The 144,179-nt window shown below is 44.5% G+C and overlaps 1 protein-coding gene across 2 annotated transcripts; it reads right to left on the bottom strand.

The window, feature by feature from the left end:
• Nucleotides 1–27,985: 27,985 nt before the first annotated feature.
• On the bottom strand, nucleotides 27,986–99,662 carry SLC27A6 (solute carrier family 27 member 6). 2 transcript variants are annotated; one of them, XM_073625082.1, is made up of 11 exons: nucleotides 99,422–99,662; nucleotides 98,678–99,285; nucleotides 84,198–84,407; nucleotides 79,830–79,988; nucleotides 65,787–65,911; nucleotides 51,146–51,340; nucleotides 47,595–47,685; nucleotides 44,054–44,252; nucleotides 39,461–39,558; nucleotides 38,095–38,225; nucleotides 27,986–30,598 (listed from the first exon to the last, which is right to left on the bottom strand). In XM_073625082.1, the coding sequence occupies exons 2-11, from the start codon at nucleotides 99,156–99,158 to the stop codon at nucleotides 30,422–30,424; spliced, it is 1,866 nt and encodes a 621-aa protein (XP_073481183.1). In that variant the 5' UTR covers nucleotides 99,159–99,285; nucleotides 99,422–99,662; the 3' UTR covers nucleotides 27,986–30,421. The 2 variants fall into 2 exon arrangements, with proteins under 2 accessions (XP_073481183.1, XP_073481174.1); XM_073625073.1 differs by having other exon boundaries at nucleotides 99,426–99,662.
• Between the last annotated feature and the right edge of the window lie 44,517 nt (nucleotides 99,663–144,179).

Raw genomic sequence — 144,179 nt, 5'->3', positions numbered from 1 at the left:
GCTTCCACTCTGCGACTTTCAGTGCACTGGAACCTAAAACAAAGTCAATTTGGGATTTTATGCTTGCCTTATCTGAAAAAAAGGTTGCTGTGGCTTTACCATTTCCATAGTAGCAAACCGCTTCATCTTGCAAACAAAAATCCTGCAAAATTGCATTAAAAGCTGTGCTGGTGACATCGGTCCGGCTTTCACCTTGACCTACTCTATCTTCAGCAGTCCTAATAAGATTAAAGTCTCCAGCAACAATGGTCTTTCCTCTCCACACAAGGTGGAGCCTCAAAATTTCCAACAAATACATCCTGGCAGTTTTTTGCGTTGGTGCATAAACATATACCAACTTAAAGGATTCTTCCAGGTAGGTAAACATTACATTCAGAACTCTTCCTATCACCACTTCTTCCCATGATTCAACTTTAATTTCTGGGTTTTTTAAAAAGCAACCCCTCCCCTTCACTTTTATTTTCCGCAGCACAAGACCAAACCACTGGTTCTGCAGACCAGTTGCCACGGCCTGGAGCATACCACAAACTACACTCTTGCAAATACAAGACATCACGCTCAATGTTAGCCAACTGAGACAAAACAGCTGCATGACGATAGACAGATCCAATCGAATGCACATTCACACTACATATAGACAAAGCCGTGAGAAGGATCAAAAAAACCTGCAGAAAACACTAAAACCCTCCATCAGGAAGCTCTTTTCCACTTCCGTTCCCTGTACCTTTTACAAGAGGATCTACTGATTCACTCTCCAAATATTGCATGGCAGGAGAACCTACCAAGCCCAATGGTGATGTTGCTCCACTTAAATCATCTGACACTTGTGAATCCATACTTAAACTCGGCAGTACACACCCTCTACCACCTGGGCTCAAACCCAGAGACAAGTCCCATTTAGGCTTCTTTCTCTGTGCCTCACTCCCCTGCTGCACCTCCAGCCCTGGTCTTTGAGTGGCGGTTAAAAGGTCTTTTAATCCCGACCCCTCCTTCCTCCTCACCTCCATATCTTCAGCCCACTCACCAACTTCCTCATCTACATATTGACTCGCCTGCTTTGCCTCCACCTGTTTTATCAAAGCGATCAACTCTTCACACACTCCGCCCACCTCCCTCCCTCCATGCCTTCATCCACCACAGCTTCTTCCGCCTCACCAACCTGCATCTCATTATCCCCCTCCTCTGTTAGATTAATATTCACTCCACTTTTACCCATACTCCCTTGCAGTTCCTGTCCGACACCTTCCTTGGAGCTACTAGCGGGGTTTCTAGCGTCTGGGGGGGGTCGGCGCCTTTCCACCTTCCGTGCCGGCCACCTGCTCACCCCCTTTATCCGCCTGCTCAGTCTCCTGCTCCTCTGGTTCTCTGCTCACATTCTGCCCTGTAAACCGTCATCTCTGCACAGCCTCCGCATACGAGAACATCTTCATCCCCACTATTTTCGGACAGTTTCTGACCATATGCTCCCCTGAACCACACAGATCACATTTTTTTTCCTTGCACTCCGCTGCATTTTGTCCCGGCTTCAAGCACACTCTACAGCAAAACTTAGAAGGGCAGTCCTCACAAATATGTCCATACTGAAAGCACCCCCTGCAGTAACAGGGTTGCCCAGAATAGAAAACAGTACACTGCTCCCCAGCAATGATAAATGCCGGGGGAGGGTGACACATGCCACAAAAACCTTATGCGTCCCTCTTCATGCGTACTTTAAAACGCAGTTTACCTCTATACATGCCATACTGGTTATAAAGCTTCTCTCCTCTGTCAGCCCCCACACAATACCGCAACAAAAATTGTCTCACCAATTTCAGCTCCAAAAAAGGATTATAACAATGTACAATCATGGTCTTCAATCCAGGATCAAACAATAAACTGATGTCCATCTTCTTAGCAAATTTCCTCCCAGATCCGCCTTCACCCAATTCTCATATGCAGCTTGGCAGGTATCCTCAGTATGAAAAGAAACATCGCATTGACCACTGACCACAAAATCTTGGAGAGCAAAAATATCACTGACCTGTAAATTCAGCAACTTCTGTAAAGCATCCACAGCGATCGTCTTCAGACCCACTTCACCACGATATTCAGGCTTTACCTGGATTCTCATAGAATTTCTCAAACGCATCGACGTGGCGACGTCCTTTTTTGGTTCCGCCTTTCTTTGGCCTCTCGTTTATCCGAGGGTCCCCCCAAAAGAGAGGCCCCCAGAACATCCCCAACTCAAAACCTAGGCTTATAGGACACCCAATCGTAAGTCAGGAGGCCGAGCAGCACTCCGTAAGCAAGATTCTAGCCTGTTCTCAGGCCAAACAAACCCCCCCTACTGCAGCCCTTTATATAAAGTTGGTTGTATTGTTAGCCCTGGGCTATGTGCATCAAATCTCCAACTACAGGCCAAAGATCGAAGGCCATTTGCATGCACATAAACAAAGCAACAGTTTTCTAAACATATGTACCTGTGCGGTGTAAACGCTACAATTTTAAATGTCCAAGTCCCTGGGCATAATTAGTGCTAACAAACATTAACATCAGTCCCTGGCTGCAATGAGCTTCCAATATAAAGTCCAAAACTAACTTTCTTACATTAGAGACTATTTCCACAGGAGACAAATAAAATGCCAGCATGTTTTTGGAATGTAGTGAGAAACCCACACAGGGAGAGCATATCAACTTTGACACAATCATTAGGATGTTGGGGAATTGAACCAGCAACCCCAGTGCTGCTAGACAGACTTGCTACCCACTTAGCCAGCAGGCAGCCTCACACATGTTCTCTGTATCTCTCTGGTGTGAACCAGCCCTAAGTCCATAGCCATGCTCAGCATCACAAGGTTTATACAATATATTGGCCTAAGTATTGGGACGCCTGCCTTTAAATGCACATGAGCTGTAATGGCATCCCAGTCTTAGGCCGTAGGGTTCAAAATTCATTTGGCCCACTCTTTGCAGCTATAACAGCTTCAACTCCTCTGGGAAGGCTGTCCACAAGGTTTAGGTGTGTGTCTATGGGAACGTTTGACCATTCTTTCAAGTGCATTTGTGAGGTCAGTCACTGATGTTGGACGAGAAGGCCTGGCTTACAGTCTCTGCTCTAATTCATCCCTAAGGTGTTCTGTTGTGTTGAGGTCAGGACTCTGTCCAGGCCAGTCAAGTTACTCCACCCCAAACTCACTCATCCATGTCTTTATGGACCTTGCTTTGTGCACTGGTCTGAATCATTTGGTGGAGGGGGGTTTATGATGTGGGGTTGTTTTTCAGGGGTTGGGCTTGGCCTCTTAGTTCCAGTGAAGGGAACACTTAAGGCATCAGCATACCAAGACTTTTTGGACAATTTCATGTTCCCTACTTTGTGGGAACAGTTTGGGGATAGCCCTTTCCTGTTCCAACATGACTGCACAAAGCAAGGTCCATAAAGATGTGGATGAGCTAGTTTGGGGTGGAGGAACTTGACTGGCTGCACAGAGTCCTGACCTCAATCTGATAGGACACCTTTTGGCTGAATTAGTGCAGAGACTGCGAGCCAGGTCTTCTCATTCAACATCAGTGCATGGTCTCACAAATGCACTTCTGGAAGAATGGTCAAACATTTCCATAGACACACTAAACCTTATGGACATCTTTCCTGGCCTTCCCAGAATCTGTTCCAACTGCAAAGGGTGGGCCAAATCAATTTTTAACCCTACGGACTAAGACTGGGCTGGCCATTAAAGTTCATGTGTGTGTAAAGGCAGGTGTCCCAATACTTTTGATTGGATAGTGTATCTGGCAAGAATAACAATGGTGGTGGAACCCTCCTACACATAAATACTACATTTAGTTTTAGGACCTGGGAGATGAGACAGCTTCTCTACATGAAGCAGCATGTTTGGGAATCGACCCCAGATGCTCAGCAGAAGCTCTAACCTCTAAGCCACAGAGCTGACACATGTGAAAACCTTCTACACATAAATACTCATAAATACTGTATTTCTTTGGACATATAGGTAATGGAATTACATTACACAAGAGTTATTCTTCTTGATTTATTTTGTAATATTTGGTGTTTTTTGTGGGTCAGTGCAAAATAGTGATATTACCCTCAATTTTTAGTCCATGTCCATTGTTGCCAGACATCTCAGGCATTTTGGGAGGGCAACCCAGCATGGCCAGTTTCAAGAGTCGGCATCATGCCCACTGACTGATGAGATGCAGCCTCTTCAGCTGGGCCTGACACTGCAAGGTCAACATCACTTTGCACTGAGGCAAGGTAGCTGCTTGCATTCCTCCATAAATAATTGTGGAGGATGCAGCAGCACAATACAACATGGTTCATTTTATATTCGGCCAGGTTAATCGAGGTTAAAAATAGTTTGAACCTACTAGAAAGGATACCAAAGGCATTCTCAACAACCCTTCTGGCACGAGAGAGCTGATAATAAAATATTCTCTGCTCTGGGGTGAGGTTCCTCACAGGAAAGGGCTTCATAAGATGTTCCCCCAGAGCAAAGGCCTCATCTGCCACAAACACAAAATTGAGGCCCTCAACATTGTCTTCAGCAGGTGGCAAATGTGAGGTGCCATTCTGGTGCCAATGGTCTGCATAATCACTCCTCCATCAGAGTTGCGGCCGTTCTTCCCAACATCCAGGTACAGGAACTCGTAGTTGGCAGACACTGCCACTAGCATGACTATGCAGCAAAAGCCCTTATGATTAAAATAATAGGAGCGCGAGTTGGGTGGTGGGACAATCCTGACATGTTTGTCATCAACAGCACCACCACAGTTAGGAAAATCCCGCTGATGCTTGAACTGGGCTGCAACATCCTGCCATTGCTGTGGGTTGGAAGGAAACTGTGGAGTCAAAAAAGAAAAAAAAAATACTACTTTTGCACATAACATTGCAAGCAGATTTGACACAAACATTCTTGGCCAACATAAGTATTACATTTAAATGAGTATTTAAAGACAAAACTATGAGGTCAACTTATCGATTCCTCACCCCCTCTGGTGACCCATTCTAAAAATGTTATGGTGGGGGGGTAATGGGTAGATGTTTTGGACAGATAACCCTCTCCACTACCATGAGAGGTGAATGCATACATAATATGTGATACTTTGGGCAGCCCCTCCTTACTTACACTATTGGCAGCCCACTGGACAGGTAAGAAGTGTCATAATCCAAAAATATGGATACACACTGTCCAAATTGAAGCACATTTTGACATTCATAAATTACCTATCAAGATAATAGGAGACAAAAACTTTCAACAGTACAATTTGAAGGTATTCGGGCAGGCCCTTGCACAACATGCTTTGGTGAATTCATCCAGAAATATGACCACAAAAGAGGTATAGTGTGTATGGGTTTTGCAAAGTCAGCAGATAGAGTATTGGTATTGGTTGACTTAGCATTTGGGGGGGTTCCAAATGAGTTTGCGCCCCCAAAAAATGGCCTCTTGCACTCTGCCTGAATTTGAGGATAACAATAACATTTGTACACATTTTAGGGGGTGTTTAGGGTAAGCACAAAAATGTATGTAGCACTGACCCCCGAAGGAGCTGCTGATATTTTATTGGGCCTGTACTATGCTTTATCTACCCCCAATAAATTGTCTCAACCCGCTTGACACAGCTGTGAAACAGTATTGGTGTGAAGTTAACAACTAAGGACAATCCCGCAATACACAATATACCAATAATGTACCTTTACCATTACTTGGGTATCCGTAGTTTCACCTGTAGGAGAATGAACAACACTTCACACCAATTGTAATTAACCAGAATGTAATTTTATGGAGACTGGCATAAACAGTAGTTACAATAACTGTCACACAAATGTAATATAACAGTACGATAAGTATTCACGAATTATTAACAGGTAAAGATTTTATCGAATGACCCTTGCAGGCGCGTCTCAAAGTGAGACTAGTGCTCAGAGTGACAATGCTCTGACACTGGGTACCTTCCCACTTCCAGCATGCTGCACTAATCACAATAATGCAAGGCTATCAAACACAGCACAGTACAATTACTCAAGAGCTCCCCCTGCTTTATGACGCAGTCCCTTGTTACTGTGACTGAACACAAGTAAATAAATAAAATGGGTGCAGCGCTAAACAAAATCAAAATCAAAAGAAAAATCCAGGAATAAAAAGATATAAATAAGATAAAAGTCCTTCTAAATATATAGAGCACAAATAATGTCCAGATTTCATGTATGAATCCACCAAGCAAACGTGATTTTCACAGCAATGTTATGTGACTGATAGAAGTGCCCTTCACCATATACCGAATGGCCTCTCACCTGATGATCAGGACCCTTGAATAAAGGGTCATAAAAGCATTCCCATAGGGATCATAAAAATGAAGGTTCAGTCCAGTGACAGGAGACTCTTCCAGATAACCACGTAGCGGGGGATCAGCATAATTCATACAAATAGAAAGGGACAAACATAGTGCTCTCCGTATGCCATACTTTATTATAAAGGTAAAGAAAGACACTTACATAACAGGCACTTCACAAGTGCCAGGACGATAACAATGCATAAAACAAGCAGAGTGTGTACAAGCGATGGAGCATGCGCGGTAGCCGCGGATGACGTCACGACGTCACGTTCTGGACGCGTTGCGTCCCAGTGGGCGGGGACTTCCTCAGCAGAGTTACGTGACGTCATCCGCGGCTACCGCGCATGCTCCATCGCTTGTACATACTCTGCTTGTTTTATGCATTGTTATCGTCCTGGCACTTGTGAAGTGCCTGTTATGTAAGTGTCTTTCTTTACCTTTATAATAAAGTATGGCATACGGAGAGCACTATGTTTGTCCCTTTCTATTTGTATGAATTATGCTGATCCCCCGCTACGTGGTTATCTGGAAGAGTCTCCTGTCACTGGACTGAACCTTCATTTTTATGATCCCTATGGGAATGCTTTTATGACCCTTTATTCAAGGGTCCTGATCATCAGGTGAGAGGCCATTCAGTATATGGTGAAGGGCACTTCTATCAGTCACATAACATTGCTGTGAAAATCACGTTTGCTTGGTGGATTCATACATGAAATCTGGACATTATTTGTGCTCTATATATTTTGAAGGACTTTTATCTTATTTATATCTTTTTATTCCTGGATTTTTCTTTTGCTTTTGATTTTGTTTAGCGCTGCACCCATTTTATTTATCTGTCTTGAGGGATTTGATCATTTGACCCTGGTGTTCAGCTGCTTTCTGGCTTTTGCATACATGCGCTGATATACATCTTTTAATATACAGTTTTCATTGTGACTGAACACAAGGCCTTTAGTGAAAGATGTAGTCTCTGGTCTTCTGTCTTCTGCTAGCTATTATACTACAGTGTTTGTAATCCAAGGGTTTAACAAGCAAAGAAGTAATATAAACTGATGATTGAAACTGTTCTTGATGTGTAACGCACTTATAACTGCCTCCAGTATAGTTGTCCCTGAAAGGCACAGTGTCAGTTCTCAGTGAAGTATAGGCTTGAGGCCTGCTTGAACTCAGTCTACTTGATTGAGACCCCTCTGCGGAACTGCAGGTCTCAGCAACACTGTGGTATGAGTCTACATGTGTGTAAAGTGCGTTAAAGAACGTTGGGTGACAGCCCTCTCACCATACCAGGCCCGGAAAGCTGGATGCCTCTGCTCCGCAAGATCTCAGTGTGTTTGATGCGGCCACGCTGTCACACTGTTCGATTCCACAAGATGACCGGGAGTCCTCAGCTACCTCCATCAGGTGTCTCTGGATCCATCCCGATCTGACCACAATGCTGCTCCAGCACGCTGTGATGTAAGGCAGAGTCAGTAGTCGATCCGCCCCACACGATGTAGGTCACGCTTTCTGGAACACCTCCTCACAGATCCTTGCAGGCAGGCCACGCATCCAGAAAAGAAAGAAAATGGCCATGCTGGGCCTTTTATTATCTACCCAGCATGCAGTTCTGCCACTTAGTGTTCATGGGTAGGTGAGTGGGCATTGTGGGTAGGTAAGTCCTTACATAAAGTAAATAATTAAGTCACTTCCTGCTTAGCTTTAATGTGAATAAATAACAAGTCTATTCACAAGTATACCACTGGAGGGAGCCAAATACCAGTTTATAGCATTGTCTACCATTTAACATTACATGGCAAAAATGCCAGCGTTAGATGTAGCTGATAAAATACATTGTTAAGTTACTAGGCTAGGTGTGTATGGGACCAGGATAGCATGCTGGGGAGGTTATTGAAGGAAAATATGCATGAAGGACAAAAAAGGAGCATTAAAAGCTTACAGCATGCATGAGGACAAAAGGGACATTCACAGCATATTACAATAATGGTAATTATGGAATGAAGAAACTAATACAATACATTAGCAAACATTAAATACACAGAATGTGATGTTAAAGGCTAAAACTTACCCGAATATGGTCCTTCTGCAGGACTTGGATAATGGCAGAACAGGTCTCTGGAATAAAGAGTGGGAGGAGATCCCAGTTGTAAACTTCAGGCCCTGGAGACTTCTCCCCGTCGCCAAGTATCGCAAGGTGGCTATGAGCCTTTGCTCGGGAGTAATGGCAAGCCGCATGCATGTGTCCTGCTTCTTAATAGGAATGAGCTATCTGTTCGAGTCGAACATGAGTATGACTCCAACATTGGCTGTTTGCCCGTTCACCGAACAGCGAACAATTTGGGGTGTTCACAGCAAATTCGAAAAGTCGTGGAAGACCCTTTAAAATTCTATGGGAGAAATCTAAAGTTCTAATTTTAAAGGTTAATATGCAAGTTATTGTCATAAAAAGTGTTTGGGGACCTGGGTCCTGCCCCAGGGGACATGTATCAAAGCAAAAAAAAGTTTTAAAAACGTCCGTTTTTTCGGGAGCAGTGATTTTAATAATGCTTAAAGTGAAACAATAAAAGTGAAATATTCCTTTAAATTTCATACCTGGGGGGTGTCTATAGTATGCCTGTAAAGTAGCGCATGTTTCCCATGTTTATAACAGTCCGAGAGCAAAATGACATTTCTAAAGGAAAACAAAAGTCATTTAAAAGTGCTAGCGCTAGTGTCGGCTATTAATGAATTGTCAGTCCCGACAACACACATAAAAGTCATTCAAAGTCATTGAAAAAAAAAAAATGCGTGGGGGTCCCCCAAAATTCCATTACCAGGCCCTTCAGGTCTGGTATGGATATTAAGGGGAATATTCCCCCCAAAAATCCATACCAGATCCGATTTTAAGGGGAACTCCGCGCCAAAATAAAAAAAAATGGCGTGGGGTTCCCCCAAAAATCCACACCAGACCCTTATCTGAGCACACAACCTGGCAGGCTACAGGAAAAGAGGGGGGGACGAGAGAGAGCGCCCCCCCGTCCTGAACCGTACCAGGCCACATGCCCTCAACATGGGGAGGATGTCCCCATATTGATGGGGACAAGGGCCTCATCCCCACAACCCTTGCCTGGTGGTTGTGGGGGTCTGCGGGCGGGGGGGCTTACCGGAATCTGGAAGCCCCCTTTAACAAAGGGGAAACCCAGGTCCCGACCCCCCCATGTGAATTGGTAAGGGGTACATTGTACCCCTACCATTTCACAAAAAGAAAGTGTCAAACTGTTAAAAAAACCATAGGAGACGGCTTGGGACAAGTCCTTTATTAAAAATAAAAAAAGAGATTCCAGCGATGTAATCCAATAAATCCATGCTCCTACTCCAGCGATGTAATCCAATTCTCAATCTCCAGCGATGGATGACCTCCAGCGACTCCAGTGAGAAATACACACAGGATCCTGCCTCCACCAGAGGCACCCAGCCAATGACGTGGTGCTAGCTTGACAGCTCTTATGTAGCTGAGGGCGGGGCTACCCGTCACGTGACCCCGTCCCCCTCTGACAAGAGGAAACACCGGGGTTTCCCAGTGACGTGTACGGGTGACCCTGCCCCCCCCGATGCAATGGGAATCCTGCGTTTCCCCTTGTCAGAGGGGGGCGGGATCACGTGAGGGGTGGCCCCGCCCTCAGCTACATAAGAGCCGTCAAGCGCAGCAATGCCAAGAGACTGTAAAAGCAAGGGTCCGTCATCCGGAGATAATTCCTAAAATCATCAGGATTATTCTCCTGGAGCTCCTGCAGCAAAGGCATAAGAGAGAATTGGTCACGATTAAGCAACCAACTCTTGGTCCAAGAACTCCTCCTCCTCCTGTTCCTGGACTGGATTTCGGTCAAAGCAATAACTCCAAGCCCAATGATAGCACAATCTCTCCAACGAGAACGCCACATGGCTAGTAGACGAACGGTCGTTCAGAAATGAACTGACAAGCACGACCTGAAAACCAGAAACGAACTGACAAGCATGACCTGAAAATCAGAAAAGAAATGAGAAGCACAAACTGAAAATCAGAAACGGACTGACAAGCACGAACTGAAAATCAGAAACAAACTGACAAGCACGAACTGAAGATCAGAAACGAACTGACAAGCATGAACTGAAAAGCGTGAATCGACACTCACCAAACTTCTACTAACACAAGATTAGCAGAAGGAGTCCAAAGGGTGGCACATGACAATTGAACTTCCTTTTTATTGGCTCGTAGTACCTCTAGTACGTCACTATGTTCAGGATTGTTGGCCGACAATTGTGTGCCGTTTGTGTGCAAGACAACTTTGGGCCAACACCTTTCGGTCAAAAGTCGAAAAGTTTTTTTTGCGGAAAATCTGATCGTGTGTACGAGGCTTAAGTATTTTACAATTGCGTATATGCTATAAGGCTATTATTTTCTAGAGATAGCTGTGCAAATGTTCAAATATAAAAATGTTTTTATTAAGGACTAAGGACAAATTAAGTTTTGTATAGCTTTTGGATTAAATAAAAGGTTCTTTACCCAGGTGAAGGTTTGTAATGACTTGTATTATGTTCAGGATTGGATTTATGATAAGTTATGGTAACGCCATATCTATAAGTACCACTCCTAGTTTTATGGCTCTAATGCCCCGTACACACGTTCGGATTTTCAAACGGAAAATGTGTGATAGGACCTTGTTGTCGGAAATTCCGACCGTGTGTTGGCTCCATCACACATTTTCCATCGGATTTTCCGACACACAAAGTTTGAGAGCAGGATATAAAATTTTCCGACAACAAAATCCGTTGTCGGAAATTCCGATCGTGTGCACAAAAATGCGATGGACAAAGTGCCACGCATGCTCAGAATAAATAAAGAGATGAAAGCTATTGGCCACTGCCCCGTTTATAGTCCCGACGTACGTGTTTTACGTCACCGTGTTTAGAACGATCGGATTTTCCGACAACTTTGTGTGATCGTATGCATGCAAGACAAGTTTGAGCCAACATCTGTTGGAAAAAATCCTAGGATTTTGTTGTCGGAATGTCCAAACAAAGTCCGACCGTGTGTACGGGGCATAAAAACACCTTCCCTTGAAATTGCACTTAAAGTACTTGACTGTTTATGTGTATATCCGCACATTTCTTCAGTCATTTTTTTCTTCAACAGTAACACATCTCAATACTTTGCTCAGCAGGGATGTACCCTTGGTTTGACTTTTTCTAATACTGGCTGCCAATCAGAGGTTCAGGATGAAATCACAAAACATATCTGAGCAATGTGGCACATAAGGTGGTTGCCTAGTGCATCTCATTTAGCAGAGTATTAACCAGGCTACTAATGGGCCTGGTATTGTGAAAGAGATAAGGGAATTTCCTACAGTGTTACTGATTTTGCATTATGGCAGTGTGGTGACATGGAACCACCAAGTAAATGGCAATCCAGAAGTGTCTCTAAATATCTAGCGATTTACATTATATTCATTAAAAGAATATCTGGTAATCCTGCCATGAAGGTCACTATTCAGGTATTTCCAAGAATACTATTTATATTTACAGACTGTAAAATTATCATATTTATATTATTAAACATAAGTGCTGACCAAAAATCAAGTGGTAAGAAAGCACAATCCGCACATCTCCTTAATGTTTGACCATTTATCAGCTTCCAAACTGGCATGCAGAATGGAAATAATGCCCCCCAAAAAGAGGTCTGCACAGCTTCCCCTCCTGAGTGGGATCCAATAGGAATCCTACTATAACTGAAAATGAAAGGGCTTGATGGTGCTGGATGTCCTTCATCAAGATAATGAGATGGGCTCTATCTGACTATCTGATTCTAATTCACACAGTGTGCCGTGGAAGCAACTTACAGGAGAGGAGCCTGTATAACTGCAATTGATGGTAAGGTTGGAGTTCAGCTTTAATTCCTCATGTCCCTGTAAAAACATTGCCTAATAAAATATGGTCTCGGTATCAGATGCTGATCACAAGATGTTGGCAACAGCATGAGGTATACAGTACATGTCATTAGGGTAACTTTTAATTTCATGGCTAATGAAACTATGAACTTTATATCACTGTGATTTCACAAAAATGTTTTTATGAAGCAATCATGCCTTTGTTGATTTCAGCTTTTATATTTCTGTAGAAGCCCTTAAAATTAAGTAACCAAGACTGCACAGTAAGTGTATGTGTGCAGGAGATATGCAACATCATTCCATTTTTCCTGTAATATGTTTGCCCTAGTAATGAAATATACAGTGGGGGTCATTTACTATAGCTCTGAGCCCTAATTAGCAGCAAAATTACAGCAATTGTGGTAATTATCGATGAGATGCAGCAATCGCTGTAATTAGCTCTAAAATGGAAATTATTATTATTATTATACAGGATTTATATAGCGCCAACAGTTTACGCAGCACTTTACAATATAAAAGTGAGACAATACAGTTATAATACAATAAGATACAAGAGAATTAAGAGGGCCCTGCTCAGAAGAGATTACAATCTTATAGGGTGGGGCAGGTGGTACAAAAGGTTGTAACTGTGGGGAATGAGCTGATGGAAGTGGTAAAAGATTAGTTAGAGACGTTATAGGCTTTCCTGAAGAGATGAGTTTTCAGGGATCGCCTGAAGGTAGCAAGAGTAGGGGATAGCCGGACAGGTGGAGGTAGTGAGTTCCAGAGTATGAGAGACGCTCTGGAGAAATCCTGGAGACGAGCATGAGAGGAGGAGACAAGAGAGCTTGAGAGTAGGAGGTCTTGAGAAGAACGGAGAGGACGATTTGGGTGATATTTGGAGACAAGATTGGTGATGTAGCTCGGAGCAGAGTTGTGGCTTTGTATGTTGTGGTTAGTATTTTGAATTTAATTCGCTGGGTGATTGTGAGCCAGTGTAGGGATTGGAGGAGAGGGTTGGCAGACACTGAGCGGTTGGTAAGGTGGATAAGTCTGGCAGCAACATTCATGATAGACTGAAGAGGGGATAGCCTATGGAGAGGCAGGCCAATGAGAAGGGAGTTGCAATAGTCAAGGCGAGAGATAACAAGGGAGTGAATGAGGAGCTTGGTGGTTTCATTTGTTAAAAAGGGGCGAATTTTAGAGATGTTACTGAGGTGAATTCTACAAACTCTTGACAACGATTGGATTTGAGGCTGAAATGACAAGTCAGAGTCTAGGATTACACCTAGTACCCTGGCGTGAGGGGAGGGACTGATGGTTGCATTGTTGATTTTGATGGAAAAGTTGTGGAGGGGGGCACGGGGGGGAATATTAATAGCTCAGTTTTAGAGAGATTTCGTTTAAGGAAGTGGTGCGACATCCATGCTGATATGTCAGTTAGTAAGTTAGTAATGCGAGAGGAGACTGAAGGAGTGAGGTGAGGAGTAGACAGATAGATTTGGTGACACTGAAGGAGCGCTGTGATAAATAGGCAGAGAACCAGGATAGAGCAGAATCTCAGAGGCCAAGGGAATGTAGTTTATTGAGAAGGAGTGGGTGGTCAACAGTATCAAAGGCTGCAGAGAGGTCAAGTAGTAGGAGTATGGAGTACTGGCTGTTGGTTTTAGCAGTTAGTAAATCGTTGTGATTTTTAGTAAGGCAGTTTCTGTGGAGTGCTGTGAGCGAAAGCCCGACTGTAAAGGGTCAAGGAGGTTATTTTCACTGAGGTAGGAGCTAAGACGGTTGTAGACAAAGCGTTCTAGAAGTTTAGAGGTGAATGGGAGCAATGAGATTGGTCTTAAGTTGTTCAGGTTGGTAGGGTCCAGTGAGGGCTTTTTAAGTATGGGAGTGATCTGCGCATGTTTTAGAGGGGAGGAAATCACTATAGCGCTGGTGCAAACATACTCCCAAAATCTAATTTACTATAGCTCCCAGAAAATCATTAGGACCCTGAGAATTGTACATGGAAATAATGTTTAGCGCATAATATGATCGCCTAAATGGTACTAAAATATGTGTTATATTTTTTAAAGATAATCTGCTTTCAAAGTTTGTGAAAACATGATTTCTACACCGAAATATCTTTAAAAGTCTGAGACAAGATAAATTCCCCATCTCTTTACAACTAGGTGCCAGCACAACTGAGCATGCTCAGACATGCAAACTACTCCCATTTTAACTCCCATGCCTTTTTTAACAAGAGTTATAGTAAATACCAAAATGAGCTCTGGGTTAAAGAGCGTTTTTTGGGTTTGAAAATGAGAGTTATGTAGTCATTGATTCTAATGGTACAATTATAACTTCCCCAAATAAATCCTTTTCATGTTGAGATGAAATGTATCTTTCTCTCAAATTGTCCTTGCAACAGTGTTGCTTCTTCATCATCTATTTTGTTTTTAAGAATGCTAGAATGTGTAATGTTTTCATGTTTTGGTAAAATATTTTTTTGTCTGTCACTTTCACTTGTTGCTGTCTATCTCACAAAAATCTTTACATAAACTCACACAGGTGTCTTTACAAACCACAAACAATACTATGGCTGATGCAAATTTAAAATGGGTCACAATTTTGTGTGTTTTTTATTATTTCCAAATGATCTTAATTTGAGCACAGAAAATGTGATATGTGTACCAACATCAGAAATAAAAATGTAATTCCTAAAAATCAGAGGGTAACATCACTATTCTACACTCACACACCAAGAACCAAATATCACAGAATAAATCAAGAAGAATAACTCCAGACTAATTTTCCACCACCTATATGTCCAGAGAAATGGAGTATTTCTGTGTATTTATGTATAGGAGGGTACCGCACGTGGCAGCTCAGTGGCTAACGGGTTAGCTCTTCTGCTTAGTAGCCCTGAGGATCTGGGTTTTAATCCCAAACATGCCACTTCATGAAGTGAAGTTGTTTTTCATTGGCAAGAACTCCAATCAGCCTTAACATTTCCCCACCAGCACTAACTGCAGCCTCTTACCAAGCCAAAACCCACAAAATAGAGTAGAAACAAAAATCCAAAGGGATACGGGATTCCAAAGGAATTCCCTCTTCCTTTGGAATTTACTACATACCCCTTGAGTCCTTACGACAAACCAGGCCCTGGTGACCACTCTTGGAACCAAGACCAGCCGTATCACTTTGGATTTTTATCACAAGCCATTCATGATCTGAGAGGTATAATCCCCTTCAGATCTGTGAGTTCCGGTAAGCCTCTCTCCTAAGGGTGGTGGTGCTGCTAGCTATCTTTTGAGCACTCCACTTTTCAATATTTGGACACACTATTTGGACACATCATTATTTTCACGAGGACACATTAAACAGAACTTTGTTATTCGCATGGACTGTAACATTATTCCACATTGACATTATTTATGTCAGATTTACTCATTTTTTATTTTCTATTTTTTGTCACATATTTATTTATGTTATTTGAATACTTTATTGTTTTCTTTTTATGTGAGTTCTTGATATAGTTCTCACTCTTATATTATAAGTTTAGCGCAGCATCCTTTTTTCTACTCTATTGCTGATTGTCTTCTAGCGGTGTTTGCAGCTTTACCTATATATAATTTATTCACAGCGCAGTATATATATTCAATATTTTTCATTTTTCAAAACTCTCAAAATGACAGCTGCTTAGCTCTCAGAATGCTGACAGTAATCAGCCATAACCAGCCTTGAAAAAAGATGGCATATGCCAGAAACAGGTTGTTCACTGGCTCTCTGACCTTCCACAGTACATCTGCATTGATTAACTTCTTGCACCCCTGGGACTTAGGACTGTTTTACACCACAGAGATGCAGCTAAAAATCATGTGGCCACACAGTGGCTAATGGGTTAGCACTTTTGCCTAGCAGCCCTGAGTTTTTGAGTTTGAATCCCAATCCTGCTACCTGGCTAGAGGTTTGTATGTTGTGGTGTTGAAGTTTCTTTTTCATCAGTGCTAACATTTTTGATGGGCTTCACATACTGGAACCCCAAGAAATTACATTATAAATCAAGTAAGTGTGGGCTTGTACCAAATTTAGAACTGGGGTGTTTTGGCCCAGATATGGATGTCTAAGTCTGGTGTGATGCTGCACACATATTTTAATTTTGTATGCTTATGGTTTCCTGTTTTGGACCTGCCACATGCCCAACAATGTGCAAGTTTGATTTGGAGATTTTTGGGATCACTGATCATGGGCAGAGCCTTGGACATGTGTTATTTTGAGCTTTACCCTGCACAGATATCAATTCTGAGGCATTTTTTCATTTGCAAAGAGTGTGCATTCCTGATGAACATGTGTTAGCACTTGAGGCTTACCTCAAGAAAAATTGCACTGGTGGGTGTGTCCTTTAATGGGTGGGTGAGCAAGCTTAGCTACTTTATTTAACCACTTCAGCCTCAGAAGATTTTACCCCCTTAACCACTTGCCTACCGGGCACTTACACCCCATTCCTGCCAAAGCCATTTTTCAGCTTTCAGTGCTGTCACACTTTGAATGACAATTGAGCGGTCGTACTACACTGTACCCAAACAAATTTTTTATCATTTTCTTCACACAAATAGAGCTTTCTTTTGGTGGTATTTAATCACTGCTGAGTTTTTTATTTTTTACAAAAAAAAGAGAAAAGACAGAAAACATTGACTTTTTTCTGTCAGTAAATTTTGTAACTAAGTAATTTTTCTCCTTCACTGATGTGCGCCGATGAGGCAGCACTGATGGGCACTGATAGGCTGAACTGGTGGGCACTGATGAGGTGGCACTGATGAGGAGGCACTAATATGCCGCACTTATGGGCACTGATAGGTGGCACTGATGAGCACTGATAGGCGGTACTGATGGGCACTGATGGGAATTGATGTGTGGCACTGATGGGCGACACTCACGGGCATTGACAGCAGTAATGGGCATTGATGGGCAGCACTGATAGACGGCACTGATTGCCAGCACTGACTGGCATCGCTAATGGGCACTGATTGGTGGCACTTGTGGGCACTGATTGCTTCCACTGGTGGGCACTGATTGCTGACATTGGTGGGCAATGGTGACACTGTATTGCTATATTGTAATCAGGGCACTGATGATCAGTTCCCTGATTACATTCCTAGATATCCCCCTGCGTGGAGATGCTGCTGATTAGCTCTCCTCGCCACACACTGTCAGTGTCAGGCGAGGAGAGCCAGTTACTGGCATCTCCGTGTTAACATGTGACCAACTGTGATTGGACACAGTCGAACACATGGTTAATCACTTCTCACCCGTCCACTGCACATAAATGGCCGGGTGGGAGCTTCCTCCTTCTGAGAGGATGTTCCCGAACGCCCTTCAGAAGGAGCAGGATCGCGGGGGCGCACTCCAGCACGATCCTTATGCGTGAGTGTCCCCCGGACAACAACACCAACCCATTGAAGATCCAAAATGACCCTCCTCTGACGCTGCGGCCCGCTGATCTGTCTTTGGCGAGCCAGCAGCAGGAGCAGAGGAAGAAGGAAAAGACCAAAGGACAAAGAAGCCAGAAGAAGAAGGAAAAAATGGGGGAAGAAGAAGACATTTTTAATAACAGACTTGTCAAAAACTGTCTATTGTCTTTCATCCCATGTTGAGGGCATGTGGAGCCCCCGCCCCCAACTTGACCTCCAGGCTACATGTATAGATAAAAGGTCTGGTATGGATTTTGGGGGGGATTCCCAAAATTTTTTTTAAATGTTGGCATGGAGTTACCCTTAGGTAGGGGACCCTACGCTTTTTTTTCCTTGATTTTTCACCTATATTAGTTCAGGCAATACATTACAGCTGTGAGCAAGTTTGAATTACATTTTTTCTTTTAGAAATGTCATTTTGCTGTGGCACATTGCACAGATGCGCCACTTTGCAGGCAGACTAAGGGGACCCCTGTCACGAACGTTCGTTCCGTTCCAGAAGACGTGCGCCTATGCGCATGTGCGAGTCATGGACTGCACACACGAATGTGCGCATGCGTGCACGTTAGACGCGCTTTGGTGCCCAATAGCCTTTAAAAGATGCTTAATGGCGCTGCCCCTTGCGGTTTGATCTGCTTCTGTTCCCTGTGTTCCTGATTGTACCAGTACTCTGTTCCTGTGGTTTGACCCGGCTTCCTGACCCTGCTTATGTCTCCAATCCTGACTTTGGCTAGTTTGACCCGGCTCTGTTACCTGCCTGATTGCCTGTTGCCAAGACCCGGCCTAACTCTGACTATTCTCCGCCTGCCGTTTCTGCTGTATTCCCTGATGTGTGTGACCCGGCTCGTCTGACTCCGCTTCTGTCTGCTGACCTGCATCCACTGCTCTGCAAACCTGCATCTGCTAACCTGCATCCGCTGCTCTGCAAACCTGCATCTGCTAACCTGCATCCGCTGCTCTGCAAACCTGCATCTGCTGACCTGCATCCGCTACTCTGCAAACCTGCATCTGCTAACCTGCATCCGCTGTTCTGCAAATCTGCATCTGCTGACCTGCATCCGCTACCCTGCAAACCTGCATCTGCTAACCTGCATCCGCTGCTCTGCAATCTGCACCTGCTGACCTGCATCCACTCTACTGCTAACCTGCATCTGCTGATCTGCAACCACCACTCCAGCTTCCACGCAAGGAGACCACTTCAAGCACCTTTACCTCATTGTGCTCTTACCGCCACTGTTCCCACTCCAGTGGTCTCCGAGCCAGGGTGGTATGGGAGGTCCCCCTCCACACGTCAGGCTCACATCCCAGGTACGTTACAGTATCAAACCACCATGTTTGAGCCTGCAGGAGGAACCTCGCCTATGGACTTTGTCTGTCAAACTCTCACAGCCCTCACTCAGGTCATGGAGACCCTGGAAAACAGCCTCGTCCGAATGGAAAAGCGGACACAAGATTTGACCATCTCAGCATACCCATCTCCCGAGCCTAGGGTGTCTGTCCCTGAGAAGTTCTCTGGGAATCGTAATCAATTCCGGGCGTTTCGCAACGCATGCAAACTTTATTTCTCATTGCTGCCACGGACTTTCTCATCCGAAGTTACCAAAGTAGGCTTTGTTATCACCTTGCTGCAGGGGGAACCCCAGGCCTGGGCCCATCACCTACTTGAAGTCCGCCATATGGATCTGAACTCTTTGTCATCCTTCCTTGATGCCATGGCCCGACTTTATGACGACCCCCAGCGGACTTCCACCGCCGAGGCTGCCCTCCACGTGCTCCAGCAAGGCCGCCGAGCGGTAGAGGACTATGTAACCGATTTCAGACGCTGGAGCGCGGACACTCAGTGGAATGAGGCTGCTCTCCGACACCAATTTCGTCTCGGTCTGTCTGAGAGTTTAAAGGACGAATTGGCCCGGGTTGATGTTCCTGATGCTCTAGAGACTTTAATTACGCTATCCATCCAGATAGACCGACGACTTCGGGAATGCAGAGCAGAGAGGTCTACTCAGCAGCTCCCCCCAGCTTGGATGCTAGCCCGGATGCCAACTTCCATGCACTCCATCAAGCCAAAGCAGCCTGAACTGATGAAACATTCCCTGTCCGCCCAAGAAGGAGAATTATCTATGCCTATACTGTGGAGAAGCTGGTCACTACATCTCCTCTTGTCCTGCTAAGATGCGCAAGTTCCTGGCCACCTCATCTTCTAATCATGCACCTTCCACTGCCAGCGCCACTCACCTGGCCATACCAATCTCATTCCTAATGCCGGAAAGGGGCATGCAGTTGTTTTATCGATTTAGACTTTGCAACCCAACAACGCATCCCCCTTCAGCCCAAGGCCCAGGGACTCTCCATCTTCCTGGCAGACGGGTCCTGCATCAAATCTGGAGTAGTGACCCAGGAAACCCCTCCTTTGCCTGTAATCACCCCTGTGGATCATAAGGAACTTTTGAGCCTGAATGCCATTTCCTCTCCTTTGTTTCCAGTCATTCTTGGCTTACCTTGGCTTCAGGCACACAATCCCCAGATCGATTGGGGAACCGGAAGTGTTAAGTTCCAGTCACCTTACTGCCTGCACCATTGCGTGCCATCATGCCCCAGCACCTCTGGTCCTTTGTTATGCCTGGAACCAGATCCTGAAACATGCTCTGCTGTGCCCAAACAATACCATGAGTTCTTGGACGTTTTCAGTAAACGTAAGGGCCGAAGTTCTTCCACCTCATCGTCCATACGACTGTCCAATCGAGCTTCTTCCCGGTGCTGAGATTCCTTTCGGACGTATCTTTCCCTTATCTGAAGGGGAACTAGGGGTACTGAAGGAATACGTTGATGAGAATCTTAAGAGGGGATTCATCCACCCTTCCACCTCTCCAGCAGAAGCAGGAATCTTTTTCGTGGAAAAGAAAGACCACTCTCTCCGACCCTGTGTGGACTATCGGGAGCTGAATAAGATCACGGTTAAGAACCGATACCCTTTGCCCCTGGTACCTGAACTCTTTCAAAGACTTAGAACCTCCTCTGTGTTTACCAAATTAGACCTGCGGGGGGGCTTACAACTTGGTCAGCATTCGTGCAGGGGATGAGTGGAAGACTGCTTTTCGTACTAGGTTCGGCCATTACGAATATTTAGTAATGCCTTTTAGGTTATGTAACGCCCCAGCCACATTTCAGCACCTGATTAATGATGTTTTTAGAGACTGTCTGGACATTTATGTAGTTGTCTATCTAGATGATATTTTGATTTTTTCTTCTTCCCTTGAGCAGCATCGAGAACATGTCAAGAATGTACTCTGTCGCCTTTGTCAACATGGACTATACGCAAAACCAGAAAAATGCGAGTTTGAGCGACAGAGTATCCAGTTCCTTGGCCTCGTGATATCAACAGAGGGATTCAAGATGGATCCTCAGAAAGTTTCAGCCATTCTGGATTGGCCTGCACCTTCAGACAAGAAAGGGGTGCAGCGCTTTGTTGGCTTTGCAAACTTCTATTGGAGATTCATCAAGGGCTTCTCTGCTATTATCTCCCCAATCACGCAGCTGACCAAGCAGAATGCTCAGTTCCATTGGACTCCCGAGGCACAGGCCGCCTTCACAGACTTAAAAGGACTTTTCACATCGGCTCCTATTCTGAGTCATCCTGATCCTGCGCTTCCTTACCTACTTGAAGTAGATGCCTCAGAGACTGCGGTTGGAGCTGTCATCTCCCAACGCCAGGGTGTCAAGGACTTGATGCACCCCATAGCTTTCTTCTCCCGGAAGCTCACCCCATCTGAAAAGAACTATGATGTTGGGGACAGGGAACTACTGGCCATTAAATCGGCCCTTGAGGAGTGGAGGTATTTGTTGGAAGGAGCAGCGCACCCCATACTCATTTATACAGATCACTAGAACTTAGAGTATCTGAGAGCTGCCAAACGTCTGAGACGCCGCCAGGCACGATGGGCATTATTTTTCTCTAGGTTCTCATTTCACATAACTTACCGGCCTGGCTCCAAGAACACAAAACCGGACGCTCTTTCCCGCATGTTTGATGATCCGAAGAAAGTACCAGCTCCAGACACCATTCTATCGGAAGGTAACTTTTTACTTTTGCAAACTGACCTCATGTCCAGCTTGAAGCAAGTCTCTTCAGGTGTGTCTGGCCCTCCTGGAGTTACTCTGCCACTCAAGGATGGTCTACTGTGGAGAGACAACAAGATCTTTGTGCCTGAAGAGGTCCGAGTCACAGTGCTGAATTTGTGTCATGATCATCCTCTGGCAGGCCATTTCGGAATGCATAAGACTCTGGAACTAGTCCAACGTACGTTTTGGTGGCCGGATCTTGAGAAGAACTGCAGGGAATATATAAGCTCTTGTGCTACCTGTATCCGTAGCAAGACCACTAGAAGCAACGCCTGGGGTCTGCTCAGACCTTTACCAGTCCCGACCGTCCTTGGAAAATGATTGCCATGGATTTCGTAGTGGAACTTCCTCCATCAGAAGGTTATTCAGTCATTTTTGTCGTAGTTGACCGTTTATCCAAGATGACCAACTTTGTTCCACTAAAAAGCACACCCTCTGCCATGGAAACTGCCCAAGTCTTCATTAGAGAGATAGTAAGGCTACACGAGGTTCCTGCGGACAGAGGGGTGCAGTTCACCTCTCGTTTCTGGAGGGCTTTATGCAGGGCTCTGAAGATTGAACTGTCCATGTCCTCGTCCTATCACCCTCAGACCAATGGGCAAACTGAGAGGACGAATCAAACGCTCAAGCAATATCTCCGATGCTTCACCTCCTTTGTTCAGGATGATTGGGTATCATTACTACCCCTGGCAGAATTTGCCTTTAATAATGCCAGTCATTCGGCTACAGGTCAGTCTCCATTCTTTGCCAATTACGGGTACCATCCAACCTTTCTACCTGATCTCATCCCGGATTCAACAGTCCCGGCGGTCCAGAGTACTGTCGATTTCCTGACTCGTTATAGCAAGATATTACAGGAAGCCATGACCAGGGCACAGGCAACCAATAAGAAGATGTTTGACAGGAAGAGGAGGGGGGAGTTATGCCTGCAACAAGGCGATCAAGTATGGTTATCCACCACCAATCTTAAGATGGCCTGCCCCGCAAGGAAATTGGCACCCAAATTCATTGGTCCTTTCCCAGTAAAACGGAAATTAAATGACGTTTCCTATGAACTTGCCTTACCGGAGTCTTTGAAAATCCACCAGGTATTTCATGTCTCGTTATTAAAACCTACAGTGCCTGATCCTTTTCCAGACAGAGGATCAAGACCACCTGAACCTGTGATCATTGACAGAGATGAGGAGTTTGAAGTAGAGGCCGTCTTAGATTGCCGAATAAGGAATCAGATACAATTCCTGATCAAATGGAAGGGTTACGATCTGGAAGAAAATTCCTGGGAACCCCAACGGAACATTCACGCTCAAGAATTAATCCAGGCCTTTTTCCGTAATCACCCTCAGAAAAGAGTTCTCTTGGGCACCCGGAGGTTGCCCTTAAGGGAGGGGCACTGTCACGAACGTTCGTTCCGTTCCAGAAGACTTGCGCCTATGCACATGCGCGAGTCACGGACCACACACACGAATGTGCGCATGCGCGCACGTTAGACGCGCTTTGGCGCCCAATAGCCTTTAAAAGATGCTCAATGGCGCTGCCCCTTGCGGTTTGATCTGCTTCTGTTCCTTGTGTTCCTGATTGTACCAGTACTCTGTTCCTGTGTTTTGACCCGGCTTCCTGACCCTGCTTATGTCTCCAATCCTGACTTTGGCTAGTTTGACCCGGCTCTGTTACCTGCCTGATTGCCTGTTGCCAAGACCCAGCCTGGACTCTGACTATTCTCTGCCTGCCATTTCTGCTGTATTCCCTGATGTGTATGACCCGGCTCGTCTGACTCCGCTTCTGTCTGCTGACCTGCATCCACTGCTCTGCAAACCTGCATCTGCTAACCTGCATCCGCTGCTCTGCAAACCTGCATCTGCTAACCTGCATCCGCTGCTCTGCAAACCTGCATCTGCTGACCTGCATCCGCTACTCTGCAAACCTGCATCTGCTAACCTGCATCCGCTGCTCTGCAAACCTGCATCTGCTGACCTGCATCCCCTACTCTGCAAACCTGCATCTGCTAACCTGCATCCGCTGCTCTGCAATCTGCACCTGCTGACCTGCATCCACTCTGCTGCTAACCTGCATCTGCTGATCTGCAACCACCACTCCAGCTTCCACGCAAGGAGACCACTTCAAGCAGTAAGGATTCAGGCACCTTTACCTCACTGTGCTCTTACCGCCACTTTTCCCACTCCAGTGGTCTCCGAGCCAGGGTGGTACGGGAGGTCCCCCTCCACACGTCAGGCTCACATCCCAGGTACGTTACAACCCCCCAGGCACGATATTTAAAGGAATATTTTATTAAAGGGAAGATTGGTGAAGGGGTAAGTTCGGGGGGGGGGGGGCGATGCGAGGCCCAATGAGGCATAAGTTGCAGGCTAAGGTGAATGTCATAGACGGGGTGGTCATGGTAACCTTAGTATTTGAAGCGGGGGATGGGGAAGTGACTGATGTTGGATCAGGAACTGAGATGAAGGGGGGTTATCTCTATATATTTCCCTATTCTTTCATTGCCCAGGTCCCCATACACTTTTTATGGAAAATAACTTGCATACAAGTCTCCAATGAGGACTTTGGATTCTGCAGGTTCAAGCCCCATTGATTTCAACTATTCTCACATATGCAGATTTGACAGGCATGTTCACCGGCAATAGTGCGATTTTCCATTTGCATGTCCACCCAGTTGAAGTCTTAATTGGCTTAATTGGGGTCTATTTTCATGTGCCGTGGGATCGCATATTGGCGCTATAGTAAATGACCCCCAGTATGTCAAATGTGTAATTCAGAAAATTACACATCAAATTATTACGCATCAGACAGTCAAGCACAGTTGGCTGCTTGGTAATCTGACCAGCAAAAAATGTCCACTCATGGACAGGTTTCACTTTGTGACACACGCTCGCATCCTCTGACAATACACAGACAAGAACTACCTTCTCAAGATGGTAGTAACAATTATGATTGCAAAATTCCAGCCAGCTTGAAGAGTTTCCTCCAGACCAAGCAGAGACGCATTAAGTTAAGATAAGGTCCCAGGCAAGGTATCAACTTGGCTACCCATTCATTTGATTAACATTGAGAAGGAATGCAATTGGTCCAGAGAAGCCACCCTATTTGCACGGTTTCTAATGACAGTCTCCCCCATTACGTCCTCCCTTGTGAAGCAAGTGCGCAACTTTGACCAGCTATCCTTCTCATTCTTTTGCTGGAGCACGACATTATAGCTGTGATTGGAAATTCTCTGGGAACTAGGCTTTCACCTAGATTACTGTCTGCTTTAGAAAATGCTAGGTCTTTTCTTTAGGTCTCTGTCCTGGAACAAGTATGTGACCAGTGAAGTCAGAATTCCTGATCTGCATATTTGTCCTAGGTCTATGACTCCTGTAAAAAAAGTATTATAGCGCATTAATCAGCATAGCAGCTGGGCAACTAACATTTTTAGATAGAATGGTCTGCATATTTTTATTCCCACTAGTTCAAGGTAAATTCTTATCATATGACTGTCATCTAACATCTGTTATTTTGATAAGTTTATAATATAATCAGAGTACCTTGTTACAACTACAGACAGCCACAGTAAACCAAATACCTAATGCAGTCTCCTTGTCATAATACAGATAAATCTCCGGGCCGTACTTTTAAGACAAACTATTGTAAATGACAGGAGAAAAAGATATTCCTCTAATGCCTATGGGTAGGTTAAATAAAAACTGTTATTACAAAAACAGCTGCCGATGCTGACCTCTGATGCAATAAAGGGGGGAAGAGAGTGAGGACGTTGCACAGTTGCCATTGCAACGCGTTTCTGAGGCATTTTCTCCTTCCTCAGGTCATAACCCTATCTGAGGAAGGAGGCCATACCCCCGAAACGTGTTGTCATGGCAACTGTGTGACGTCCTCACTCTCTTCCTCCCTGTATCCTGCTCGTGTGGGTTTGTGTGTCCTCGAAGAGCCGCGCCGGCTGGACCGGACGCAAGCACATAAGGATCTGCACGTCTAGCGTGGTGGTGGATAGCTTCGGATGTGCTGCCAGAACTTGGGCAGCTAGGTTGAACGTCCATGGCTCCCTCTTCCCGTTGGGATCTTGAGGTGGTTATAGGAGTGAGGCCACAGTGGAATCCTTATGCTGTATCTATCTTCACACAATGTGAGTTTGACCATTGTAGTGTTTTTAACTTTACCATATTAAAGCCACGTTACACTAGGGCAGCTATGCACTCTCTTCTTTAGTGTTTTGTGAAGATGTTAGCTGCCTGGCTGTCATCCTGATCTTCTTGCTTTTATATTTTGACCCAGAATAGGTATTCAGATAAAGACTACCAACCTTACTATAACTTTTCATATCTGCATTTATTCTGGGTCAATGATTCAAAGAATTAGAGGTCAGCATAACGGCCAGTCAACATGGTATTTCAAAAGGGGATCATAAATGGCCACCTACAAATGAGTATGAGCACATGCAGCAATTCAATAATCCACAAAAATAGATTATACTTAATCTGTCAGTGTGTTAACAGCTATGGGGTTTATTTATTAAAGACAAACAAGCTGTTCACTTTGCAAGGGAATTTTCCCTTAGCCTATTAAATGTGGTGACAATTCACTTTGTAAGAATACCCAATCAAGTGCATAGAGAATTTAAAAAAAAACAATTTTTGCTTGCATGGGATTGGATGAGGAAGGTAGTACAGCTTCATCTCATTCACTAGGCTAAGGAAAAATCCCCATTGAATATTTAAATAACATATTTACCTTTAGTAAATTAAACCCTATGCCTCTTAGTTAAACATTGACTTAAATATACATATTACCCCCTTAACTTGCTTCTCGTCCAGGTCCCACTGTAGGCAATAGAGGGCAAAGTTTAGAACTCTTCAAAGCATTGTCTTCCATTGGTTGCATATATCTTTAGTTAATCTGCCATCTTGAGGGTGTGCAGGGTCACTTCTGCCCTGTGCTGTATCTTAATGTCTGGGTCACTGCAGAGAAGCCCTCTTTCTACCAGCTTTCAGACAGAAAAATAAATTTAAGATGCAATATGGACTAGAAGTGACATTTTGGACTTCTGAGTCCCCTAAATCCTTAACTGACAATTGCGCGGTTGTGCGACATGGCTCCCAAACAAAATTGACATCCTGTTTTCCCCACAAATAGAGCTTTCTTTTGGTGGTATTTGATCACCTCTGCGGTTTTTATTTTTTGCGCTATAAACAAAAAAAAAAAAAAGAGACAATCCTGAAAAAAAAACAATTTTTTTTTAGTTTTTGCTATAATAAATATCCCCCGAAAAATATATACATTTTTTTTTCCCTCAGTTTAGGCAGATACGTATTCTTCTACGTATTTTTGATAAAAAAAAAAAATAAATAAATAATAATATAATATCGCAATAAGCAGTTATTGATTGGTTTCCGCAAATGTTATAGCGTCTACAAAATAGGGGATAGTTTTATGGCATTTTTATTAATAATTTTTTTTTTTTACTTGTAATAGTGGCAATCAGCATTTTTTATTGTGACTGCAACATTATGGTGGACAGATCGGACACTTTTGGCGCTATTTTGGGACCATTCACATTTATACAGCGATCAGTGCGATTAAAAATGCATTGATTACTGTGTAAATGTGACTGGCAGTAAAGGCGTTAACCAGGAGGGGGCGCTGTAGGGTTCAAGTGTGTCCTAGGGATGTGTTCTAACTGTGGGGGGGGGGGGGGGATGGGCTATGTGTGACACGACACTGATCACCGCTCCCGAAATGCTTGTTTACATCAGCATTTCCCTGTTCTTCCTCTCCGTGAGACGATCGTGGGTCCAGGGTAACACTCACGGAGCTCGCGGTTGTGCGCGCGCACCCACAAGCTGCATCTTAAAGGGTAACGTATAGGTACGTTAACATGCCTGTACATGCCCTTCTGCCAACGTATATCGTCGTGAGCTGGTCGGCAAGTGGTTAAACATGAATGTAAAAAAATATAGTAAATTGCAGTGTTCTAGCTAGCTCAACAGTGTTTTAGCTAGCTCTTGGCCTCACATGACAGATTTACATTTTCAATATATTAGCCATGATATTAGAAGTCACATTGGAGCGGCATGTGGAAACATGCATTCCTAAGATCTGATATAGTTTACAACATAAAACACTATTCCAGTGTAATTAATACATTTAACGCAGTTAACCTCATTAAAAAAAAAAAAAATAATAAAAACACTTCAAAAAATATTGTTTCATTAAAATAAATCTTTTTATTTTTCTGTACACATTACAAACAACACTGACAGTTTTATCTGTATCCTTGTCAGCTTTCACTTGGCTACTAGTCCAATTAAGCAACACAATTTTCCAGTGACATTAAACCAGTGATTCTCAAAGTGTGTGGCACTTTCCCCCTCGGGGGGCACAAAGGTGCTGCAGAAGAGAAGGTGCATATTAGGTGGTTGCTGCATGTACCTGCCTAGCAGTGCCATCAGTGTTAAAATGACCAAGGAGGCAAGGATTTCTATAAGAACCAATTCAGTGTTCCATAGTGATCTATTGAACATGGTGCTTGCGCAAGGATTTGGCAATAATGATGGGCATCTGGACCCTATAAAGTATAAGTGCGTCACTGAAAGAATCTGGAGATGGGGTAGGTATAGGGACAGGAGCCAATGTTGGTTAGGAACATACTAGGATTTTGAGTTTTCTGAAAGCACAAGGCTGCACCCGGATTCCTTTTGCTGTGGTCTATAAATTCAGTTGCTGGTCATGTTATTTCAGTTTAAAAATGAACTCCAGGCACATTACAAGACTATCATTTCAGTGAGGCTCCCCCCCAAACCACAAGGGTTGCTTGTTTTTGTCAAGGGGAATGTTAAAAAGCATTCTTTATATACCTCATTCCCTGCTTTCTTCTTCTTCCCACCAACACTCCAGGGCCTTTGTGTTCATATTTACAATGCAGGACTGCTGGTCCTGCATTGTACTAAGAGATCTAAAGAGAAATGGCTTCAGGGGACCAGTCATATGAAAGAAGAAGCCTGTGGAATCCAGGGCTGAGGTAAGTAAAACAGTTTTTTAATCATATCCTAGGCGAGGTTTAGCCTTAATAAGAATTGGTCTCATTTTATTTATAAACCCATGCCAACCAGCCGCCGCAGTTGTACTGCAGCAACATGGCTCAGCTGCGCGAATCGCCATCATCTTACGTCGGTAATATAGATGGCCACTAGGGGGCAAGTGCACGCCCCCTGCTTGACCACGGAGCCATTGTGAGTGCCCAGCGGTCGCTTTCACCGCCGGGCTCCTGCGATCGCTCGGGGCACACGGAGAACTGGGATCTGTGTGTGTAAACACACAGTTTCCGGTTCTCTGAGGGGAGAACAGACTGTACAGAGTATGAACAGCGATATGTCATCTCCCCTGTACAGTCCCATCCCCCCCTTCAGTTGGAACACGTACGAGGACACACTTAGCCCCTTCACTGCCCCCTAGTGGTTAACCACTTCACTGCCAGTGACATTTTTACAGTAATCAATGCAATTTTATAGTACCGATCGCTGTAAAAATGCCAATGGTCCCAAAAATGTGTCAAAATTGTCTGACGTGTCTGCCATAATGTCGCAGTCCCGATAAAAAAAAAAAGAAAAAAAGAAAAAAAAAAAATGCAGATCGCCGCCATTACTAGTAAAATAAAAATAAAATAATAAAAATGCTATAAATCTATCCCCTATTTTGTAGACGTAATAACTTTTGCGCAAACCAATGAATATACGCTTTTTGCGATTTTTTTTTACCAAAAATATGTAGAAGAATACATATCGGCCTAAACTGAGGAAAAAAAAAAGTTTTTTTATATATATTTGGGGGATATTTATTATAGCAAAAAGTAAAAAATATTGTGTTTTTTTTTTCAAAATTGGCACTCTTTTTTTGTTTATAGCGCAAAAAATAAAAAAAACGCAGAGGTGATCAAATACCACCAAAAGAAAGCTCTATTTGTGGGGAAAAAAATGACATCAATTTTGTTTGGAAGCCACATCGCACGGCCGCGCAATTGTCAGTTAAAGTGACACAGTGCCGAATCGCAAAAAGTGCTCTGGTCTTTGGCCAGTCAAATGGTCTGGGGCTGAAGTGGTTAAACTTGGTCATATATGACTGATCCAAAAATGTAGGAGAGGTAGGGGAGAGCACAAGTTCAACTGCTTGAGAGAGGGGTATGATGGAAAAAGTTTATGAAGGAAAGCATTAAACCAACCTCGCTAAGGCATCCGCCGTTCCCCCCCCCCCCCCCCCCCCCCCCAAGCACCGTACTGATATGTTTCATGAATAAGACTGATAGGGTGTCCTCCAGGAGACAAATTATGGAGTGTAAGAAATAAAAAAAAATCATTCAACAAATTTACTGAAAAAAACAGGAAGAGAAAAATAAAGTTAGTGTGTCTTTAACAACAGTTTAAAAAAAAAAAAAAATGCTATACTGGCATTATGTAGTCAAAATGTTTTTGTTATAGAGAAAAAATGTAAATCATGCCTCACATTTTAGCAGCTAAACTTAGTTTTAAGCATAACAGGTATCATTTTTGTGTAATAAACCTGTAAAGGCAGTGGTTAAAGCATCACAGTTTCAGTATTTTCGTCCAGAGGAAATAATATGTATACCCGGAAAAAAAACAATGATTAGAGTTTTAGCAGACCATTGGTAATTTTGTCATAAATGTCTTTGGTCATTGGCAAATATGACTGTTTAGAATCGTCCAAGAAATAGAGTGGATCTGATATTGCTGATGGGTCAAATCCTTGTTCCACAAGACGAAATTTCTGTTGTTTAAATGTACCAGTTACTTCCATGTTTTCCTTCAAACAAAAAAAAAATAAATTATTAGGTCACTCTTATTGCTGCTTAGTCATAATGGACTCACCAAACTGCATTCCTTAAAGCAGAAGTTCAGTTAAAAAAACATTTTTTTTCTCTAATGTAATGAAGTACGTCCAATGATGTGCAGGCTGCTGGATTCTGCTGTAGAGATCTTCACTGCAGGGCTGCCTTGTTCTCTTTCTGCTGAGCTTCTGATGCCGTGGAGGGTTAACACCTTTAGGGCTCTGGGCTCAGTTGTACTAAGAGGTTCTGATGGAGGCATGTCGCCCCACTCCACCTCTGCAACTGAGAAAAGTTTGCATTACACTTTCTGTAACAGGATCTGTGAATGGGGGAGAGACTCTAGTGACTTATCAGACCCTGATTCATTCATAGATCCTGTTACAGACAGTGTAAATTGGTGAAAGAACATTTCTCAGTGGAAGAGGTGAGATCATCAGATCATCTGTCAGATCATCTTTAGTACAGCTAAGCCTGGAGACCCAAATCTGTTTATCCCCACAGCACCAGAAGTTCAGCTGCAGATATAAAGAGGATAGGGCAGTCCTGCAGTGAACATTTCTATAGAATCCAGCAGCCTCTACATCCTGGGACAACATACTTCAATTCAGGTAAGTAATGTAGATGTAATGTACCTAATCCCAGCACCCTCCTAGATAAGTGCTGGGATTAGGTAGATTTAGTTCTGGCTTACTGTGTCCAGTGGAGCTATATTTTTGTAAGGTAAATTGAATTGTGCTCATTGTAATCAATGCAGCTGCATATGATTAGTGTCAGCGCCGGTTCACATTAGAAGCGGCACGACTTGCAGGTCGCCTCACCGAGGCGACCTGCACACGACTGCCGCAGCGACTTGCAAGACGACTTCTGTATAGAAGTCTATGCAAGTCGCCCCCAAAGTAGTACAGGAACCTTTCTTCTAAGTCGGAGCGACTTGCGTCGCTCCGATTAGAACGGTTCCATTGTACAGAACGGGAGACGACTTGTCAGGCGGCTAGGTCGCCTGACAAGTCGCCGCCGTGTGAACCGGCTCTTAGGGCTGGGCTCTCAGCCCTTCCTTCTGTGCTCAGCTGTCGGTAATTGCCAGTACTCATCGTTCCACAGTGGCTCACCTGTTGATCATCTCCTGCTCATCAGTCAAGCCCACAGCCAGCCCCTTCTGGCTATTTAACCACTTCAATACCAGGCACTTTCGGCCATTTTACCTAGGACAATTTTCAGCTTTCAGCGCTGTCACATTTTGAATGACAATTGCGCAGTCATGCAACACTGTACCCAAACTAAATTTTTTATCATTTTCTTCCCACAAATAGGGCTTTCTTTTGGTGGGCAGCACTGATAGATTACTGACAGGTGTTACTGCTGGGCACTGATTGCTACTGTGGTGGGCACTGGCACACTTTATTGTTGGGACACTGCTGGGCACTGATTTACAGGTGATTTGCACAACTGAGGGGGCTGTGCTGATAATCAATGTGCTGGTTATCAGCACAGACCCCCCCCCTCTGACAGGGAGAGCCGCCGACCGGCTCTCCCTGTCTGCGCAAACCGAGAAATACCGTTTACCGGCACTTCTTGGTTCACGCGATGATCAGCTGTGATTGGTCACAGCTGATCACGTGGTAAGAAGCCCCTGAGAGAGGCTCCTTATCATGATTGGAGATGTGGTGTGTCAGACTTGCGATCAGCATGTTATCCTGCTGGACGTCATATGACGCCCAGTCAGGATAACAGAACCACCTTCCCAGCTGTCATTCTGCATACGGCGGGTGGGAAGTGGTTAAACTGCCTGGTTCATTTCATCAATTGCCTTTGCCTTGGTCAACATATCTAGAGACTCTCTGATGTGTTCCTGTTGAAGACTTGCCTGGCTGGCATCCCTTGTGGTTCCTGATCCTGTCTGCTTCCTCCAACTACTCTGATCTTCGCCTTCCTGATTTCCTGGCTTGTTCTGACTACCTGATTTGGCTACTGAACCCTGGTTATGTTTTGACTACATTTACCAGTTGTACCATTTTTACTATTTTATTAAAAGATGTGATTTTTATTGCATTTTCTGTCTCTGTCTGTTTCATGGTTCCTGGCTGTAGACGAAGGCCATGAATTCAGAAGATGTAGGCATTCCACTTAGTGGTAATATTTTTTCCAGGTTGAAAGAGCAGGATCACTGCATAGATCAATTTGCCATAGCGTAACAGACACTCCTGATTCGCACTGCTCACCTGAATCCTCCCACTGTGGCTGTTCAGCTACAACCTGTGTTTCAGGCCTTTCCTGCTGCTGCTCCAGTCTCTGTGCAGGCACCTGCCTCAAATATTACCTCTGTAAGAGGTATGTCTGGTTCCATTCCGCTTCCCCAGCGATTTGAGGGTGATCCAGTTCAATGCAGAGGGTTTCTGAACCAGTTTGGGATATACTTTGAGATGCTGCCCCAGGAGTTCCCCATGGACAGAAGCAAAGTAGGCTTCATCATTTCTTTGATTTCTGATAGAGCCTTGGCCTGGCCAAACCCTCTATGGGAGATGCAACTGTCCTGAGTTACCCAGAGTTTGTTTAAAAGGGTATATGGTGTTCCCGCACGCGCCACTTCTGCTGCCAAGAGCAACAGAACAATGAGGCCCTCGTGGCTGCTTTTTTTCATGGTCTCTCAGATAACATTAAAGATGAGATAGCAGACCAAGACATATTTACAGATCTGGAGAAGTTGATCACGTTTGCCATTCTCCTTGACTCCAGATCCAGAGAGATCTTCCTTTAAGGAGCACTTGTGGAAGCCTCCTGTATGTTTGGCTCCGAGCTTTGCAGTCCCACCCTTGCCTCCCTCACCTCCCATGCCTCCTGGTAGCCAGTCTGCCAGTGAAGTAGAACCCATGCAGTTAGGCTTCAAACATCTCTCTGAGGATGATAGGGCCTTTAGGAGGAGGGAGAGATTGTGCCTTTATTGTGGCAAGGCAGGTCACTTCTTGAAGTCTTGTCCTACCCATCCGGGAAACGCTTGCAGCCGAGGTCCTGTAGGGCAGTGGTCATCAACCCTGTCCTCAGGGCCCACTAACAGGCCAGGTTTGCAAAATAACTGAAATACATCACAGGTGATATTATTTGCTGCTCAGTGATTACAGTATTCTAGTCAGACCTTAAATGGCGTTGTTACGTCCCCAGTTGCCTTGAAGGATAAGCCTCTAGTTTCAGTTACACTTTCGTGGTCTGAGTCGTCCATCGATACACAGGCTGTAATCAACTCAGGGGCTGTAGGCCTGTTCATAGACAGTGCCTTTGTGTCTAAGCACTCAATTCCGCTGCAGCTTCGTGCCACTCCACTTGCCATTGACGGGAGACCTCTACAGCCTGCCCATGTCACTCATGAGACTGCTACGTTGGGGCTCTTCATCATGAGATAATCCAATTTTAAGTCATTTCCTCTCCTCATTATCCAGTGGTTATTGGTTATCCTTGGTTACAGAGGCACAACCTCTCTTTTGATTGGCTTTGTGCTGAGGTTCTTTCCTGATCGCCACAATGCAGTAAGACATGTTTTCGGAAAGTGGCTAAAGGTCTTGTGCACCTCTTCCCTCTCCTCCTTGCCAGAGGAGTACCGCAAATTTAGCGATGTCTTTGACAAGGGTCAAGCCGGTAGTTTGCCTCCACACAGGTCGTATGTTTGCACAATTGATCTTCAACCTAGTGCTATGCCTCCCCGTGGCCGGGTTTACCCTTTGTCTGTCTCGGAGGATAAAGCTATGGAGGACCATGCTGCTGACGCACTTTCTCGAGGGTTCATCCGCAAATCTTGCTGATGCTGGCTTCTTCTTTGAAAAAAAGAAGAGTGGTGAACTGCGACCTTGTATGGATTATAGGGGTCTCAATCACATCACGAACACCTACCTGATTCCATTGATTATGGAATTATTTGACCGCCTCAAGGGAGCAACGGTTTTCACGAAGCTCAATCTGAGAGGGGCAAACAATCTTGTGAAAATCAAGGAGGTAGACGAATGGAAAACTGCATTTAACACCAGGACAGGACATTACGAATACCTCGTAATGCAGCTTTGTCTTTGCAATGCTCCTGCAGTTTTTCAGGAGTTCATCAATGATGTCCTCCGAGATACTTTGCAGCAATGTGTGGTGGTTTATCTCAAAGATATTCTCATATTTTCTTATTCCCTAGAAAGCCACCACACAGTTGTCTCCTGTGTGCTACAGAGGCTGAGAGATAATAACTTGTATTATAAGTTGGAGAAGTGTGAGTTCCATCGTGAACAGGTTCAATTTCCGGGTTTTGATATTTCTACTGCCGGTTTTTTGATGGACCCAGAGAAATTATCTGCAGTTCTACAGTGGCCTCAGACCCGATCGCATTCTGGCTACTGTACGCACCAGTCTCACCTCACCTTTGGGTGACAGATTTTGTGCTGCTCAGATCCAGTCTCCTCCCGAGAAACCTGGTGACCACTGCTTTGTCCCTGAGAATCTCCGCACTGCTTTGCTGCAGACTTACCATTCTCCCAAGGCGGCTGGCGACCCAGGGAGGATTCAACTCAGTTGGGCTATTTCTCAACAATTCTGGTGGCCTAGGCTCTGCATTGATGTAACCGCCTTTGTAGCTGCTTGTTCCGTGTGTGCACAGAGTAAGACACCACGCCACCTCCCAGTGGGTCTCCTACAACCCATACCCAATACAGAGAGGCCTTGGACCCACCTGTCTATGGATTTTATTGTGGAGTTACCCAACTCCCAGGGCAGCACAGTTATTCTAATGGTGGTTGACCGATTCTTGAAAATGTCACACTGTATTCCACTAAAGAAGTTGCCCACATCCAAAGAACTGGCATTAATTTTTGCTCAGGAGATCTTTTGGTTACATGGGCTACCCAAGGCTATCATCTCTGACAGAGGTAGCCAGTTTGTCTCCAGGTTTTGGCTAGCCTTTTGTGCACGGTTAGAAATTCAGCTTTCCTTCTCCTCTGCGCATCACCTACAGTCCAATGGGGCCACAGAACGAGCCAACCAAACCTTTGAGCTGTTTCTACGCTGCTATATTTCTGACCACCATAACAACTGGTTAGACCTCCTACCTTGGGCGGAGTTTGCTCACAATAGTGCCATCAATACAGCTTCCTGATTGTATCCATTTATGGCGAATTGTGGTTTCCAACCATGCACGTTGCCTGACTCATTTGTTCCTCAAAGAATTCCTGCATTAGAGGAGCATCTCCGTGATCTTCGTTCCACTTGGGTGCAGGTCCAGGAGTCCTTGCGACAGCGAGAGGTACAGACTCCATGCTGACCACCGACGCCTACCTGCGCCTTCCTACCAGGTTGGGGGGAGGGTCTGGCTGTCATCTCGTAACCTCCGACTCAGTGTTCCCTCACTGACCTGGAAATATGATTTATTGGGCCTTTCTATATTCTACGTAGGATCAACCCAGTGGCTTACGCATTAGACCTTCCTTCTAACATGCGTATTCCAAATGTTTTTCATGTCTCCTTATTAAAACCATTGGTGTGCAACCACTTCACCACCTTGGTACCATGTCCTCAACTGGTGCAGGTCAAGAACCATGAGGAGTATGAGATGCCATCAATCATTGACTCCCGTAGGTTCCATGGGAGCATACAGTACCTGGTTCATTGGAAAGGGTATGGTCCGGAGGAACGTTCTTGGTTCTCATCCTCGGACATACATGCTCCTGTCATCCTCCGTGCTTTCCATAGACGTTTTCCCCTCAAACCTGGTGATCCTCCAAGGGGGAGGGGTCGTTGAGGAGGGGGTACTGTCAGGGCTGGGCTCCCAGCCCTTCCTTCTCTGTGCTCAGGTTGCTCAGCTGTCAGTTAATTGCCAATACTTATCGTTCCACAGTGGGTCACCTGTTGATCATCTCCTGCTCATCAGTCAAGCCAACGGCCAGCCCCTCCTGGCTATTTAAACTGCCTGGTTCATTTCATCAATTGTCTTCTCCTTGGTCAACATATCTAGAGACTCTCTGCTGGGTTCCTGTTGAAGACTTGTCTGGCTGACGGCCTTCTGGTTCCTGATCCTGTCTGCTGCCTCTGACTACGCTGAACTTTTTCTTCAGGAAGTGAGTGAAATTCTCTAGAATTGTCACCAGAGCAATTGGCCTCTTGAAAAGATTTCCCTTCTATTTTCTCTTAAGTAAAAAAGTTTTTCTATTTTCTATTGCAGTTACAATTTTTTGATTTCCCCTTACATAGTCCTGTGACAATGGTCAACAAATATCCTATCTGGGGACACAGACAACAAAAAAACCACAGCAAGGGTTCTTACTCTTCCCTACTCTATGCTAAAGCAAAATAAAATGTTTTGGCTTTAGATACACTTTAATGCATAATTAAATCCTCTTATGAAACATTTTCTAGTAAAATTGTATGTTAAAATAGCATCTATATTTTTTGTTATTCATTTTTAGAATGTACATTTAGTGAAATATAAATAATTGCTCTGTGCATGGGGCTCTTGGACTGGCTTCAAGTTTTGGCACTCCAGCAGAACCTACTGGCACGCTGTGCATCAACACATAAGCTTTCATTAAATAAGCAGCATACATTCTAGGGTATTTGTACTTAGGCAGACCATACATTAACTAATTTTCTTTCCTTCAACCATGAGTTGAAGGGAAGAAAATTGCTAGATTCCCCCATCAACACAGTCAGTGTTGATGGGGGAATCCTTCCCACTGCACTATTGTATTCTAACAACAGGAGGTTTGACAGCCCTCTAAATACAATGATCACTGATTGCAGCTATAACTTCCAGCAGTGATCGCATGAAAAAAATTAGACAGGCTGGTTGTACTGAAATCAATCTATGGATTGCTAAACCGGCAGAATTTCATCCTTCTATGGCCAACTTTAGTGCTCTTGCCAGTATAAGCCCTCTCTGTAACTTTCTATCTTAGGAGGAAAATGCTAACACATTAAAGCGGTAGTAAACTGCTGCTGGTTAGAAAAACACCTCACCTGTGAGGCAATTGTATAATGTGCTAGTATGCAGTGCATACTAGCACATTATGAAATACTTACCTTGAAACAAACCCTTTCCAGCGGCGCGCTGTCATTGCTGACATCTTCCCCCCGGTCTTTCTTCCGGGTTCATGCACTCCGGCTATGTGATTGACTGGAGCCGCAATGACGGTATGCCAGACCTTCAGAGCGCATGCACTGGTGATGTCACCAGCTGCATCCAGGGTGAATATCTCCTAAATGGTGTACGGTTTAAAGTCTGGAGTCCGGTGCAGTTTTGTTCACCGGTTCAGGTGCAAATTTTTATTCGAATTCGCAACTGAACCAGACCTAAAATCACATAGTACTTTTTTCAAAAACAGTAGATCAACCCCATTGTTTAAAAAGTGCAACAGTTCCAGGTCAACAGAGAAACTAAGCCATTTCATACATTTTGAGCATTTTTTTCTTTTTTTTTTTTTCAATAAACAGAAAATACTTGCAAAAATTTTACCTGCAGTCTTAGAAATCGTGGAAAAGCATATGCAGGTAGATAAGCTGTACAGTGCTCAAAGATGCGTTTTAAATTTAAAGACTGATCAGGCTTTAGAATAATGGATGCCATGCCCACTTTGCCTTCATGTCCTAAAACAAAAACGCAACACACATAGGTCAAGTATTTTTACCCCATAAATGTAGGATTTGTATCCCAGATCAGTAAGGCAGAGCTGTATAATTTATTTACACTGATACTCTAATATTCATTTGCATTTACTGCATTCACTGAAATGTAATGCTTATTTCATGTATTAATGGCATAGAGAAATGTGCTAGACTATCTTTACAGTAGACAAAGCAACCAAATGTAGAATAAAAGAAAAAAAAATACTGTACAATACAAATTTGATATAATACATTATAAATCATGTCTTTTGTTTCTTCTGTGCAAACACAACTGTAGACAGTGAGTGAGAATGAGTGAAAGCTGGTTAGCTTGGTATCCCATGGAGGCAAGAGGTTAATGAGCTTTCAGAATTTATATTACACTTTATCAAGCCATGTTCCCTAGGATACTTTTGACAGCTTCAGAGGATTCTTCTTCTTGTTAATTTATAATCAACATTCTATGTCTGATACATATTCTACTAGGCACTTTTTTATTTAAGGCTGAACTCTAAGCGATATAAAAAGACCAAATTAAAGCAGCTCTGTAATCATGAATCCATTAAGACCTTCCTGCTCAGTCCTTAAACTGCTGTCATCCAAACGCACACTGCTGTTTGTTTTCTTTAGAGAGTAGCCACAGTGAGTAGAAAAAGCCTCTCCTCTTCCAACTTGCTGTAGAAAAGGAACCCATCTCTCGGCAGGGAAGCAGTGGGCTCCATGCAGAGGCCCAACATGCCAACTGCCAAGTCAGAGCTTGAGCCAGCAAATCAGCAGTGAGCATAAGCTTTGCTGAATGCAGATTTATAGGTCTGACTCAGGAGGGGCATGTCAGACCTCTGCAGAAGGACCACTGCTTCTATGCGGAAAGCAGCTGCAGATGCTTTATAACAAAGACAAAGTGGAGGACTTTGAAAACATTTTGTTTTGCAGAATCTGGAATATATTTAGAAATATTTAACATTATAGAAATGTTGAGAACTATGTTTCCATAATGATAAAATGGAAAGGCTCTCTCCCTCTCTACATCTATAAGACAAAACAAAAAAAAAAAAACTCCAAATCTGCTTGGAAAGGGAGTGGTGGTTGTTTAAACAGAAATAACCCGGTTTTGGGAGGAAGAAAGAAGATAGAAGAAAGGAGTGAGGAGGGAGGAGGGAGTAGGAAGGAGAAGGAGAAGAAGTTCTCCATCTGATGTCATCAGTGGCAACCATTACCTGAAACACTCACTCCATAGACATTAGCTTCCTGTATGAAGTCCAGCATCCCAATAATATCAGAGACCTCAGTGGTAGCAACATTTTCTCCTTTCCACCTAGAAACAGAAACAGTTTTTTTTCATAAGAGATTATAGGACAATAACTATAGTGTCTTACACAGAAAGGTATACAGCAGTTGCCTCCAAACTGTGGCCCAGGGAACAGATGTGGCCCTTTGCTTACCTCTATCCGGCCCTTGGGGCACTACTCCAAATGACACCTATGATGGAACACCATTCCTCTCAGTGACAGCACCAGTGGGGCATTATTCCTCCCACTGATACCAAGGGGCACCATTTCTCTGATTGAAACCAATGATGGGACACTATTTCTCCTACTGATACCAACAAGGGGCACTATTTCTCCCAATGAAACGAATGATGGGGCATTGCTTGCTCCTGCTGACCGCAGTCTGGACCTGCCAAAATCTGAAGGACAGTAAAATGGCCCTTTGCTTAGAAATTTTGGAGACCCCTGGTATACAGTGTTTCTAGAAATACCTTATTTGGCCATTTTAGATACAAACTGCACATGCAGGAGTAAGTATGTGCATCAGATGGGGCAAGCTTTAAAGTGAACTTGTTGATTTGCATGAGAATAGCACAGCAGGCACCCTGATGTCTTTGCTCTTACATAGAGTTTTATTTTTGTTCTGCTTAAGAATTATTTATAAATGTTCTTTCCATTGCTTGGAAAATATACATACTGATAAACAAATAGCATTCTTTACACCTGACCAAGGTTATAATATGGTGCTAAACAAAAATGACCACCACCCCAATTTATAATGCAGGGACACCTTCAGTTGCCATTCTTTTTGCTTTGCTGGGCTTCTGATGTAACCCTGTGCCTTCATTTTCTGTATTCTGCAAAAAACCTGGTTGATTCTGCTGCTCTCTATCTCCACCTTCTGTCCCCAATTCAGCTAGGGATTTTGCTGCTGTGGTGGCAATTCTGCACATGTTCAGTTTTTTTTTCTATGCTAAAAATTTCCTCCCTATAACATTTGAGCAGCCCATGTGACTATAGAGTCACACATGTCAGCATATACACAATGGTAAATGACAGCCCACTTCCTCCTTTCTCCTTGCCCACTAACCAGCTAAACATAATGGGGGCAGGAAATTACATGTAGATTAATTGAGGCTTTACTTCCTTCTAATTCTAAGACACGGGCCGGATGGGAGTGACACAGCCTGTGACTGGCAGAAATCCACCCGCACCATGTTATTTCCATAAAATTATAAAGATTTAATTTTAAATATATATTTGTATGCCAATTTTGAACATGTGACCAGCTGCAGAGGACTATAAGCTCCTCCTGCCATGGTTTTCCTGCAGACAGGCTGGGAAAGAGCTGGATCATGTGACAGCTGTACATGGATTAGGAAAAAAGTACTTTTTTTTTTTAAATTAAAATAATTACAGTGCCATCATCCACATACAGAAATAGAAGGGACAATGTAAATAAAACAGTGTGTGTTTAGTATGGGCAGCCTCCAGATATACTTGATCTTAATTTATCCATTGCTCTATATGCTCCAACATTATTCATCATCCAATATCCCAATTTCATTTGTGCCTACTCATACCATAGCATAGTATCGATTGAAGCCTGTAGCTCAAAAAAGTACCTGTGTTTCTCTTGAGTTACAAGCTTCAAGCATATTTGGCCCCAGTCGACTTCCAGGGCAGAATAAGGCCTCTTTCACACGGGGCAGATCAGTCATGATCCGCCCCGTGAACATCCGCTTGCTCAGCGGGGATAGCTCCGCCGATCCCCGCTGAGCAGGAAGATGACAGGTGCATCGCTGCACACTGTGCAGCGACGGACCTGTCAGAGCGCCGCTCTCCCCTATGGGGGGATCGGATGATGACGGTCCGTAGTGTCCGTCGTCATCCGATCCGATCCGAAAACGGAGGAAAAAGTAGGTTTTTCCTCCGTTACACTTTTCGGATCGGAGCGGGTCGGATGTCAGCGGACATGTCACCGCTGACATCCGACGCTCCATAGGGATGACTGTATGTCCGTTTTTCATCCGAAAACGGATGGATGAAAAACGGACATACGGATCATCCGTGTGAAAGAGGCCTAACATGTGAAAACATGTTATCGTTATTTTTTTCCCCCCTAGCAACTAGCTTACCATTGGCTAAAAATAATTTTAAAAAATGCTCAAGCAAAAAGGTCTGCAAAGACACTCAAAAAGGACTGTACAAACACTAAAAAAAAAATGTAAAAATGACCAAAGATGCTCAGTTCAAAGGTGAATGTAGACTAAGGCTATCACATTATAAATATACAGACCTTTTATAGGATCATGGAACAGGAACCCTCCAAGGTCTTTGACCTAAAAGTGAAAACTACTTCCATCGACTTGATATCTCTGTTGTATTAGTTAGCGTGTTATTTGTGTTTTGACAAACAATCTTCTTGTGATGACACTGAGTCATAGAGGCGCAAAGTGCCCAGTTGCATAATGTTCTGCTGAATTATCATTTCTTCTCTTTCTCTTTATAACCTACACATTTACATTGTTCCTCTTTAACTCAATAGGCTAAATGTTATGCTGTGTATGGGAATTATTGTTTTCAGTTTCTTTCAATAAAATGTCCATATATAGTTATACCTTAAAGTGTACCTAAATGAAAACACTTGAATTATGTTGTCGCATTTGTGATTTTGTAAAGTCAAAACTTTTTTTTTTTTAGATTTTCTTTTCTTGTGAGCTTACCAGCAAGGTATATCCACAGGAAAACTGTATTTAAAAAATAGAATGTGTTTATGTGTTGCTTTTAAAATACAGTGCTCTATAAAACTAAGTATTCTTCATTTTTGTAAAAATAGGTAAATAACTTAGATTGAACCATAAAAAAGTTGACTTTTGGCACGCAAAAAAAAAAAAAATAAATAAAAAAAAGGATGAATCATCTATGCTAGTAGAAAAATACAATTGAAAAATCACACAAGTATACAATAATTTGGGTCAAGTATAAAAATGGATGAAATCTGCTCTTCTAATTAAGCATCTCGTAGCTGTCTGCACCAAAAACAGTGGGTAGAAGTATCTATCTGGATTTCTTCAACAACGGGATATGAAATATAAAATATATCAAGGCTGCCATTGCCATATCCCCCTGAAAATGCATTTTGCCTGGTTACCATGCCAAATCTCTTACTTCTGATTTTCACACTTGTTTTTGGTTAGTAACAGATGGAGTTCTGACTTTACTTGTTGCACGCTTACTCTGGGTAAAAGAATCTCAAAGTATTAAATACAATGGCAACAAAAAGGTACTAGCATTTTTAGAAAGTAAACACTTTTTTTTCCATTTTGCTTGCATGTATAGAACATTCTGTACACTGTGTCCAGGGCACTCAATGGCTCCCACTGCTTTCTCTGAGCCTATCAGGAGGGAGAGAGCCCCTGCTCTTGCACACATCGCTGGATCAAGATCGGGCTCAGGTAAGTATAGGAAGTATACTCCTATTTGTTTTTTTTTTTTAACTTAATACAGAAAATGCATTAAGGTTAAAAACCTTGAGCCTTTACAACTGCTTTAAATTGGAAGGCAAGTCAAAACCTAGGCTTAAATCTACTTCCACACTCATTCTAAGCCTATTCTATCTACCCTGTAAAAGGAAAGTTGTCTATACTTACCTATTGTGAAGCTGCTTTGGTTTGCATCCCATTGCTAGCTTCAGTGTAGAGAAGGGACAGCAGACAATGAATGCCCTACTAAGCCTATGGGTGACATCATCTCGCAGGCTCTGCAGCCATCGTCGGTGATCTCTCCTCTTCACAGAAGCCAGCACTGGAGAGATCATGTGACCAGACCAAAATTACTTCAGAATAAGTATAGGCATCTTTACTTTTACAGGGTAGATAGAATATGCTTAGAATGGGGGTGGGAGTAGATTCAAGCTTAGTAAAGGCTGGTACACATGGACTGAATATCTGACCGATGTGTTCTGGCAGGGGGGCGGTCCACCTGTCAGAACACAATATCACAGCAAGGATATCGCTGTACTAATATCACACTAATATCACATAGCTCCTTAGTTTTTTGGGCGACTGAACAAAAAAAAAAAAATTAATTTCCTGTGTACCAGGCATTAGGCTTTGACTTGCCTTCCACTTCAATTTAGAGAATGCAGGGAGTGACTGGAATTAATTTTCCATAAAGTAAGAGCAGGTAAGAGCCTGCAAGGAACTTTGCCAAAGCCTTGCAATGTACATAATTGATGTGGAATCATTTTATGTGGAATTATGGGGCCTTCTCACTTGAGCTGGGTTCAGAAATAGATTCAGTTTTTTTTTCTGTATGCTACCTTTTAGAACAAGTTCTCTAACCATTGTCTACTAAATGTATAAGAGGGCGAATGGAATTTTAGAGTATTGTAAACACAGCAGACTGGTTTCCAAAAGCATCCCTGATTTGCATGAAAAAAAAAAAACATTGTTCGTTGAAAAACCTGCATTAAAAAAAAAAATGCCGTTTAATTTGTAACTGAAAAGCCAACATATTTAAAATAGACGAATATATTACCTGAAAGTATCTCCAATTCTGTCTCTGAAGTACAAAAAATTATTATGATCCTGCATCATCAAGTCACCGGTATTAAAATAGACATCTCCTTTTTTGAACACGTCACACATTAACTTCTTTGTTGTGTGTATTTTATTTCCAGCATAACCAAAAAAAGGGTTGCTATGATTGACTTTAGATAGAAGCAGTCCAGTTTCACCTATTATAAGGAAAGCAGATAGAAAACCGGGTCATTGGTAATGAATTTACAGCAGTAATAGCTTGAATGTACTTGCAAGAGTAGTGAGCAAATGACCAATGATAGCCACAAATGTATTTGTTATTGGCAGGCCACCTTTAAAGTTGACCCAACTTTAAAATTCACAATAAACATGAATCAATGGGAATGAACAGCAAAGCAAAAAATATTTTGCAGCACAATATATTACAAAGGTTACAGTTCCCATTTAAAATTCAACACTGTTGACTATACAATGCTGCTAGCCATACACAATATACGTGTAAAGGCCCTGCTCCTTTCAATCATAATAAATACAATAAATGAGGATATAAAAAGTGTAAGCCTGGCCTTGATATACTGAAATGCATTTTCAGTAGAGATTAGCATTCCATCCTCTGTCTGTGAGCAGTCAAGTGAGGATGACCCATGCAAGACCTGGATTCAAGCAGAACAAATTGCTCGTCTTTAGTTGGAGCCTCATCTAGCATGTTAGTGCTTTGCCTGTGAAATATGCATTGTACTAAAATCTCATAGCCACAGATTTATAAATCATCATCATGGACTAATTTTTGACTATTCACATCAATCTCTGCATTAAATAGGACTATATCCAGATACTGTATGTACATAATAACATCTCTGCCTTCATGTTAGAAAGCTGCTGCAGATATGACTCTGACCAATCAAGATGTTGTTGGACATATGCATACCTCCCAACTTTGTGAGATGGGAACAAGGGGTACCCATTAGCAACAATATGTAGGCATAGGACACCACCTTAAAAGGAGAACTATACAAAAAAAGAAGATTAAGTTCAACCCACAAGTGTTTTTTAGAAGTGGCTTTTTAAATTTACAAATGCAGCAATTTAAAAATTGAATGAAAGGTTTAGCACTAGGAAACACTTTTTGAAATGAAAAAAAGTGCATTTTATATACAACTAAAATGAGGGAAAAATAAGGAGGAAAAAGGGACAGAGGGACTTTGTCCCAAATCAGGGACAGTCCCTCGAAATCAGGGAAAGTTGGGAGTTATGCATATGGCTAAGCACTTCTTGCTTTAATGGAAAAACAACAAAAAGGTATAGATGGTAAATACCATCATAACTGTGTATTTCCCCTAGAAAGAATATTACATTAGTCAAGAACACTATCACCTAGTGGTAGAACTAGTAATCACACTATACAGTATGTAATGAGAATGGTTGTAGCACCTATATCTGTAGAACAGCATGGTAATACCCATTTAGCAACCATTTCTTTTCTTCCCACTGTGTGAATGGGCCAATGGTTAAACTAAATATAACAATTAAGACCACATATAAAACATGGAAGACAAGTGGTTGAATAATTTTGAAACAAAAAAGGCACAAGTGTCTTTAAAAGTCCAAAAATCTCCAGTAAAAAAAATAAATTCAATTAGCCAATAACGTGCAATATAAATCCTCCACCATTCGACAATGGATTCAAAAACACACCCAATGTGCTGCTCACCAGATAGCCATGACCTCTTTCAATTAAAAAGAAGGTCTGGAAGCGCTTGGCTGAGAAATCCTGTGGTTTGTTTAAAATAGGGATGAATCAGGAGACTTGTTTAGCTGCATCCACCTCTCCACCATGGTGACCCATTGAGAATGAAAGACAGGAAGGGAACCATATAGCGTAATACTGCTTTATTAAAAAGGAGGTACATACATAAAATGCCTGCTTCCATTTTCCAGTGCCTTGTCCCGGCACTAGGGATATCTTGCATGGAATGCTGGTGGAAGCCGCACACCGCCCGGCTCACGCTCAGTGATAGGCGTGCATTCCACTGCCATTGGGAGGCAAAATTAGAAGCAAGGACCCAGAAGTGACGTGACCGGAAAGCGCCTCTGGATAGTATGGTACAGAAGGAGAGAACATCATTCCACGCTTCTTCAAAATAGCTTGTGTTTTTAACACTTGTGTACTCTACCCTTATCTGCATGGAGTATTTTAGGCGTTTGGCAAATTTGTTGCTTACTTGGGCAAGACAATGTTCAAGTTTATCTGGAACTTAATCTTTGTTGCGTAATCACCAATAAGTATTTTTTCTGAAGTCTTACTTTTCAAAGCACCACATAGATCAGAGTGATTTAAGTCCAGGGGCTGTCAGGCTCTGCTGTTGCTACTTTTGGGAAAAGATGTTCTGGTAATGCAATTAGTGCACTTCATTTTTTTTTTTTAACTGCATGGGTCAATTCTTATGTCACTGCCATACCGATCTTCAGAGTCTTAATAGTTTCATGATTCCAGTGTCTGTCAGGAAGCGCCAGGTATGAATACAGCTCACTCAAATGTTTTATCTTTTTGACAGTGTTTTCACTTGACTGTACTTAAGCTGATACAGTTCATCTGTGATTTTCTTTTTGCTAGTGCCTGGCCTCCTTTTGGGATACTACATCTATTACATGTGCATGCCACTACATTTCCTTTTTGGGGAGCTTTTTCACTGGCAATAGGTGACATTCAAGAGGAACATATATACATTATATATATATATATATATATATATATATATATATATATATATATATATATATAGGACTTGTAGCACCAGAGTTAATGCTCCGGGTAAAAAATGATGAGGTGTTCTCTTTGGAGTGAAATGCACAATAACCTTGGTTTACACTGATAAGATTTGATGCGTTTCAGAACGCATGGGATCGTATGACAAGTGAAACAACATGAGTTTCTGTGGAGGCTGTTCACATATATGCAGTATAAATCCAATGCAATTTTAAAAAGGATCCTGTGCGAGTTTAGTGCGTTTTTTTAGAGAGAGAGAGAGAGAGAGAGAGAGAGTCTCATAGCTGTCAGGGAGACCACTAAGTAACAGTGCTGCTAAATTAAAATCTTTTATTTCTTCTCTTAACCATTTCTAAAGTACATTTTATACACTGCACACAGGAAGAGAGCTGAGGCTGTCAATCCGTTGGCAATCCCTCCCCTGTCACCTTTTTTCTCTTGGTGTCAGGAAAACGTGTCAGAAGTGACTCATGCTGAGAAATGAAGCATCACACAAAAGTGACACTTTGTGCTGTTGAGACAAGTACACTCTAAAGAGGGTTGTGCGTTGTTCTTATTTCATGTCACCGCTATCACATGAATGGCAGTGGCCTATAGCTGTAGCCTCCAGACAGGAAGTACATTTTCTGCTGGGGCCAGGGGAACTTTGGACAAAAAAAATAGTGTTGTGTTATTTTAACCTGCATTGGTATATATTTTTTTAACGTACAACTGAGCTTTAAATATATACAGTATAGGACATGCTCAAGAACGCAACGAAAAAAATTATTACCTTTCTTGACACTTTCACACCACCCATGTTTATTTTTTGTTGGTTCATCTTTCTGAATGTCATATTTTATTAGTTCAAAGGGAAATGCAAGCTGTATATGAGATAAATGATATAATGTTACTAGTGCTCATTAAATCTTCAAGTTGTAATGATAAAAATATTTATATGCTATTTGATAAACACAGACTGTGTCAGTGCATCATCTATACACAAATATAAATCCTATAAATGCCTGCACATATAAAAGGGAGGGTGATCAGTGCAGCAGGGGAGGGGCAATTACTGAAACTGATCCCCCTGTTGCTTCCCCTGCAGCATAGCCTGCTTGTCATCCTCTCCCTTCTAAAGGCTTTTAGTTGCTGCAGGGGGAACCACAGGGGGATCCGTTCCAGTAATTCCTCCCCCACCACAATGTTCACCCTCCCCCACAAGCACTGCTGTGCGCCAAACCCCCCCCCCCCCCGTACATAGTGCATCCTGTTCATTCATTTTGCAGTACATCTGAGGCTGCAGAGAAAGGGATTGAGGATTCTGTGTACTCAATCACTTTCTCTGTCTCAAAAGTGAGACATCAGGGGTCTGTTTAGACCCCTGATATTTCAAAGTCCCCACCCCAACTGGGTTGTTAAAAAATTGCAAAGTAATTTAGAAAATTACAGGCTCATTCACACAGGTTCTCTGGTCCATACAGCGTGAATGTGCAGTTTGTTTGTGTGGCTAGAGCCTCCTGTTCCTCTATTGGGTCGCATCGGCTGTATGAACTTAGCCGTGGGTCCTAATTTGACAGGTGTGCAGGTGTGAGTGAGCAGCTCCAAATGCTATGTTTGGAGGTCAGAGGAGAGATATAATTGTGCTATATGTGGGGTGTCCAATCTGCCCCTGTTCCTTTAGGAAGGGGTGGGCTACCTCCAGGCTCACCTGCTCTCTATCTATTAGAATGCATGTGCTTCTACTATGGAGGTTCTCATAAATTTACAAGAGTTAGCACTGCAGATAATACTTGAGTGCCTTGGAACGGCTCTGCAGCTTACGCATGTATTTGCAAATGTGTGCTAATGAAACCCCTGTTTTTAATACAAACTGTTAAGGCAGGAAAATTAGGTTGTTTGCAGACAGGCTGGTGAATTGAGCTGGGAATTTTCTTTGGTTTTGTTTTGCATGCATTGCCCATCCATGTGCTTCTTGCTGTGAAGGCCAGTTATAGGTGGGGGCGGTGGCCATTTGTTTGTGAGAGATATAATAGACCCCAGATTTCTCCATAAAGAGGACCTGTCATGGCCCATGCTATCACAATGGATGTTCATCCCTTGTAAAAGCAATACAGTTGAAAAAAAAACTAAAAAACTAAAAAGTAAATAAAATAAAACAAATTTATTCACTTGCTTACTGGGCAATTATACCTCCTTCCTGCCCAGGCTAATTTTCAGGTTTCAGCGGTGTTGTACTTTGAATTACAATTGTGTGGTCATTGCAACACTGTACCCAAACTACATTTTCTCAAACAGATATAGCTTTCTTTTGGTGGTATTAAATCACCACAGGGTTTTTTATTTTTGCTAAAGAAAAAAAAAAAAAAAAAACATTTTTCATAGTTTGTTATAAAATTTTGCAAACAGGTCATTTTTCTCCTTCCCGGATGTGCGCTGATGAGGCTTCACTGATGGGCACTGATGAGGCAGCTTCTGTTACTTCCGTGATCAGCTGTCATTGACTGACAGCTGATCACATGGTAAAGGACCACTGTGATTGGCCCTTGACCCTGTTCTGTTATCAACCGAGTCTGAAGGACTCGATCCCAGAGCAAGGCACGTGAGCAGAGCGATCACAGGAGGAGGTCTATGGATGTCACTGGAAGTCCGCGCTATAGCTGTCTTTCGGTTATAGTGCGCGCAGAAAGTGGTTAAAGCACCCCTGTGCTCACATGCAAAGGCACATAGGCCCGCACACATATGTAAACGAGGATCACACCACACATGTGAGGTATCACCACAAACATAAAAGTGAGAGTAATAATTCTAGGGCCAGACCTCCTGTGTAATTCGTAACCTATAAAAACGTTTAAAGCGTTGCATATGGATCATTTAATGTATCAGTTTGGCACTGTTCTATGGGTGTGAGCAATTTTAAAGTGAGACATGTTTGGCATCCATTTACTCAGCGTAACATCATTTTAATTTTTAACCAAAAAAATTAGTATTATACTGTATTTGTCTTCACTAAAATTCAAAGAGTAATTTTTCTCCCCCAAAAAATGTGAGAATTGTCCAAGTGGTTAAAGGCCCTGCAAGTATAGAGAAAACAAAATGGTTGATGTGCCAGAAGAGCACTTTCAGTCCATGTGTACAGCTCCTCCTCTGACAGAGGCCAAAATTCAGAAGCTGGAAAACCAACATCTGATCAGTGTGTTCCGGCAGAGTGGGGAATCAGTCCCCCTGTCAGAACACAATATCTCAGCAGGGGAGATCACCGCACTAACATCAGAATCGGTAAAAAAAAAAAATGTAATTTAGCCCGCTGAAACTTATAGTGTGTACCAGGCTTAAGTGTTGTCAGCCATTTCTTTTGCTAAATTAATCAGACCCACCCATTCTTCCATCTCTACAACATAAAGGCTAATAATTTTGTAGTCCCAAAATAACAGCTAGGAGGGCCAATTCCTTTCATTGTAATAACCCTGTAAATGTGCACATAGCAGTATTTTTTGCACTTATAGATCAATTGTAACGCAACACTTGTAACAGGGGCGAATCCCCGAGAAATTAGTTGCGGGTGAGTGAGCGGGCGGCTCGGCGGACGGGTGAATGTGCAAGCAGCTCAGAAGGTGAGCGGATGGGGGGCTTGGTGGACAGCTTGGTGGGTGAGCAGGCAGCTCGGTAGGTGAGCGGGTGGCTGGTCAATTAGCTGGCCGGTGGGCGGGGAGCAGAGAGATGACATCATCTTTCACCGCCCGGTGCCCGGCCCTGCATCCCTGCAGTTCCGCCCTCACTGTGCAGGCAGCCGCGGGCAGCAGAGAGATTACAACATCTCTCTGCTGCCTGACTTCTCTCTGGGACACAGGAAGTGACAATCCCCACCTTAGCAGGAAAGTGACACAGCAAGTGACAATTGTAGAGGCAAGTGACAATCCTCAACATGTGGCAGGTGACATGCCACAATGTGTAGCAGGTGACATGGCAAGTGACATTCCGCAACGTGTGGCAGGTGACGTGGCAAGTGACAATCTGCATCTGGTGGCAGGTGACGGTGGCAAGTGACACGCTCAGGGCTCCCACTGATTCTGCATTATGGTGAGTTGAACTATTTCATTTTATATAACGATGTAATAATAGATATAATGAGCTTCAATCATCCTGACACCATAACAACCATGGTGCCAGGATGATAGAAGCGCCAACACCAGCCATTTCCCCGATAAATTGCCTGCAATTTTTTTTTCTGGCAGTGCCCCTCACAAGACTAGACTCTGGATCCGCCCCTGACTTGTAACAAAAGACACAATGTTTTTCAATACTCTGCAGAAGAAAATGCCATCTAGATCTCCAGTACATTACCTTATAAAAGAAACCAGTGCGTCCAACAGATCCAATTTTTCCAGTATGGTTCATGAAACAAATGTTCCCTTCGGTAGCTCCGTACAGCTCACACATCTTGATGTTACCAAACCTTGCAAGGAATTCTTTCCATACATCACTGCGAACACCATTACCAACAGCCATACGGACCTTGTGATCTTTTTCTCCTTCTCTCTAAAAATAAAATAAAATAAATAAATAAATAATGTACATAGGGCTTAACATTTAATTTATTTCTGAAAAAAAAACACCTTTGTAGGACTAAAATAAAGTACTGTAGGTACTTTTGCCATTTGATTTGCAATTCCATTAAGTCTAAATTAATTTTCTACAGTTTGAGAAATCTGTGTTCAGTTACTGTATTTATTCATGTTTGAAAGTACTTGATTGTTCTTGTACTTTATATATCCCTTTATCAATACCTACATTTACTTTTATTGTATCGTAAAAACTCTAAGCCCAGCTCCAGGAAAAAAGTAAAGATCCTCCCTTGCAGTGGGTCTAGGACCCAATGCAAAGATTAAATGCTTGTTTATGTCTAGGGGACAGGAAAAGCAGTTTTTATTTACCCATTCCTTCACTCCCTGGCAGACAGCACTCACGAGTGTTCCAACGGTGGACTGTTTCTCAGCATCCTCATGTCCAAAGCAGGGCTATGGGCCCTGCATTGATCTTAATGCTGTCAGAAGGCAGCTGACCGCCAGAGCACAGGGGAGAAGAGGCTGTGGGGACCAGACTTGCAGTGCAGAACAGCCTGGGGAGTGAAGGATCAGGCAAGTGCAATGCTTTTCTCAGTTACTTAGACATAAATGAACATTTAACCATTGCAGTGTAGGGACAGCCCCACTGTAAGAGAGAATTTTGCTTTTCACATTCAGCTTCAGTCAAGAACACCAAAATGTGGCTGGCCTTTTACTCTTTTTTAAGATTACTGGTTTACATTTACAGTGGGTCTAAAGGCTCAGGGTTTTTTACCTTCGTGCATTCTCTGCATGAAGGACAAAAACCTTCTGTGCCCCCCCACCCCAGCCCCACCTAATACTCACCTGAGCCCCATCTCAATCCAGCGATGTGCACGAGAGCAGCGGCTGTTCAGGGTCTCTGCCTCCTCATTGGCTGAGGCAGCAGCAGGAGCTCCCGCTATGGTTAATCACAGCCAGTGTGCCAATGGGGCCAATCCGCGTTCTGTGTCCGAATAGGGACACAGAGCAGCAGCTCGGGAGTGAGCCTGCTGGTGCCTCCATAGCAAGCTGCTTGCTGTGGGGGCATTTAGCAGGAGGGAGGGGTCAGGCGCGCCAGTGAGTGACCCTGAGAAGAGGAGGCTCAGGGCTGTTCTGTGCAAAATCACTGCACAGATCAGGCAAGTATATGACATGTTTGTTATAAAAAAATGCATTAAGGGGAAAAACCTTCTGTGCTGCAGCTGCCCCCAAGACCGTCCCTTTTTTCTTAACCAAGCCCGATCCGGATCCGATCCAGATCCGATCCAGCAATGTGCACAAGTGCAGCGGCTTCAGCGGCTGTCGCTCTCCTCATTGGACAGATTCATAATGACTCCGGCTGCCGTCAATCAAAAGCTGTGACACGGGAGCGGGGGGCTGGGCCGCATCCTGCTGTCTGTGTCAGTGGACACACGGGTGCCTCCATGGAGAGCGGCATTTCGTGGGGGCACCCTATGAAGAGAAGGAGCTTGGAGCGCCGGCAGGGGACCCCAGGATCGGGACTGCTCTGTGCAAAATCATTGCACAGAGCAGGTAAGTATAGGCATGTTTGTGATTTTTATTTTAAAAATAGCGCGGGTTTACAAACGCTTTAAAAAAGGAGTTCCACACAGGGGGTCCATTTAAAAAACAAAAATTAAAAGTCAGCAGCTACAAATACTGCAGCTGCTGACTTTTAATTGGACACTTACCTGTCACAGGGTCCAGCGATGCGGGGGATCGAAGCCCCGCTCGTCCCCCCCCTCCGCTCGTCGGCACCGGCATTTCAACTGTGGGCGTCGGGCTGTGGCTTCACAGCCTGGCACCCACTGTGCATGCGCGAGTGGCGCCGCGCGCCGTGATTGGCCGCTCAATCACCTGGGACCTGTAATGCGTCCCAGATGATTGACAGGAGGGAGGGAGCAGAGCCGAGCCCTTCCTGTGCCGAGGCGGAAGTGATGTCACCAACCCAGGCAAAGGGTTTTTGGGTGGAACCCCACTTTAAGGTCTCATCAACAAAGTCTCCTAGAGATATAGAACTCTCAGGTGGTTTAACTTGCAACCATCTACAAAAACTGGATACATTTTGGGTAGATTCAACCTTTAACCCTAAAAAAAAAAAAAAAAAAAACACACTTTGTTACAACAAGATCTATGACAGGGTCAAAAGCACAATATGACCCTGTCCTAGATCTTCTTGGAACTCGATTTAAACTTCATACTTTGCACTGTATTTTGTTGTAATTACAATTCTACCTCTATCTGCTTTTCAGATCTGTTTGACTTGTATTAACACACACACACTGTAAGCCTTAGTCTTTTGCTTGGAATTTTTAATTCAAACCTGATGACACTTTGTTCCACATGTTTCACCTTGTTAGTAGTATATCTTCAAGGCTCTCTTATTTGGCAATGTATGTGACTTGGCACTTATAAAAATTATAAGCTTAATAAGCAAGGAGGATGTGCACAAAGCCATATAACCCACAGCAAGATTTCATTCATCCATATAATCGGAACACGATGGTGTCTTTGGTTTGGAATTTTGAATAATTTCCTTGCTACACTGGAGATCTTTCTTCATGACTGTCCACCAACCCCTTATTGCTTTTTAACATAAAATATTCATTAATGCTTCTACAATATATTGGATGACCAGATGGCTTGCTATTTCCCACAATCCCTCTGGCCAGGTTTCCTGGCCCAGACTACCATTAAGACCATGTTGATCTTGACTTTTGGTCAAGTAATGGTTTTGGGCTCTGTGTGGTGCATTTTTCATAACAATAAACAGACAATCCATTAAGGAGTATTTGAACCTATACCCAATTCTCAAACAGGTTATGATCTTTATTAAATAGATGGCAAACAATCAAACCAAATCTTTAGGCTCATCTACGCAAAACATACTAAATGAAGACTTAGTATATCTGTTACTCATGGCAACTAATACAATTATATGTTTAAATAAAGGAAATCTAACAGCTAATGTTCACTTTCAGATATATGAAATGGTACACCAAAGCGAACATGACTAACATCCCGGGCAAACAAATTCAAAATCAGCAGTTAACATCGCTTTTGTATTATTCAAACAAACAACCTCAGAAAGACTGCTAAATATCACTTTTATTGTATTGATAATCTTAGACTGTTACCTTAAATTAGAAGTTTATCCCTATTACAGCATATATTTTTCTGAAAAATAAGTATATAGGGAAGATATCAAAGATACACAAGAGATGGTCATAACCACCTCTCCAACCCCAGTAATGGGTTAAAGAATATGTAAATCCAAAATTTCATATTCCTGATATGTGCCTGCTGTATCATGTACTTGTATGAAAAAGTATCCTGTTCTCTTTGTATTGCTTCCTTTGTGTGGAATACCTGGTGTTCCCGAGAGTCCCTCCGCTTTACTATCAAAAACTGACCACACTAGGCATGCGAGCACAGCATGATCAGTGCTCTTTGCTGGGAATTCCTCCAATGATCAGACTTGTCCTGACACACATCCCCTGCACAGCCATTCAGTGGGAAGATCAGCATGCTGCTGTTTCTCCTCCAGCAATTATGCAGCTGAGAATAGGAGGTTATTTGATCACATATAAAAGAGGGGATAAAAAAAAGGTATTTATAATCAGGTTGCAGGCATCTAGTAAAAGCCAGACACACGGTTTAATGTTCTGATCCAGCACTAAAGAATATATAGTATGTACAGAATATATAGTATATGTAGTGCTGGATCAGAACATCCAATCCTGTATCCGGATTTTACTATACGCCTGCAACCTGGCTGAGTACACAGGTGTGCAGGGATGTTATATACTCAGGTCTGAGGATAGCTAAGAGTTTTTAAACCGCAGGTCTCAACCAGGGGTCAAGGGGCCCCATCCAGGAGACAGATGCTCTCATTGAGGGGTCAGAGGAGCCCAGAAAGAAGCCATGAGACAGCAAGTCTCGTTCCAGGAATCAGGTTGGCTCCTATCAGGATGTCAGGAGAACCACAATCCATATGCCAAAAGTGAGCTGTGCAGCAGGGAGCTGCGACTAAAGCGTAGAGAGCCAAGTATCCAGGAGAGCTGGACAACACAGTCAGAGAGACTAGTAAGAGGTACAGCATGGTATTGCAGTTGAAGCTGAGTAAGCTTATGAACCAGGTGACGTGTTTATATTCTGCTGAAGGTGGAGAAGATCCCCTGCATGGGAAACTATGTTGGACTGTTGTTTTGTTTTCTGCCGTTTTAATAAAAGTTGGGTACTCATGTACCACAAGAGCCAACTACCCCATGTCATAATACACAAAATGTTTTAAGAGGGATAGTGGGTATGGTGCTGCCCTTAAACATGTGTGTGTTATGAAAAGTGCTGCATGCTATGTGCAACCAATTTAAACTAAAAAAACAAACTCACTGATCCTGATAGTGATTAGTGTAAAGCCATATAATACATACACATTGACCTCATGTTACATACAGTAAGTTATATGTTGGTGACAAAGTGTTAATAGAAAATACACACAATCTCTGCAATAGTGAATAAACACTCAATACATTTTTTTATGGGTGAAGAAGACCATTCCATAAATGGTTAGATACTGATGTGTGGATCAGTCCATATTAATAAAATCAAATTCAATGGAATCAAAAATAATAGTGACAGATGCTCTTTATCCGTGCTGGTAATGAATCAGTGCAGGTGTTCCACTCTGTGCTCCCCCTAAGCTTCCACAATCACGCTTCTAACGTCATGGTGTCACTTCCTGTTTTGGTCCATGGAGCGCACAAGCGTCCCGGACTTCCTACTTTTGATTTATCAACCGAATGCAAGTGCATGTCCAAATGTTTTTATGAAATAATTGGTAAAATATTATTGCACTATGGGATGTTATTTCTCTTCTACATATTACTGAGAAAAAAGGGACTAACTGCTTGAAGGAGCAAAGGAGTATACCAAGCGTGGGTCTGTGTCCTACCATAGAACAGTACAGGCTGTAAATGCTAAATACCCCCTTGAGGGGAGAGCTCTCCGGTGATTGTGGAAGCTTAGGGGGAGCACGGAGTGGAACACCTGCACTGATTCATTACCAGCACAGATAAAGAGCACCTGTCACGATTATTTTTGATTCCATTGAATTTGATTTTATCAATATGGACTGATCCACACATCAGTATCTAACCACTTATGGACTGGTCTTTTTCACCATAAAAAATTATTGTGAGTTAGTTTATTCATTTTTGCAGAGATTGTATGTATTTTTAATAAACACTTGCCATTTTATCACCAGCATATAAAACGGTATATAACATGAGGTCAATGTGTATGGCTTAACACTAATAACTTCATCAGCATTAGTGAGTTTGTTTTTTTAGTTTAAATTTGGTTGCACATAGCACAGTTTTCATAACACACACACACATTTAAGAGCAGTGCCATACCCACTATCCCTCTTAATCCTTCATATTAGACCCTACCTAGGTAGTGGTTTCAGTGGAGGCAGCAGCCCTCATATTATCACACTATCTGCCATCAGCGTGGAAAATCTCTACCCATTTTTTCTATACTCAAAATGTTTTGCCTATTTTTAAATGAATGGGTTGTTTTACAAGGTGACGGTTTTCATATACTTTAGGTTCACTTGTTAATTAGTTATTTTGTTGTGTTTACAATACAAAAATGATGGTTCATTGGCATTTTGTAATACAATGTATTATTCTGCTGATATTTTTCAACATTGTACCATCTAATGCCCCGTACACACGATCGAAAATTCCGCCAGCAAAAGTCTGATGTGAGCTTTTGTTCGGAAATTCCGATTGTGTGTATGCTCCATTGAACTTTTGCTGGCAGAATTTCCGCCAGCAAAAGATTGAGAGCTGGTGAAAAGGGGTCTGATCAGCTGGTGTTGGTAACCGTTTTATTGTTCCTTCAGTTTTCAAAACCATCTGCAAGGTTATTCTAAGCCTTCATAAGTTTAACACATTTCCTAATGAAAAGAAATCAGCTATTAGCAAATTTGAGCTCTGATAAACGTGATTTTTCTGTGAATGACTATCTATTTCACACGCCCCTAGCATACATATCTGTGAGAGCAGAAGCATAGCTCACTGAGCGGGAGTTAGCGACATTCCTGAATATGTGGCAATATTCTATATTACTAGCAGAAGGCAACAAAGATAGGCTTTCAGTAAAGGCAGCTGGCAGAAAACAGACACCTACATATTTTGTCCAGCCTAACTGGGTTCAAATTCTTTCAGACTGTGTTTTAGATGTTTTGCAGAAAATCTGTATCGTACAGAAAATCGTTTGATTCGCAATAATAATGTTTATCAAAATAGCACATACATTTTACAAAAAAAAACAAAGATACCCTTTAGAATTCTATCATGCCTTCACCCTAAAATTGACAGTATTTCTGCCAGATTCATGTACCTGCCAGAGTGGACAGAGCCTATTTGGAACAGAGAGACTAATTCCCCATCTAAACCGCCTTGCTTTTGGCTGACCGGGTTCACCAGTGGGCAGATCCATAGCGGCTATTCAGTCTTATAGCATTTTTCTTAATCCGCCCACTACCACTACCAATAAGAAACAAGCAGACCTGATGGGAAACTAGTATCTTGTTCGCAATTAGGCTCTACCCACCCAACAGGCTATGCACCATTGGGTCTCTACTGTGAACTTTTAATTTTCCGAATATGGGCATTGCCATATTTTGTACTGATATCTCTAGTATCTTGGCAGACAGCTGAATGGGGCTGGGCATAGAGCCCTGTGCAGGAAGCTTGTCTATATTCCCATTGCACATCTTGGAAATAGGGCTCGTCGGTAGCGGGTGCTGCAGTGACTACCAGCCGGATACCGTACACATAACATATCAATGCACATTTTCGCTAGCACACCATGTATCTTCAAATGTTGTTAATGTGATGCCCAACGAAGGGGTCCTTTGCGGTTCTGAAACATGTTCTTTTGTGATGTGATCTTTCTGTAATAAAAGCTTTGGACAACATTTGAAGATCCATGGTGTGCTAGAGAATATGTACATTGATCTGTGCAGGAAGCGGTCACATTCATGACAGCTTCCTAGCATGGACATGCCCCACTTTGAGCACTGGTGTACCTCTGGTCCTAATTACCACCAGTTTCCAAATCTGTAAACTGGCGGCTATTCTTTAGGAATCTGTCAATGCTATAGCAACTGGTTCCTTAAGTGGCTGTAGTAAGAACTGCCTGTGTTGGTAATGCTATTTAACAACTGGAGCAAATACTTCAACAGTACAAACAAATGGCCACTGCCCTCACCTATAACTGGCCTTTGGGGGCAAACTAAACCCCTGTTTTTAATGCATATGGTTAGACTGGACAATTCAGTTGCGTTGAACTGGGAATTTCTGTGGTTTTGTTTTGCATGCGTTGCCCATGTGCTCCTTGCTGCAAAGGCCAGTTATAGGTGAGGGCAGTGGCCATTTGTTTGTACTGTTAAAATACTGGTGAGGGGATGTGCTGGACACCTTTGCTGCCGTGGTGCTATATGCTGGGTGTCCAGTCCCCCCCCCCCCGTGCCTTTAAGGGTGGGTGGGCTCCCTCCATGCTCACCTGCCCTCTGCCTATCCATTATAATTAATGTACTTTCACTGTGAAAGCTCTCAAAATTTAGAGTTTGGACTACAGAAAATACTGGGGTGCCTTGACGGGGCTTTGTAGCTTACGCATGTATTTGCAAATGTGTACAAACTAAACCCCTGTTTTTAAACACATACTGATAGACACAATTCAGTTGGTTAGCAGACTGGTCAGTAAGTTGAGCCAGGAATTTCTTTGGTTTTGTTTTGGAGCAAATACTTGCCTTAAAGGGGTTCTAAACCCTCGCCGTTTTTCACCTTAATGCATTCTATGCACACTCATCTTCCCCCCATGTCCCTACCAGCCAGGCTACATGCTTGGATTAAGGGTCTTTGGTTTAATTTGGTGTGCAGTCCCCTTAATTTCTGTACCAGATCAGTCTTGTATAAATTTTGTGGGGGACCTCCAAAAAAAAAAAAAAAAGCGCATGAGATACCCTCCCAAAATCCATACCAGACTCAAAATGGTCTACCGTGAATTCTGGGGGAGGGGGGAGCATACGCAATTTTTTTTTTTTTATTCTTGCTGTAAGATGTGCTACAGAAAAAGTGACATTTACAAAAAAAAAAAAGAGGACATGTTGAAATTGGCAGCAAATTAAACTTCAGCACATAGTGCCCAAAGATCTCCCAAAATACATAGCAGACTTACTGATGGTCACTGACTGGCATCACTGCACTGATAATCTGCGCACTGATGATCAGTGCCCCGATTACCTGTACAGGTTGTCCCCTGCGCGGAGATGCCGCTGATCGGCTCACATCTCCTCACACTCTGTCAGTGTGAGGCGAGGAAAGACGATAAACGGCACTTCCGTGTTTATATGTGATTGGCTGTGATTGGACACAGTCAATCACATGGGTAAAGAGCCATGCCCCCCCCCCCCCCCACGGGTGCGCAAGAGCGGTGACACTGGGGCAACATCATACAATGTCGTCCCAGAATGAGAGGGGATACCGCCCACCATAATTTTACTATACGGCGGGCAGGAGGTGGTTAAAGCATATCCAATCTAAAAAAAATATGATATGCAGCATCTTATCGATCTTCAGCTGTGGTGGTTGCATTCTTCTTTAGTGATCTGGCCAGTAATACACTTCCTGCGTTAGGCTGGCCACTTCTGCCGTGCAGAAATTGATCGTTTGATCGACTTCTGTCAAAGGAGAAAACTTTTGGAAAACTTTTCTCAATCAGTGGCTGCAGCTGCTGATCAGTGTTTTCTGACACGGGGGGGGGGGGGTTTGGGGAAATCCTCCCACAAATGAGGTGGATAGAGGAATCTGTTTTGCTTTTCCATCAGGCCAGTGGATGAATGAAAAGAACAACAGAAACAAAAAAACAACGACTGCAACAGCCAACTTTAGGGTGTTTATACTCCACTGTATTTAGGGAGGAGCAAGATAGCCATCCTGGTTCCACACTGTGGATAGGGTAGTGTTAAATGGACTGCTAGATGTAAAAATGACTTTACCCAAGTGATTGCCAAAATTAACCTAACTCCAGCTAATGTTTTCTAAGCAGTTACATCAACTGGCTTTATTTCCTCGTGGGATAGCGACAGCTGGCGCCTGACGGGTAGATCGAGATTAGCCAGCATGCAGAGTAGCGCAGGGAGCTTCTGTAGTAGTAAGTTCTCTCTCTCGTGTCATCACGCTGTTCCCCGGCGGCCCCTCCTCTCTTCTCGTCTATACCAATTGGCTTGTACGATCATCTGGTATAGACAAGAAGAGAGGAGGGGCCGCCGGGGAACAGCGTGATGACACGAGAGAGAACTTATTACTACAGAAGATCCCTGCGCTACTCTGCATGCTGGCTAGTAAGATCTCACAATGTGCCCTGATGATGTTTCCCCCCGATGTGCTATGTGCCCCATCATGTGCCCCGATGTGCTATGTGCCCCATCATGTTTCCCCCGATGTGCTATGTGCCCCATCATGTTTCCCCCGATGTGCTATGTGCCCCATCATGTTTCCCCCGATGTGCTATGTGCCCCATCATGTTTCCCCCGATGTGCTATGTGCCCCATCATGTGCCCCGATGTGCTATGTGCCCCATCATGTTTCCCCCGATGTGCTATGTGCCCCATCATGTGCCCTGATGTGCCACGTGCCCTAATGTGCCATGTAGCCTGATGTGCCCTAATGTGCTATGCGCCCTGATGTGCCCCGATGTGCCACGTGCCCTAATGTGCCATGTAGCCTGATGTGCCCTAATGTGCCCTGATGTGCCCCATCATGTGCCCTGAGGTGCCATAATATGCCCTGATGTGCCATGTGCCCCGTGCCCTAATGTGCCATGTGGCCTGATGTGCCCCGTGCCCTGATGTGCTATGTGCCCCATAATGTGCCCCATCATGTGCCCTGATGTGCCATGTGCCCCGTGCCCTGATGTGCCCTGTGCCTTGATGTACCATGGGGCCTGATGTGCCCCATGCCCTGATGTGCCCCATGCCCTGATGTGCACCATAATGTGCCCCATCATGTGCCCTGATGTGCCATAATGTGCCCTGATGTGCCATAATGTGCCCTTATGTGCCCTGTGCCCTGATGTGCCATGTGGCCTGATGTGCCCCATGCCCTGATGTGCCATGTGCCCTGATGTGCCATAATGTGCCCTGATGTGCCATGTGCCCTGATGTGCCCCGTGCCCTGACGTGCCCCGTGCCCTGACGTGCCCCGTGCCCTGACGTGCCCGTGCCCTGATGTGCAATGTGCCCCGATGTACCCCGTGCCCCGATGTTCCCCGTGCCCCGATGTGCCACGTGCCCTGATGTGCTATGTGCCCTGATGCTCCCTGATGTGCCTTGTGCCCCGATGTGCTTTGCCCCGATGTCCTGTGCCCTGATGTGCCCTGATGTCCTGTGCCCCGGTGTGCTGTGCCTCAATGTCATGTGCTCTGATGTTCTGTGTCCTGATGTGCTATACCCTGATGTACTGTGCCCTGATGTGTTGTGCCCTATTAGCTGATGTGCTGGACTCTGTACCCTGATGTGCTGTGCAGTGTACCCTGATATGTTGTGCCCTGTACGCTGATGTGCTGGGCACTGTACCCTGATATGTTGTGCCCTGTACGCTGATGTGCTGGGCACTGTACCCTGATATGTTGTGCCCTGTATGCTGATGTGCTGGGCACTGTACCCTGATATGTTGTGCCCTGTACGCTGATGTATTGGGCACTGTACCCTGATATGTTGTGCCCTGTACGCTGATGTACTGGGCACTGTACCCTGATATGTTGTGCCCTGTACGCTGATGTGCTGGGCACTGTACCCTGATATGTTGTGCCCTGTACGTTGATGTGCTGGGCACTGTACCCTGATATGTTGTGCCCTGTACGCTGATGTACTGGGCTCTGTACCCTGATGTGCTGTGCCCTGATGTGCTGTGCCCTGATGTGCCCTGATGTGCCTTGTGCCCTGATGTGCCTGGCTCTGTACCCTGATGTGGCCTGATGTACCGTGCCCTGATGTGTTGTGCCCTGGGCCAGTCTGGATGAAGTCCAGGGCCAGATTTTTGTCCCAGTCCAGCCCTGGATAACGGTTTTAACTAAATGAACAATATTGCAAAAATCCCTGTCAGTGTTAAATGGTTTGTCTCATCTTTCAAACTTTCATTTTTGTTGGACACATTGAGCTGTTAAAAAAAGTTGAAAAATAACAGACTTACTGGCAAGATCAAATTAGAAAAATAAAGGACTGCCGTTTTAATGCCAATGTAAGACTGCATCATATATGTCATTTTTGATTTTGCCCACAGTTCCATTTTTATACCTGGACTGACTGGTTCCTCTGGGCAACATGAAAAAAAAAAAAAACATTTTTATAGCATATACTTTTCTTCCTCTAGATATTGTGGTCTACAAAAAAACTAAATATTGAATAGAAGAGCCTATGCAGTTAACAGTCATATTCTTGGGATTCTTAAATGTCCTCTGTAGCCAGGTGCTTGGCTAGAGACAAAGTGATTGCTGTGGTGCTCTCTGTGCTTCCAATGAACTTCAGCTGAATGGGTTAAAAATTACCTAGCCTCCATCTACCAGGGGGAGCTGACAAGCAGAAGGAGCTCAAGTGAGTGGTGGGTTGGCAACATTGAATCATGGGAAATGAAGTTTGGAAAATAAACTTTAATATGGCAGTCTATGGATGATTGGACTACAATTCAATTCCCAATGTGAGTGGGGTATAAAGAGAGGGCTGTATTTTTTACAGGCTTAATACAGGGAGGCTCTCTTTTCTATGAGGAGACTGGGGTGTGCAAAAAACTGCTCCTGCATGCACATCAATCTGCAGCCATGTGCTGAGGACCGGAGTTGAGTCGCTCCAGGCAGATCCAGAAGTGAGCTGAAGCGAACAGCGAGACCCTTGTTGCTGTATCTCGGACTGGTGAGAGGACACTGCTGCCATGAACCTGTTGCTGCTAGCAGAGAATTAGCACATAGGGACTGGCCATCTAACTAGCAGCATTATTTACTGCATGCAGACTTTACTGGGACTGTACTCATGTGCACCACTAAAGCCTGAGCCTCAATACTAGCCGGCTGAAGAACTAGGGTTAAAGAGCTCATGATATTTCCTCCCTCAGGTGCCACTTCCCCCGATTTCCCTGTCAAGATCAACGGCTCAACTATCAACCCATCTCGCCACACCAAGGTCCTAGGTGTAATCCTGGACTCTGAACTAACCTTTCGACCCCACATTCTATCACTATCCAAAGCTTGCCGCCTCAGTCTTCGCAACATCTCCAAGATACGCCCCTTCCTAACCAATGACACCACAAAGCTTCTAATACACTCCCTGGTCATCTCCCGTCTCGACTACTGCAACTCCCTCCTCATTGGTTTACCTCTAAATAGGCTATCCCCACTTCAGTCGATCATGAATGCTGCTGCCAGGCTCATCCACCACACAAACCACTCAGCGTCTGCCACACCCCTCTGCCAATCTCTCCATTGGCTGCCACTCAGTCACCGAATTAAATTCAAGATACTAACTATAACTTACAAAGCCATCCACAACCTGGCCCCCAGCTACATCTCTAACCTAGTCACAAAATACCAACCTAATCGTTCTCTTTGCTCCTCCCAAGACCTCCTGCTCTCAAACTCCCTTGTCACCTCATCCCATGCTCGCCTTCAGGACTTCTCCAGAGCCTCCCCCATCCTCTGGAATGCTCTACCCCAATCCGTCCGATTTTCTCCTACTTTATCCACTTTCAGACGATCCCTGAAACACATCTCTTCAGAGAAGCCTATCTGGCCCCCACCTAACAACTGTACATTTATCTTCTCAATCAGCACATCACCCATAGTTATTACCTTTTGTATCTCTTGACCTTCCCTCTTAGATTGTAAGCTCTAAGGAGCAGGGCCCTCTGATTCCTACTGTATCAAATTGTATTGTATTTGTACTGTTTACCCTCAAGTTGTAAAGCGCTACGTAAACTGTTGGCGCTATATAAATACTGTATAATAATAATAATAATAATAATAATAATAATAAAGACTACTCACTCAGATAGCTGCTTCACAAGAACTTTGCATACAGTATTATTCATAGTAAGAGGTACCTCTTTAGGTAGTTTTAAATTTCATTGCTGCCATTCATAAAGAGTACACTCTAAAGTGGATATAGCCTACTCTTAACAGAGGAGTTATCGCAGTATTGATTATGATTCGGTTACTGTTTTCTATTGCCATTACTTATTGCTGATTTTGTGGATTACCAGGTTTACTATATTTTAGCTGCATAGAACTCCATTCAATGCTGCCATACCCTAGTGAACATATTTTCTAGCGAACTGGGATTGACCTATTCCTTTACTTGCTCATTTATGAGCATGCTGCTATTTACTGCAACCTGTGACATTTTATTGGGTTAATTTACTGCCAACGTGTCTGATGTTTGCTTTTTTATACTGAACCTATGTGCAAGGGTATTTATATTTGCGTTTCCAGTGGCAGAGCAGTGCAGTATCCATTTGCTTAATCTGGTTTGTCAGTGGGATTGAGGTTGTTCTTAGAGTCCAGGCAGAAGGACAGAGAACCCAATCTACCAAGCGGCTCTTGCATGGGTAGCGCTATGCCTCTGACTACCCCTGTCTTCAACATGTAATTTTTGAAGGAAAGAAGTTGGCATTTCTGCCTACTCCCTTGAAATGCAGAATAAGCAACTAAAGATCAACCTAATCTTTAAAAGACTGTTTGACAGGGATCTAAAATCAGTGGCAGCTGGTGTTGTTTTTTTTTTTTTTTTTTTTTTTTTTTTTAGGGGGAGCGGCAAACAACCACCCATCCCCCCTCCTGAGCGTCATTTTGGCCTTTTTAGACTTTGGTAATACTTCTATATTGCATGTTTTTAGGCGTTTTAAGAGTATTATCATCATCATCATCACGTTAAACACTTTTTTTTAGCATTTTTGCATATGAATACACGCATTTTAGAAGCACATTTCATGCCTTTTAAATATTATATGAATACATATGTATTCAAGCTTCAGACAGTTTTTGTTTTAGCCAGCCAATGAAAAACACTAGAGGGAGGAGACCAGTTTTTACAGGCTAAAAAAAGCCTGAAAAACAGTTCCCATTCAAGTTTGTGTGGCCAAAATGCCCAATTCTGTCACAAAAGTAGCTCATGTAACTTTGGTTTGTCAAGCTACATAATGCTCGGGTGTGAATGGAGCCTATGGGAGGAATAGATGTTAAAGTTCATTTCTAAGTACAGTATATCATTTCTAAATTTATCTTATTGCGCTGTTCTATTTTTGTAGCTAGTACACACGCACATTTCAACTTACCACAGGCTGTTTACATAAGTAGCGGCAGAGTTCACCAATGTACTGGAACACTGTAACATTGTTCTTTTTGCAGTCGATCCAAAACTGACTTGCTGAAAACTTCTTCCTTAGTACACATGTTGCACCTGCATAAAATATTTAAACATCATACATTTAAAATTGCAATCATCATCAAGTGAACATCATATGTTTAAAAGCAAGAGAATATTGCCAACAGAACAGTGCTCATGACTTTATATTTTTTAAAGTGAACCTGTTCTTCGTGCAGGATATACAGTGTCTCACAAGCCGGTCTAGGGGGGCGGGACCTTGTTACATCGCCGAACACAGACCCAGCTCCATGACACACAGCGGGAGATGCCTGCTGTGTGTGTAAGCCTTCATCCATGGTGAGTCTGTATTGATGGGCACAGTGAGGCTGCATTTATTGGCACCGTAAAGCTGCATTTGATGGGCATAGTGAGGCTGCAACAATGGGCACAGTGAGACTGCAACAATGGGCACCATAAAGCTGCATTTGATGGGCACAGTGAGGCTGCACTGATGGGTACCGATATGCTTTATGTTATTATTGTTAAAGTTGTTGGTAATATTTATTTTTGGAACTTCATTCTGCATAAAACATTTAACAGTGTCATTTCATGAGATAATTTATGAGGGCGTGTTTAGGGGCAGACTTAGGGGCGGGGCAGGGGAGGCGTTGGGTGGGGCAACTGGTGCCGAGTAACTCTTAAAGTGGTGTTCCAGCCGAAATTATACTTTTTAAATAAAAATACCCCTATAATACACAAGCTTAATGTATTCTAGTAAAGTTAGTCTGTAAACTAAGATCTGTTTTGTTAGTTTATAGCAGTAGTTTGTTATTTTATAAACTTACAGCAGGCCGTGGCCATCTTAAGTCTGGGCATCTGAAGCCAGACTGTATTTCTTCCTGGATCTCATCCTTGCGGATCTCGCACATGCTCAGTGCAGCACAAGCAGTGTAATAGGTTTTAGGTCAGGTTTCCATAGCAACGGCAGTGTCAGAGGAAGTTGCCGCCCCTTCCTAGAAGGCATTGCAAACAGGAAATGATGCGATGGGCCGCGGCCAGGGAGGAGGAAGTGAAAAATTAATACAGCAGATATACAGTAAGTGCTGAGAATTTTTTTTTTAAATATCCAATTCGTTTACAGTGCACAGTTTAGTGAGGGATGCTGAAGAGTTGTAAAAGTGGGTGGAACTCCACTTTAAGGCCTGGCTAGTGGCTCAGGACTTGACATTTTGAGCCCTGCTGTAGTTCAAAGTCAATAGTTAATGGTGGTTAATGGTCGTTACTGCAGCAGCTTGTACTTTTTTCCTGATGCTCTCCTACTCCTCTGTTTGCTGGCAAGAAGGAGAAGAAGCTGTATGTGAGCTTTAGGTTGTGACTAAGACTAGACCCACACTATTGAAGGTAGGAGAAGGTGTGTAAATCACATGCATTCCCCCACCAGTAGCAAAAACACGCTGCTGTTTATCAGATGCAGGGAGGTGCCATTAATTTTTACTGGCATCCCCATGCATTTGAAAATGTTGCACATTTTCCTGTTTGCAAAAACACATAGCACCAAGTGTTTCCATGCATATTCTGCAGGTGTAGCAACCCATTTGGGCTGCTGTGACTGCGCAAATACAGCTGTGGGCAACTACATAATTGTGAGCCTAGCCTTAGATCTTACACAGGGTTTAGAATTGATTCTCTACACCCTAATGTGACAGAGCTGGAAGCACAGGTTTTGTTTTGTTGACATTTTTGTTTTCTGGATAAACAGAGCAGTGGGGAAACAAACAAAAAAAAAGATTTTTGACTCATCAGTAATATCTTTTTCTTGAACTACAGCACTGAACACAATCTTTAGTTGTTACACAGCTACCTTCAGATGACTGTACACTGGGAAAAAAAGAAAGCTGTTGGAACATTCCCTATATAACCCCTCCCTCTCCCTGCTAGCCTCCGTTGTGTAGCAAGCAATAGGAAGATTATGGGGACAGAAGAAAGGTCCTATGTCCCACACTGCACTCCAAGAAACAGATTTTACCGATAGGTCAAAAATCCTATTTTCTTAGTTGAACCTTGTGGGACACAGGATTTTTGGTCATTACCATGGTACATCCCAGTCAATATAAGATCCTCACACCTGTGCAAACTGAAATAATGAGTGAAAAAAAAAAAATTGTATAGAAAAAATGTATAGAAAATATTGAGAGCTGCTCTATACAAGACTAAAATCTAAAGATCAATGTTTCTGACAAAATACATTGGACGGGACTCCTGAGACACGTCACTGCCAGTGTTTGGAGCGCAGGTGAAACCCAAACCAGCATTTTCACTTTAATTTTCAACGCCTAAGCAATTTTACTTGATGCAAGTGCATTGTTTATTGAAGTCCCAGAATCACCCTTAGCTGGTTTGAAGGGTTATGTCATATCAAGAGAGTATGTTCTTGCCTTAGATTTGAAACTGGAAGACTGAAAGGGACAAAAATAACCTTTCCTAACTTCACGAGTAGAAGTCCTACTTGTGGAGGCACCCCCTGTAATCTCTTTCAAGTGCTTATCCATGGAGGTACCAAACAGGCATTTGCAGGCATTTGCATTTGGATGGAGAAAAGACTCTTCCTAGATCTGTAATGAAGTGTGTCAGCCGAGCCATTCACGAAGTAGTGGAACGCTGAGGTAAACGGTCTGACTGTGTACTGAGGCATCTGTTGATGGAACTAGGATCTCTGGTAATGCGTTTAGTCCAAACAGCGGTGGTCTGGTAGACAGCCAAAAGAACTAACTGCAGGTTGCATGTTGGGGCTTTAAAGGGGTTGTTAATATTTTTATTTTTTTTTAAATAACAAACATGTTATACTTACCTTCTCTGTGCAAGGGTTTTGCACAGAGCAGCCCCGATCCTCCTCTTCTGGGGTCCCGCAGTGGCACTGAGAGCCAATGGCTCCTGCTGCTATCAGTCTATCCAATGAGGACCCAAGACAGTGGCTGGAGCTGCTGTGCTAGTCCCCGTCGCTGGAACAATCGGGTTCAGGCAAGTAAAAGGGGGGCTTTGGGGGGCTACTGCACTACAGAAGGGTTTTTCACCTTAATGCAGACATGTCCAAAGTCTCTCTCTCTCTCATCTTTTGTGGCCCCCAACGAATCCCTGAATGTCGCAGGAGCCACAAAAGATATATACGCCGATTCCTGCTGTCTCTAAGTGGAAGGAGGGGGTGGGCGCCGCCGGATTACACAGAACAGCAATCTCCTGTGTACCCGGCGATCAGTCACACATAGTCCCAGCTCCTGGCCCAGGATTGGACCACTGTTCTGTCTATCACAGGCGGGACTGTGTGTGACTGATTGCCGGGTACACAGGAGATTGTGACACTGTGTAATCTGGCCCCGACGAGGCTGCAGATGAGCAAGGATGTGCAGGCAGCATTAATGGACAATGGAAAGGCTGCTGATGGGCACTGTGCAGACTGCATGCATTTTCAAAGGAGAGGCTGCTGATGGGCACTGTGCAGGCTGCATTAAATTTGCAATGGAGAGGCTGCTGATGGGCACTGTGCAGGCTGCATTAAATTTGCAATGGAGAGGCTGCGGATGGGCACTGTGCAGGCCGCATTCATTTGCAATGAAGAGGCTGCTGATGGGCACTGTGCAGGCTACATTAATTTGCAATGGATAGGTTGCTGATGGGCACTGTGCAGGCTGCATTAAATTTGCAATGGTGAGGCTGCTGATGGGCAATGTGCAGGCTGCATTAATTTGCAATGGTGAAGCTGCTGATGGGCAATGTGCAGGCTGCATTAATTTGCAATGGTGAGGCTACAGATGGGCAATGGAGAGGCTGCTGATGGGCAATGTACAGGCTGCATTAATTGGCCATGGTGAAGCCGCAGATGTGCAGCCTGCATTAATGGGAAATGGAGAGGCTGCTGATGGGCACTGATCAGGCTGCATTGATAGACTGTGACCCTTATTTTGCTTCAAAGTTCTTGAAGTAAAAAAGTTTTTCTCCAAAACTTACCTCTTAAAATGAAGGTGTGTGTTATATGCCGATAAATACGGTATATCCAAATAACACGCCCAAGCTCATCCTTAGTCCTGAGCGGCACTCAGAGATTTGTTGGGGGCCACAAAAGTTTATTATATATATATATATATATATATATATATATATATATATATATATATATATATATATATATATATAGTTTCTATGTTGTATTTCCAAGTGTTAATATATTCAGCTTAGCTAGTCTAACTATGGGGTTGATTTAGTAAAGGCAAATCGACTGTGCACTACAAGTGCACTTGAAAGTGCAGTCACTGTAGATCTGAGGGAGACATGCAAGGAAAATAAAAAAAATTCAAGTTAGACTTACCGGTAACTTGTTTTCCAATAGGCTTTCAGGACAGCACCCGGAAAGATCATGGCTCCACCTCCCACAGGAAACACCTCACCAATTAAGTCTTTAATAGGAGGCCTCCACGTTGCTTCCATCAGTCGTTTGTAGAGAACCTCCAGCCGCAGCTGCAACACATAAGCGACAGTTACATCATAGTATTACAGCAACATAATAAAAAGGAGGGTTACTGCTGTCCTGAAAGTCTACTGGAAAACAAGTTACCGGTAAGTCTAACTTGAATTTTTCCAAAACATCTTTCAGGACAGCACCCGAGAGGATTATCGAGACTTACTCCATTAAGGGTGGGACAACAGCCTGCAAAACTTTCCTTCCGAAAGCCTGGTCCCCAGCCGTAATGAGGTCTAACCTATAATGACGGGCAAAGGTCGTCAAACTTGTCCAAGTAGCTGCCTTACAGATTTGTTCGGGGGTGGCACCAGCTTTTTCTGCCCAACCCACCGCCAAAGCTCTTGTAGAATGAGCCCGGATACTCACTGGACACTCTTGGCCTGTAAGGAAACATCCAGGGTATGGAATTCTTTTTTCTTCTTACCCGATGGATTAGAACAAAATGTAGCAAGTATTATCTCCTGTGTTCGATTCTGGACCGAAGCGACCTTCGGTAAAAAATTAGGATCCGTCTTCAGAGCAATTTGGTCTGAAAAAATGGAAAAAAATGGCTCCCTAATTGATAAGGCTTGCAGCTCACTGACTCTTCGAGCTGTTGTAATAGCCACTAAAAAAAAAACTGTTTTCAAAGTAACTAATTTCAGGGAGGCTAAATTAATGGGTTTGAAAGGTTCCATGGTCAGGGCCTGTAGAACAACTGATAAGTCCCATACTGGACAACTTTTGATCACCACTGGTCTAGACCGGGTGAGAGCTTTAAAGAATCTGATCACTAAGGGTTCTGATGAAATAGATTTTTCCAAAAATACCCCCAGTGCGGCAACTTGAACCTTGAGGGTGCTGACCTCTAGGCCCTTGTCGGCTCCATCTTGCAGGAATTCCAGAATAGAGGAAATCTGTTTTAATGATCTGCCGGATGCTGTGCACCAGGGATTGAAGACTTTCCAGACTTTATTGCTCTGGTAACCTTTCTGCTAGATAGGAGGGTAGTAACCAATCTATCCGAGAAACCTTTTCTCCTCAAGAGCTGCTCTTCAGAAGCCAAGCTGTGAGTTTTAGCTTTGCTACTTCCTGGTGAAGCAGGGGACCTTGTAACAGCAGGTCTTATCTCAACGGAAGGTGCCAATACGGTTTTAGCATCTGTAGAAGTGATGAAAACCAAGGCCTTTTGGGCCAGAAGGGAGTGATGAGGATTACGGTCGTATCCTCTTTCTGGATTTTTGTTTTGACCTGAGGGATAAGCTGAAACGGGGGGAAAGTGTAGTAGAGGTGAAATTTCCAACTGTGCGCCAGAGCATCTACTCCCAGTGATGACTTGTTCCTGTTCAGGGAGAAGAAGCGAGACACTTGTGAATTTTCCTGAGTCGCAAAGAGATCCATTCTTGGCCGCCCCCATTTCTTCACAAATCACAGGGAAGACATCTGGATTCAATGGCCACTCCGCTTAGAATACTTGATTCCTGCTGAGGAAGTCCGCTACCCTGTTTATAGTTCCCTTTAAATGGACCGCGGACAAGTATAGAGTATGGAGCTCTGCCCAACTTAGAATGCCTCTTGCTGGGTCCTGCAGAACTCTGCTTCTGGTTCCCCCCTGTCTGTTTATGTAGGCCACCGCTGTGGCGTTGTCTGACAGGATACGAGTATGCTGTCCCTGGACTTCTTCTGCAAAGGTCAGTAAGGTCATTTCTATTGCCTTTAGTTCCCTCCAGTTTGAGGACCTCAGTGCTTCTCTTGTGGACAACGAGCCCTGAGCCCTCCAACTGCTTATGTGAGCCCCCCAACCCCAGGAGCTGGCATCAGTTGTTAACCTTACCTGGGTTGGGAAGGACCATAACAGGCCTTCTGAATATCTTGTCTGGTTCTTCCACCACCAGAGACTCCTTTTTACCCTGGCGGGGATCTTCACTAGTGAATCCAGTGAATCTTGTTGGAGATCCCAGGTTTTTAACAAAAAAAACTTTGCAGAGGTCTGAAATGGAGCTTTGCCCACTGAACTGCCGGTATGGAAGAGGTCTGGGTTCCCAACGCTGACATGATCTTCCTGATGGACAGAAGCTGACTGGACTGTAACAGTGACACCACTTCCACCAACTTTTTCTGTTTTTCTTCTGGAAGAAACATTTTTTGCTCCAAAGAGTTGATACAGAAACCCAGGAATAACACTTCCTGTGAGGGAATCAGATTTGACTTTTGGAGGTTTAAGATCCACCCTATGGATTCTAGGTGAACACGGGCTCTGACCAAGTTTTCCTGAAGACCTTCTCTGGTTTGAGCAAAAAACAGCATGTCGTCCAGATAAGGAATCACTGAGATTTCTTCTAGGCGCAGAGGTGCCAATGCTTCCACCATTATTTTCGTGAACACCCTTGGAGATGATGACAGACTAAATGGGAGTGCTCTGAATTGCAGATGTACCACCTTCTTCCCTTCTTTCAGTGCTAACCTCAGACATTTTTAGGATCTGGCGGCAATAGGAATGTGTGTATTGATGCCATGTAGCACCCTTGATTCAGGAGGTTTTTTACTGAGAAAATGGAATCCATCCGAAATCTTCTGTACTCTACTGATTTGTTCAGCATTTTGATATTTAGGATGAGGCAGAACTTTCCTGAAGGTTTCTGAACAAGGAATACATGTGAGTAGAAACCCTGGAAGGATCCCCCTGTTGGGACCGGAACAATGACTCCCTGAGATTTCAGTTCCTGAATTAGGAACTTCATGGCGAAAGCCTTGACCAGATTCCTTGGGACGTTTGTCACCCAAGAATCTTTTTGGAGGTTCTTCCGTGAATTCTATCACGTATCCCTGGGAGAGCATATTCACAATAAACTGGTTTGAAGTAATGGCTCTCCACTGAGGAAAAAACGCCTGGAGTCTTCCTTCGACCTTGAGGGTGAAGTCATTGCGGTTTTCCGGAGGTCGTAGGAGGATTGAAGAGCACTCCACTCCTACCTTTGGGCTTCAGGGAAGACCATGGCTTCCTCTTGCTCTGCGTTTTTCCTTCCTGCTGCCCTTTTTGAGGCTGAAAAAAAACACTTACGGGTCTGTACCTGTTTCTTCTTGACTGGAAGTGATTTCTTTTTATCAGCCGTACGGTCAAGAATGGACTCTAGCTCCGAACCGAACAGCAAATCTCCTGCAAAGGGAATGCTACACAATCTGTTTTTAGATGTTTTTAGAATTCCCTGGCCAAGTTTTCAGCCACAAAGCCCTCCTAGCAGAGTTCGTTAAAGCTGCTGACCTGGCTGACATGCGAATGCTGAAGCATCCGCAATGTATGATATTGCTGCTGACAAAGTTGTAAAGGAGTCCAAAATCTCCTGTTTTGGGGAAACCGCGGTAACATGGGCTTTCAGCTGGTTAACCCAGTGTTCTAAGTTCCTTGCAACACAAGTTGTTGCCATTGCAGTTTTAGATTGTCCATCACTGATTGCCAGGTTCTTTTAAGAAGCAGGTCCATCCTTTTATCCATGGGCCCCTTCAGCGTGCCCATATCCTCAAAGGCGAGGTCCGTAGACTTTGAGACCTGGGAACAGGCAGAATCCAATTTTGGAACCTTGTTCCAGATAGAGTCAGGATTTTCCTCAAATGGAAGTCTTCTCTTGTGAGCTCGGGAAAATATTGGCTTTTTCTCAGGTTCCAGCCACTCTTTTTTCAAATCATATCTGTGAATATTGAATGGACTGGAAAAGAACGTCCTTTTGAATCTCCCAAACCAGCGTACATGCGTCTTTTCCTCTTCTATCCCCAAAGTAGCATGCATTACTTTCAGGAGTCCTCCAACCTCTTCTAGCGACATTTTGTACTTAGAAGTGGCATCTGCTTCATTTTCCTCATCTGAAACGAGGGAAGTGGATTCTTGGGAAGTGTCCTGGGATATTGGACCCCCTATTAGTATTTGAGAGCCGCCTTGGGGTTCTGAAGATGGCTGCGGAACCCTGGGATCCCCTGAGGGACCTGGTTCCTCTCTAAGGTTTGACCTAAAAGCTTGAAAGGTGGCACGGAGCTCATCCTTAATGGTTGTAACCAAATCGCCACAAATGGAAGGAGACTCCTCCCTGACTAGATTTGCAATGCAATCTGCACAAAGCGTGTGCCCAGCAAGCCACCACCTAAGGTCCCCTGTTGCTAGGCAGATATGCTAACCACTAGCCACTGCAACAAACATTCCCAGGGAGATGGGCGGTGGGGGGAGGGGGGAAAGGGTGAGTGAAACAGCCACAGGATAAAACGGCCCAGAGTAACAGAGGACACAGTCCCTTACCTTGGCCTTGCTGGTGCCTTGGCTTGCCCCCTTATCCGCTGCATCGCTGTCCATAGCTGCACTGGGGACGCGTGGTGAAGAACGCCGGTTCCAGATTAAAAAACGCAGCCACGCCGACCCGGAACTTAAGGCACCAGGTGACCCTGCCCTCTCCCCCTGCGCTTGCGGACAAAAATTACGCCACATGCCGACCTGGAAGTACTGCCCCTTCCTTTACAGGATGCAGCCGAGGCTCTCCTTGGCCACCAGAACAATGGCAGCTGCTACGTTCACCATCCCGCTGTGTAGGCGTCAGCGGGAAACAAAAAACAGCAACTGCCCGTCTGAAGTAAAAAAGGGGGACAGCACTGCCAGTCCGTGCAGGCTCTCCCCGAGCACAGAAGAGGGAGAGGGAGCCCACGGGACCGTCCAACAGGAGGCAAGTGGGAGGATTACTCTCCCAGCAAAAAAAGACTTACAGATAAGAACCTCGTGTCTCCCAGGAAAACCCTGAGAGATCATGGCTCCCACCAGAGGTGTTCCTCCAGCTGGAGGAAACACAAAAAACTGATGAAAGCAACATGGAGGCCTCCTATTAAAGACTTAATTGATGAGGTGTTTCCTGTGGGAGGAGGAGCCATGATCTCTCCAGGTGCTGTCCTGAAAGACGTTTTGGAAAACAGCATTTTTGCTTGCACATGATTGGATGACAGTAATCAGCAGAGCTTTCCCCCCATTTCAGATCTTCCCCTCAGATCTACAGCAAGTGCATTTGCAGTACACAGTATATTTGCCTTTAGTAAATCAACCTCCCTGTTTTTTACAGCCATTTATAATAGGTTGTCAATTTATGCAGAGTTTTACATACTCTACATTCACAAACTAAGGTCCCTATTTCACTTGCATGCATAGATACACATACTAAGGCTAACTGGGAATGGGCAGCACTGTGAGTCACCCATTCTCTGTCAGTATAAAACATGGAGCTTATTAACATGAAAAAAGCGTGAGAGTGAAGACATCAGCTGTGTAGTGATGCTCCTTCCATGTACAGTAAGCATACTGTTAGTGGGCTAGTGACCAAGCAGCATTGTTTAATTGCAGTGGAAAAAAGCAAAGTCAGTGATCGGATCACGCTGCTTGCCAGAGGCATCAGGATTGAATGAAAAGGAAAAAAAAAAAATATTAGCAGGTAAATGATTACCGAAATAAGTAGCCACGTATTGAGCAGTTTGTCTGGAGTTTAGTTTGATCTGATTATTATTGACTACATTTTGTGCAAAATTCAAACTAATGTTTAAAGTAAATGGGCGCATTGAGGCATAAAATTGTTTTCAGTACACATTTACATTAATATTTTCTTTACCTTTGAATGAAAACAAATTTTTGTTGGGAAGTGGACTAATCATTGGCCCAAGTGCATGCAAGTAAAAAAAGTTTCTCCTGTTCATCCTGGAGCAGGAGCATTTATGGGACTGTAAGTGCTGGTTCACACTACAGTGACTTGGGATCCGACTTGTCAGACCTCAAGTTGCCCCAAGTCGCTGGACATAAGAAATTCAATTGATGTGAATGAGAGCCGTCTTAATGTACACTACTGAAGTTGCTCCGACTTCAGAAAATGTTCCTGTACTACTTCAAGGCGACGTCTAGGCAACTTGTACCCATAGATTTCAATGGAAGTTGCCTCCAAGTCAGATCTCCATCTATATTGAAGTGACTTTACAGGAAAAAGAAAATAATTTACCCAGGTACTTCCCACGTTTACCCAGGCAACCCCCTCCCTCCCACAGAGCTGATTATTCTGTGATTGGCCTCAGCCAAAAGATGCCTCTCCTGGAGGCAACTTTAAGTCGCGTTGAAGTCACGCTGAAGTCGCCTCCAAATCGCCTTTCAAAGTCACACTGTAAGTCGGGTTGCCCCTGTGTGAACCGAGCCTAAAAGTCTTGGGGTAAGCTTGGCAACCCTTACAAAACAAACATTGTAGCAAGCAATGTGGTCCTAACACGGGTGTCTTAGAAGGTGTGATTAAATAGTGTCAGACATTACATGCCATAGTCACAGTATGACTTAAAGGACAAATGTGCTTTGAAAACATATTAGCCCTTTTAATAGAACAAGGAACACCAAGCAACATTACAAATATAATCCCTCACCTCTGCGCTTTCCTTTCCCTTTTTGAAAGTTGCCATTACCAGCCCAGGTCAATGTAAGCAGTGCTTTGTCTACATTCAGTTCTCTGCCTGTCCACATTGATTAATGACCCAGTAAAGATGGGAGCTACTTGTTTGTTTGATGTCTTTAGTGCTTGGAGACAAAACTGTATGATTTGTCTACTATACTGTGCTCCAAACACTAGACAAAGGTCACAAACCGCTCAAAGAAATGTCTACACTGACCTGCACCTGTAATGACAGTTCTTCTAGAATAGGGAAAGAAATGCAGGTGAATTAAATATTAAAAAGTTGTTTGTTCTCTTTGGATACAATTATAATAATGCATGTGTTCTAAAACCATTATCATTTAATGGAAACCTACACTGAGCGACATATGAAGGTTGCAATTAGTGACCCCTGTGTGAAACTACTAGCTGCCAAGCTTTCAATGGCTTCAGTAATTACTTAAGCTGAATATACATTAGTAGATTTTTGAACAAAAATTAGTAAGAAGATTTGTATGAAAAATTCTCAGTACATTCAATGGCTTGACAAATGTCTGAAAATGTTCAAAATGCTGTTTGTTTTTAACAATTGATTTTTGAATGAATGTAATTTCCTGAACAAAACCCACATTCCCGGTTAGAAAAACATTAAAGAAAAATTTTCCATCCTGCTCCTTCATATTTTGTCATCATCGGGGTCAAAAATGATCATTGGTTTCACTTGGGTAACGATTAGAAAATCGAATGAATGTTCTTAAAGTGGAGTTCCACGTGTTTTTTCGTTTATTAAAAGTCAGCAGCTACAAAAAGTGTAGCTGCTCATTTTTAATAAACAGACAATCATCTGTCCCACTGTCCAGCAATGCGGCCACCCAGAGCATAGCAACTGTGGGCACCCGGCCATGACAGCTTTCGGTTTCACGGTCGGGGGCGCACTGCGCATGTGCGAGTCACGCTGCGCTCTGCTAGCAGCCAGGCAATCTTCTGGGACCTGTGACGTGTCCCAGAAGATTGCAGAGAGGGGGGGCACCGAGGGGGAGAGGAGTCGCCGCCTAGGCAGCCAAGAGCAGTGAGGAGGAAGTAAGACAGGAAGTCCCACTCTAAACTAGGTGCCCACTCCCCCCCCCCCCAAAAAAGGACATACCAAATGTGGCATGTCAGGGAGCGAGGAGTGCTTAAAGTGGACATTCCACTCTTGGGTGGAACTCTGCTTTAAAACTAAAAATTTTGTTTGAGGAACTATTTGTGTATACCCAGTTTAAGAGTGCATTCATGCTTGGCAATGCACCTGCTCAGCAATAACATGCGAGAACCCCAGTGGGGTTCCTGCAGCTGCCTGTCTGCATCCAGGGCCAATCATGTGAATGTTATGGCTGCATGAGCGATTACATGCCATATCGGCAAGATTGGCTGCAGGAGGCAGCAGCCTTCCATTGCTTTCAATGGGGCTGCCTCATGCAGCTCATCGCAGGAACCTATGCTGGGGTCCTTGTGTGAATTAGTCACAGACCTGAAACAAGTAACCTCCATATAAAATGGGATTTACATATCTGCATGTATTCCAGATTAAACATTCAGAAGAAAACTGAAGCTACTGGATTAGCTGAATTAAAGGTTAGCAGCCCTCATATCCCACTCACTCTTTGCTTTATGCTTGCACTCACAATTTCCATTAGAATCTTGGTCATATGAATTATTGTGCCCCCACAGGTGAGATTTTGCCCAACCCTTATCTGGCCAACAACCGTTACTTTGACAGAAGTAAAGAGAAATCTCTATAAGGGGGTACACACAGTAAAGTAAAAAGTTGCAGAGGTTCTAATCCTTCCTAATTTCACAGGGAAAAAAATGTTCCTGTGTCCCTAATGGAATTTGTCCTCATGTCATGTTCCAAGGCCCCTTTCACACATGTGGATTGATTTTCAAGGGGACCCGATCAGACCATCCACTGCCCTCTATGGAGCAGTGGATGTAAATGGACATGTGTGTCTACATCCATCTGCATTCGATCTGCTCCCCTAAAAACAGACAGATGGAAAATGCATTCCCCATCTGTCTAGTGCAAGGGTCCAAACTTTTTAAACAAATGGCAAGTTTATGGTCCTTCAGACTTCAGGGGGAGCCAGACTGTGGCCAGTTGGAGTAAACAATGCCTGGTTTTAGTAGGGGGAATAGTGTCCCATCATTGCCATCAGTGGGAGGAATCGTGCCCCAGCATTGCCATCAGTGGGAGGAATAGTGCCCCATCATTGCCGACAGTGGGAGGAATAGTGCCCCAGTATTGCCGACAGTGGGAGGAATAGCGCCCCATCATTGCCGACAGTGGGAGGAATAGCGCCCCATCATTGCCGACAGTGGGAGGAATAGCGCCCCATCATTGCCGACAGTGGGAGGAATAGCGCCCCATCATTGCCGACAGTGGGAGGAATAGCGCCCCATCATTGCCGTCAGTGGGAAGAATAGCGCCCCATCATTGCTGTCAAAAAAATAAATAAATAAATAAATTACATGCCAAATGTGGCAGAGGAGAGGGGGAGGGGAACTTAACGCAGAACTTCTCCTTTTGGGTGAAGTTCCACTTTAAGCAACCTTGTTTCCTTCAACCCATGGTTGAAGGAAGGAAAATTGCATAATGTAGGGCCAGCCTAAGCTCTGGAGCATCTGAGCTTGCAAGTGCACAGTCTATTTGCCTTTAGTAAATCAACCCCAGAGTACTTTCTGGTCTTTTATTTACAACTAAGCATCAACAGTGAGCAATAACTATATTTGACTATACACTAGATATGACTGCTCGAATAACTGTGGAGGGTAATAACTGCATACCCTGTGAGTATGACCAATGGCTGTTAAAAAGCCAAACACCTAGATAATACTGGCAATAATAGTAATGATCCATGATGTCAAAATGGACCCCTTTTAATCTCAATTCTGGGTGTTTGAGCATTTTCATCATAATCAAGTCATTTACTAAAGCCATAGTTCAAAGTGATTTTTGAAATGTTAGGGCTAGCAGAATTTTCTCTACACATCATACATGTTTATATAAAGATACTGTATAGAATGTTCAAGATAAAGCAGAATACAGATAACATACCAAGGTAGACACATCCACCAATTCCAATGAGGGAGGCTGCACTATGGTAGAGTGGTAGTGTAACATATATAATATCATCTGGATTGCCTCCGAATGCCCACATTCCAGCAGCACCCCGCAATGCTTGAAGCTGGCTGATAACAGCTGCTTTTGGGAGACCTACAAAGAAAAAAAAAATGGGCTTTAGAGAAAATGTTAAACACTCCTGAAGATCAAATAGATTTTTTTGTTAAAGGATTTAGACTTTTCTATGAAGAAAAGCTATTTCTGGTAAAGCGGTTGATGCCATAATTCGAAGTTAAACTTGATCCAAATCTTGGGAGTCTCTTAAAGTCAAGTTGGAAAAATAAATCTATTTTCTGTAATACTTGGCCCAAATTAGTGTTATGGAATAGGTTCCTCTATGACATCTTTATTGTATGGAACTGTGATACCAGTACACTTGAAATGTTTTACGTTTTCATATGACGGCAGGACGGTGCAGCTGTTAACCTGGGCCGCCGTCATATGACGGCGCAGCCTTCCAGGCAGCCCAGGGGGCGCGCGCGTGCGCGCCCGCCGCATCGGTCGGGTCCCGGTGCGCGTGCCCGGCGGCCGCGATGTCCACACACAGATCTACGCCCTGTCAGATGGGAGGAGACCAATGGTGTGTTCCTTGTACAGAGGAACACCGATCGGTCTCCTCCCCTTGTGAATCCCCTCCCCACACAGTTAGAATCACTCCCTAGCAACACATTAACCCCTACAGCGCCCCCTCCTGGTTAACCCCTTCATTGCCAGTCACATTTATACAGTAATCAATGCATTTTTATAGCACGGATCGCTGCATAAATGTGAATGGTCCCAAAAATGTGTCAAAATTGTCCGATGTGTCCGCAGCAATATCGCAGTCACAAAAAAAATCGCAGATCGCCGCCATTACTAGTAAAAAAAAATAATAAAAAAATGCTATAAATCTATCCCCTTATTTTGTAGACGCTATAACTTTTGCGCAAACTAATAAATATACGCTTATTGCGATATTTTTTACCAAAAATATGTAGAAGAATACGTATCGGCCTAAAATGAGGAAAAAATTTGTTTAAAAAAAAAAAAAAAAATTTGGATACTTATTATAGCAAAAAGTAAAAAATATTGTGTTTTTTCAAACTTGTCACTCTTGTTTTGTTTATAACACAAGAAATAAAAACCGCAGAGGTGATCAAATACCACCAAAAGAAGGAAAAAATTATAAAAATTTCATTTGGGTACAGTGTAGTATGACCGCGCAATTGTTATTCAAAGTGCGACAGTGCTGAAAGCTGAAAATTGGCTTGGGCAGGAAGGGGGTGAAAATGCCCTGTATGGAAGTACCGTATTTATCGGCGTATAACACGCACCGGTGTATAACACGCACCCCAATTTAGGAGGGAATTTTAAGGAAAAAAAAACTTTTAGGAGGGAAGTTGAAGGGAAAAAAACTTACATTTAAATGCCCATCATTGCAGCCTTCTCAGTGCAGCCTTGCCCCAGTGCAGCCATGTCAGTGCAGCCATGTCAGTGCAGCCATGTCAGTGCAGCCTTCCCCAGTGCAGCCTTCCCCAGTGCAGCCTTCCCCAGTGCAGCCTTGTCAGTGCAGCCTTCCCCAGTGCAGCCTTGTCAGTGCAGCCTTCCCCAGTGCAGCCTTGTCAGTGCAGCCTTCCCCAGTGCAGCCTTGTCAGTGCAGCCTTCCCCAGTGCAGCCTTGTCAGTGCAGCCTTCCCCAGTGCAGCCTTCCCCAGTGCAGCCTTGCCCCAGTGCAGCCTTCGATCAACGGTCCCTGCTCCCTGTGCTTCAAAATCGCCGACCGCGATTTGAAAATGGCGCCGCCGGCGCCGAAATACACAGAGCCGGTCCTCGGCTCTTTCCGGCGGCTCTCGCTTACTTTCGGCTCCACTCGTAGTCCCGAGCGGAGCTATCCGAGTAGGTTCGGATAGCTCCGCTCGGGACTACGAGTGGAGCCGAAAGTAAACGAGAGCCGCCGGAAAGAGCCGAGGACCGGCTCTGTGTATTTCGGCGCCGGCGGCGCCATTTTCAAATCGCGGTCGGCGATTTTGAAATTTTGACAGCTCAGGATCGCAGGGTATCAGCGTATAACACGCACCTGCGACTTTCCCCTGATTTTAAGGGGAAAAAAGTGCGTGTTATACGCCGATAAATACGGTAGTTAAAGAATAATAAACAATATGGGATACAGTGTTCCAGCCACGTTATTTTTGGGAAATACATAATCGTTCTAACTATACTTGTACCTTCATTAAATGTAACCATATTGCTACACTTGCTACAGTATAAAAAAGAAGAGAGGCGTCTCCAAGACCCCTTTCACACTGGGGCGCTTTGCAGGCACTACAGTGCTAAAAATAGTGCCTAAAAAGCTCCCTGAAAGAGCCACTGCTGTCTCTCCAGTGTGAAAGCCCCGGCGCGCTGGCAGGATGCTAAAAAAAGTCCTGCTAGCAGCATCTTTGGAGAGGTATAATCAATGGGGCAGCGCGGCTATACCGCCGGCATAATGCTGCTGCAGCAGTGCATCGCGGTGGTTTTAACCCTTTCGTGGCTGGTTTTTAACCCTTTCTGGGCCGCTAGCGGGAGGTAAAAGCACCCCACTAGCGGCCGAATAGCGCCGCAAAATTGCCGTTAAAGCGCCGCTTTACCGCCGATGCACCCATCGCCCCAGTGTGAAAGGGGTCTTCGTGTAGCAATATGGTTACATTTGATGAAGGGACAACATTTAGCAACTCACATGGTTGATGATTAAAACAGGCACATCTAAGTATGCAGGCATCTGGGGTAAAGCTGTCCACATAGGCCATCCTCCGCACCGCCATTGACGTCACCCCTTCCATGCTCTGCTCAATAAGCATTTTAAGCCTCACTTTCAGATCGCTCTACTACAGGGTAGTCTTTCCGTTCGCGATTGCAGACTGACAGCTGTGTGAGCCGTCGGTGCGAAGGATGGCCTATGTGAACAGCTTTACCCCAGATGTCTGCATACTTAGATGTGGCTCTTTTAATCATCAACCATGTGAGTTGCTAAATGTGAGTTGCTACACACTAATAATAAAATGTTTCTATCAAATGAATAACCTTAACAGTTAAATGTTTCAAATTATTTTAATTCTTATATGAACAGTTAGAGCAGCCCTCAAAAATTCCACTCACCTGCTCGCATTCTGCGAGTGGAATTTAGTGCAGGGCGAGTGAGGAGCGGGGGCGGACCAGGCTGACAGTTTCCTGGCTGATCGCTTCTGGCAGGCTTTTTTACTGGCCATCAGAGTGGCCCGGAGGGGGGGGTTCCCTGCCCCACACCCCCCCCGCTCTGATGTCCAGTAAAAAAAGCCTGCACCACTTCTGATTTTAGCCAGGAAACTGCCAGCTGGAGGACACAGAGCGGCAGGACCGGGCTGCCCTGGGGCTGCTTTGAGCTGAGCTGAGGCTGCAGTGCTCCCCTCTCTCTCCTCCTCCTCTTGTGTATCACACACACAGCTGGCATCTCCCACTGTGTGTCACGGAGCTGGGTCAGTGTTCAGCAGCAGCGGTGCTCTAACAAGGTCTCGCCCCCCCCCCCAGACCGGCTCGTGTGATAGTATTGAATTAGTGTTCTGCCTATCACATGAGCCAGTCTAGGGGGCGGGACCTTGCTACAGCGCCACCGAACACAGACCCAGCTCTGCGACACACAGCGGGAGACACCCGCTGTATGTGTGATCCATCATCCATGGTGAGTCTGTATTGATGGGCACAGTGAGGCTGCAATAATGGGCACAGTGAGGCTGCAATAATGGGCACAGTGAGGCTGCATTTGATGGGCACAGTGAGGCTGCAACGATGGGCACAGTGAGGCTGCATTCATGGGCACTGTAAAGCTGGGCATTGCCATATTTGGGCAATTACAGTATCCCCCGTCCCATCTGTTTACATTCAGCTTTTGTCCAGGGAATCCCCTTTCTAACAGCTGAATGGGGATGGAGATACAGTACTGTGCAGGAAGTGGCCACATTGATGACAGCTTCCCAGTACAGACACGCCCCACTCTGAGTATCAGCATAGCTCTGTAAGCCAGTTCAGAGGTGGTCTTAATTACCTCCAGTTTCCTAATCTGCGAATTGGCAGTAATTGTTTAAGAATATGTGATTGTCATTATGACAAGTTCTAAAAGTTGTTGTAGTGACTGCCTGAAGTTCTTGGTAATGTTACCGAACTGCCACAAATGCCTGCCTGAATTGGGCACAGGTAGTTCTAATGGAAACCAATGCCAGAAAAGTGCCATTTTGTGTTTTTGGCTTTTTGAAAGGTACATTATGATTTTTACAGCAATTACACTTTACATGAAATGACATTGCAGTGATACCTGTAGTCCCTGATGTGAAGATATAAAGTGTTGTAGCATTGGTGCTGCCCACAAAGCGCAGGTGAGCAGGTACAGGCTCATCTGTTACTGAATCCAGTTTGTCTAGGACAGTATTTACCCCTGGGAGACTAGATTCCTTAGCCATTACCCAAACTGCAATATTGTCTTCTTGCAGGCTTGGTAGAATCTCTTCCAATGAATCAAGCAAGTCTGGGAAGAAAAAAACACAAATATATCAATATAATTATGGTACTTTTTTAGCAATCAAATGGAACTCTAGAAAAACATGGATTTTCTTTTTAATAAAGAACTTAGTAGAGAAGAAAACCTCTGTCAAGCGGTCTATGTCCTCTATGGGAAAAAATTCTCTCGCTTCCTGTCCCAGCGGTCAGTGGGTAACAAGATAGAAAATATTGGAGTTCTCCTCAGTAGGGCTTCACATTGCAATAAAAACATCCAGTACTGTAGGGAGGAATTGGATCCTCTGTAGGTTTTTATGGTGTCTGGGTCTCCATCTCCTTAACTTCTTTTCCAGTGACACTGGGACAGGAAGTAAGGGGAAACTGTCCCAAAGGAGAACCAGACATAAACTAAGAGGAAGTTCTGTCTTTAAAGCCATTTGGGAAAACTGCATGAAATTTTAAATGCATCCTTTCTGAATGGATTAGGGTCAAGTTAAAAACCCAAATACCCAACGTGGCCTTCACTGCTGCCTTACCCCTGTGACTCACATCATTAGTTCTTATATATTCCTTTGGAGAATCCACTACTGAATACATAGACATATTGTGAACAGAAGGAACAAAGCACCAAATAATGAATGATCAATTCAAAATTCCATGGAACCCATTTTCTTGACAATGAAGTCGCAATCAGTGGAAAAATGGTAGCCAACACGCTACCGTTTTTCTACTGGTTGTGACTTCATTATCAAGAATATAAGTTGCATGGACTTTTGGACTGATCATTTCATTTGTTCCTTCTGTTCACATAAACTTCTCAAGTCAGTTATGCCCCACTCCTGTGGGACAACTCCCCCACTTTGTGTTTTCTGAGTGGCCTAGATCTAATTTGACAAGAACCACTACCAACGTGTATTTAGAGAAAGCTGAGCAAAGTCCAGCGACTTTATTTTATTTCATTTTGTGTCATGCCCCTTCTTGAGAACTCTCCTTACAAATGTACAGAGAACTCAGAGGCCAGTGACACCATCATCTCAAATTTAAAGCTGTATTAAACTCAAAAGTAAACATTTATTATATTGCAGCTTACCAGTTCTTAGATGTGGTGGCTGCATTAGTTTTATATTTTTAGGCCCTTTTGCTCTATGTTTTCACCTGGTGATGTGGCCAGTTACACACCTCCCGTATTAGAGTGCCTCCACTCTGGATGAAGGAGCAACAGAGACAGCAACATTTTTAATCAATCTGGGTGGAGGAGAGTCTTGACAATCACAAGCCGATTACCGCGGACTTTAACATTACACGCTTATCAGTATCTTTCAATATGTGAGTACACTCTTGATATATGTTACAATAAAGCTTTTAAACGGTTTCACACTATGGACATTCCCTCTTTTCTATGGTGAAAATATTCTAAGCCGGTATAGCAACACTCACAGCACGGACCGGAGACATCCAGGGCTGCCGCAGAGTGGCAAACACTGTGACTGCTCATACCCCTGCAGGGGTGTTCTCATTTGGTGAGTGCAAGCATAATAAGATCCCGGTTAAGAAGCACCATCACAAGACCAGCACTTGAACAAGGATTTGTTTACTACAACACTACCTCCCAATGAGGCCTTTCCAAACCATTTTGAAAACCACTTTTCCAAAAGACATTTTGAGCTATTTAAAAAGACTCTTCATCACAACTACGTATATATTTTTCCAGCAAGTACTGGGCTTATGAAGCACAAATCACTTTTAACTGTTTAAGCACTAGTCACTTTATGATTTTAGTACAACTAGCACGATTTGCACTTAGATAGCCAAAAATGAAATGGTATGTGATATAGGACCGCAATCTTTTTATTTATAACCCACATTTAGCACAAGGCACTTTAATTATAAGCATTCACATATTTGTAACCAGCAAACAATTTTCCACTTTTAGTTTTGGCATATGCAACATCAATTTGTAACTTTCATTTGGGCATCTAACCATTCCCACCTGGAATCAATATCCAGAGGGGCAACCTACGCCACTTTTTCTAATCCAACAACACAGACACCAGAGGGTGTAGCACAATTGGAAAGCAAGTATAAATTGGACTTTTAAGGCTATATCACATACCACTGTGCACGTTAATATTTTTCAAACATATCTTTTATTCTGTTCATATGATATGTTTTTTGTAAAGAAGTTACTTTCTAAGCACCATATTGTGTTTTAGGTTCACAACCTTAAAATTTTGTAAGACAACACATTTAGTCAATAGATTTTAATTAGGTCATTACACCAGGCAACTATAAAAATCGCATCACATCAGAGCAGCGCCACACCTACACTCTTCTTTTTCTCATATTGTAGTATTTTCCACCTAGGTGGAATTATACATGTAGAGGCAGCAGCTCCTAACATATCTGGAAAGTACCCCTATCCATAGCGCGGATCCATTCTACTTATCCAAGGGCAGCTATTGAACTTCCTTAATTCTAGTCCCTTCGTACGTCATCACGTTCAAACCAACGGACTTTCGAATGGACTTTAGTTCGCCAGTATTCACCAGTTCTGTCACCAGATACACACTGCACTACAATGCTAGTGCAGGTAAAACTGTGACAAACAGTCCCCTTGAGCTTTTTTTAATCTGGTTTGTGCAGAGTTGTGTCAAAAGGCTCTATCTGGCTTTTGGGTCCTGGCAGAGACCTGTGGCACATCTTTGCATGAGTGAGTGTTTTATTGGACATGTACTGTACATTTAGTTCTGGTGCCGTTGTTGTTCATGCGTGGAAAACCCACGCTTGCGCATATATGACACAGGGATCTGTCGGGACCTGAAGCCATGTGGCACATCTCTGCACATGCAGAAATGAGGAACAAGCATCATTCTTACCCAGAATGGACACAATAAAGTTAAAAAAGAATTAAAAAAAAAAAATAGCCCAATATGAGTGAGGGTGAGGGAAGAAGGCAGGGGAAGCAAGGTAATTAGGTTGAAGATCTGCTTTAACTATATGTATAACTACAATCTTGACAAGTGGGAAAACAAAAAACACACACACACACAAACACAAAACCACCAAACAAAAACACCTACAAAATGTTTCCAATGCCTCCTAGAAAAGCTCAAGTCGCCTGCATGCTAGCAATGATGTGGGCAGGGCTAGTGCTCTGCCCATCTTGTGGTTCTGATGTCTGGTGGGAAGAGCAGTTTCTACCTGTGTTTAATTTTCTGGGACCAATCAAATTACACACAGATCAAAACAGTTCTTCTCATCAGCTGTCAGTGCAGACTTGGTGGAGTATACAAGGAAAGGCTGCGCTGCTGTAAATGAGTGAGTGTGGTCATGAACCATTTATATGACCATAACATGTACACCTATATTTGATAAGAAACAATTAATGATATTTGGAAAAGGGATGATGATACCTGGAACAAACATTAAACTTAATTACCACAAATATGGGACATATACGATTACTCTTTATATATATGTGCAATCAAACATCCAGTATGTTAAACAAAGTCCATACATAAACGTTCCTTTGCTGGAAATGTCTTTCACCAGTAGAGAATGAAAAAAATATTAATAATAATGGTAATGAATAAAACACCACTCTTCTGCTGATGTGAAGCATGCACTGTTGTCACCCTGAAGAGTGTGATGATAGGGAAATTCCTCCACCAAACCAAACGATCTGCCCCTTACCAGATCTTTTGATCTCTTGTTTAAGGAGATCGTATGTGCAGTTGGCTGTGTCCCCCAGCCACTGGGTCTCTGTCAGAAATATGGCTCCAAGGGTCACCTCTCAAGGGGTCCTCTGGATGATATACTGGCACTCTTCTACAGGTAGCTTTAGCTGAGATCCACCAGCAACCTTTCAGCTATCCAGTGCAGGTGGACGGGTAAATGCCGGATTATCGGGACGTCAGACCCACCAGCAACCGCCCAACTATTCAGTGCCTGGAAGGTTGCTGGTGGATCTCAGCTAAAGCTACCTGTAGAAGAGTGCCAGTATATCATCCAGAGGACCCCTTGAGAGGTGACCCTTGGAGCCATATTTCTGACAGAGACCCAGTGGCTGGGGGACACAGCCACCTGCACATACGATCTCCTTAAACAAGAGATCAAAAGATCTGGTAAGGGGCAGATCGTTTGGTTTGGTGGAGGAATTTCCCTATCATCACACTCTTCAGGGTGACAACAGTGCATGCTTCACATCAGCAGAAGAGTGGTGTTTTATTCATTACCATTATTATTAATATTTTTTTCATTCTCTACTGGTGAAAGACATTTCCAGCAAAGGAACGTTTATGTATGGACTTTGTTTAACATACTGGATGTTTGATTGCACATATATATAAAGAGTAATCTTATATGTCCCATATTTGTGGTAATTAAGTTTAATGTTTGTTCCAGGTATCATCATCCCTTTTCCAAATATCATTAATTGCTTCTTATCAAATATAGGTGTACATGTTATGGTCCTATAAATGGTTCATGACCACACTCACTCATTTACAGCAGCGCAGCCTTTCCTTGTATAGTATTTTGAAGTGGAGGTTGTCTCACATTTAGGGTTGCAGTAGCAATAATATTTCTTGGTCTTCACAGACACATGTTTTCTGTTTATTGAACATTTTATGGGATAGCGCAGTATATACCTTTTGGTTTTGAATTTATAGACTTGGTGGAGTACCCACCCATGCTGGCTCTGCCCCCAGGCTCCTCCCACCAGCCAATCAAACTATTTTTTATATATATATATATATATATATATATATATATATATATATATATACACATACACACACACACACACACACACACACACACACACACACACGAAAAAGCTCCTCCCAACGGTCATTAAACTGGACCTGAGGGGAAAGCACAACACCCCATGCTGGATGCAACCCCCTAGGTTTACATACCATCTCTGAATGAATGAGTTATTCATGCATGTTCAGAGTGACCAGCCCCACCACATGAATGGCTCATTCATTTTGGACTGCCCACTGATTGGACACTTCGATCTAAATATTGGCAGTGGCTGAGACCAATAGGACCGCCTACTTACCAGCATCCTTCCTTGCTAGGAAGCAATCATCTCCATTTTCATTGTATGCTATACGCATTATAAAATGTTTACATGCACACAGCAAAAAAAAAACATAATAGTCTCTAAATGCGGGACTAGGGAGTTTCAAGGTTACGATTCTGGAAGCTCCTCTAGCAAACAGAGCAAAAGGCCCCATTCACATGGACACACTGGGATTTATAAGCTGCATTCAGATACGTAAAAAAAAAAATAAAAAGGGAGGATATAAACACGCATTTTTTTTTTTTTTATTATGTCAGTGTGTATGAGGCCATAGTTTTATCACATTGCTAAAATGTAAAAATAAGTACAGGTACTCCTCACTTAATGACCAGGTTCCTTTCCAAAGACCAGGTTGTTAAACTGATTGGTTGTTAAAACGAGGAGTCACAAGAAAACTGTCAGACTTACTGGTAACAGTGTTTCTACGAACCTACCAGGACGGCAACTCATGAGACATGATAGGCTCCTCCCTACAGGAAACACAATCAGTTCACAGCTGTTTAAAAGGCCCCACCCTTACCCCTTGTCCTCAGTAGTTGCAAAGTAATTCTCCCAACCAATTCATAAGGGTTCTTTCAAACATTTAGGCACTCACCACCTATTGTATACATCTTCGTCCACCCTTAACAGGGTGGGAAGTAGGCCTGCCGTTCTGGAAGGTTTGTAGAAACACAGTTACCGGTAAGTCTAACCGTCGGTTTTCTTATCTCACCTTCCAGGACGGCAACACATGAGAGGATAATCAAGTAATCCGCAGGCCTATCTTAGGGTGGGACCACTGCCTGTAGCACTTTTTGACCGAAGGCTAGGTCTTGCTGCGAAAGGACCTCCACTCGTTAGTGCTTCAGGAAGGTGTCTTGGCTGGACCAGGTGGCTGCTCTATGAATTTGCTCCCAGGAGGCTCCTGCTTTTTCAGCCCAGGAGGTTGCCAGGGCTCTAGTTGAGTGTGCCTTCAACTTTGCTGGTGCAGGTATAAGAAGGGAGAAGGAAGGGACGCACCACTAAGTGCAGTATCACAAAGGGATTTTAATAGAATATAATACATTTATTGTTTTCTATTAAAATCCCTCTGTGATACTGCACTTTGTGCCGTTTCCTTTCCTTTCTTGTACTCAACAGAGCTGGTTATACTCTGCGGACAGCAGCCTGAAGTACTTTTCACACACAGCCCTCTATTCCACCTCATCCCAAAGACTAACTCCCAGTGCTGTATTTCCACCGGAACTAGCTGTTGTTGCTGGCATGCACTCTTGTGCCTGAATTTTTAAAACTTTATGCTGGTGCAGGTATACCTGAGCTTTCGTATGCTACCATAATGGCTTGCCTTATCGACCTAGAAACTGAAGGTTTTGAAGCTTGAAGCCCCTTCCTTGATCCAGAGAAGAGGATTAAAAAGGTTATTAGATCTCCTAAATTATTTTACCCTCTGTAGAGAAGTGAGGAGGCATCTCCTGACATCTAAACAATGACATTTCTTTTCCGCCTCATTTTTTGGGTTCTCACAAAAGGATGGTAGAGTTATTAACTGTGTCTTATGGAACACTGATGACACCTTAGGCAGATACAAAGGATCTGGCATGAGGGTGATCCTATCTGGTAAGCTCGACAAAAAAGGTTCCTTAATGGATAGACCCTGTAAGTCCCCTACCCTTCTAGCTGTAGTAATAGCTTGGAGGAAGGCTCATTTTAAAGCGGAGTTGCACCCAAAAATGGAACTTCCACTTTAAGTACTTGTGACCACCTGACATGCCATATTTGTTTTTGTTTTTTTTTTTTGGGGGGGGGGTAATCGGGTACCTAGGAAGGAAGTTCACCTCTCCCCCCTCCCTTCCTGCAAACTTCTGGGACACGTCACAGGTCCCAGAAGATTGCCCGGCCATTCATAACATGCAGTGCGGCCTGCGCAGTGCGCGCCCAGCTGTGAAATCACAGCTGGGCGCCAACACACTTGCGATGCTGGTGACACAGAGGAGGGAAAGAGAAGCTAGGCTTCGGGGCGGCCGCATCGCTGGACCGTGAAACAGGCGAGTGTTCTTTTATTAAGAATCAACAGCTATGCTTTTTGTAGCTGCTGACTTTTAAATGGGTGGAATTCCGCTTTAAAGGTCAAAAACTTAAATAATACTTCTAAGGGTTCAAATGGGTGTCTTGATAAAGCCTCTAGTGCCCTCGTTAGGTTCCTGCCTCGCGACCTATCTTTCGTGCCAAGGGTAGCCCTATCTCTGGCCACCAAAAATCTTTTAATTAAAAAGGTTCCTTCGTAATTCTAGCATCAAGAAAAACAGAAAGAGCTGCCACTTGTATTTAAACAGTGTTGACAGAGTGTTGACAGCCACACCCTTCTCTACTCCATCGTGAAGAAATTTTAGGATTACAGGAACATAGGTGGGAAACAATCTGTTTTTGTTTACACCAAGTACAAAAGATATTTCTGATTTTAGAGTATATCTTCCATGTTACCGGCTTCCTGTTCAAGAGGAGAGTGTCTATCACTTTCTGAGCAACCCTTATCCCTCATATCCCTGATTTGCGGCCTTCAAGGTCGCAAACCAAGTCCTCCTCAGCCACCATGGGGCCACTAGAAGGAATAGGCCTGAGGACTGGCTGAGTTTCTGAATGACTCGAGGAATCAGTGCCAGAGGAGGGGGAAGGCGTAAGCCAACTGGAGGTTCCAGCTCTGTGTTAGGGCATCCAGACCCTCTGACCCTCTTTCCAGACAGAGAGAGAAAAACTTATTTTCCTTTCTGTTCTTTTGAAAAATAGGTCAAATAGGTCTATCTCTGTGCAGCCGAACTGCTGACAAAGAGACCACCCTGCGCTCGGCCCAAGCCAGAATCCATTGTTAAACTTAGAAGAGCTTTGGATCTGGTCCCCCCCGAAGGTTCAGATAGGCTACAACCATAGCATTTTCTGAGAAAACCTGGACTTCTTTGCCTGCGACCCTGCTTTTGAAGGCTTGGCCCACTGCTCTGTTCTCCCTGAGATTGGAAGAGGACCTGGCTATTCCATTGTCCTAGGTTCCCTGAGCCTTTGCTTTTCCTAAGTGGGCTACCCATCCCTGGGCGCTGGCATCTATGGTGACCTTTAGTGGATCCCACTAAGCCCAAGGTCTGCTTTTTTCCAGATTGCTTGGGAACGACCACCACTTCAGGCAGGATTTTATCTGAGAAGTGATGATTAGACTTCCATTTGGGATTCATTCCTTTTGTCCCAAGAGGAAATATGGAAAAATTGAAGGTCCCGAGTGCAGTTGTGCCCAAACCACTGCTGGAATTCTGTCTGACATGAGTCCTAGGACCCAGAGGATCTCTCTCCTAGAACACACGGGGGCTCCTATCAGCCTTTTGACGGCTGTGACTATTTTCTAGAGATGATTTCTCCCTGTTCACCAGCCAGCCTAGCTTTTGCAGGACAGAGATCACCCTTTGGGTGTCTGTTTCCACCTGCGTGGCTGACAGACCAAAAAAGAGCAGGTCGTCCAGGTAAGGTATTAACGCTATCCCTTGGAGATGGAGATAGGCCACTGCCTCTGCTAGGATCTTCGTGAAGATCCTTGGACTGGCCGCTAGTCCAAAACGGAGTGCCCTGAATTGCCAGTGGAAAACCTCTTCCTGGGTTACCACCGCAAATCTCAGTAATGCCTAGTGTTCGGTAAATATCGGAACATGTAAATATGCATCCCTGAGATCCAAGGTAGTCATGAAAACATCCTTTAACCAATGTTTTCCATGGAAAACCTTTTGCATTCTAGAAATTTGTTTAAGTTCCTGAGACTTATAATAGGGTGATACTTTCCTGAAGGCTTGGGTACCACAAAAATGTGGGAGTAGAAGCCTTATCATCGCTGTTTTTTTGGTACTGGAAGTACCACCTGTTCCACCAATTCCTGAATGCCTTCTGATAGGGCCTTCTTTTTTAATGCATCCTTGGGAGGATATGTTAGCGTAATCATAGGCGGGGGCTTTGATGAGAGCTCTAGGCGTAGCCTTCTCTGATCAAACTGATAATGTATGGACTGTCTGAAATTGTCTCCCAGTGGGAGATGAAATGAGACAGCCTGCCCCCTACCTTGGCGTCACTTGGACTCTTTGGTACTTTGGCCTGTAGAGGGAAATAGCAAATTACCTTTTTGCCTACCTTTACCAAACCCCCACCTTCTGCTGGGTTCTTTCTTGAATTTTTGCTGACTTTGTCCCAAGGGGCCTCGAAAAAATTTCTTGTAACTTTCCCATCTGGGTTTGACAGGAATTTTCTTCCCTTTTTCTGAGGACCTGGTCAAAACCCTATCCAAGCCTGGTCCAAACAGCAAAGACCCTTGAAAGGAGAGACCATAGTTTGGTATTTGAGGTAATATCGCCTTCCCAGGCTTTAACCTATATGGCCCTCCTGGAGTTAATCAGGGCACCTGTTTTGACTGAGGCTTTCACTGACTCCACAGCCACATCTGCCAAGAAAGCTACAGCCTTCCCTACTACTGAAAGAGAATCCAGAACTTCCTGAGACTTATTACCCTGTGAGAGGTGTTTATTAAGTCTCTCTATCCAGAAGTCTGCATTCCTGGCAACGCAGGTTGCTGCTAAGGCTGGGGCCATAGTGTAAGAATTGGCCTCTGATGATTTTTTCAGTAGGGACTCTGATCTGTGATCCACAGCATCCCGGATGTTCCCTGCATCCTCAAAGGAGAGGTCAGACTTTTTGGATACCTGAGAAAGAGTGGCGTCCAACTTAGGGACCTCCTCTTTGAAGGGAAACCTTCTTTTTCAAGTTTTAGTCTTGACCAGACTCCTTTCAGGAAACTCCAATTCTTGGAGGACTAAATCCTTCAAGGATTGGTGCAGGGGAAATACCCTTGACTGTTTTTTCACCAACCCCCTGCACATCTTATTTTGTGCAGAGGGTTCTTTAGCTGGTTCAGGGATCTCTTCAGTGGCATAGATCGCCTGAAGGAGTCCCTCCAAGTCTTCTAAGCCAAAGAGATGTCTGTTTAGCCTGTCTTCCACATCACTATCCAGACCTGGGTCAGCCTCCTCTTCTGAACTGGGTTCAGATTTTGCCTGGCTTTCTCTTCTTCCTCCCTGGCCTGTGTCTGGGGGGAGTCCCTGAGATAGAGGCAGAAAGCTACTTGGATCTGGTTTGGTCAGCAAACTCTCCTGAGGAGGAGGGGCCCTCTTTAGGGGTGAGTTCCTCTGAGATTACTACCTGGGGGGTGGCTACAGAGGTGCGGATAGACTGAATAGTGGCCATCATTTCCTCCTGCACTTTTTTAAGGAAATCTTTCATTAATCCTGAGGCCTCTTTCCCAGCCAGTTTGTTAATACACCGATAAAAAAAAAGGCTTGGTGTGAGATCTAGACAATCTTTCCCCACATGTACTGCACTTTGAGGCACTAGTGTTAGCAGATGTAGAAGGTGGTTTATCAGAGAGCTCCACTTGGGGAATCTGCAAGAGAAGAGGAAACAATCAACAGTCACTCTTCCTGTCCCCTTTAACATGGCTGCAGGCCCCTATCCTCAGAGGTGAGTGCATGGGGGTATACCAGTGGCAACTAAGGGCTAGTCTGGTGTCACCCCCCATAATAAGTAAAAGGCACTTACCTGGGCCCGACTTGCCTTTGCCTGCAGCCACCTGTGCTGCCTTTCCATCCTCCTTTTCCATGAGGTGGGTCGTGGCAGACTTTCAGCTCCTTGCAGCTCGGCGAGTCCTGGTACAAACAAGAAAGCTTCAGCCTCCACAGCCACGCAAGTCTGAAGCTTGGAGTGCACAATGTCCTCCCCGTGGTGTCTTTACTCCACCCGGACTCCAGAGAAATGGCGCCCGTTGCATAGAAAGACGGGAGGAGACCCAAGCTGCTGAGCGGTGTACAACAGCGGGGGATTCGGCTACACCCAGGCCGCCTGCACAATGCCGTGGTGGCGACCTGTTAGAAGCTCTGAGGTGGCAGGTCTGTCCAGCCCTTGCCGGCATTCCTAAACCTGGCTCACAGGGGAACCATCCAACTCTCTTGGTCTTCTGGCCAGAGAAAAAAAAAAAAAGTTTTGCTGTGGGAGAAACACAATCAATACTGAGAACAAGGGGTAAGGTGGGGCCTTTTAAACAGCTTTGAACTGCTTGTGTTTCCTGTAGGAAGGAGCCTATCATCTCTCACGTGTTGCTGTCCTGGAAGGTGAGATGAGAAATCAATATTTTAAGCATTCTTAACTACTGTATGAAAAAAAGGTCTAAAACACAAAACTCCAGCTCAATAACGTTGTTTTAATTTGCATAAGTACAGAACACAGATGAAAATTCTGTACTGTACTGTACAATACAATGATGTACAGCATGTTGTTCAGGTGGGGAGAGCTGGTCGTAAGTCCGAGCAGTCGTTAAACAGGTAAGTCGTTAAACGAGGAATATCTGTATTCCTTCAACGAGTGGGCATAACACTTGGGTCCTAACTGCTCTTTAACTATTTTACTGCATAGATCATCATACCAGAATTACAGACATCTCAAAGTTAAATAGGTTTTGCATTGCCCAGTAAGCAACTTTATGCACACTATGTTCTATGAACTGTCATTTAAGTTAGGACAAGTAATGTTATCTTCTGAAAAAATGCACAGGAGGGGACTGTAATGGGATATCTTAGATATGCCTCTTCATACACTGTTATCCTCTGCATATTTTGGTTGCTAGATTGCTGTATGATAGAGCCAAAAGATCTGTGCTTGCTTTACACATGCGTGGTTTGTTTCTTGTTCTTTTGTGAAATGCATGAAGTACATAATAGAAGAAGCACATGGCAGCAAACACAGGAAAAAGGCGTCCCCTAACTGAGGCCTCACTAGCAGCTCAGAAATTCTAAATATTAACCTTTTCACTGCAGCCTGTGAAATGTAAAGTGAAACAGGCAAAAAAAAGCAATTTTGCTTTACATTGTACTGCTCAGATGGAAATTATGATAACAGCAAAACACTAACATAATTACATATAATTAGATTACACCTACTTTGTGTGCCTTTTCATACATTTACTACAAATAAAATTGTAGCCAAACCTCAGTGGATCCCCCCAAAAAAAAAAAAAAAAAATCCCCTATCCCCGAAAAGAGTCTCCGTATTGTTACTAATATCTAGAATTCATACAAAACCCTCACAAATTAATAGGATTTCAGAAAATAAAATGTGGGGCTGCCCTTTCTCTCCAGATGCTCTAAGCATAGGGCCACAAGTGCTTTAGGCCCCTTTCACACGGGGCTGTCCATTTTTACTACTCCACTTGCTCAGCGGGGATCGCTCGATTGATCCCCGCTGAGCCAGCGGTTCACAAGTCTGTCTCTGCACACTGTGCAGTGACGGACCTGTCAGAGAGTCTGCTCTCCCCTATGGGGGGGAGGAAATCGGATGATTACGGACCGCCTGTCTGTTTTCATCCGATCCGATCGACAGATGGAAAATAGGAAATCCATCCATCTGGATTTTGCGGGGCGGATCGGATGTCAGCGGACATGTCACCGCTGACATCTGACGCTCCATAGAGCTGTATGGAGCGACCGTTCAGACCCACCTGAAAAACTGACAGGCGGATCTGAATGTGGTAAATACATGCAAACATAAATATTATCTTTGGGTAAACTTTTGTTTTTTGAAGATTCTGTTCTGCTATTGCGTATCAAATCAGAGATACATTTCATTGCCATTTGACAAAAGGACTGTGAGAGTGCTGAATCTGGTGCAGCTGTGTGGTAGCCAGTTTCTAACTTCAGCTTGTTCAGCTAGGACTTGATGAAAAACCTGGAAGCTGATTGGTTTCTATGCAGAGCTGCACCAGATTTTGCACCCTCCGGTTTTAGTAAATCAAACCCTAAATAACTGAAAGACAATTTTGCGGTTAGTACCATAAAATAAACAGGGCATAATGAATTAAAAAATGGAAAGAAAGAGGGCGCACCAGCCTAGTGCATTATCCCACATGTATTTATTGCATAATGAAATGATAAAAAAAAACTACTCACAGGCATGGGGACATAGGCTTGCTCATACAAGACATTTGTCCGTAGCTATACAGTCCTAGAATCAACAGTCTCCAGATCGTGGGGGGACCAAACATGGGTCCCAGCTGGCTAACGCGTTCAAAGGATTCTCTTTCCTCAGAAGCTCTGGAGAATCCTTCGAAATGCGTCACTTAGCAGGGGCCCTTGCATGGTCCCCCACACGATCTGGAGACTGTTGATTCTAGGACTGTATAGCTATGAACAAGTGTCTTGTATGAGCGCACCTATGTCCTCATGCTTGTGAGTAGTTTTTTTATCATTTTATTATGCAATAAATACATGTGGGATAATGCACTAGGCTGGTGCGCCCTCTTTCTTTCCATTTTCATAGCAACAGTAAGGACACCCCCAGTCCTACAGGGTAACAAGGTTTGAAGCGATACCCCCTTTGAAGTGGACTACTACGTATATGGGTGCTAAGCTACCATACTCATGCACAAAAATATTTCTGCATTTTTGTATCCACTGTTTTGTCTTGAAATGCATGAATCTCTGTTTAGACAGGAGATGTCACATTTTCCTAATTAAGAGTTTTTCCAGAGGTCTTCAGAATAATAAACGTCTTGTCTATTTTTACGGATCTGAACACAGGTGTATGGCTTTCTGTGGACCCATTCACCCAGCTGCGTAAAGATCTGTAAACCTGCACTGTGTTCAGATCTATTAAAAAAAAAAAAAAAAAAAATCTGCATCTGAGGACCTCTGCATATAGACCATATTTTACGCTGTACCGTTCATGCTATATTTTTTTATGCATACAGTTTAAATGTAGCTGATTGCGTCCAATGGAGGTTGGTGGAAGGCAACAGCTGCTTCAGTCCTAGCAACAGAAGACACTAGTTGGCTGCCTGTGTACTAGCAACTGAGGATGCTAGGCAGCAACAGCCACCTGTATCCTAACAACCATATGCCTACAGCACTTTTTACACAGGATCTGTCAACTTCTGACAGCAAGGTCCTGTGTACTGGTTGCCATATATTCATGTGTATGTATCCTTACTCAGTTTGTAAACATTGTCCAAGGTCACAAAAAAGTTGTAACTGGAATGAACACCAGCAAGGATTACGAATGCAGTAATGCTACATCTGAATATTAACCAGTAAGTACTTAGTGCTTTACAAATATGTAAATTATATGACCAAGACAACTGAAAATACTTTATGATTTCCTATTACCTGCTCCCACAATAAGAATCTTGGCTCCACAGCTATGGAAGCAATGCAGTAAGGATCGGGATCGGATGTTGTAATTAAGAAATGCCACTAGACAGCCAAGTTTAGCCAACCCAAACCACACGTTCAGAAAATCTGGTTCATTGTTCATAAGCATAGCCACTGTATCCCCCTTTTTCAATGATGTATGCTTCAGAAAACAGTGGGACACCCGATTGCTCCTTCTGTCCACATCTCGATAAGTGTGGACATCTCCGTGGAATATTATAAAAGCCTTATCAGGGACCCGCTGAGCTTGCTGAATGAAACGATCTACAACAGTCACCACATGACCTGTCTTTTTATACGCCTCAAGCAGAAGTCCATAGCGGGCTACTTTCAACAGGTATCTCAGATCAACCCAAAAGTATGGGAAAAACTTCTTCTGCAGGAAATGGAGAGCTGCCAGGCCCGTCACAAGTCCCGTTATCCAACAAAGAGCCATAAGGCACTAGGTTGCCACTCTGCACAAGATGAAATACGTTACACAATCACAGGATGAGCGAGTAGACAGGTGGGACCAGTAGATGCCATAGATCACCAAGAACAGCAACCGAGCATGCCTTCATCAACTGAAATAGAAGTAGAAAAAAGAAACACATCAACAGAATAAATGTTTGCGAAGTAGCAGCAATAACAGATCCAGAAACTGTTACATACTGTAGAAGTGTAAAACCTGTGGCAATACAGTAATCTCTTGCCTCTCACCTACTTTCAGGCTCTCTGCAGGATCCTTCTACAAATATTTCTTTACATAACAGAAGGAAGCGAAGAAGACTTTCTTCTCAGTTCCATGTTTTTCGCTGCAAGTCTGCAGTGCTGAAAAATCTCACACTCTGCCTTAAACGAAAGCATTGTGGGCTTATAGCTTTCGAAAAAAAAGGGGGATGGGATCTGAGACTGATGAGCTATAGAATCTATCCACTCCCAACTGATCTGGAGACACAGCCTACTTGTTTACAAGCCAAAGCTTAGATAACACCCAGATAAACGCCTCACTCATTGCTACAAAGGCTGCTGAGGAAACCTGTCAGGGAGGGAGCAGACTAGCAATGAGGAAGTGTCTTGTGTTATACAATGAACTGTTACGTTATAGTTACTGTGGAGGACATACAAGGCTCGGAGATTTAATAAGAGCAAATAAGCTGATTAATTATGTTGCTTCTTGTTAGACAGAGAAAGCACACTCAGCACAACTTGTTGGCAAACTACCAATTCAGGTTTTGCATGCTGTATAAGAGTATTTGGTCTTAAAACCTAGAAATCCGATACGGGGGATGCAGAAGCATCCAGTGAGGACAGGTAAAATACCTTTATTGACTGTAGAAAATAATGCTCCGGTTGGCTAAACACCTTGTGGACTTTATCTAATTCAGGCACAAAAATATAAAATCACAATAGGGGAAGGAAAGATATTTGATGCATTTCACACTATACTAGCAATCAATGGTTATGCATAAGCGTTAGTGTAGCACTACCCCTGTAGGGGTTGCAGGTTTGCAGATGACAGGGTTCCCCACTACTGTACAGCTAGGAAACAAGTGAGGCCGTTCAGAGGCAGTTGGCTGCTTTTGTCAGCTGCCCCTGAACTCATCCAATGTTATCTTATCAGTACATGTACACAGGTTCATTTAATGTCGTTTTTAGGCAGTTGAGTTTGGAGGCCTTTTTTGGAAAGCAAAAAAATTAGTTCAGATGCTGAGTTTAGAGGCATTTCAAGCGCTAAACGCGTCTAAACGAGGTAACTTGCGTTTATCTGCGTTTAGTTTACAGGCGTTTTTCATTTTTGGCTATTTTGAAGAAAAAAAAAATATCTTTTTTAAAAGCTTCTAAACGCGGCATGTAAATGCGGCAAAACAGATGTTTTAAACGTGGGTTACTATCTGTAAATTGAAATAATTCAGGAGAGGTTGTAAAAACGTCCTGTGTATATTAAGCTGAACTTCCACACTTTCTCCAAGGGCAAGGAACAGTCTTTGAGCTTTGTTTTAATGTTTTATTAAGGGGTAATAATTGGATGGGGAAAAGGAGTTATGATATGCCCAACTTGACAGCAACAAAAACCAGGGACAACTTCAATTGGTTGATCCTTCTTCACTCTGTACAGCACTAATTGATTCCTTTTCTTTAGTCTGCAGAACTCTGATCCCTCTTTTGGCAGCTAACAGTCTCTGTTAGAAAATCAACAGCCCCTTACTGTCTAGGAACTTTTCAGTCCCTTTAGAACGTAACACAATGGGGGTTATTTACTAAAGGCAAATCCACTTTGCACTACAAGTGGACTGCACTTGGAAGTGCAGTCATTGTAGATTTGAGAGGGACATGCAAGGAAAGTAAAAAACAGCTTGCACATGATTGGATGATAAAATCAGCAGAGCTTGCCCTCAGATCTACAGTGACTGCACTTACAAGTTCACTTTCAAGTGTACTTGTAGTGCAGAGTGAATTTGCCTTTAGTAAATCAACCCCACTGTGTTGTAAACTGCATCCTGGAGTACCTCCAACTGCCTTGTAGACACTGTTCTCAGCTCTGCAAGAAATGCTAGCCCACCTGGCTGACTCTCCACTGGTCTACCCGACTGACTCCACCAGTCTACCCGACTGACTCTCCACCTGTCTACCCGACTGACTCTCCACCTGTCTACCCGACTGACTCTCCACCTGTCTACCCGACTGACTCTTCCGGAGATCTCCCAGGGCAAGGTTACTGAAGATTCAAGCCAGTGGTTCTCAACTCCTGTCCTCAGGACCCATTAACAGGCCAGGTTTGCAAGATAACTAAAAATACATCACAGGTGATATAATTTGCTGTTTAGTGCTTGCAGTATTCTAGTCTGCATCTCCCCAAGGTAATACCTAAAATCTGGCCTGTTAGTGGGCCCTGAGGACAAGGAGTTGAGACCTACCACTATCTTCGAGAGAAACTGGCTAGGCATGGCAGTGTCTCCCCTTGTAAGTCCCTGCACTGTGCTGTAGTACTCACACTGTCCTCCTTGCTCTCGCTGCCTCTCAGGGAAGACTATTTCCAAACTTCTCCTGTTGTCAGGATCCTCCTAGGGCCAGCACCTGAGACCCCCCAACCTAGGGGGGTTGACTCAAGGGCCATGATAGTCCTATTTTCCACTATTTAAGTGCTCACTTAGTCCCCTGCCAGGCCCACCACCTGGGGATTGGCTAGGCTCCCCTAAGTATGCAGGAAACCCTGCTAGCCTCCGTCCTCCAGCTTCCAGAATGTTCTCTATGTTTCCAGAACCAGGGGGAGACACCAGAGAGCTGCCTGCATGAGTCATCCAGCCCTGACCCAGATTTCATGACTCAGACTTAGCCCTGAGTTAAACTATTGTTTACCTGCTCTCACACTAGAGGGTGCTACACAAGTATAGCGCAAAACACGTTAAATATCTTTCCTTCTTCTACTGTGAAGTTATATTTTTGTACCTGAATTTGATAAATAAAGTCCACAAGCAGCCATCTGGAGCATCTCTTCATTTTTATAGTACTGTTAGCAAGCCGGACAATCACCCATTACAAAGTGGCAGAGCAATGAATTAAACCTGAGAAGCAAAAATGCCTGGAGTGATGCAATTCTTTATTTATAGAACATATGAATTCAAAAAGGTCATTAAATCAGGACTTAGCTCAGCATACAACAAATGCCACTGGGGTAAATAAAATGACTTCATAAAGATATACAGTCATTAGTGGCACTAAAGCTGGCCATCATTTTTTCCTACAAACGTTCATACAAAAATTTTCATTAGACCTCCTAAAACTCTTTGTCCTTTGTCCTTTCTAGATAGGTAAGGAGACACCTTCTTACATCTAGACAATAAAGTTTCTTTTCTTTCTCATTTTTTGGTTTATCACAAAAGGACGGCAATGTTATATCTTGTGTCCTATGAAATAAGGATGCTACCTTATGTAGATACAAGGGACCCTATCTGGCTGTACCAATAGGAAAGGTTCCTTCATGGACAGCCCTTGTAACTCCCTGACCCTCCTGGCCATAGTAATTGCTAACAAAAATGATAATTTTAAGGTTAGAAACTTAAAGGCAACCTCTTCTATAGGTTCAAATGGGTGTTTAGATAAACACCTCTAACACCCTTGTCAGGTCCCATGGTGGGAAACTACTTTTGAAGACGGGGGAAATCCTTTCCCTGGCCAGCAGAAAACATTTAATGAGGTCTTCCTTTGCCAATCTTACATCAAGATAGACCGAGAGGGCCGCTATCTGAATCCGAAGGGTGCTGACTGCTAGACCTTGGTCTACTCCGTCCTGGAGAAACTCCAGGATGACCGGAACAGCGGTGGAGGTCACCTGTCTTTCTTTACCCCAGGAACAGAAAGTCTTCCAAACTTTAGAATAAATGTTTTTAGTCACTGGTTTCCTACTCAGAAGGAGGGTACTTATTACTCTCTCTGAGCAGCCCTTACTTTTTAAGATCTGGTGCTCACTAACCAGGCCGTCAGCTGGAAAAATACCGGCCTTGGGTGTAGAACTGGACCTTGCCTGAAAAGATCTGCCTGTTTGGGGGCTTCCATGGCTCTGCCACTGCCATCGAACTTACGCTTGCGAACCAAGTTCTCCTTGGCCACCAGGGTGCTATCAGGAGGAGTTGGCCTGGGGACTGGCTGAGCTTCTGAAGAACTCACAGAATCAGCGCTAGGGGTGGGAAGGCGTATCAAACCTGGCAGTGCAGGCTGGCAGTCAATGCATCTAGTCCTTCTGACTCACTCTCTTGGGAAATCGAGAAATATCTCTTTAACTTCCACCAGGGCTTGAAATACCTCAGGGTTTAGTTCCCATTCCCCTTGTCTTATCGGCTGAGGGCTGAGGAAGTTTGCCACGGTATTGCTTGTCCCTTTTATGTGAACAGCTGAAATGGAGAGAACCTTTCCTTCAGCCCAGTCCAGGATCTGCTTGGATAATTCTAGCAGGAGTCTGGACCTGGTGCCTCCCTGGTGACTCAAGTAGGCTACGACAGTGGCTTTGTCGGAGCTCACTTGAACCTCCTTGCTCATGATGCTCTTTTGAAAGGCTTTCAGGGCTTACCCACTGCTACTCCTTGTAGTTGGACGACATCCGACCTAGCGAGCTGTTCCATTGGCCTTGGGCTTTCTCCTTTCTAAGGTGGGCCCCCCACCCCCTGGAATTGGCATTGGTGGTAACTTTTACCGAACTCCACTGAGCCCACGGCCTGCCACCCTTCAGGTTTTTGGGTACTGTCCACCACTCCAGGGAGGACAAGACCTGAGGGGTTAGTAATATCTCCTGATCCAAGGACTCCTTTTTTTCCCATGAAGACAGGAAGAAGAAGTGAAGGTCCCTCCATGTGAAGTTGCACCCAGACTATGGCTGGTATACTTGCCGACATCAGACCTAGGGTTCTTAGCACATCCCTTCTGGAGCATGACAGGGTCTTTATCAAACCCCCCACTGATGAAGCTAGTTTTGTCACCTTGTCCTCTGGCAAGAAGAGCTTCTGCAGTCTGGTGTCCACCCTGTAACCAAGAAAGATCTTGACCTGTTCTGGTTCGAGGGAGGATTTTTCCGTGTTGATTATTGAACCCAAGTTTTTTAGAACCAACATTACTTTGTTGGTATCTGATCTGATCTGGGTGACTGATGGTCCGGAGATCAGTAGATCGTCCAGGTATGGAATTAGAGATATACTCTGGAGATGTAGAAAGGCTACTGCCACTGCTAGGATTTTTGTAAAAATCCTTGGGCTGGCTGTTAAACCGAAAGGAATGGCTCTGAACTGCCAGTGAAAAATCTCCCCTCCAACTGCTACTGCGAACCTCAGGAATACCTGATGATCCACGTGAATTGTAGACACTATAAAGGGGAGGGGGGAAGGGGGATAAGCCCAATAGAAATGAGCTTGTGAAAGGGGTTACCATTAGCAACAGAATAGTCTCAGGATTTTAACCTTAATAAAATCGAACATCCGAGATGAAGCTACGCCACTAGCCACAGCGAAACGCGTTTACGTCACAACGCTGCCCAGTCCGCGGATTCCACGGGCATGGTGGAGAGTGTAAGGTGCAGAAGCAAGTACGGGGAGCCTACGATCAGCGTGATCAGCATGACCAACTAGGCAACCTAACACCGCTAAAGCAACAGGACCTAAGCTTCCATCTACTGCTGCAGCCAGGCTGTTCCCTATGGGCCATCTTGTTCCACGGCATACCGCCGCACACCATTGGAGCGATAAGGGATCCATCGCCCACAGGTCTAGTGGAATATATTATGCAGCTTTCGACCAACGCGGTAATGTATTGACACATGGGTCACTATACTAGCTCAATATGCTTGAAGCTTGTCTGCAACTTCCTATTATTAAGCTAATGCAGCAGTATTGTTAAGTACTAAGCTATCAATGAATACCAGTAAAACGGAGCGATCTATTGGACTGCATATTCTTCCCCTGCTACATAGCACTGTCATTAGGACATATGCCTTGACACTAGTTACTGGTCACCCAGCATTACCATTCAAGCCGTTAAACTATCGATAGGTACCCTGCTTCTTGAACAGCTCACGCACACCTACCCTTCTTCTCTCCACCCCTTCATTGCCTTGGCCCACAGCTGACCTTCCCCATTAATTAATATTTGGGATCCAATTCAATTTTGACCCTCACCAATTGGCGGATTACCTGTCCTAAAGGTCGCTGAGGACCAAGGCAATACGCCCAGACTCGGCCAGCTGCACTTTTTTCGTTAATTGTTTGTCCTGTATGTCAAGTCCTTGTCCGTTGTATATTTGTTTTATTGTTGCCGCAATGATCACTGCACCTTAGATTTCCATGTAATTTTTACTGTTTATTAATGTTTAAATAAAGCTGATTTTACTAAGGTTAAAATCCTGAGACTATTCTGTTGCTAATGGTAACCCCTTTCACAAGCTCATCTCTATTGGGTTTATCCCCCTTCCCCCCTCCCCTTTATAGTGTTTATATGCTAATGGTTACAGCAACAGTACCCTAACAGGTTAAGGATCTAGTACGGGTCATTTCCTTGACCTAGTATAGGTGGTTACCCGCCATAGCCCCACCGTTTGTTGGGCTCCTTTTTATTATTATTATACAGGATTTATATAGCGCCAACAGTTTACACAGCGCTTTACAATATAAAAGGGAGACAATACAGTTATAATACAATAAGATACAGGAGGATTAAGAGGGCCCTGCTCAGAAGAGCTTACAATCTAATAGGGTGGGGCAGGTGGTACAAAAGGTTGTAACTGTGGGGAATGAGCTTATAGAAGTGGTAAAAGATTAGTTAGAGACATTATAGGCTTTCCTGAAGAGATGAGTTTTCAGGGATCGCCTGAAGGTAGCAAGAGTAGGGGATAACCGGACAGGTGGAGGTAGCGAGTTCCAGAGGATGGGAGAGACTCTGGAGAAATCCTAGAGACGAGCATGAGAGGAGGAGACAAGAGAGCTTGAGAGTAGGAGGTCTTGAGAAGAGCGGAGAGGACGATTTGGGTGATATTTGGAGACAAGATTGGTGATGTAGCTCAGGGCAGAGTTGTGAATGGCTTTGTATGTTGTGGTTAGTATTTTGAATTTAATTTGCTGGGCGATTGGGAGCCAGTATAGGGATTGGAGGAGAGAGTTGGCAGACACTGAGCGGTTGGTAAGGTGGATAAATCTGGCAGCAGCATTCATGATAGACTGAAGAGTGGATAGCCTATGGAGAGGCAGGCCAATGAGAAGGGAGTTGCAATAGTCAAGGCGAGAGATAACAAGGGAGTGAATGAGGAGCATGGTGGTTTCATTTGTTAAAAAGGGGCAAATTTTAGAGATGTTACGGAGGTGAATTCCTCAAACTTTTGACAACGATTGGATTTGAGGCTGAAATGACAAGTCAGAGTCTAGGATTACACCTAGTACCCTGGCGTGAGGGGAGGGACTGATGGTTGCATTGTTGATTTTGATGGAAAAGTCATGGAGGGGGGCACGGGCAGGGGGGAATATTAATAGCTCAGTTTTAGAGAGATTTAGTTTAAGGAAGTGGTGCGACATCCATGCTGATATGTCAGTTAGTAAGTTAGTAATGCGAGAGGAGACTGAAGGAGTGAGGTGAGGAGTAAACAGATAGATTTGGGTGTCATCAGCGTATAAGTGATATTGGAAGCTGTGGGCGGTTATCAAGTGACCAAGGGAGGAGGTGTAGATAGAGAAGAGAAGGGGGTCCAAGAACAGAGCCTTGGGGGACCCCCCACAGAAAGGGGCAATGGAGGAGGAGACAGTTGTAAGTGACACTGAAGGAGCACTGTGATAAATAGACAGAAAACCAGGATAGAGCAGAATCTTGGAGGCCAAGGGAATGTAGTTTATTGAGAAGGAGCGGGTGGTCAACAGTATCAAAGGCCGCATGCTGTGGTTGCCCTGGGGGGCTTCGAAAAATTCATTTAAATTTTTCTTTTTTGTGCTTTATTGGGAATTTTTTACCCTTTTCTGAAGACCTAGACAGAACGTCGTCCAGGCCCTGGCCAAACAGCAATGAACCCTGAAAGGGAAGGCCACACAGTTTACCCTTTGACGTAACATCTCCTTTCCAAGCCTTAATCCAGACAGCTCTCCTTGCTGAGTTGATTAATGCGGCCATTTTAGCCAAGGCTCTTGCAGACTCAACTGCAGCATCTAAAAGGTAAGCGACAGCTTTTCCTATCACTGATAGGGAGTCAAGGACGTCACCTGCTTCGGGTTCCTGAGACAGATGCTTGGTCAATTTACCCACCCAGAAATCTGCATTCCTGGCTACACAGGCTGCTGCTAAGGCCAGACCCATGGCTGATGTATTAGCCTCCCAAGCTTTTCTAAGAAGGGATTCTGCTCTATGGTCCATGAGAATCTTAATACTGCCTGCATTCTCAAAGGAGAGGTCAGACAGCTTGGTGACTAGAGACAGGGCAGCATCCAGTCTTGGGAGTTTAAAGAATGTCTCTTCGTCAGTCTGATTAAAGGGAAACCTCCCTTTTCCAAGTTTTTTGTCTGACAATCTTCCTTTCAGGCTCCCTCCATTCCTGTAGGACCACATCCTTAAGGGGTTGATGGAGTGCGAACACTCTGGTTTGAGCCTTGCTCAGCCCCCTGTATACCTTGTCCTGTGCTGATGTTACTCTAGGGGCTTCTGGAATTTCCTCAGTAGCATATATTGCCTGCAGGAGTCCATCCAGATCTTCTACAGTGGGGCAAAAAAGTATTTAGTCAGCCACCAATTGTGCAAATTCTCCCACTTAAAAAGATGAGAGAGGCCTGTAATTGTCATCATAGGTATACCTAAACTATGAGAGACAAAATGTGGAAACAAATCCAGACAATCACATCTGTCTGATTTGGAAAGAATTTATTTGCAAATTATGGTGGAAAGTATTTTGTCAATATCAAAAGTTCATCTCAATACTTTGTTATATATCCTTTGTTGGCAATGACAGAGGTCAAATGTTTTCTGTAAGTCTTCACAAGTTTGTCACACACTGTTGCTGGTATGTTGGTCCATTCTTCCATGCAGCTCTCCTCTAGAGCAATGATGTTTTGGGGCTGTCGCTGGGCAACACGGACTTTCAACTTCCTCCAAAGGTTTTCTATGGGGTTGAGATCTGGAGACTTTCTAGGCCACTCCAGGACCTTGAAATGCTTCTTACGAAGCCACTACTTTGTTGCCCGGGCAGTGTGTTTGGGATCATTGTCATGCTGAAAGACCCAGCCATGTTTCATCTTCAATGCCCTTGCTGATGGGAGAAGGTTTGCACTCAAAATCTCACGATATATGGCCCCATTCATTCTTCGATGTACACGGATCAGTCGTCCTGTTCCCTTTGCAGAGAAACAGCCGCAAAGCATGATGTTGCCACCTCCATGCTTCACAGTAGGTATGATGTTCTTTGGTTGCAACTCAGCATTCTCTCTCCTCCAAACACGATGAGTTGTGTTTCTACAAAACAGTTCTACTTTGGTTTCATCTGACCATATGCCATTCTCCTAATCCTCTTCTGGATCATCCAAATGCTCTCTAGCAAACCTCAGACGGGCCCGGACATGTACTTGCTTAAGCAGGGGGACATGTCTGGCACTGCAGGATCTGAGTCCCTGAGGGTAGCCTTTGTTACGTTGGTCCCAGCTCTCTGCACGTCATTCACTAGGTCCCCCCGTGTGGTTCTGGGATTTTTGCTCACCGTTCTTGTGATCATTTTGACCCCACGGGTGAGATCTTGCCTTGTGCCCCAGATCGAGGGAGATTATCAGTGTTCTTGTATGTCTTCCATTTTTTAATTATTGCTCCCACAGTTGATTTCTTCATACCAAGCTGCTTGCCTATTGCAGATTCAGTCTTCCCAGCCTGGTGCAGGTCTACAATTTTGTTTCTGGTGTCCTTCGACAGCTCTTTGGTCTTCACCATAGTGGAGTTTGCAGTGTGACTGTTTGAGGTTGTGGACAGGTGTCTTTTATACCGATAACAAGTTCAAACAGGTACCATTAATACAGGTAATAAGTGGAGGACAGAGGAGCCTCTTAAAGAAGAAGATACAGGTCTGTAAGAGCCAGAAATCTTGCTTGTTTGTAGGTGACCAAATACTTATTTTCCACCATAATTTGCAAATAAATTCTTTCAAAAATCAGACAATGTGATTGTCTGGATAAGTTTCCACATTTTGTCTCTCATAGTTAAGGTATACCTACGATGGCAGTTACAGGCCTCTCTCATCTTTTTAAGTGGGAAAACTTGCACAATTGGTGGCTGACTAAATACTTTTTTGCCCCACTGTATGGTAAAGAGGTGTCTCCTTAACCTCCTGAGTTTGACTTAACAGGTCTGAATCCAGCTCCCCCTCTGAGCTGTGTTCCGACCTGGCCTGGCTTTCCATATCCCCCCCGTCCTCCTCTTCCTCCTCTACCTGGGCTAGAGGGAGCGACTGAGGGTGGGAGAAGGGCACTAGGTCCCCCTCCAAAGAAGCTCTCCTGGGAGGATGTGCCTTCTCTAGGGGTAAGCTCCTCTGTGTCAGGGCCCTGGGTTGTTGACTGCCCGGCAGCATCACGAAACGCTTTGACTTCTTTTCCTGCTAATTTGTTTATACAGTTATAGCAGAAGGGCTTTGAGTGGGACTTTGGGAGTTTATCCTTACAGTAACCACATTTTCTTGAGGAGCTATGCCCTATAGCGGCAGGAGGGTGTTTATCTGGGGCCTCCTGGGCTCCGCTGGGGGATTCTATAAGGCAAAAGATATAGCATATAACATTATTTTGTCTTCCCCCTAACTGCGGGCTTGTAGTGGAGAGGGGGGAAGGGTAAGGTGATTGGTGAAGTCCAGCCTGTTCTGGCCATCTCAAAGATTCTCAGACACCTAGAATACAGGACCTCTCACCCCCTTCCCCTCCTCCCTTTCCAAGGGGGGTTTGTACTCACCGGGGCCCTACCTAGATCTGCCTGCAGTTGCAGTTGCCTTCCCTTCCTCCTGTTCCATAAGGAGGTTGGAAGGGTCCTGGGCTACTGGTACTGCTAGTGGAGCTAGTACAGCAAGCTGACCGCTTTTCACCGCCTTGCTCTGTCTCCACGCTGCTCTCCACGCTTTCTCCAGGCATTTCTAACACTTCCGGGTTGCACTGTAACTCTGACGCCGCCCACTTCCTGTGCTGTGGCCGTGTACCAGTGAGGATTGGAGAGCATTACTTTCTGTAAGAAGATTCCCAGCAATGAAGAGAGTGGCTGGCGGCGGTGATTCATGCACATCCAGCGATGGCACGCACTCCCTGTGGCCGGAGTGCCAATGCAAACTTGGGGGCAACCTGTGAGAAGGACAAGCCTGCAGGTTAGTTCAGCCCTCCCCGCCCTCCTTAAAACCTGTCTCAACAGGGGACCATCAGACCCTCCTCGGTCATGTGGTCTTTAAACAAAACAAACATGCTGCTGTGTTTGGGAGAAACACAATCAATACTGGGGGATCAAGGGGAAGGGTGGGGACTTATAACAAGCTGTCAATTGATTGTGTTTCCTGTAGGGAGGAGTCCTCATCTCTCAGGTGTGCCGTATTGGAAGGTGATAGGGGAAATGCTGTTTTTTATTTTATTTGCATGTCCCCCTCAGATCTACAGCAAGTGCACCTTGTAGTGTAAAGTGAAGTTGCCTTTAGTAAATAAACCCCCTGGTGTTAGCGCTGCAATCATCCCGGCACTATGGTTGGAATGATGTCAGGATGATTGAAGCGCATTATTTCTATTATTAAATTGTAATATAAAATGAAATAGTTCAACTCACCATAATGCAGAATCAGTGGTAGCCCTGAGCGTCACTTGCCACGTCGCCTGCCACCAGATGCCATCAAGTGTCCCCAGCAGAGTCCCTCCTTACATCAGGTGTTCTGTCAGAAAGCCACTACCCATCAGAATATGTAATGGAAGTGACGTTCTGGCAAGGCCGCCCCTCTCCACTGAACATACGGAGAAAGAGACCTGCTAGCCAGAAGGACATCTCGCGGCCATGTTTTCATAGCGAGAAGCTAAAAAAGTCCCAATGCCTGGGACAAAAGCAAAGAAATAAAAAATAAATAAATAAATCGGGATGAAGGTCCAATTTTTGGGATTGTCGTGGAAAAATCCTGACTGTTAGCAAGTATGTTATACACGTATGTGCGTAAATTATGCCAGTAAGCTCCTTTTCAAACGTAGGTTCAGGGTATTCTTTTTAACACCCCTGAATGCTGCTTAAACGACAAATCTAAATGCCACATTTTACATGGACACATTGGCTAAAATACGAGTGTAACATGAAATAGGGTCAAAAAGATTAACCTTTTTTTAACCCTTTTCCTGCCACAGATGTAAAACAAAGTCAGTGGCAGCTAGGGGTTTTACACACACAGCAGCTGCAGGAAGCAAGTAAATCTGACAAGCTGACTGCCAAATGGAAGTGATCCAATCTTTCTGCAGCCACTGATTCAAGTAAATCTGACAAGCTGACTGCCAAATGGAAGTGATCCAATCTTTCTACAGCCACTGATTCGATTCCACACACCCTGGTAATGGCATCTCCACTGGCACATCCTTGCCATGCTTCCTGGGCTCTGCTCGCCCATCAGCGGCCCTGAGACGAGCATTGTGGATGCCGCCATGTAGAGGAGATGGAGACCAACGAAAGTCTGTTTACTGGCCTTCCCTTCCTCCTGCTGACCCGTTTCAGAGAAGATTATATAAGAGATCACATAAGGGACATTTTGTCTGTTATGTATTGAAAAAAAAAAAAAAGTGTATAAAATTAAAAGTTACACACAAGCATTTAACCCCCCCGCCTCAACCTATACACGCACTTATGAACATAAATTAGGGTTGCCACCTCATCCCTTTAAACCTAAACACATATGAATTACACAGGTTCTGAGGCTAATTAAATGTAGATAAGGCAACAAGTGAGTCTAATTACTACCTTAATCAGCCACAGAACCTGTTTAATTCATATGTGTTTGGGTTTAAAGGGATGAGGTGGCAACTCTAACAAAAATGCACACATTGGGAGCGCCTACTCATGAAAATATTGATTGCAGTAACCATGTTACATTTTACCATGCACACCAGAGAGCAAGCAATAATTCTAGGGCTATTATTGGTTAACTCTATACTGATAACCTGTGGGGGCTTCTAAGTGTTGCCTATGAAAAATATAGGGTACTGAAGTTTGTTGCTATTTCATGGGTGCACACAGCTTTAAGGTTTGACATGTTGGATCGATTTGCTCGGCACAAATTCATTAAACTGTTTCGCTAATATTGTGTGACATAAAAAATTATATTTACCACTATTTATTCTCTGTGATCTCTGTTTTTAGAAAATACTGTATATAATGTTTTGGGGGGCTTATGTAAATCGCCAGGCCTAAAATTATTTTTTTTAAACATGTGAACCAAGATACATACATACATACATACATACATACTTTGAAATCTGTAAGTGGAAAGTTGTAAACCTGGTCAGGCCCCTAATTTGCAAGCTTTTAAATTAGGGAGTAATATTTTGTATAGTCCTAACATGTATTTCTAGTATTTCTTCTTATTGTTGTGAAAACATTTGACACGTACTGATGTAAATAAGCAAAGGCCAGCTTCAGCTAAAATAAGTATTTCTGTTTCGGGTGGTTCCTTTGCGGTGCATCAGGACAAAAATAATACTGCTGGAATCTTCAGCTCTACCCATCTGCCTCGGCCATTAAGGCAAATAATGATGAAAGTCGGTTTGGTGAATATAATACAAACAAACTTAAAGCATTTTCACTGCAATTACCTGTTTCCGGGCATGTTATGTCCAATCATTCACATCAATATAAGCAGGTCACTTGTCACCATGATCACTAGCACTTTGTGTCTATCTTGTTGGTTGTACTTGCTTTGCTGGAGAGCTGCCTATATAGTGGAATCCCTTTGTAGCAGATCCAGGCCAGCCAGTGTTTGTAAGCAGTGGGAAAGAATGACATGCTGTAGCCCACTGTTCTACTAGCATAGCAGATTTCATTCCTATATAAGCAAGCATAAAACATATATTCCATCAATGCTAAATACCTGAAAAGTCTGTATTTGGGTATAGCTCTGGATGTAACCAGCTAATAATTCCAGACAAGCGTCTAAGGCACTTGAAGTTTTACTAAACTCATTCCCTTAATTTCTCCAACTAGCCACTGCTGACCTGTTCCAGTGGGTTGTACTTGTGAGTTCATAAATGTGATGGGGTTCTCTTGTACAAATGTTCCTGAATAGAGCCGGGATTAGGGATGAGCTTCGTGTTGGAGTCAAACCTTTGGTTCAAACCCTGCACGGGGGCCCTGTGTATTGTGTTCCCGGCGTTCAGATAGAGAGATAGACAGAGAGAGAGACAGACAGTGTAATTTGATTTAAGTTGAATAGAGTAGGCAGGTCCAGTCAGTTAGCTGCAGTTACAGTGTATTGTGTATATATATATATGCATCCCAGGTGTTTTGTGTGTATGTATATATATATATACACTGTATTCAGTTTAGCTAGATCCTGTTCTTCTCTTCTTAATATACTGACAGGCAGGCAGGTGTTTTTACAGTATTTCCAGCTACTGTACTGTGTACCCTGCACAGTCTCACCTACAGTATAGCTACCTGAAGCCAGGTGCTTGTGTAGGCTCATTGAAGTATTTCCTGCTACTGTACTGTGTACCCTGCATAGTCTCACCTACAGTATAGCAACCTGCAGCCAGGTGCTTGTGTAGGCTCATTGAAGTATTTCCAGTCACTGTACTGTGTACCCCGCACAGTCTCACCTACAGTATAGCTACCTGCAGCCAGGTGCTTGTGTAGGCTCTTGACGTATTTCCAGTTACTGTACTATGTACCCCTGCACAGTTGCCAATACAGTATAACTACCTGAAGAAAAGTGCAGGTGTTATCATACTGTGGGGGTCCCCCTAAATTCCATACCAGGCCCTTCAGGTCTGGTATGGATATTAAGGGGAACCCTGGACAAAATTTTTTTTTAAAAATGACGTGGGGGTCTCCGTAAATTCCATACCAGACCCTTCAGGTCTGGTATGGATTTTAAGGGGAACCCCGCGCCAAAATTAAAAAAAAAACGGCGTGGGGCCCCCCCAAAAATCCATACCAGACCCTTATCCGAGCACGCAACCTGGCAGGCCGCAGGAAAAGAGGGGGGGACGAGAGAGCAGCCCCCCCCTCCTGAACGGTACCAGGCCACATGCCCTCAAATTGGGAGGGTGCTTTGGGGTAGCCCCCCCCAAAACACCTTGTCCCCATGTTGATGAGGACAAGGGCCTCATCCCCACAACCCTGGCCGTTGGTTGTGGGGGTCTGCGGGCGGGGGGCTTGTCGGAATCTGGAAGCCCCCTTTAACAAGGGGACCCCCAGATCCTGGCCCCCCCCTGTGTGAAATGGTAAGGGTACCCCTACCATTTCACTAAAAAACTGTCAAAAATGTTAAAAATGACAAGAGACAGTTTTTGACAATTCCTTTATTTAAATGCTTCTTCTTTCTTCTATCTTCCTTCATCTTCTTCTTCTTCTGGCTCTTCTGGTTCTTCCTCCGGTGTTCTCGTCCAGCATCTCCTCCGTGGCGTCTTCTATATTCTTCTCCTCGGGCCGCTCCGCACCCATGGCATGGGGGGAGGCTCCCGCTCTTCTCTTCATCTTCTTCTCTTCTTCATCTTCTTCTCTTCTTCTCTTCTTCTCTTCTTCATCTTCTTCTCTGGGCCGCTCCGCATCCATGCTGGCATAGTGGGTGGCTCCCGCTGTGTGACACGTCTCCTCTTCTGACAGTTCTTAAATAACGGGGGGCGGGGCCACCCGGTGACCCCTCCAACCTCTGACGCACGAGACATGAAGGGACTTCCCTGTGGCATTCCCCGTGACGTCACAGGGAAGTCCCGTCAAGTCACCGTGCGTCAGAGGGGCGGGGTCCCCGGTGACCCCGCCCCCCATTATTTATGAACCATCAGAAGAGGAGACGCGTCACACAGCGGGAGCCTCCCTCCATGCCAGCATGGATGCAGAGCGGCCCGGAGAAGAAGATGAAGAAGAGAAGAAGAGAAGAAGATGAAGAAGAGAAGAAGATGAAGAGAAGAGCGGGAGCCTCCCCCCATGCCATGGATGCGGAGAGGCCCGAGGAGAAGAAGATAAAAGACGCCACGGAGGAGATGCTGGACGAGAGCACTGGAGGAAGAACCAGAAGAGCCAGAAGAACCAGAAGAAGAAGAAGATGAAGGAAGATAGAAGAAAGAAGAAGCATTTAAATAAAGGAATTGTCAAAAACTGTCTCTTGTCATTTTTAACATTTTTGGCAGTTTTTTCGTGAAATGGTAGGGGTACTTTTGTACCCCCTTACCATTTCACACGGGGGGGCTGGGATCTGGGGGTCCCCTTGTTAAAGGGGGCTTCCAGATTCCGATAAGCCCCCCGCCCACAGACCCCCACAACCACCGGCCAGGGTTGTGGGGATGAGGCCCTTGTCCTCATCAACATGGGGACAAGGTGTTTTGGGGGGCTACCCCAAAGGACCCTCCCAATGTTGAGGGCATGTGGCCTGGTAATGTTCATGAGGGGGGGCGCTCTCTCACCCCCCCTTTTCCTGCGGCCTGCCAGGTTGCGTGCTCGAATAAGGGTCTGGTATGGATTGTTGGGGGGACCCCACGCTGTTTTTTTCTTTTAATTTTGGCGCGGGGTTCCTCTTAAAATCCATACCAGACCTGAAGGGTCTGGTATGAAATTTAGGGGGACCCCCATGTCATTGTTTTTTTAATTTTGGCCGGGGTTCCCCTTAATATCCATACCAGACCTGAAGGGCCTGGTATGGAATTTAGGGGGACCCCCACGTCATTTTTTTTTTTAAGTTTTGGCTCTGGGTTCCCCTGTGGGGAATTCCCATGCCGTTTTTATCAATGAACTTTTATGTGTATTGTCGGACCGGCAATGCAATAGCCGCGAGTAGTTTTAAATGACTTTTTTTTCTTTGAAATGTCATTTTGCTGTCAGACTGTTCTAAACACAGGAAACATGCGCCCCTTTACAGGCATACTATAGACACCCCCCAGCTACAAAATTTAAAGGGATATTACACTTTTATTGTTTGACTTTAAGCATTATTAAAATCACCGCTCCTGAAAAAACGTCCGTTTTTAAAACTTTTTTTTGCATTGATCCATGTCCCCTGGGGCAGGACCCAGGTCCCCAAACACTTTTTATGACAATAACGTGCATATAAGCCTTTAAAATTAGCACTTTTGATTATTCATGTTCGTGTCCCATAGACTTTAACGGTGTTCACGTGTTCGAACAAACTTTTTTCCTGTTCCCATGTTCTGGTGTGAACCGAAAATGGGGGTGGTCGGCTCATCCCTACTAATAATACTACAGGCAGGCAGTTGATTCTGCTAGCTGCAGTATAAAGGGGGTATATATATACATCCCAGTTTTGTGCAGCTCACTGTAGGCCAATAGTATGTCTGGAAGGCCAACAAGGAGAGGCAGACAGTCACAAGCCAATAAAAGAGGGCAAGCAGGCTCTGTGTCTAGAGGCAACAGTGCTGGTCGTGTACACGGGGCATCCTCATCAGCACGTGGCTGTGGGACACGCTTGGCCTTTTTTTCGGCAGCTGGCCATGTTGAGCGGCAACATGCGGAAGACTTGGTCGAGTGGATGACCAAGCCGTACTCATCCTCCTCATCCTCTCTCACCCTGGCTCAGGGTACTTTGTCTGGCAAAGCAGCTGCCAACGCGGCCTCTTCCCTCGGCTCAATGGCATCAGTGACTCCTTCCTAGCCCCACCATGTCCTCCTGAGGAGTCCCTCGAACTGTTTGACCACAGTGTTGGATACATGCTCCAGGAGGATGCCCAGCGTTTTGAAGGCTCTGATGATGGTACTGAGCTAGATGAAGGCAGTAACGTGAGCACGGACAGAGGGGGTGCCCAAGAAGGACAGCAATTTGGCAGTCATGTTCCCCCTGCTGCAGCATACTGCCAGGTTTGCTCCAGTGATGAGGAGGTAGGGGATGATGAGGTCACTGACTCATCGTGGGTGCCTGATAGGAGAGAGGAGGAGGGGGTGGCCGAAGGGCAGCACACTGACTGCATCACATCTCAGAGCTCCGCATGTGCAGGGCGCTGCTGTCTCTGCGCGTTATTCCAAAAGTTCTTTGGTGTGGGCCTTTTTTGAGACAAGTGCATCAGATCGCACCGCTGCTATTTGCAACATATGTCTCAAGCGTATCTCGCGTGGCCAAAACATCTCCCGCTAGGGCACCACATGCTTGACCAGACATATGTTGACCTGCCATGCAGTTCATTGGCAACCGTACCTAAAAGACCCACACCAAAGAACAAAGAGGACCTCTCCTTGCTCCTCATCAGCTGGGATCTCCAACCCCACTATATCTTCAGACCTCTCTGAAACCTGCACTGAGAGGAATGAAGGTGTAGAATTAGGTGTGTCACAGCCAAGTACTTGCAGGCAATCTGCTATTGGTACACCGACGTCAGATTGTACCAGGCAAATGTCCCTGCCCCAGCTGCTGCACCGCAGAAAGAAGTTCGCTCCCAGCCATCCACATGCCCAGCAGTTGAATGCTAGCTTGGCAAAATTGCTAGCACTTCAACTGCTACCATTTCAGTTGGTAGACTCTGCCCCCTTTCGTGAGTTTGTGGAATGTGCGGTTGCTCGGTGGCAGGTTCCCAAATGCCACTTTTTCTCACAGAAGGCGATTCCGGCTCTCTACCGGCATGTGGAAGGCAATGTCTTGGCCTCGATGGACAGGGCGGTCAGTGGTAAGGTGCATATTACCGCTGACTCATGGTCCAGCAGGCATGGAGAGGGACGTTACCTAAGTTTCACGGAGCATTGGGTGACTCTGCTGGCAGCTGGGAAGGATGCAGGACAAGGTGCAGTAGTGTTGGAGGTTGTTCCGCCACCACGCCTCCAAAATGCCACTACTGGTGATTCTGACACACCTCTCTCCTCCACCCCCTCCTCTTCTTCTTCCTTCATGGCCTCTTCCTGTGCTTTGTCCTCGGAACCAGTGGTGCTCCATAGGCGTTCAAGGGGCTACACAAGTACACAGGCCAAAAGATGCCATGCTTGACCTGGTGTGCTTGGGGGACAGGAGGCACACTGGGGCAAAGGTTCTGTCAGCTTTGCAGGGGCAGGTTCAGAGGTGGTTGATGCCACGCCAACTTAAGGCAGGAATGGTGGTTTGCGACAATGGCACCAACCTCCTCTCTGCCCTCCGACAGGGACAAATGACCCATGTGCCCTGTTTGGCTCATGTTCTTAACTTGGTGGTGCAGCAGTTCTTGGGCAGGTACCTGGGCTTACAGGATGTCCTAAAGGCAGGCCAGGAAAGTCTGTGTGCATTTCCGCCGGTCATATAATGCCAGTGCTTGACTGGCAGACCTCCAAAAGGAATTTAACCTGCCCAAGAACCTCTTAATCTGTGACATGCCCACCAGGTGGAACTCTACGTTGGCCATGCTGCAGCGGCTGCACATGCAGCAGAGGGCCATTAATGAGTACCTGTGCGACTATGGCACCAGGACAGGTTCAGGAGAGCTTGTTTTTTTTCCCCACACCAGTGGGCCATGATCAGGGATGCATGCACTGTCCTGTCACCATTTGAGGAGGCCACGAGGATGGTGAGCAGTGACATTGCATGCATCAGTGACACTGTCCCCCTTGTCCACCTGTTGGAGAACATGCTGCATGGAATAATGGACAGGGCACTTGAGGCAGAACAGAGGCAGGAAGAGGAGGACTTCCTTAGCTCTCAAGGCCCCCTTTATCCAGACAGTGTTCCTGCGTGCCCGCCGATCACACAGGAAGAGGACAAGGAGGAGGAGGAGGATTGTGTCAGCATGGAGGTGGAGCCTGGCACTCAGCATCAGCAGCAGTCTTTAAGGCATCATTTACCGTCCCAAGAAACCGATGGACTTGTACGTGGCTGGGAGGAGGTGCCTGCGGATCATGTCATCCTTAGTGACCCAGAGGACTCCGGACCGAATGCCTCAGCAAACCTACGCTGCATGGCCTCCCTGATCCTGCAAAGCCTGTGGAAGGATGCTCGTATTCGTGGTATCAAGGAGAGGGATCAATACTGGCTGGCAACCCTCCTTGATCCACGTTACAAGGGTAAGGTTCTGGACCTTATCTTGCCGTCGCAGAGGGAGAAGAGGATGAAACATCTTCGGGAGGCCTTGCAGAAAGGTCTGTGTAACGCGTTCCCAGAGACTGGGAGGTTACAAATTCCTGTTTCTGGACAACGTGTTGCTGAGGCTTCGGTCAGTCAAAGTAGGAGAGGTGGAGAAGGTGGCCATCTGACTGATGCGTTCAGACAATTTTTTAGTCCGTAGCCCCAAGGTATGATCGGTTCCAGCAACCATCGCCAGCGTCTGTTTTACATGGTGCAGGAATACCTAGGGGCAAGATCTGACTTGGACACCTTTCCCACCAAAAATCTTCTGGGTTACTGGGTCTTGAGGATGGATCACTGGCCAGAGCTTGCACAGTATGCAATTGAGCTACTGGCCTGTCCTGCATTCAGCGTTTTTTCAGAACGCACATTCAGTGCTGCTGGAGGCTTTGTAACCGATCACAGGGTGCATCTGTCCACCGACTCAGTCAATCGACTGACCTTCATAAAAATGAATCAGTCTTGGATCACCACCAGCTACCAAGCACCTGATGCTGATGTAACCGAATAATTTTTTTTGAAATGTCACATCCCTTCAAAGACTGCCTATGCTGATGCTGAGTGACTATCCTGTTATGCTGAGTAATTATCCTCTTCCTCCTCAATGATCATGCTGATAGCTTGTAAGAAAATTTTTGGTTCTGGGCGCCGCCACCAGTGCCTAAGGCCCAATTTTTAAGGAAGTAAGATGAAATCTACCCCCAGGAAGGGAAATTCTCTCCTGTAAGAGTTAATATGGGAAAAACGTTTCTCCTATCCACTGATGCTTTATCACCAATCCTTGTTTCACTGAAAACCCCAAATTTTCAAAATACATTTGTCATTGGCACAAAAAGTGAGGTGAAATCTTCTGAAGAGGAGCACAGACAGCAAAACAAATGTCACAGGGGTGATAACCCTTCCCTATGTTTTCCAAAAAGCTTAAAATAGATTTTTTTGCTGGAGCTAAACACGTTAAAAATGTACCAGTTCAAAATAACAAACAGCAGATTCAAAACTTACTTATATGGACCAGTGGGAGAGGGATTTGGACCTTTGTTTTGATTTGATTGAGTGACAAGATATCGCTTATAAGCTATCCAAAATTTCCATCAATATCAACTACAAAACACTTCTGCGTTGGTACCTGGTACCTACTAGGGTAGCTAAAATGCATCCTTCCACTTCACCAAATTGTTTCAGACGATGCGGACAACTGGGGACGATGCTCCATATTTGGTGGCACTGTCCCCTCGTAACTAGGTTCTGGATTAGAACTTTCAATGTAATAAATTCTGTAACGGGGGTAAATATTCGCAGATCTCCAGAAGCCGCTCTTTTCCACAAACTACCTGATGAAACTCCCAAAAAATCAGTAAAGTTGATCACCTATATATTGTTGGCAGCGAGAATTACGATTGCTAGGCACTGGAGACAGTCGACAATCCCTCTTGACCAGGTTAAAAGTAAACTCAACTGGATCATGATTAATGATAAACTCACCTATATACTCTGTAATAACACCAAAAAATTTAACACGGTGTGGGATCCGTGGATCGATTATATCTCGACTCCGTAGGGAACTCCGGGTTGACCCTCTCTTTCTTCTTCTCCTTCTCTTCCCCCTCACCTTCCCCCTTTTTTTTTCTTCCTCTTTCTTTCTTTTTCTCTTCTTTCCTTCCTCTCTTCTCTTTTCTTTCTTACCTCCTTCTTCTGGTTCTTATATGTACAATACAGATGATTGCTCATAGGACCTTACTCAGTAGTGGGCCCAGGGATAGTCTCGGGGTTCACGACCAGAATTCCCTGTGATTCTGGGTCGCTGCCATTCACAGTGTGTGGCAGGATGCCGGATCATAGGGGGAAAACGTTATGCTGTCCCATTGGTATTTAGATACATATCGTATATTTTACATTCAGTGATAATGATAGAGGACAGATATGTATGTTGACTGTATTTTCTGTACATCTGTATTGCTAAGTTAACCATCTAAGAAATTGACTTTGTTCTATTGATGTGTCTGTTTACTTTGAAATGTATTTCTTTTTTTTACAATAAAAAAAATATTGAAATACAAAATTACAAACAGATTCCACTTTAAAACAAACCTACAGTCCCTGTCTTGTTTGCACCGCCTGTATACTGCTGTTCAGAGTATATAGGGCCTGGTGGCCCCACACCTTTCCTTTTTTTAATACTATAGACATCCCCCAGGTACGATATTTAAAGGAATATTTATTTTTTTTAACTTTAAGCATTATTAAAATCACTGCTCCCGAAAAAACGGCCGTTTTTAAAACTTTTTTTTGCATTGATATATGTCCCCTGGGGCAGAACCCGGGTCCCCAAACCCTTTTTAGGACAATACCATGCAAATTAGCCTTTAAAATTAGCACTTTTGATTTCAAACGTTTGAGTCCCATAGATGTCAATAGGGTTCTAACGTTTGTGCGAATTTTCGGTCCATTCGCAGGTTCTGGTGCGAACCGGGGGGTGTTTGGCTCATCCCTAGTCAGGATGAATGGCCTAAAGTCATTAAACTTTACATAGGAATTTTTGCTATAGATCAGTTCTTGAATTTACTGTAAATGTACAGCTGTGCTTTTCTCATGCAGTGCAAAGCAGCAGGCTGACTCAGGCCGGGTTCACACCTATGTATTTTTAGTGCTTTTTGCATTTTGATAGTTGCCAATAGTCCCGAATTTCCTGGGACATTTCCAGTATTTAGACCCTTTTCCCGATTTTAGCGTTTCCCGGGAAATCCGTTTTTTTCCCGATTTTTTTTTTTTTTTTTTATTTATTTTTTTTAATTTTGTCGCCGCCGCTAGAGGTCCGAGGCTGACCGAGATAATGTCTCCACCGGCCGTCATTTTTCAGAAGATTAGATTTCTTAGAAACAAGGCTACAATTGAAATAGAGCTGCGGCGCCGCCCACCCCCCGCCCCTCGCCCCCTATCCCTCCTGCTTCCCGCTGTGCTTGGAGCAGTGCTGTGCTAGGTCCAGGCTCTGCCTCTGTCAGGCCTCCTCCCCCTCAGTCTCTGTCCACCATGTTAGTTGCTACTACTGCGCATGTGCAGATTTCAAACAAGAGAAACGCAGAGCAGATTTCAATCACAGATTTCAAACGAGTGCAGAGCTACTGCCGACTAACACAGCTGAGTTATATTAACCCCTCACACGCCGATTGATCGGCTGCATCCCGAAGACACAGCGAGACAGCTGGCTCCATCTGAATGACAGCGGGGGACACGACGAGGGGGACACAGGCAGGTTGCGAGGAGGGGACAGCAACAAGCTGTATCGGCTACACACAGTCTGGATGTCAGGGGGGGGGCAGTCACTGCATGTCACAGGGGGGGTCACATGTCACAAGGAGGCCACAGTCAGCATGTCACAGGGGAGACGGGGGGCCACAGTCTGCATGTCACGGGGGGGGCCACAGTCAGCATGTCATGGGGGGCCACATGTCACAAGGGGGCCACAGTCAGCATGTCACGGGGGGCCACATGTCACAGGGGGGCCACAGTCAGCATGTCACAGGGGGGCCACATGTCACAGTGGGGCCACAGTCATCTTGTCACAGGGGGGCACAGTCAGCATATCACAGGGGGGACAGTCAGCATGTCACAGGGGGGCCACAGTCAGCATGTCACAGGGGGGCCACATGTCACAGGGGTTCACAGTCTGCATGTCATGGGGGGGCCACATGTCACAGGGGGGCCACAGTCAGCATGTTACAGGGGGGCCACATGTCACGGGGGGCCGCAGTCAGCATGTTACAGGGGGGCCACATGTCATGGGGGCACATGTCATAAGGGGGCCACAGTCAGCATGTCACGGGGGGGCCACATGTGACGGGGGGGCCACATGTTACAGGCATAGTTGCCAACAGTCCCGATTTTCCCAGGACAATCCCGATTTTGGGACCCTCGTCCCAATTGGAGGCTGTCCCGAATCAGGATTTCCATCAGGAAAATTGGGAATATTGGTTTTTTAATTCTTGGAGCAGCTGGCTCCAGCAAAATGGCCGCCGGCGCCGCTGCTAGATCTTCCCCCTAGTGTTCAGTGGAGAGAGGAAGGGGGCTCGATCCGTGCAGCCAATGAATCGGCTTCTTTAGCTGCACCGATCGGTCCCTCCCCTCTCCACTGAACACACAGCGCCAGTGTCTTGCCAAGAAAGTTCCCCAGCTATTCAGCTTTTCGTTCGGCTATTTCCACCAGCTCGTACTGCACAAGCGCTGTGCCTGCGCAGTACAGGGGGGTCCTTACTTGCCGAGGGAAACTTTCTCGGCAGAACACCGGCCGCTCCTGGAGTTCCTGGACGTGTGGTGGGAGGCGTTATGTAAGGGGAGGGTCTGCACTGGCACTGGTGGAGGGGGTGGTCTGCACTGAGGGGGCCTGCACTAATAGAGGGGGCTGCACTGAGGGGGTTCTGCACTAATAGAGGGGGGTCTGCACTAATAGAGGGGGGTCCGCACTGATAGAGGGGGGTCTGCACTGAGGGGGGTCTGCACTAATAGAGGGGGGTCTGCACTGAGGGGGGTCTGCACTAATAGAGGGGGGGTCTGCACTGAGGGGGGTCTGCACTAATAGGGGGGGCTGCACTGAGGGGGGTCTGCACTAATAGAGGGGGGGTCTGCACTGAGGGGGGTCTGCACTAATAGAGGGGTGGGTCTGCACTGAGGGGGTTCTGCACTAATGGGGGGGTCTGCACTGATAGAGGGGGGTCTGCACTGAGGGGGGTCTGCACTAATAGAGGGGGTGGTCTGCACGGAGGGAGGCCTGCACTAATAGAGGGGGGCTGCACTGAGGGGGTTCTGCACTAATAGAGGGGGGGTCTGCACTAATAGAGGGGGGTCTGCACTGATAGAGGGGAGGTCTGCACTGAGGGGGGGCTGCACTAATAGGGGGGCTGCACTGAGGGGGGTCTGCACTAATAGAGGGGGGTCTGCACTGATAGAGAGGGGTCTGCACTAATAGAGGAGGGGCTGCACTGAGGGGGGTCTGCACTAATAGAGGGGGGTCTGCACTAATAGAGGGGGGTCTGCACTGAGGGGGGTCTGCACTGATAGAGGGGGGTCTGCACTGATAGAGGGGGTCTGCACTGATGGAGGGGGGTCTGCACTGAGGGGGTCTGCACTAATGGAGGGGGGTCTGCACTGACGGAGGGGGGGTCTGCACTGAGGGGGTCTGCACTGATGGAGGGAGGTCTGCACTGAGGGGGTCTATACTAATAGATGGGGGGACCGCACTGAGGGGGTCTGTATTGAGGGAGAGGGGTCTGTACTGAGGGGGGTCTAAACTGATGGAGGGGGTCTGTACTTAGTGGGGGGTCTGTACTGAGGGAGGAGGATCTATACTGCTGGAGGGGCGGTCTGTACTTAGTGGGGGGGTCTTTACTGAGGGAGGGGGCTGTACTGAAGGGGGACCATAGTTGGTGGAGGGGGGGTGACACCGATTTTTTTCCGCACCGGGTGACACCAGCTGTAGTGACGCCACTGGCTTTTGTCTCTGCAGCAATTTAACTTTAATGTACAGGAGGGGGGGTAACTATATACAGGAGGGGGGTTATCTATATACAGGAGGAGGGGGTTAGCTATATACAGGAGGAGGGGGGTTAACTATATACAGGAGGGAGGGGTTAGCTATATACAGGAGGGGGGTTAGCTATATACAGGAGGAGGGGGTTAGCTATATACAGGAGGAGGGGGGTTAACTATATACAGGAGGGGGAGGGTTAACTATATCCAGGAGGGGGAGGGTTAACTATACACAGGAGGGGGGAGGGTTAACTATGTACAGGAGAGGTGGGGGTTAACTATTTACAGGAGGGGGTTAACTATTTACAGGAGGGGGGTTAACTATGTACAGGAGGGGTTACTATGTACAGTGGGGCTAACTATGTACAGGGGGGATACTATGTACAGGGGGGGTAACTATGTACAGGGGGGTAACTAGGGGGAGAGGGGAAACTGTGTACAGGGGGAGGGGGTAACTATGTACGGGGGGTAACTATGGCTCTGCCTGGGACACTGATTTAAGGACTGAGGCTGGGGACACTGGTGCAAAGACTGACTCTGCTGGTGGCACCTGATGCAAGGAGGGACTCTGCTGGGGACACCTGATGCAAGGACGGACTCTGCTGGGGACACCTGATGCAAGGATGGACTCTGCTGGGGACACCTGATGCAAGGACAGACTCTGCTGGGGGCACCTAAAGCAAGGAAGGACTCTACTGGTGGCAGGCGACGTGGCTAGTGACACACTCAGGGATCCCACTGATTCAGCTATGGTGAGTTGAATGATTTCATTTTATATTACAATGTAATAATAGAAATAATGCACTTCAATCATCCCGACACCATAACAATCATCACAATCACTAGGTGTTTGGAGTATCTTTATCTGTTGATTGTTAAACTTTCTAGAATACACATATTTCTATTGTTGTGTAGGATCTGGGCCTGTTGTCCCTCCATTCCTCTCTCCCCCTTTCCCTCTCCAGCCCTCATTCATCTCAGACTCCAACCACACCCCCTTTGAGCCACACCCATGTAAGCCACGCCCACTAATTCGCGTAAACCACGCCCATTTTTTGCCATGACGCACCGCAGTTTTCTTTTTTATTGTTATGCCATGCCTACAAACCCATGCCCCGCCCCCTAATTATTATTATACGTTTCCGCCTACAGCCAAAAAAGTGTCCCACAAATTTTTTTTGCAATGTTGGCAACTATGCACAGGGGGCCACAGTCTGCATGTCACAAGGGGGCCACAGTCTGCATGTCACAGGGGGGGCACAGTCAGCATGTCACAGGGGAGGCCACATGTCACAAGGGGGGCCGCAGTCTGCATGTCACATCGAGGGGGCACAGTCTGCATGTCACGGGGGGGCACAGTCTGCATGTCACAGGGGGGGCACAGTCTGGATGTTTAAGGGGGGCCACAGTCTGCATGTCACAGGGGGCACACAATGGTTTGCACAGGCTGGATGTTACAGGGAGGCACAGGCGGCCTGCATTATTACAGGCGTGATACCTATTTTCACAGTCTACATTACAACAATAGGGATACCTATTTTCTTTTTCTGCATTACTAGAGGGGAATACCTATTTTCATGGCCTGCTTTACTAGAGGGGGATGCCTACTAATCAGGCCGATTCCCGGTGCCGTGTGCGGTGTGTGGGCACGGTGCCCGGACATGGGAGGGGTGAGTAGAGGCTGCGCTCATCTTGGGCTGGTGTATGGGAAGGAGAGGGGCAGCATGCCGGAGGCTCCCCGCATAGACATGGATGTGCCCTGGGCTCAGCATTTTACAGAACACAGTATACCGGCCAAGTGTGCCCAGACTCCGAGCAACCTCATCGCACTGCACACTACGCCACCCACTGCCAGGGACCCCTACACTGACCTACCCCCTGTCCTAGAGGGAACCCTACACACCACATTGACCTACCCCCTGTCAAAACTGGACCTCTACACTCCACACTATCCTACCCCCTGTCATAGAGGGACCCCTACACTCCACACTGACCTACCCCCTGTCATAGAGGGACTCCTACACTCCACACTGACTTACGCCCTGTCATAGAGGGACCCCTACACTCCACACTGACCTACCCCCTGTCATTGAGAGACCCCTACACTCCACACTGACCTTCCCCCTTGTCATAGAGGGACCACTACACTCCACACTGACCTACCCCCTGTCATAGAGGGACCCCCACACTCACCTACCCTCTATCATAGAGGGACCCCAACACTGCATACTGACCGATCTGAGATGTAAGGAGGCACTCCACTGGGGACACTGAGATGTAAGGAAGCACTCTGCTGGGGACACTGAGATGTGAGGAGGGACTCTACTGGGGAACACCTGATGACATCTGATAACAGGCGACATGACAAGTGACACACTCAAGGCTCCCACTGATTCTGCATTATGGTGAGTTGAACTATTTAATTTTATATTACAATGTAATAATAATAATGCGCTTCAATCATCCTGACACTATAACAACCATGGTGCTGGGATGATTGAAGCGCTAACACCAGGTGTTTTTGAGTATCTTTATTTGCTGATTGTTAAACTTTCTGGAATACACATATTTCTATTGTGGTGTAGGATCTGGGCCTACTGTCCCTCCATCCCTTCCTTTCTCTTTCTTTCTCCCTTTGTTTCTCTCTCCATCCAGCGTTCTTCTCAGACTCTAACCACACCCCTTCGAGTCATGCCCCTTTAAGCCACGCCCACCATTTCTCTAAACCACGCCCATTTTTCAATACAATATCGTATGTGATGTGCACAGGCATGCGGTGCAAATAACATGCGATGCCTGGGATCGCACCAGTGTGAACCCAGCCTTAGGCCTAATTCACACCTATGCATTTTTTAGCAGATTTGCAATAAAGTTCATTTAACATGGTTTCCTATGGAACTTTTTCTGTAGGGCAAATCTGCAAAATGCAAAAAGCACTAAAAATGCATAGGTGTGGAGGGCGTGTCCAAGATGGCAACCGGAGCAGACGTGCAGTGAAGGAGCTCCAGCTCAGCCTCTGGCTTAGAGTCCTGCTTCCCTGCAGACCGGCAATCCGAACCAGCCTGAAAAGGCTGCATTAAGGCAGAGAACGGTATGACCAAGGGGAAAGGCTCCCTGTCCACCCGAAAGTCCCACAAAGCTGCTCCAGGAACCCCACTGGCACTAATATGGTGTTTCAGACCGAGGGTAATGACACTGACCCTGCAGAAAAAGAGCAGTCTAACTTTGATGCTCTCATGCGGGCAATCACTACTTGCCAATCGACCCTCACGGGCAAAATCGAGCATATGCAGCTGGATATCAGCCTCATAAGAAGGGATATGGACACCTTCCGCTCCCGCCTCACTGAGGCTGAGCGCCGCGTGGGAGACACAAAAGGCACGCTGCAAGATCACACAGTCTCACTGTGCCCCTCTGCAAGAGTCCGCACAAATGGCACGCTTTCCCCCTCCTTTCTTTTAAGCAGGGGAACTAGACAGGCATGCCCATTATCCCCGGGGTTGTTCGCCTTAGCTATAGAACCACTGGGGAAGAGAAACAAAGGCGCCACTCTAAGTGCAATATTAGGCAAAAGGTTTAATGGAATCTTTAAAAGTGTTATTCACAAAAGTACAATGCAAACAGGCATGTAGGCAAGACTCTAAGGCCTGAGGCCTGAGGAAGGAGCATAGCTCCGCAAACGCGTCGCCTATTCGTTCTCCATTCCGGAAGTGATCTCATCCCCCTGGTTGTAACCGTGCACTCCAAAGGCAGGAAGTGTCGGTATCCATCCACCGGAGACCAACGCCATCCAGCACCCGGATCAGATGCATCTTCCAGGATATCCGGCAAAGTTAGAGTTTTGCCTACATGCCTGTTTACATTGTACTTTTGTGAGTACCACTTTTAAAGATTCCATTAAACTTTTTGCCTAATATTGCACTTAGAGTGGCACCTTTGTTTCTCTTCCCCAGCACTCAGAGGATTGCTTCTTCTCCTTAAACGGGGCTGCCTTCTACAGTTGCTTTGTCACACATGAACATTATGGACACTATCACAGTTTATATGGACATTTAAACAGCCCAATGTCTTTTTTACATTAATGCTTTCGCCAATGCCTTTTTATCAACATTTCAATATTTCATTTAATGCATTGTTTTGTTTACTGTTCCCTATCGAGAACGACAAGGTTGGGGGTTTAGATTGTGTTGGGCACAGCGCTCACTTTCACATTTTTTTTGCTATAGAACCCCTGGCTATCCTACTTAGAGCATCCCCGACAGTCAGAGGGATAACGGTCAGTCCATTGACTGAGAAGCTTTCACTATATGCGGATGACGCATTGTTATACCTCCCAGATGCGTCTGCCTCACTGTCGGTGGCCCTGGAAATTATTAACGGCTATGGATCCTTCTCAGGCATTTGGATTAACTGGACCAAATTGACTTTATTTTCCCTATCCCTGACCCCGCCTCCCGTGGACCCGCAGATACCACTAACCATGGTTTCTAAATTTAGATACTTAGGGATTGAAATCCAAAGGGAATCATCTCTATATCTGTCAGACAATGTATATCCAATCCTCCATCAACTTGCCACTCCTATTCCCATCCCCAATTCCTTTTTTACAAAGCTAGATTAAATACTAACGCATTTGTGTGTGGGGGGGCTAGTCCCTAGAGTCGCCCGGACCACCTTACAGCTCCCTCTTTCGTTGGGGGGGTCTGGCACTCCCCTGCTTTAAACAATATTATTGGGCGGCTGTTGTGGTAACCGTCCGCTGGTGGTTCTCCCAGCCAAAGTCCAGTCCAGCAGTTAACCTAGAGGCCACCATACTGGGATCTTAACTTGTAACTTGGTGTTTAGGGGCCCCAAGGCACATCCAGACATGACAATTCCCATGCGAACAACGGTTAGAGTCTGGGAACAAATGTCGATGAAACTAACTGGACCCAATACCATTTCCCTATACACACCATTATGGGGCAATCCCAAACTAAAACACCTACAGACAGTCCTGGACCCGGCCTTTTGGGCCAGATATGAGATCAAGGTAATACAGCAAATGATGTCAGGGGGCAGAATCCTCCCCTATGATAGACTGAAAAATAAGTTTCAACGGCCCTCAAAAATGTTCTTCCTTCCCTACCTACAACTGCGTCATGCAGTACAGGCCCAATACCCGGAAGGGGTTGCCTTGCAGTCACACGGGGTAGAGACCTTCCTGATCTCCAGAAATATAGATTGCATTCTCTCCTCCCTGTATCTTCGGATATCAAGTGAGGGGCCGACTGGGGGGACCAAATTATACAACAAGTGGAAAGAGGATTTACCTGCCCTTACTGCTGATGACTGGGAGGAAGGAATCCAACAGTATATTCCCCTTATGGTTTCAGCGAGGGATAGATACATCCAGCTCAAATTTCTCCACAGAGCGTACTATACGCCACAGAGACTCTCTAGAATATATCCGGCACAAACAGACAGATGCCCAAAGTGCAATAGGTAGTTGGGTACATTTATGCATGTTGTTATACAACAGTTTTGGTCAGAAGTGGTAGATGTTATTAACTTGGTGGGTAAACTGCATGCATATACAATTGAATCTCCCCTTTGCTTTGTTCTCTCCCCTCCCCCCTCTGCCCCCCCCCTCATTTCCTCAATCCTCCATTATCCTACAAACAGATCTCCTGGCAATCAGATAACGTTATAGCTTGCCTCACCAGCTAAAGGTATTACCAGATAGAAGATATCACCCGAAATTTGTATAAGTAATAAGGCTTTTCACTCTCTGCTGTAATAATATGTATGTATTATGAATCATACACAACTTTGCATTACGAGAACTGAAATCTTCTGGTATGAAAATATTCACTAAGATTGTATATATGTAATATGTAGCCGCAGTTTGTTACATGCCCCTATGTTGTGTGTTTAAATCTTTCTCCTGGAGACAAATAAAAACTTTTCTGTTAAAAAAAAAAATGCATAGGTGTGAATCAGGCCTTAAGCCCCATACACACTGTTAGATTTTCTGTGGATTTTTGTCTTCAGATTTACCAAAACCATGTAGTGCAAGGGCCTGCCTGATTGCATACAAATTGAAACTCTTAAGGTTTGACCTCATATTTTATGGTTATGGTAAATCTGAAGACAAAAATCTGCAAAAAATCTAATAGTGTGTATGGGGTCTTAAAGGCCAATGCCAGCTTTAGCAACATGTCACACCTTTATTTTGGGTGTAACATGTTGCTAAGAAATCCCCCACCCCATGACAGAGTGTGGGGATTCTTCTCCCCCCAGGAGATGTCACTTTTGAAATTGGTGCGAGATCTGTGAATGAATAGACTACAAGCCCTGCCTGCCTTTGTAGTTTAAATTGAATATGAGTGCAGGGATCACCCAGTGGTGCCACCAGGAGGTGGCTATTGAGGCTACAGCCCCGAACCTGGGGCCCATAGCCCAGAGTCCAGGGCTGTGCCCTACTGTGAGAGAGTCGCGGGCTCCCTGACACAGCGCTGCCCCTACCCTCTCTGTATACCTAGCCTCTCTGTATACCCAGCCTCTCAGTATAACCTAGCCACTCTGTATATCCTAGCCTCTCTGTATATCCTAGCCTCTCTGTATATCCTAGCCTCTCTGTATACAATAGCCTCTCTGTATACACTAGCCTCTCTTCTATATACCCCAGCCTCTCTTCTATATACCCCAGCCTGTCTTCTGTATACACTAGTCTGTCTTCTATATACACTAGCCTGTCTTCTATATACACTAGCCTCTCTACTATATAACCTAGCCTGTCTTCTATATACCTAGCCTCTCTGTATGTAATCCGCATCTGGTGGCATATGACGTGGCAAGTGACAAGCTGCATCTTGTGGCAGGTAACGTGACATTACACCCATGATTCAATGATCACGGCTGCAATGCTCTGCATGCTCCTGTGAAAATAAATAAATAAAAAAAGCGTATGCCTGCCCAAGCGTATGACTTTCTTTACTTCGCTGCTATGGGCTCTAGCCCCAGATCTTCTGTAGACCTAGCAATGCCCCTGGGATCACCATGACTAAGGGATGTGCAGATTACTGAGGCTATCATTTCCTACAAAGCTAGCAACCCCCGTATTCCTTAAACCCAATGATTGACCAGACGACACATTCCTTTTTGAAGTCGAATGGCCATAGTAGCCTTTTTATTACAACAAAATGAAATACAAAAAACTCTCAACATACAACGTAATGCATATAATACATTTTTACATAATCATTAAACCAAATAAAAACTCAGTTTAAACCTGCCCGGTCTAGAGGTCTTTGAAGGGCAATTTTTCTCGACCAACTAGTTGTATCTGTACACCCCATAAAGGCCCCACGCCGTGTATTACGCTAGCTCTAGGACAATTACCAGTTACTTCCTTCCAGACACAACCAACTACAAACCATTGTTACCATTGTATTGTTAGTAAGGGAAGGGACACCCATACCTCCAGATGGGCCCAACCCCCTAAACCTCCATTATTTTCTCCAGCACCGCCTTCAAAGACGTCATAGACCTCCCGCTGCTGCTACGACTATCTAGAAAAGAAAATCACAAATCTCTACCCCCCGTAATGCCTGCCCCACCAGGTGTGAACCATCCTACATCATGCAGACCTAGAGAAGTACAAAGGTGACTCCCGAAAAGATACAAACCAAAAAAGGGGAAGGTGGGTGGGAAAACCTTCCTTCCTCTGTGGCAAACAAGCTCCGACTGACCACTGGTGACAAGAACGCCCCTCTACCTCCCTCAACAACACCCCCACACTCGGGACCCACCAATCCTGGTAAGTGCCATAATACCTCCCCCTACCCCAGCTCTTTCTCTGACTCACTGCCCACCCCAGTCATGCTGGCCCTCCTCCCAGTTGCACTTTCTGCTCCGGGCCATTACTCACTTATAGTTCATTGGCACTTCCTCCAGCTCTTCAACTGAAAGTCTATACAGAGGTATAAGCAGAGACCTGGAGGAAGTGTTTGAAGGAGCCTGACATTATACCCATGATTTAATGATCATGAGTGCAATGCTCTGCATGCTCCTGTGAAAATAAATAAAAAAAAATTGCACAATGTTTTCAGCAAAAGCATATGCATTTATTATTTTAGGTGAACTCAGCCTTAGTCCTCCCAATGTCCACATACATCATTTCCTTTTCTTTGCATACCTCTCCATTCATGTGTCAGAAATAAAGAAAGGGAGCCCAGTCTAAGCTGAAAGTCATTTTCCTGAGGACCTGCTCTATATGATCACTAAGCACCAGAACTATCATATAAGAAGAGGAGAAGCAGTGAAACGCAATACCTGTTTATTGCTCTTTGTTGCTGGATGCCAAATTTTTGTAGTGAGGTGAGCATTGCAGAAATTACAGTGGCAGTATCAAATAGCAGTTGCTCTGGGAAGAGAGTGAAATGTTAAAATGCTGCCCTTCAGACAGCTAAGTTGAGCTTTTGAGGGGAGGGTTCAGTGTTTTTTTTTTTAGTTTTGGATAGAAAGGGAAAGTTTAAAACTCCCCAATCGAGTGTTGTATCCCATTAGGGGTTAGCAAGTTAGTGGAAATACCTGCTCTGCGCCCAACAGGCAAAACTTTTGTTTTTTGTCTGCCCCCAACAGACTAATGCCGCGTACACACGGTCGGACTTTTCGTCTACAAAAGTCCAACGGACGCTGACGGACTAAAGCTGGCTGGTAATCCGATCGTGTGTGGGCTTCTCCGGACTTTCAACGGACTTTTTTAGCCTCAAATCCGACGGACTTTAGATTTGAAGCATGCTTCAAATCTTTACGTCGTAAGTACGACGGACCCCGAAGTCCGCTCGTCTGTATGCTAGTCCGACGGACAAAAAAACAACGCATGCTCATAAGCAAAAACTAAACGGAAGCACTCGGTCTAGTAAAACTAGTGTTCGTATTGTAGGTAGCACATTCATCACGCTGCAAAATCTGTGATCGTTGAATGCAGCGCATTTTATTTCTTCTTTACGAAGGCTCTATAAAGAACGAAGGTGTTTTGCTGTTCATAATCAGAGTTCTCCCAAACTGATTTCTGGATTCTTTTTCTCTTTGATCTCATGAATGATATAGTATGCATTTTAAAAACAATGTTTCCATACTAATAATACTTTTTCCCCTTTTTTTTTTTTAGGTTTGTAAAGTTACCACAAAGAACCCATTATTCTGTTTTTTTTTTTTTTATAGTGATTATTTTTTAGTTTTTAGATAAAGTTAACCCAAAGCACCGTTTTTGGTTACGTAAATTTTTGGATTTTCAAGACTTACCACTTGAACATTATTAACATTAGTAATGTATTTTTGGTGTGTTTTTTTTCAAACTCAATGAGATTGTTGTCCCTTGTTAATTTAACATTGTGTGTAAAATCAATGATTTCAAAGAAAAAACATAAAAAGTCTTTTGCTAAACTCAAAAAATGATCCATTTATTCATGGTCAAAATAAAATAAAGAGGAAGTCAACGCTGGAAAAAGTCGGTGTACCAGAAAATTGGGATCTTGCGGAGTCCATATAAGAGGGAGCACAATCTGGTCCAAGAATCCCAGAGATCAACAGCACCAGCAGATGATCTAGATGTCCCCAGACTGTGGTCCTACAACAGCCTGCGTCTTCTGTCAGACCAGACTGAACCCAGGTCATCATTTTCTTCTCTTCCCTGCAGCCTTTCCTCCACGCTGCCCTGCAGCCTTCCCTGTAGCCTTCTTTTGAGGCTGTGGCTCTGGTGTTTCAGTTGTGGCAGGAGGAGGAGGAGGAGGAGGAGGGGGGGCTGCCTCATGTAGTTGGGTGTTTTGTGTTAGCGTGCCCTGCAGCCCCTTATGGATTGTTTCCCCAAATAGGCGCTCACAAATGAGGCGCTGCTCCCTATTCATCTGAAGAAGCCTGCTGGCTAAGTAGCAGCCATAGGATTCTTCCGCTTCGGGGGGGCTCCTTAAAAAACGGGTGGCCTCTTGCATGAGGCGCAGGGATGCGTCCTGTGTGACCATCCCCTTCCTGGCCCTTTTTTTGGGAAGGTGGAGGGGAGGCACTTGGGATTCGGTCAGGCTCCTACTGGGCCCAGCCACCTCACTTGGCCCAGCCACCTCACTTGGCCCAGCCACCTCACTGGGAGCAGCCACCTCACTGGGAGCAGCCACCTCCTGCCTGACACTGGGCCCAGCCTCCTCCAGGATGATGGTGAATCCGGCCTCCTCCAGGCTGTCCATGGGCCTGTTCTCCTCCTGCCTGCCACTTTCCCCACATTCCTCCTGGATGGACTCATCCTGTGTATAAAAAAAGGACAATAGTTTGAGTATATTTTTTTGGGTTCATCAATGACACACAGTTTGCTTCTCATGAATAGCAAATTCAATGTGAATACTTCTCTTTAATAAAAGAGTCTAATCAGACACCCTAATTATTTCAAGCAGGTGCCAAACATATTTAGCCACTACTGTCAATTGATATGTATACCCAATTTTGAGTGCCAAATTATTTTAGACAATTATAACATCCAGTTAACATCATTAATATTAGTACAGTAAATATTTGTTAAAATAATTTACCTGACTCCAGATGGTCATATCTGGTTCATCCAGGATGGAAGACCCAGCTTGCTCCTCATCAGCCTCTGCTGGGGTGGAGGGAAGGGTGGAGGGAAGGGTTGAAAGTGATGGCCTGGCTTCATTCTGGTCATCCAGAAAACGTAGTTGATTATAGTACCACAGCCTGGGTACATAAACATCATCTGCTGATGCTCCTGATCTCCTTGATTCCTGGATCTTCTTATGCTCCCTCTTATACATGTTCCTCAAGCCCCCAATTTTCTTGAGCAATGTCTCCATTGTTGCTTCCGGGATGGTCGCCTGGACAAAGGCCAGAAGTCTCTCCAGCGTTGACTTCCTCACATGCTTAGCATAATACTGAGGGTGTTTCACCTCCCACAAATTCCTCATCTCTCGATATTTGGAAATAAAAGATGTAAGGAACTCTGGATCCTTAAATAGGGGATTCATTATATCTGGAAAAGATGAAGTCACAAGACAAAAAACACTTTTATTATAGGTTTCGGCTAACCCCTCATCATCTTCTCCCTATGTAGGCCTCATCAATCTATCAAGCCATATAGGCCGCTTGCTACAAAGTCATGACCATAAAACCCCAAAAAAATATATTTAAAATTACCTTCGTTTTGTAACGTCCTGGTCCACTATCACCTACGCACAGAACGTTCGTACGACACGTGCGCAAGGGCCCTCTTCATACACTACGCATGTGTGAAACTCCGCCTGCGTCGCCCGCCCCTGACGTTCGAAATTAACTCATGTTCTCCGCCCCCTAATTCGACGCACAGAACGTACGTACGACACGTGCGCAAGGCCCCTCTTTATACACTACGCATGTGTGAAACTCCGCCTGCGTCGCCCGCCCCTGACGTTCGATTTTAACTCATGTTCTCCGCCCATTTTTTGTTACGGCGCGTAGTGGAGTTAAAGAATGGCGGAGACACCTGAAATGTTGACGACCTCAGGTAGTGGAGACAGCCCGGAGGCTGGAACGTCTGCAAAATCTATGAGGCCTAGATTTAAGGCCTCTAATATGAGTTTTAAAGAGATGGTGGAGATGGTGGCCATTCTTCACAAAGACGACTATGATGGCAATTATGGGCCGTACGCACGGCCAAATTTGCGCAAGGCCAAAATCATGGCGAAGGTCGTGGAGACTTTGCAGGCATCTTTTGGGGTCCAGCGCTCCAAAGATCAACTGCGAAAAAGATGGTCTGACCTGAAACTCAGGGAGCCGGATCAATACCGACGTATCCGGAAAGTTCTTAAAAAAAGTAAGTACTTGTCGTGTTTTTCTCTTGTGTTTATTACCTTGTATACTGCTCCATGTGCTTTTCCTTCCTATCCGATTTTTTGTTCATCGTTTTAAACGATCTTTTAAGAAACCTCGTTACATATCTATAGATATATATCTATATATACATATACACATATATATACATACATATATATATATACATATACATACATATATATATATACATATATATATATATACATATATATATAACTATATATATATATATAACTATATATATATATATATAACTATATATATATATAACTATATATATATAACTATATATATATATATATATAACTATATATATATATAACTATATATATATATATATAAATATATATATATATAAATATATATATAACTATATATATATATATATATATATATATATATATATATATATATATATATATATATAACTATAGAGAGATATATATATATATATAGATATATATTGAGAGATAGATATAGATATAGAGATATAGAGAGAGAGAGAGAGAGAGAGAGAGAGAGAAATATATAGAGAGAGAGAGAGAAATATAGAGATAGGTAGATAGATAGATATAGAAATGTAAAACATTCTTTTTGAAGATTTGAAGTTATCTTAATTTTTTGGCTTTACATTTAGTTAGATATTTAGAGATTTTGTTCCAGATATAGAGAGAGATCAAAAGATTATTAACTATATTTTGAGATATTGATATCTATCTATCCGATATGTCTTTCTAATTTTAAATATTGAGGTAAAATAGGAACTCTACACAAACCACTTCATTACAAATGTTGGAAAATTACTATGTACTAAAATATCTGTGTGCTAATTAGATTATTAATTTTTTGTTTCACATAGGGGAAAAATCACTCAGCCAACAACCAGAAGACAGTCCACCCCAAGCAAAACATGATTGGGAAATAAGCCCAAGTCCCATTGAGGATGTGGAGGAAGGAGAGGTGGGCGACATGGGCACCCCACCAGGTGAGTGTCTGACACACCAGCTTACGGTAATCTATGCATGGCTGCCTTTTATTTTATGTAATTTTTCTACTCTATTTTAGGTGATCTGGTTGTGCTTGAGTCAAGCAACAGCGCCACCCCCGAGGATGTTCATGAAGTATGCGACATGGGCACCCCACCAGGTCAGTGTTTGAGACACCAGCTTTATGGTAAGGTAAACTTATGTGTGCATATTTCTAAACATATTTTTTTTTTCATTCCACTTTAGGTCCAAGTGACTATTTCACCACAGACAGTGCCCAACGGCTAATTGCTCAAATCATGGCCTGGAATGGGGAGATCGATCAAATGCGGAATCGGCTGGATCGTATGCAGCAGGAAATGAAGGACATGATTGATGTTTTGGGTCGAATCTAAATGCCCTTTTTTAAACCCCAAAACATCAATCATGTCCTTCATTTCCTGTTTTGCTGACCCCATTCTGGGCCTTCTCTTTTTTTTTTTTGGCAGAACATAAATGGCTGTTTAACCTAATGTAAAAAAGGAGGGCTGTTTCTCGTAAATACCTCAAAAATCCACAAAAAAATAAAAATTGATTTTCAAAAAAACACAAAAAAAAAAAAAAAAAACTTGATTTTAAAAAACCAAAAAAAATAAAAAACTTGATTTTAAAAAACCAAAAAAAATAAAAAACTTGATTTTAAAAAACCAAAAAAAATAAAAAACTTGATTTTAAAAATCAAAAAAAATAAAAAACTTGATTTTAAAAAACCAAAAAAAATAAAAAACTTGATTTTAAAAAACCAAAAAAAATAAAAAACTTGATTTTAAAAAAGCAAAAAAAATTAATATACAAACTTTATTAAAAAAAAATAATAAAAACAAAAATAACTTGATAAAAAAAAAAAACATAAACAAAAAAATTGCTTTAAAAAACAAAAAAAAAAAAACAAAACTTGATTTTCCCAAAACAAAAAAAAAAGCCTGTTTGTGAAAATCAAAAAGCCAAAAATATTTTTTTGTGGATTAGGTATAAATATTTAGATATAATTATATTTTGCTACATTATTAAGATATCATTCTATTTTTGTCTATGAACATTTTATACTAAATGCAGAACGGAATGCATAACAACCATTAATAAAAACATCTCCTTATAGGAATTAAATAAATGTGTGGTTTGTTATTTCAAGGCTCAGTATCATTTTAGTTATAATTGTAAAAAAGTTGTTTACAGTGGCAATGGAGCTTATTTAGACATTTAAAATTACAATACAGTTGGCACTACAACTGCTCGACCATAACCTAGGAGACAGCCCAAAAGAAAGGCAAGCAATAAATATAATGCAAGATTTCATCAATAATTTTTTTATTGTCAAAAATTATATATCCTGGCCCATTGCAATGGCCCCCCTACCCATAAAATAATTAACATATTGCTGTCTAACTTGACGGGCACTTTGGGGGGCCAAGCCAGTACGGACAGTATCCAGGCCTGTAAGGTTGGCTTCTATTTGTCCGGCCTCAGGCCCAACTGTGCCTATATAATTTGTAGAATGCTTATTTAAAAAGTTGTGCAGAATGCAGCACGATAAAACGATAAAATTAAGTTTGTATTCCGCCAAATTAATGGCTGTTTGAAACAGGCGGAACCGGCTGGCCAGAATTCCAAACGCATTCTCAACCACTCTTCTAGCTCTGGCCAGCCGGTAATTAAAAACCCTCCTCTCCGGGGTGAGGGTTCTTTGGGGGAATGGCCTCATGAGGTGCTTGCTGAGAGCGAAGGCTTCATCGGCAATGAAGACAAAGGGGAGTCCTTCCACGTTATCCTCATCAGGTGGCAATCCCAGGCCACCACTCTGGAGACGCTGGCAGAACTCCGTCTGGGCAAATACTACTCCATCCGACATCCGGCCATTCTTCCCCACGTCCACATATAAAAAATCATAGTGTGCCGACACCACCGCCATTAAAACAATACTGTGGAACCCCTTATAATTAAAATAATATGACCCCGAATGGGGTGGTGGCACAATGTGGACATGTTTCCCATCTATAGCCCCTCCACAATTGGGAAAGTCCCAACGGCTGGCAAAATGGGATGCCACAGTCTGCCATTCCTGTGGCGTTGAAGGAAACTGGGAAATCAAACAAGAAAACCAAAATCAATTAATTTGGAAGCTAACATTGCAAGAAAATTAGACAATTAAAAACATTATTCCCCAGCATCAGTATAACATTCAATAATTTAATTGTTCTGGAATAACTAATATGGAAAGGCACACTTATCAGATTGCTCACCCCCTCTGATGGAACATTGATTACATTTTAGGGGGTTGTGAAATCCCTAAAAAAAATTACTTTTAGGACACGCAGGAATTTAGGGACTAAAAAGGCTACAAGACTGCAGTTGTCGCACTCTGCAGGTGCAGTTGCTAACCAGCTTACAGTAAATGAGGTAATGTAAAAAGGCATTCATGTTGCAAGGAGTACACAATCACATGCAAGGGCAATTAATGAAAACACTTTGAGGCTTGCATATGATTTGATGATGGAAATCAGCAGAGCTTCTGCTCATTTACTAAAGCACTGGAACAAATGCACTTGTAGAGTGCACATGCATTTTGCAAAGTGCAACATATATTTGCTTTAGACAAATCAACACCACAGAACATTCCAGCAAATTTTAACGAGGGTGGGGGTGGGGGGGTTGTGAAATCTAGATAATTGCTCATTAGCAGCACACTATTTGGAGTGAGTTTAGGTGGGGGGGGGGGGGGGGGGTTGTGAAATCTAGATAATTGCTCATTAGCAGCACACTATTTGGAGTGAGTTTAGGTGGGGGGGGGGGGGGTGGGGGGGTTGTGAAATCTAGATAATTGCTCATTAGCAGCACACTATTTGGAGTGAGTTTAGGTGGTGGGGGGGGGGGTGGGGGGGTTGTGAAATCTAGATAATTGCTCATTAGCAGCACACTATTTGGAGTGAGTTTAGGTGGGGGGGGGGGGTGGGGGGGTTGTGAAATCTAGATAATTGCTCATTAGCAGCACACTATTTGGAGTGAGTTTAGGTGGTGGGGGGGGGGGGGTGGGGGGGTTGTGAAATCTAGATAATTGCTCATTAGCAGCACACTAAATACACTCAAACAAAATACATTCCAAATGAGTAGACTAGGTGGATATGTTCCCATCACTTCATGCTGGGAAGGTTATTGAAGGAAAATATACATGCATGACAAAAAATAACAGTAAAAAATTCCAGCATGTGTGAGGATAAAAAGGGGACATTCACACTATATTGCAATGATGGTAAGTAGTGTTTGAAGCAAGAAATACATCACATTATCAAAGATTACATAAAAGAACATGTGATGCTAATAAAAGAAAAATATCTTACCTTAATATAGTCCTTCTGCAGGACCTGTATGATGGCAGAACAGGTCTCTGGGATAATGATCCCCAGAGCCTGGGGGGAGATGCCTGTCGAGAACTTAAGGTCCTGCAGGCTTCTCCCTGTGGCCAAATACCGCAAGGTAGCGACCAGCCTCTGCTCCGGAGTGATGGCTTGCCTCATGCAGGTATCCTGCCTGCTGATATAGGGGGTCAGCAAAGCCAACAAACGGTCAAAAACGGGGTCCGTCATCCGGAGAAAGTTCCTGAAATCCTCAGGATTATTCTCACGGATCTCACGGAGCAAAGGCATGTGACAGAACTGGTCACGCTGAAGCAACCAATTCTTGGTCCATGAACTCCTCCTCGCCCTGTTCATGGACTGGTCTTGGGCTGAAGAATAAACTACAGCACCAAGCACATACAATGCACGAGCTCTACGACGAGTACGTACAGGTAACATGGCTTCAAAACGGTCGGCTGGTCAGAACGCACTAAACAGAACGCACTGAAGAACAGCAAGGCCTGTGAAGAACGACCTGAAAATCAGGAACGAGCGGCCAATAAAACAAAGATTTCTCAATGCCAACTGACCAAACGCACTGAAAAGCAGATACAAACCTCACAAGCACAGACTGAACAACAGTTAAAACGAACTGAAAAATACGAGTCTCACAAGCGCGAATCGTCTCTCACCAAACTTCTACTAACACGAGATAAACACGAGATTAGCAGAAGGAGCCCAAAGGGTGTCGTACGGGCTATTGAACTTCCGTTTTATAGTCTCGTCGGACTTGGTGTACGTCACCGCGTACTAGGCTGTCGTACTTTTGTGTGGTCGTGTGTGTGCAAGTCCGTTCGTAAGAAAGTCTGCCGCAAGTCCGCCGAAAGTACGTCGGAAGTCTGTCGGACAGGCTGTCGGACTTTTGTAGACGAAAAGTCCGACCGTGTGTACGCGGCATAACAGACACCAGAAGAAGTGAGGGAGGATTTTTACATTACTGCCTGGGAAAGTTCAGGGGCTTGGCTGAGAGAGGACCTCTGTTATTGTGCTCCTGAACCCCGGGGAGACCAGCCGGAAGGAGCTGGACCCTACGACTGAGAGTGAGGGCACTAGCACCACCACTACCAGCACAGCTGCTACAGAGAGAGAGATTGGAGCATCCATGAATCATCGACACATACACCGCTGTTATCCAGAGCCTTCATGGAGAGATTGAGGGGGCTCCTTCTACCGTGAGGTAGCGAGAGGGCTATCAGCCTATTTCATAGCAGATAGCGGGTAGCAAAGTCTGGGTTACTTAGAAGCAGGACATCAGGTACATCTGCCCACGTGCTGCAGCTTCATTAGTTCCCACAACACCTTTAACAGACCCATACTGCACCTAAACCAACTCAATACTGCAGTTCTACTGAACTGTTGCTGTTTCTACCCCGCAGCTGTTCTATATCCATTCAAGGTCTATATTACCTCCACATCCTATACTATGCATGCTCTTCCGGACTCATGTTAGGTGCACCAATGCTTCTTAACACGCCCCTACATGTAGCCAACAGAAGAAACATCTTAAAGTTGAACTTTAGGTTAGAAAACAAAAATGGGCAGACAGGCAGGATTTTTAATGCAGAAGAGAAGAGCCACCGCTCTGTATGTGAATGGACACGCAGAGCAGCGGCTCAGGGGCGAGCCTGCTTGGGTGCCCCCATAGCAAGCTGTTTGCTGTGGGGGCACTCAGCGCCGGTGGGGGACCTGAGAAGAGGAGGATGGGGCTGTTCTGTGCAAATCCACTGCACAGAGCAGGTGAGTATAGCATGTTATTATTTTGAAAATAAATCAACATTAATATAATTAAAAGGTCTGCCCCTTGCCACCCAACTTTCATGCAGACCCCCATATATTGCTCTAGACCAGGGGTCTCAAACTGGCGGCCCTCCAGCTGTTGCAGAACTACCAGTCCCATGAGGCATTGCAAAGATGACAGTTACAAGCAGAGGCATGATGGGACTTGTAGCTCCGCAACAGCTGGACGCCAGTTTGAGACCCCTGTTCTACACTCACGTTTGATCTCTCAACTACTGTTACCAGACAGCTCTGGGCCTAGCATAGCCACCATTAGTGCGCTCTTACAGTATTGCGCCAGTGGTTTATAGCTTATGAATTTTGCTGCTCACTGCTGCACTTCAGGTGGTGTTGTTACTGTTTAGGCTGTTCTTGACGGCAAGTGCCACTGTATGCCTTGTCCTTACTGCTAAATATCCTGTGTACCACCATCTTTATTTATTTCACCTTTTGTCTTCACCTGCATTTACCTACTTTATTTTTTGACAATATATTTAGTTTGTTGTACTAATTGTTCTGGTGCTTACATTCTTTAAAATGGAATTAGAGTTGGGTACTAGTACCACTGTCAATGGTTTTCTCTGTGAAACTGTGTGTTTGTGTACTCGGCCTGGTATGTCAGAGGTCTTTGAAAAGGATGAGGCCAGCAAAAGAGGACCCATCTTACAGTAACTAGGGGCTCCATCGGGGGCAATAGCTCGCAGTGCTGATCTGTGTTTTAAACGGTTAGGGGAGTCTCCCTGCTGTCAGAAAACAATGACATGATTAAGAGAATTCCCCCATCCATACCCAGTGTGTGGATTGGGAAATCGGGTCATGTATTGCCAACTCTAGGCCATCTTGCATACCTCCCAACTTTCTGAGATGGGAACAAGGGACACCTATTAGCAAAACTATGTAGGCATAGGACACACCCCCTGCCACGCCCCCTTTAAAGGAGAGTTTAAAAAAAAACTATTAGTTAAATCCACAAGTGCTTTTTTTTACAACTTCTATTCCTTTATTTTGGCTTTTTAAATGTACAAATGCAGCGATATAGAAAATGGATGAAAGGTTTAGCACTGTGAAACACTTTTTGATAAATAGTGCATTTTACTGTATATACAGGTATATGCACCAGACCAAAATGAGGGACAAATGAAGAGGAATGAGGGACAGAGGGACATTGCTCAAAATCA

The sequence above is a fragment of the Aquarana catesbeiana genome, linkage group LG01 (assembly GCF_042186555.1).
Source record: "Aquarana catesbeiana isolate 2022-GZ linkage group LG01, ASM4218655v1, whole genome shotgun sequence".
Lineage (NCBI taxonomy): Eukaryota > Metazoa > Chordata > Amphibia > Anura > Ranidae > Aquarana > Aquarana catesbeiana.
Note: the sequence above shows the minus strand (reverse complement) of the source record. Positions and strands in the feature narration are given on the sequence as shown.

What these genes read in the sequence shown, in the direction of transcription:
- SLC27A6 (XM_073625082.1), bottom strand. Translation starts at nt 99,158, where the DNA reads ATGGCTCTTTGTTGGATAACGGGACTTGTGACGGGCCTGGCAGCTCTC. An exon ending in ACTTATGTAAACAGCCTGTG is followed by an intron (nt 51,341 to 65,786) that starts GTAAGTTGAAAT and finishes TTTTATTTTTAG; the next exon opens with AGAGAAGGAGAAAAAGATCA. An exon ending in GTGTGAAAGTGTCAAGAAAG is followed by an intron (nt 44,253 to 47,594) that starts GTAATAATTTTT and finishes TCCTTATAATAG; the next exon opens with GTGAAACTGGACTGCTTCTA.